This window comes from Nesoenas mayeri, assembly GCF_963082525.1.
Source record: "Nesoenas mayeri genome assembly, chromosome: 2".
NCBI classification, from domain to species: Eukaryota; Metazoa; Chordata; class Aves; order Columbiformes; family Columbidae; genus Nesoenas; species Nesoenas mayeri.
This window is the reverse complement of record NC_137543.1, coordinates 51,150,907-51,263,343: the sequence shown is the minus strand read 5'-3', so window position 1 is coordinate 51,263,343 and position 112,437 is coordinate 51,150,907. Positions and strand designations below refer to the sequence as shown.

The 112,437-nt window shown below is 38.2% G+C and overlaps 1 protein-coding gene across 3 annotated transcripts; it reads right to left on the bottom strand.

The window, feature by feature from the left end:
* Window positions 1-5,059: 5,059 nt before the first annotated feature.
* On the bottom strand, window positions 5,060-92,443 carry ROCK1 (Rho associated coiled-coil containing protein kinase 1). 3 transcript variants are annotated; one of them, XM_080339207.1, is made up of 33 exons: window positions 91,265-92,443; window positions 60,645-60,726; window positions 56,793-56,893; window positions 55,837-55,974; window positions 54,458-54,633; window positions 51,572-51,656; window positions 49,571-49,715; window positions 49,143-49,281; window positions 48,226-48,317; window positions 47,846-48,005; window positions 45,231-45,297; window positions 41,055-41,143; window positions 39,427-39,475; window positions 38,754-38,889; window positions 38,297-38,388; window positions 37,922-38,168; window positions 36,343-36,449; window positions 35,071-35,221; window positions 33,840-34,000; window positions 32,788-32,972; window positions 32,062-32,131; window positions 30,565-30,659; window positions 28,521-28,686; window positions 26,393-26,486; window positions 24,859-24,947; window positions 24,457-24,645; window positions 23,772-23,937; window positions 17,154-17,224; window positions 14,323-14,411; window positions 12,539-12,617; window positions 12,159-12,420; window positions 11,189-11,396; window positions 5,060-6,524 (listed from the first exon to the last, which is right to left on the bottom strand). In XM_080339207.1, the coding sequence occupies exons 1-33, from the start codon at window positions 91,355-91,357 to the stop codon at window positions 6,521-6,523; spliced, it is 4,077 nt and encodes a 1,358-aa protein (XP_080195333.1). In that variant the 5' UTR covers window positions 91,358-92,443; the 3' UTR covers window positions 5,060-6,520. The 3 variants fall into 3 exon arrangements, with proteins under 3 accessions (XP_080195333.1, XP_080195334.1, XP_080195332.1); XM_080339208.1 differs by lacking the exon at window positions 91,265-92,443 and adding an exon at window positions 76,859-76,915; XM_080339206.1 differs by lacking the exon at window positions 91,265-92,443 and having other exon boundaries at window positions 60,645-61,046.
* Window positions 92,444-112,437: the final 19,994 nt, after the last annotated feature.

The window sequence follows — 112,437 nt, the reverse complement described above, 5'->3', positions numbered from 1 at the left end:
ACCGGACGCGGAGCCAGCGCGTCTGGTGTCCGGGGTGGAGGCTGGAATGAGGCCGGTACGGGCCGAACCCGGTGTCGGTGCCAGAGGCAGGGGGGTGCCCGGCTGATGGGCTGGGGAACTGAGGTGGGTTTATAGACGTTCTGGTGGTTTGCACAGAGCTGTGATTGCACAAAGATGAAGGACAGAAGAAAGCAAAGGCTGTTGTGGGTGAAACGTGTTTGGGTTGTAAGAGAACATGGAGTAAGGGATAAAGTTGTCAACAGAAGGACTTTATTAAGGAGAGAAGGGGTTGCTGATCTAAAGCAATTACACTTTTTAAGACTCGGTTATAGACAACAGATAAGGAGCGCTGAAGGATGAGTGCAATACCAGTGTCCAGGAGCCTTCAGATCAATAAAAGCAGTTTTAAAGATACTAAAAGCAGTTGAGATGGAGAGATGAGTCTCATCTCAAAAGCTCTTGACATTAGGCTGTGATTAAAGAAATAAAAGCAGTACCTAAACATATAAAAAGGAACAGAATACCAGAAGAAACATCCTTTCCTCAGACCTCTCCTGGCCACCACCTCTAGAATCCTGACACTGCTCGCTGGCAGCTGCAGCTGTAAGAGCTTCTGCCACCGGTTGGTTGTCTGCATTTGCACTTCTGGCCCTGCTTCTGCTATAGAAGTGATACCCAAAATAAGAAGGATCTTTCCTTGGTAAACTTGCTGTTCACCAAATGTGATTTTCAGTTCCAAACAGTCACAGAAGGATATACAAAATGGCCATTAAAATACTGCAGGGCTTGAATGTAAGCCTTAAGATGGAAAGCTTAGAAATTTCAGTCTTTTCACTTTGTCATGGAGAAGAACAAAAGATTATTTTATTGTCCAGCATAGGCTCCTAGATGTGAAAAGGAAGTTTTGCAGAGTAAGGATTACATTTCACAGAGAAGCTCCAATGGATGGTGTGCTGAAATGAAGCTCTGTCTGTAACTAAGATGGAGTTTCCAATTACGAAGGCAATTTAGGCGTCGTTAAAGTTTACCAGCAAGGGTGGTGAATCTTCTATTACTTTGGCTTGCTTAAAGGACCTTTCTAGAAAAGCTTTAATCCAGTTCTAGGGCGAGATCCTGTGGACCATCTATTCAAGTGAGAGCAGATCCTAGCTGTCTCCAGTCTAGCCGTTTGTCCTTAGTACTGACAGTGACCTCTAATGAGGCCATTTATTCGTGGCTCCTAAATTAAAACTGAATGCTCTACAGTCCAAAGCTGCACTGGATATATTCCTCACCCTTAGAGGACTGGGTCTTGGTTTGAAATTGACCGTTGGTTTCCAGGATTTGGCAGAGGCACTAGAGGGGGCTGTGCTGAAAGAGAAGAACTGGGGTTTGTATCTGCAGGAAAACTTTCTGACCTCCGCAAGGTGAAGAACCCAACCTCCCTCTTCTTTCCACACAGATTGCTTAGGCCTCCTCCTGCTATAACACCTTTGTGCCTTTTGTCTTAAGAAGGGGATCAACAGACAGGTGCTGGTTTCCTTGAATGTTGCACAAACCAATGTAAGGGGTATAGAGACAGAGTGCAACTTCATGTATAAATATGAAGTACAGATTGCCTTGATTACATTAGGATTGATTGGTTGACCATTATTAAATGCATCTTTTTTCTCAGTGAAGATTATCCCTGAGGGAACCCCACGCTGGGTCACGGGGGCACAGGGAACAGTGGAACAGCCTGCCCCAGCTGCGTCTCTGTGGCCTTTTGACAGGCCATTTGAGCACTGCCACTTCCCATTCCGAGCTGACAGGACGCAAGCCATCTTGGGTCCAAAAGCTGGGGCTGTATCCTTAGCACAATACTGTGTGCAGGCCAACAGGCCTGGCAGGATTTACTAGTGCTGGAAGATGGGTCAGAGTAAGTCCAGATCTGTTTAGAAAAGGCTTTTTTTACACTATGAAATCTATGGTTCAGTTCTGCAGAGCACAAGTAGTCAGTGTACCCTCCCTCAGGTGGTACAAGGAGGTGCTGTGATATAGTGAAAGGTGTGGGAAAGCAAGGCAAGCTCCTTTGCAAGGCACCTTTGTGATATCTGTGATAGAAAAGGTAGTCTTCATTTTAAATAAACGGAGTCTTAGGAATTAAAATACTGCATTTATGTATCTTGTTTCTTTAAAGGAGAAGGTGTATTATTGTCACCCAAGATATTGGGAGATGCATTTGTTAACATATGTGTTATTTTCTGTGGAGAAGATAATATTCTTGGGAACCTTTCTGTGGATCTTTAAACCTTTCAATAAGGCTTTTTTAAGGCTTTAAACCATTTAATGAGTGTGTATTCACAGCACAGGTAGGATCAAATCACAGTCTTCTGCCTTGCAGATAATTGCATATTAAACTCAAACGGATGCTAGATTTAAGTGCTTTAGGTCTGATTTTCTAAGTGTACTGATATATTACAGTGCTTTACATGCTCGAAGAAAAGTTCTTTATAAAAGTAAGGATTCCGTTTTGCTCCATGGCAGATCTTGACTGTCTCCAAATGAGCACCCAGAAAACAAGGAACAGAAATGAGACACTCGAACAAAACTCTGGGTGCACCATTCCCCCGGCACCATGTAGGGCTGAGCAAGGCCACAATGGAGATCACCAGGGCTGCCCTGAGTGCCTGGCGTATGGCACAGCCCAGGCACTCCCAGCCTGAAAGCCAGGGCTACATTTGATCCATATCTCACAGCAACTACAAACAGTAAAGTGTGGCTTCCAATAATAGATGATACAGAAAATGTAATAGCAGGGTAAAGAAAAACGTAGCAATCCAGGAGACTTTGAAGTAACATACGCAGTATCTCGCCCATTTCAGTGTTATCTGTTGCATTTCGGTCTTTTTCAAACTTTTTGCATTCTGGGTCACTATAGGGAAGGAAATAGAACAAAACTCTTTGCATGTTTTATGTCTGTAACTAGTAGATAAAAATTTCCCAGTGAAGTTCGGCAGAGCACCTGTTGACCCTGCTCTCCCAGGAACTGCATTGATTGCTGACTTGCTTCTGGCCGCAGCCTCAGTAGCTGCTGTTAAATCAGGCTTGTGAGAGAGGCCGTATCTTTTTCTTATTACCCTACTGTTTTGTGACAGTTGGCTACTCTTTATCATTTTCTTTTCCTGTTTTCTTCAGCAGGAATAGGGAGGCTTGAAGAGGGAATGAAAAAGAGCAGACTTTGGCATTCTACCGATGTTAATGAAATTTCAACCTAATACAGTAATAGAAAAAAGGTGGAGGCAAATTTAAAAAATATATATGTAAGCATCTAGACTTCCCAGTTTCTCAAACTGTGTAAAATTACAGCTTCACTGATGTGAAAAAAGGTTGATTTATGCCAGCTCTTAATAGCTTATGCATTCACATCTCTTGATGACTCCTTGGCACTGTTATAGATGAGTGTAGGCAAAATATTCCTGTGAGAGGAATCCTTAGTGACAAGGATAAAGCTAAGCTAAATAAAGCAGCAAGAGCTGGAAAAAGTGGAGTTGTAGCAAACACAGCAGAAAATACGTTTGTTTTCTTTTTTTTCTGGATGGTAAAGCTGATGCTTGCTAAAGACTTAATAACTATTTTTTTTTCCCTTGAAATATCTATTTGCACAGTTGAGATTGTAGACATTATTTGTGCTAACAGTAGAAACATTTGGCTGAATTTGTTATTCAAAGTATAGCTGTGCCTGTAGATAGGCACCTTGCTTACAGTAAACAAGTGCCAACATCAGTGTACCAGAACACGCAAACTGTAATTTTCATGTCTAGACTTTATTATTACAGCATTTTAGTTGCAACTTATCTCAGACATATAAGTCAATGTAATTGTACACTTCATTATGCCTGCTGCTTCCTTCCCAAGCAAAGTCGGCATTTTAAAAGATTAGCAGAATTTCAGTATTGCTACAAAGCTATGGAAATTATATTATGTGTCAATCTGTAGAGTTAGTGCATTTTTTCCACAATCTTTCCCTCTTTCCCTTAGTCATTATCCATAACAGTTTTTATGCAATTTTTCAGATTAATAAAATATGCAACTACAAGATATGACTTTTTTTTTTATTCGGAAATTATTCAAGCAAGAATTTTTGAGTCTGTAGAGGTGCCCAGTTACACATAAACGAAAGCAGAAAAGCAATCAAACAGCTGATCTGGGTCTGGAGAATGACATGACCATAGGCCTTTTCTACTACTCTAAATTTACTATAATTATGTATTTCAGTAAGACACATTCAATTGTATTACTATATTACTTCCCCTCTGGGTATGTGATAGATCAAAGCAGGTCATAATTATCCCTTGTATTGCTTTGCAAGCTGACAGTCAAGGTGATGGGTGATCTGGAAGGTGGTCTCCAGTGTTCTCCATCCACAGCTTGGAAAATTGCTGACATTTCTGATACAGAAAGTTCAACATAGAGGAAGGAACTTTCTGAAATTACCATGTCACCTGCTTCTATTTATCTATACTTCCCAGCTCTGTGACCTTCAAAGGACATAGCAGTCATTCGCATGTAATTTGTCCTTACTGTGCCATGGTTCTAGAGGCCTTGGTGGATTACCTGGGGAGATTTATGGACAGCCAGCTTCATGGGATGCACAGGCTGGTCAAAAAAAGCCAACCAAACAAAAAAACCCCACCAACAAAAACCACCTCACAGGTTTTTGTGTTTTGAACAGAGTTCCTCCGCCCAAGTGAGATTTCTGCAGCTGCAAAAACCTGCAACATGAGGATGAAGCAATCATGAGGCAAAAATCAGGGTGGCGATTGAATAATAAATATAAATTAGGCTACTACAGCAAGCCATGAGAGCAAGGGAATGAAAAAAAATATTTAATATAGTATTTACTTATTTATGTAGAATAGTAAAAAAAATGTTCAAGAGTCCCCTACGTGTTATGTTGCAAATGTACCTTGTACTAGAAGCTGTTGCAATGTCTCAATGCTTAGAAAGGTGTATAAGCTGCAGTCAGGAGAAAACAACATGCCAGTCATTTTCAAAAGGGTCTTTCCATAAATTACTTTATTTCTCATTAAATGAGCACAGAGTCATTAACCATATTAATAACAGATATGTTTATTATTACATATCCATCAGTGCGGCTTTCAATACCACTTGAAACATGCAAATCGTCCTAAGGACGAATCAGTTTTCCAGTGCTTCTTATTTAATACACAACTGCAAAGCCATTATAAATTACTGAGGAGGTATTTGGTTAAGAAATAAAATAAAACAAAACCATACTGCCATACCATGAATGTATTCCTGCTACAAAGCAAGAGTCTGACAGCATTTACTGAAATTCCTGAATTACCCAGAGCTTCTGCATTATATGCCTTTTGTTTTCTTTTGCATTGCCTACACATCTCTTGGCTTAAGAACCAGAATCAGTCTTTCTTTGTAAGAGGAATTCTCATTCAAAGATTGTACTTAATTTAGAAAATATATCTAGCATCTACAATACTTCAACCAATTGAAATTCAGTAAAAACCACTGATATGCAGTAGTTTTTGAGAGGTTTCCTTTGTTTAGTTTTAGATTTCTACATTTATTGACATGGCAATAATACAATTATCTCAAATTAAGGCACTAAAAGGACAATGTAAAACCCAGTAAAAGTGTTCTAAGAATAATTTACATTTCAAACAGTGCATATATTTCTTAAATGTTTGTTAACTTAATGTATGTTATCACTTAAAATTGTAAGGCAATACATTACATAGTTATAGAAATGATGTACCCCAAAATACGCTTCCAAACTTGGTGGTTCTTTTTACTGTTAGTTTCTAATGCCTCTAATAGTAAAATAATTCAGTATGGCTTGGCAAAAATGCATAGATTAAAGGCAATTACTTGTTTCCCCCCTTTACAAACCTGCTGAATCAGTATTCTGTAAAGCATAATGTAAAATATTTAACACTTTGATCCATTCCATAGTGGGTGGTTAGCATTGAGGCTGTTAAGAACTCTGCAGTGAAGGCACTGAAGTTCAAGTGATAAGGCTTCATTTTTAAGCTAGTTCTGCAGTCTTCAAGAGCACAACTTGGAGTCTTGAAAGCAATTGCAGTCCTTCTCATTGAGAAACCCTCCTCTACTCCATTTCATATGCTCGTCTTGACATAAATATCCCCTTCACGGGGTAAATAGTCCTTGTCTTTCACTGATACGAAGAAAGTTGGCTTTCATCATGATTGACAGGCTTTTTTTTTTTAATCCAAAAAGGCAGCACCTTTTTTTATACACCTAGCTAAGCTTTATTTGCTTTAACTTGCATTACATAGTAATAATTAATCTAATCTACCTTTAGGCAAACCCGCAATTAAACACCCTCAGCGTGCTTTTGTGCCAAAGCAAGGAGGAGACAGTAATAGCAATCTTAACCCTGAAGCCTGTGATAGTTATGTTGAAAGGAACAACAGCCCGTCTGCACTGCTCTGTGTGGTTAAAAAAAGCCCTGTTTCTCAGACCGCATCCCATGACATTCCATTAAGCACTGTACATGTGGTTAGCTGGAACAAAGAAGAAAACAGACAATTAATAACAAATATAAAAAATCAGCTTCGTAACACTAGAGCATGTTTGCCAAGAGCTTCAGTGAAGAAAATGCTTTATTTTACATTAAAAAAAAAAAAAAAAAGTTGACATGGTACAATACTAAGATCATACCTAAACAGTCTTCCACAAACTGTTCTTAATTTCAAACAACATTAAATGAACACAGAGATCAGACAGATGATAATATTACTGCAGCTGTACAAGTAAACAATTGTGGGTGTATTCACGGCAAATGCAAGGTGACCCTCTCACTTGCAGGACAAGAATAGGCTCTCTGTAGGTCCAAGAGCACGCACATGCAGTTGCCAGAGCTCATCTGATGCAGGTTTTTCTGCTCGTAAACATGCATTAACTTGATCAGGTGCCCAAGTCCAAATATATTAAAACAAAACACCTCAACTGTGCTGATACGATGTGTATAAATTAGCATACTATAAACTATGAAGTGTAGATTAAGAGCCAGAAGCATTACTGCAAATACTAGCAAGTTCACCATGAAGTTCTGATTCATCTTCATTTATGATGAGTTACTGAAATGAGGAACAGAACTTAAGATGAACTTATACATGAAGCTCCTTTTAATGTGTCCAATACACCACTCTATGAAGCCAGTGATGTGCTGCCTACCAACTGCAAACGTGGATCAGACCCTAAGTGAAGTGTACCAAAAATGTCTATAGCATGTATTAAAGTCCGTTATCCGTTTGACAAAACAGTGAATGTCTGCTTACATGGTAGGACTCCATCACTGAGGTGAAGTTCTGCTGTACTGTCTGACAAAAGAACAATTTTCAGACACTTACTAAAAGCTAAACATGTATATCCCATATCCCACTGCTTCTCTTAGTCCCACATCTAGGTAAAGAGGTCAAGATGAGAACATCAGGGTGCAACGTCTTGAGTTCACAGAAGCTGACCTAACAATTTGCTGTCTCCTGAACGGGAAAGGGCCCACTGCTCTTCCCTCCACTTCCTCACCTTCCTGACCCCAGGGGAGCACCCTCCTACTTACCTGTCCTCAGTTTTGGCCATCACTGCACTTCTCTGCAGGCTGATCCACTCACTAGCTCAGCAAAATTAGTCTACATTTTTTTGACAGCTTGGATACTAAATTGTGGACCTTCACGGAAGAGTCCAAAATGGATCATTTCAAGCACTTACCCAGGATCAAAGGACAGAAGGAGCAGGAAAGGAAGACACAGAGGGAAAATCCTCCCATTTAAGTAGCAACAGGTTGTCAGATTAGCTCAGCTACTGTGCAATTACCAGTTAAGTGTTCAGTATGTAAGATCCATTGTAAATTTATTTAATAATCTAAAGTTTAACATCTGGTACATCAGAAGTGAATTTTCCTAAAATAAATCCAATGCTTCTTCTGTCTAAACATACAGGATGGGCATGTGATATCAGGGCACAGGTTGGCCATACTATGTCACAGCAGTACATGTTTACTTCATAGCCACAACTACCATCAAATTTGTCTGAGAAAGTCACAAAATGTCCACAGTAGTAGAATAGCCTGAAAGAGAGGTTTCTATCTGACTTTTTTCTGATGCTTATTTGCTCAGTGTTACTCAAAACCTTCTAATCGTTCACTTGTAATGGTCTGCAGGTGCCACACAAGCCCCCCTACATTCCAGTCAACCCAGTGGCAGTGGTCTGATGGGGACGGAGTGCATCACAAAGCTGCCCAAGCAGTTCCTCAAGCATCAGCAAGGCGTGGGGGCTGCACCTGCCTCCTGCATGTGTCTCCATGCAGCACCACAGGCCAGCAGCACGCACATACCTAGCACTCTGCTGGTCAAGTACTGTGCCTCTCTAAACGGCTTAAGCTCAGTATGCTTCTTCCTCCATACTCGGTGCCTACAATATGCAGCAGTAAAACTGAGTTGCTGTAATTTAATTATATGTTCTAAGAAGTGATGTCAGTATTAAACATCATTAAGAAGCAAGATTTCTAAGGTCAATTATCAATTATGTCATCAAACTCACTGCTGGATTTGGGCTCAGTCTAGAAGAGTAATTTAAATGTTAACTGATTCACACCACAGTCTGTTAGAAAAATTCAAGGAGTTAAAAGAGATAAGATACCACATGGGTATTAACTTCTGAATAGCCAGAGAACTGCATTTCTTCCCAAGCACCTGGAAGATCCCACTGGGTGATGGAGAAAGGTGTGAACAGAGGCTGTACACAAAGGCAGATGGAGAAAATGCAAGGCTGCAGTATCCTGAACAGCTGAGCAGACCTTGTACTTCACTAGTGCACAAGACTGTCTTCACCCTTCACGCCTTCCATTCTTGAGACCAATTTGGTGCTTTCTGTACTCTTCCATGAACCATTGCAACTTTCTAAGCCAACAGAAAACCACATGCTTTTCTTCTGTGGGGTTAGGGTTGGAGTTTTCTTGTTGTTATGCTTTAGGGTTTTTTAGCTTTTCTTTAGTGAAAACATTCCTGGATTATTTCTCTGCTTGAAAACAGATCAGTTTATTGTGTTAATCTGTGAAGCATGAGCTGACACAGGATAAAGTGCAGGAATGTGCACTTCTCCTCCTGGTGCTGGTAAGCTCTTATGCTCATTGTATCTCTATGACCTTAAAAAAAAGAGCTTTAAAGATGGTGTTTCTCATTTTTTAAAAAAGTTCCAGCTCACTACTTGAGTATTTCTATGATTCTCTAACACTCTCACACAACAGATGTCAATAGGATTAATAACAGAAATTGTCTGAATAATCTCCCAAAACAGACCCATTCCATAATTTTCAAATATGTAAATCTGTACGTTCTATAAAAGGTGAGCTGCAAACTAGTTCTTGCTAAAGGCAACCTCAAACCAGCACTCTATTAAGACAGAATGAAAAAGAATCAATGAATTGACTTAAGAAAATGGATTTGCTCCCATAAAAGATTGTGCATGAAAGCTTCTGTGCTTTTCCAATTAGCTCTAAAGTGGCTAGAAAAAAGTTAAGATCTTGAAATGAAAAACCTGAGAAATTACATTGTTATGCTGAAAAAAAATCTGTTGAAAAGCTAACAGCTATGAGACATCTGAATACCAGAGCTGTTTTGCCTATAGCAGGTTTTTAACCTCCCCACACTTTTTTTAAATTCTATGTGCATGCACATGCAAATTCCCCTTTCACACCCTAGCATGGGGTATATTACAGTAACTGCAGTAAAGCTCAAAAATTGCAAACAAATATTACAACAGAACTTAATAAAAATCTAGTTAACTACAGCTACCGGAGGACCCCACAAGGACAAATGGAAAGGAAAGCATACTCAGAATATACAAACAATCTTTGGAAAAGAAAATAAAGTCTACAACTCTAAATATCTAAATGTGAAATAAAGCAGCATGCACTGTCTTTACAAAGTGAAGTCTACACAGTTAACGTTTGGCAGGGCAGAGGGAAGCATCTGCACACTCAGTAACAGAGGACGATTTCTAAAATGTACAATCAGGACTATGATCTCCCAAGTGGTGTTTTAGATTGTTCCAATTAATACAGCTTAAAGATGCCTGTAAACAATGCATTAAAATAATTCTTTCCAACCTCATTGGCTCATTGGTTTTGGGAGAGTTGGTTGTTTTGGGGTTTTTTTACTGTCCAAGAATACTACCCCATCAAAAGATTCTCAGTTAATTTAACATGTCTTTTGCTAAAACAATGTTGACCAGCACTATTTCACATTTTTAAAACTCTTTTAAAACTGTATTAATTAATTTTACATTACCAGTTCTGGGGTTTTTTTCCACAACTGATGGTGGGATGACCATTTGGTATCAAAATCATTCTACCTAGTCCTTTTAAGTATCAACATGATATGCTTTTTTTTTCAACTCTTCATGGAAGGAATGTTTGCAGGACATTTATTTTGGTAGCACTGCCAATCTAGGAAAACTCTTGCCCTACTGAGACATCAGTTTCCAATTTATACTGTCAACCCACTTTGTTATTTTGGGGGAAAGCACCATGCCTACTGTATGAGAAAACTAACACTCATTAAAAATCAGCTTACAGTAGCCTAGCACTGAAAAGTGTACTTCAAATCTTGCCCTGGTTAATACACAGGGTCACAAACAGGTTACAAAAATAACTGCTGTGATAGGAGAAGACAGGGAGTAAGTAAGCAGGGGGAAAGAATGGAATTGATACTTAAACTGCTTCACACCAAAAGAAATAACATAAAACCAAACTGAGAATGAGTTTCTCATTTCACCCCCATTTGCTGAAGACTTTTAGCTAACACAAGCTCTATGAGTCAATGCATGAATGACTGTGTGGATCAGCCTTGCAGTTAAAAGTCATCACTGATGTATCTAGTGAGCCTTGCCTTTAAACAGGAAAAAATGCAACCAGCCCCCTCACATGCACTGGCAGGCCAGGCACTGCCATTCCTGCAGTACCTTCCTGGATCCAAAGAACCTCTAAATTTGCCACAGTAGCAGGAGGATTCTGCCTGTTCCTTCCTTTAGGATTTGACCAAAGATTTAGGTCAGCAGTTCAACATCATAACTATGAAATTATTTTACAATTTCACATTATATAAGATTCATAAAGAGTTAGGTTTTTTTAGTTAAAAAAAGAGATGCAGCTTTTGTAGTTTCTCACCTAGTTTTTCCAGAAGTATTTTTAACAACTTTTCTGAATGACTGATTTGCTGAGGATCTCGTAGACATAGTTCTAGGAGAAGCACGAACAAAAGTAGACGGTGGTGTTTTCGGGATCTTCTTTACTAAATGAGTTACCCACTTCTTCTGTTCATCTTGACAGGATGCCAATAACAACATATCTCTTGCTGAAGTTACATCATAACTCACTAAAAGGAGGAAGATGATTCAGTGAAAACTAGGACTTCTTATCAAAATAAGAATTACGACATAGCAGGTGTGCCACTGGAAAGAACAATGACACCTATATCTGTACTTGTATGGGAATTATTTATGTATTTTTGCAAGACAAACAGCAGGAGAAATTATGAATAGTTTCTTTCAATATTTGTCACTGCATTAAGATTCTTGATTCTAACATTAATATTCAAGAAATGAGAAAACTTACACTAATCGCAGTCTTAATAAGCTGGAAAGTTGCGTGGCTGCCTTATGCCTGAATTCTACAGTACACACCCCAAATATTCTGCTTCACGGGAACACAGAGAGGAAACCTTTACTGCAATCCATGAAGTGCCTGAAGAACCACTCTGCAAGGTCTTAGCGCAGCTTGGTGACGTGGCCAGTGCACTGTCCTTAACGCGGGCCACGTGTAAGAGAGAATGGTCTGGGAAGCAAAGAGCTGTTCAGTGCTTGGGCACAAACCTCTAGGGACCCTTGTGCTCTCAGGGCCCTCAGCAGAACCACATCAGTCACACCACCAAAGGCCTCTCTACGGAGGCTTGCCACAACTGCCTGTTCATAAGCAGTGTTAACAATCTGTTATTTTAACAGCACCTTTAACATCTAAAAATCATAAAACTAAAGAGTATAAAACTTTTAAACTGAAGTGCTTTTATTTGCCTCTGATAGCTCAGCAGGTCTGGCTAAACATGCAAAGAACATAGAACGCAAAAAAAGCATGAGCATACCTTTGCATGGTGCAATTAATTCCTCCTTTTTATCCAAGTGGTCTCTGTGGCACTTCACGTGGCATCTTCGACATTCTAGGGCAGCAGGGGGTTTAAAGACATGCCAAAGAGGTTTGGCACAGGCCTCACAGTTGGCTGGAAAGTGGTATAATGTTGGAATAAATTCATGGCCCTTGTGGTTTAGAAAATTTGTCTTCTCTGTGGGTTGTACTGGTTCTACCTCCAAATCCTTCCTGCATTCCCCCTCATTAGCATAGAGAATCTGAAAAAGAATACTGCTGTGTTATTGCTGAAGCACTACGTATTTTTATACACTTTTCAAAGAAGCCACCAAACTTTTTCACAGAATTAAGTAGAAATGAGAATACACTTCTTTTTACCTGGAATATTTTAGGAATTTCTTCAGTTTCAGCTCTATATACATCTCCTTGAGTTACAGGCCGGACATGGAAGAGCTTACTAGATTAGAAGAAATATTAATCAAAAAATGCTGAAACACTATATATGTTTTTTAAGTAGTTATCAAAGTGCTTTGAAGTTCTTATAAATCTTATTTATGCAAGCAATACAATATACTTCAAGGCTGCAATGATTTTAGGAATGCATTCATGAACAGTATAGATCTTGTCCATCCAAGTAAGACCAAAACATTTCATAGCATGGAAAGAAGGTTATCTTACAATGGGCTCAAGATTCATTGTGGCAAATTTACCTGTGAAAAAGGCTTTCAAATTCTTCCTCAAAACACCAGGAGGTCTAACTGATTATTACTAGAAAAGCTGATTGATAACCCTGAATGGAAATAATCATATGAAGTATAGTACTACTCACTATGTTTTTTACTAAATCATGTTATCAGTTGATAAGCAATCAATGCCAGATCATCACAAAAGGGAATCTGGGGCACCAGCTGTTGAAAATGCTATTAAAATTGGAACAAGTGTCATCTTACACTGGGTCAAGCCTCAAGCCTGTAAGTCCATCTATCCCAACATCCTGTTTTCAACAGTTGCCATAACAGATGTTTATGAAAAGAGAAAAAGGAACAGCTCAAATAGAAAGTAATTCTTTTCCTTCTTACAAGCAGTTGGCAGCTTAAGCACCTCCTGAGTCTGAGATTATTTCCAGACTACTGTATCTGTTAGTTACTGATAGACGTATTCATGAATTTTAAAACCTTTTTTCAGTTACTAATCTATAAGGTCCCGTAATGTCAATCAGCTTTTCAAACATCACAGTCATGTATCAGTGATGGGCTTCAGTGGTATTTGACACAATTTTCCTCATGTATAACCAATGTAAAGGGATCACAATTCATTTTTTTGTCACTCTAAACAGAAACCATCTGGAAATGTTAGAAATGCTTTGGGCTTGACCAACACTGATCCTTTCTCAGACAACAAGGAAGAAGTATGAATCAACGGGATGAGACCTAAAGTCAGACAGCCAGTTCCCCAACTATCATGCCCTGCCTTAGAAAGCATAGAATCATAGAATGTCCTGAGTTGGAAGGACCACAAAGATCATCGAGTCCAACTCCTGTCCCTGCACATGACAACCCCACAGTTCACACCATGTGTCTGAGGGTGTTGTCCAGTCTCTTCTTGAACACTGTCAGGCTTGGGGCTGTGACACTTCCCTGGGGAGCCTGTTCCAGTGCTCCACCACCCTCTGGGGGAAGAACCTTTTCCTAATGTCCAACCTGAACCTCCCCTGGCACATCTTCCTGCCATTCCCTCAGGTTCTGTCACTGGTCGCTAAAGAGAAGAGTTTGCAGTTGCAGTTGAAGCAACTGGAAAAAACGGTCGTTACATCAAATCATAAAAAGAGATAGCATAATATGCAGGTTCCATGGTCTCTGACCTTTCACTGTCATAACAAGACATGTCTCTTTGTTTCTCTAAATTCAAAGCAGTGACTACAGACAGTGCCACACTACTGTGTATTTAACTTTTTCTCTAACTTTTAGCAGCAGTAGGACAAATACTATCTCCTGTTAGCAGTACCCTGGAATACAGATAAACAGACATTTTCCAACTAGTATGTGAAATTAAAAATTATTTATGGAATTTTTTTTTTCAAACTTCTGGATTTGTTATCAGTTATCTCATACACAATGCTCTTTTGCCGATTTGTATCCAAAATTAACACTAACTTTACTTACTCTATATCTAGTACCATGGATGGATTAGACTGGTCCTTGTCCTTTTCATCATTGTAGAACAGTATCTTTTTACTGCTTACCACAACGTACTGAGGAAAGAAAGGGTAAAACCAAGTTAAAATTGCATTTTAAAAAGCAACATTTATCCTACTGTACTCCCATAGGTACATAAAAAGTTTGAGTAAACTAAGGTTTTTAAACTAGTATCAGGAGATATTTAAGCAGGCAGCTATACTGCTGACAGCTGTGCAACGCTACAAGCTGCAGTGACAATGAATTGTCATTGTAGCACCCCAAAATGCTTCTGATGACTCTGGAAGTTTGTACATGAACTCACAAATTTCAGTTGCTAATGGCATGTTACTATGGAAATTACTGTATCTCTGAGAAACTCCTAGAGTGCAGAATCTGTCACTTATTGGTAAAGTTGTAAACAACCTCTCTAGTTTTAGAGACCTGCAGGACTCACTGGTAGGTTGCACCAAACCACTAGTAGACTAAAAGAGATTGGCAGAGCTCCAGCTATTTCCTACACTTTCAATTTAATGAACTAGTAAAATAAAGAGCCAAAATTAATCAGCAGAAACAGAGACCCGGTACATATTTCAAATAATCTAGGAATACATCCAAACAGTAAAAGGTTTGCAGAAGAAAAGAAATGGACATTCTTTTGCTATGTTCATTTTAAAGGTCAAACTACACAGTGTTTTTCCAGAGTGGCAAAGATGTTAAAGAACAAAAACGTTTGGTAATGTGCTGATTTTTTTTTTTTTCTTCCCAAGTGTATTAAAAATTCCTGCTCAAAATCTGCGTCTTAAAATATGATACCTAGCCCATGCCACTGAAAAAGTGGAGTACTCCAGAATGTGTGGGGTACTGTGGAATAAGCAAGAGCTACTGATAAGGCACTGTGAGTTTTAGAGTGGGAGTGGACTTGCAGGCCCCATTTCCAAGAGGATTTCCAAATGCTGTCCACATAAGTCAACATGGCGTTTCACTACTGTATCTCACTGGTTTGAACTTCAGCTAGCTTAAGGAATCATATCAGCATGACTTATTTTATGACAGAGGCATCCATCTGTAGCTCAAATTCCTTCGAAGTGCAAGAATTATTATTCAAACTAGGAAATTATGAATGGAGTAACTGCCATATGTCTTGAGGGAACTAAGCAGGCCGATCCTGGGTATGCCTAAAGAACCTCAGATGCAGTCTTTTGCTGGAGAAGCTACATTTATCAGAAGTTTAAAGTTTTAATCATAAGAGGATGCAAGAATAATCTCTATTTCTAGAAGACAATCAGAAAAGGCTGCTGGAGCTATTCTGACAGGAAAATGATGCAGTATTTTAGATAATCCAGAGCAGAATAAAGCCATGTGACTTGTGCCTGGGCAGAGTCATGTCCATTAATGGACACTGCCAAAAGTCTGACAGAAACCCGGAGAATCGGTTCTGGAACAACAGGAATCAAGCAGCCTTAGCTATCAAACAGAATAAGTTGTGGAACAGATTTACAAATCGGTGTGTTTTGTGAGAGACATCCAAACACTTATCAGTGTTTTATTCAAATATGGCACCAAGAACATTCTTGACCTGGCCCTGTACATTTCCTGTAGTTCTGCTAACAGGGAGACAAAGTGAAATGTAAAGAAACCAGAAACCAACTGAAAAGCGTTTGAGGTCTCTGTAGCAAACCCCAGGTTCCAAACTGTGGTAAGCAGTATTTTCAGTGTGGTGCTTGCTCGCATTGCCTCTCATCTGAGGGTCTGGCAGAACACTCTAAGCAGCCATTAGTTGAAGTGGGGCAGAGCTTAACACTTATTTTCTGCAAGCTAGAATAGGTGGCGGATTTATAGCCAACAGAAGAATGGAGTACTTCAAAGAAGGAATTCAGCAGCTGAAGGCCCAATACACGCACTTCAGTGCTTCTCTGGCAGGAATTAAACCCTTCTCCTTCAAACTTCATAGAAACCACTTCGAACACTTCTAGAATGTGAACATAAACAGGAGTATCTGAAAAGGATCTTTCTGGAGGAATCAAAAAGTTATGTTGAAAGTGTCATGAACAAACTGAATAATTTCCAGTACTGGTTTTTAATGAAGTAAGGAGGATGCAGGGAAATAAGCTATTTCATACAAATTGTTTGCAAAATTTAAAAAACTCTAGTGACCATGTTCTCTTTTGCAATTTGTGATACTAACAGATGTCCAAAGAGGGCAACTGGAAAGCCAGAAAACAATCAGAAACTGGTTCTAAGCTTCTAGACATCTCAATTTGAACATCTGAAGTTTCAAGGAACTAGATCATAACCTCTGTAGAGGCGAAACAACACTGCTTTGGTTAGAGTGGGAATTCCAGCACAGAGGCCAAGTTTCTGAGAATAAATCAGTTCTTTTCCAGAGACTGACCATTTTCAAAGTAAGGGAGACGGAAATGTCCTTGGAAATCATGTGTGGCAAGTTACAGTGTGATACACTCTTCCATGGCCTTCAGAACATGTGTGGTATTCCCTATTCTCTGCTGTCAAGTTGTTATTTTTCAGTAACAGGACTATAAAGAAGCTTATTCAAAGGTGAAATGGGATTTTTAAATGACTCTGAGATGCATATTGTGAAGCATTTCCTCACCCACCTGACATGAATTTGCACAATGTTATTACTACAGGTCTCATACTGAACTTGAATTTCTTATTGTTTTTTTTCTGTTCAATAAATAATGTATACACACTAAACTAGTAAAATTATTTTGTTTTTTTCTTAAATGTGAGTTGTAAAACCAATTCACCATATGCCTAGAAAACTTTGAGGAAGAAGAAAAAAAATCCATTTGTACCTGTTTCTTCCAGCCATGCCGCTTTATATTTCCTTTGTTTGGTATTGAAAGCCAACCTTCAAGTCTTGATTCTGGTTTAAAAAAAAAGTGCATGTTGAATAATTTTAGGTATTTATACTAATAAAGTAAAATAGCGCAAAAGCAAACTATTACTAGAAAGGAAGACGTACTACATGCAGTAATAGGCAATTACCTATTCAGCAAAGCAGAATAAAAAGCACAGCTAAATAAAATGAAGATATAAGCATTCACTTCATGCTTCATCACAAGCTAACACTTGCTGATACAGTTACTGCAAAATGAAGTGAAGCTGTTTTCCTTGATGTCAACATCTAAAACTGTATGTAAATAGCTTGCAAAGAGCCAGGCAGGAAAGACTTTGCTTTGGAAATGTGTTACAGCTTAAACCAAGGATGATTAAGAGATTTTCAATATAAATACAATTTAACATTCAGAGAGGCTATATGAAAATACTCAGCAGGAAGATGCAGCAAGGAAAGCAAACCAAATCCACATTTTCCAAGGGGAACAAAAGAAGGAGAGCGCACAAGAGCAAGCAATGCTACATGGGTGTCCCGTTACTCACAGAAGATAAGCATAGGAGATAAATAAATAAGGAATGCAGGAAGAATCAACTAGATATAAAGAATGAGAGACAAGTGTTTTATTCAAATTGTCAGTGGACAATTTTCCAAAAAGTAGTGTAATAACGTATTTTCCTACCACAAAACTACCAAAATAATTTAACAATGATACAAAGAAGCATCACAAGAAAATTAGCATTCTGCCTAATGTGAGTCATAGATTTAAAAATAACTTCCAGCTAACTGATAAATATTTTTTAAATTATGAAGCCAGGTAATAGCACTGAAAAGTTATTGCTATTCCATTAATCTAAAGTAACATGGTAAAGTGTCTCATAGTTTTGTAAATGTGAGAATGAAATAATCAAAATTTCACTCCATTATTATAAATTTATTTCATAATTAAGAAAATTGTGTGTGTGGTTTTTCGTGTTTTGTTTTTCCTTTAAATGATCATAAAAATGCAAATTGCAATAAAAGTGTCAGAATACAGAAATATAGCCGATAGCTAATGTATGCATTCTTTACAATAAATCTAACTGGCAGCACTGAAAACTTCAAAAACCTTAAGCTAAAATTTGCTGAAACAGTCTCCACAAATATTTGTGTAAGAAGGAGCTACTGGTCCCTTTTGTCCTTCAGGGATAACTCTTTGTGAGATGTAGCCCAGCAAGCTCTGAAAACACATTCAAATATATAAAAGATACTGTCCATACACTTTGTTATGTTAAATTATGAGACTGTCAGCCTACCCTTCTACAAGGCATTAAAATTAAGCATTAAAAACCCTTCCTGCACTAGCTTTACAGCATATAATATTTAGAAGTGGACTACACTTAAAAATATAGAATAATTTCCTAACATTTCTGCACACAGAATAACTTCGAAGTACTGGGGGACCAGTGAACTATGAAATTCTAATGGGAAGAAAGGCATGTCAGCAGAAAACTCATTCCAATAAGAAACCTTCCTGGAAAAAATCAAGGAAATTTTTATTTCCCTGCCTCTCATATCTGCATAAGAAATGGGGGGGGGGGAGCGGAGTTTGACCCCCCAGACTCCACATCAGTTCTTGATATTCAGACATTTTGGATAAGGAAACCTATTTCCTTCATGTCTCCAGGCACCACAGATAATGCTTACCCTATTTTGAATACTTTGCTTAATTTTTACATCAAGAGAAGATTCTTCCATTTTCAGAAATGTTAGAAATATTGCAAAATAAAGTTATTAACTGCTAATAAAGAACATAGTAGAGACAATTGCAAATCACAAGGAATATGGTACCGACAACTATGATTCTAAAGGAATAAGTATGCATCTGAGGAAATTATGGCATATGAAAATCTGGAAAGATTCAATAATGATAAATTTTAAAAGATGCACCGGGTACTATGCTGCTTCTAGGGACAGTGTAAATAGGAGTTTTTCTAAGTTTACTTCTATTGCAGCACATTCAGGAAGAAATTCCAAAGGAAGTAGAAAACAGATGAGCTATTACAAATGAATGGGTTGACATTCTTTTCTGTCTACAAGAAGTCTATTTTAGTAAGCAAATTCTATTTGCATGAGAGGTGATTTCTGAGCTGTGAATAACATCTTGCAGTTGAAAATAACAGTTTCTGAATGTACTCGTTTTCAACAAATCTAGCATTCGCCTGGAACAAAATGTACTCTTGAAATGGCAGATGAGCCCTTTCATTCCAACCTTGCCACAAAGGTCTGTCTCAAGTAATATTTATAGTACCTTTTAATATCCCTTGACAGAGTTACCTAGCAAAACTGCAAATGTTCATCTGGCCATTTCACAAATATTTGATCCACAAGAATAATATTTCTGAATATTCTGATTAAGTAATTAAGAAAATATCAGCTATCTAGACTATGAAAAAGAATCTTCCATTCCTGGCTTTAAAAATAGGCTCAAAAATATGGCCTGACAACTTCCCTGTATTTTGGAAAGAATCCCAGAATTGATAACTTCATATTTCCAATCCAGAAAATCCAAGATAGGCCTCAAAATTAACTGATGGCTAGCTGGACCTGAATAGAATATGAAGAAAGAATTCCATGAAGGCTACAGATCTTATCATTATCTCTGAATATATATAAAAATGTGGATTTGCATTCTAAACATTTTCATGGTTAGTATTCATATTGCCAGGATTTGTTGTGATTCAGTATGATAAACGTGAGTTCTAACAGCAAGTCTTCCATAAAATCACACAAGACAACCACGACTATACTGATTAATGAGACTTTTTGTTGCCTTGGAGCTAAGTAATACAGCTGCCTTCAGGAGCAGTAGAGCATCTCTTTCCAATGGTCAAGAATGAAAGTATCAAGACTTTCTAATTCCAGCCAGGAGGCAGAGGCATTCCAAAATCATCATTAGAAAGCAAATATTTAAGTTGTTCCAGCAAGGACTCTATTAACATTGAAGACATCAACTGAGACATGAGCTGCTATATGAATCAATAATCAGAAGTGAGAGTTACAAAAAATCCTAGAACTGAATACAAGGAAAACCTTCCTCCAAGTCATGATCTTTCTTTCCCATCTGGTGAAGCAAAAGTCTGACAACAGCCTGGATTGACTAAAGGAGCCAATCCTGAGAGCAGAATCAGTTGCCCTGGGAGCTACCAGAACTTGTAGGGGTTATTTAGCTCAACAACAGAAAGAAACCACCTCCAGGTGAGATGCAGTTATAAGGTGTGTTACCACGTGATTTCTCTGTATCTACCTCCAAATTGAGATATTTTTTTCTGAGTATTAGGAACTTTAGTATTACCTTGAGTTTATTCAAAGAGTGCAAAGTGTTCTGAACCCAAAATTTTACAAGGTGCTCTTCCTGTAAATTATGAATTCTACTCTTATAGCCTCTCTGGTGGCTGGTAACCTCAGCTCCCTGATTAGACAAGACATTACCCCATACCCTGAACCTCCCTCCCATTCAGGAGGACAGCAGAAAATGCCTGAGATCCAAATGTCTCTCTGGAATTCTGGCAACATTAATATCGCACTGTTTCATAACAAGCGTTTTCTCAACTAAATCAGAGACTGCCCACAGCCAGAACTGGAACCATGGAATAATTCTTTTACACATGTTTACATTATTTTGTGCTTTCATTTTTCTCTCTGGTGATGTTTTTCCTGTGACAGGAAATTAAATAAATCATACTATAACTACTTACTTAGTAATTCTACCATTTATTTGCCCTAAATATTTTTAGGGAATGTCTTTGCCTTAAGAACAGACACATCAGCTAGAGAATACTACTGACTACTCATCAGATCCATCTCTTCAACAAGATGCTGTTGAAGGTGCTCTTGAAGGCATGTCTGTGTTTGGGCTACAGTAGTGATGGAAGCTTAGCACACCATTGAAGACAAAAAACTTCATGCAACTAAATTGTATCAAAAGAACTGCTGTGGTGTGCCACCTCCTGTGTTTTGAAACTAACTACTTGGTTTGCAGAAAAATAACTATGTAATAGACAATTTCCTCTTTCTGTGGCATGGGGTATTTCTATTTTGAAGACTGGTTTTTTTACCCCTCCCTTCATGCTAATGCTCTTCTCTGCCCTCTACTTGGCTCTTCGACAAATGCATGAATCTGAGTACACTAATGTCACTTAATCTCTTTTAATTACCTAAACTGCATCTTATTCAAATCCTGATAAACTCAGAGCCTCATTCAAAAAACCAAAACAAACAAACAAACAACAACAAAACACCAACCAACCAAACAAAACAAACCAAACCAAAACAAAAAAAAACAACAGACAAGCAGCATCTAGAGACATGGACATGATCTGGATGTAGAGAAGTCCTAATAATATGTATTGCAGGTCCCACCTCTATGACACAGTAAAACCAGCAGCACAAATGCAGTAAAAATCAGAGGTATGTGTAGAGAAAAGGGCAAAAAAGAAGACAAATGAAAGGCTAGTAAAAAAGAAACAGTTAGAGGGGTCATGAGTATGGAAGATGAAGAGGAAGACCACAAGAACTTCCTGTAATTGTGATGTTCTAGCTAACAATGGAAAAGTTACAGCCGACTTTGAAAGATCTTGCACATACTGAAATTTCTGCCCCAAAATTGAAGTCATGGAGCCAGAAGCCTGACTACACTTGTCTCCACAGGTAAAACTGAAAATAATGTACCCCAACGAGGCAGAAAGATATTATTCCTACTGAATTTCCAAGGTCTAAGAAACAATGGGTCATACTGACATCCTATTGCCCTTAAGAAGAAAGGAGGGAAGGTGCCTATGGCCAGGTGGAGGCATTCCGTGTTTTCAGTGTAATACACAACACCCATTACGCAGGAAATGACTGAGAAGGAACTGAGGAAATTCAAAACTAGTCTTTTAGGTAGAATAAATCTAGTCTGTTTTCTTGTAGAAAAAATTAAGCTCTCAATTCACAGGATTTCAGAGATTTTAATGAACTACAGTGTTCTTCATTTAGGAGACACTATCAAACATACAGTTTTATTCCAAATAGTAATTTGAGGGGAGAAAAGGCACTTTAAAAATTAAAACCCATCTGACTTATTTTTTATCCCAGTTAAATGGAATACCCTGAAAAATATTATCTAAGATAAAAACTCCTGAGAAGTACTGACAGGTCAGAAATACCAGAGGAGATCCTAACAGGTCACAGCTAAGAAAAAAATTTTCCTTCATCAATCCAATAGCTCTAAGAATTCCCAATACTGAGTTTCAATGGAAGATTTTTTCAAACGAAGTAAAACACACATTTACTTTACAAGATAGCAATTGCCTGAGGGTTTTACAGATCAAACTTGAGAGTGCAAAAGGCTTCTTGGAAAGAATGGAAGTTGTGAAGAAAAGACTATATCATTATCTGAATGAAAATCTATTGTAGAATGGGGCTCATTTAAATACTAACTAAAAATGAAAATCTAAATATTTTAGGGGAAGCCAGGACACAAAACCAGACACAGAACAGAATAACTACATAAAAACCCATACTAAGTCTCATAACCTACCTGAAATTTCAATCGGTCTAAGACCCCTGGAAAAACTCTAGAATGTGGCAATCTGAGCAGCATGAAGTACATTAACAGGAAAAGAAACATCTAAAATGATTCTATTTACTTTTATCTGATTACTCATCCACTAAGGTCTTAAAATACTCAAAATAGTATTCTGTTTTCGTATGTTTGAATGTATTTTTCTACAATGAAAATCAGACTGTAAGTCTGGAAGATAAGCATGTAAAACAAATATTTACTAAGAATTTCACAAAGAATTATAAAAATTACTTAACTGTACAAAAAAATCCCCAACCTAGTTCAACATATGGAAATTGTTAAGCACAGCTTATTACCACTAAACATTTTTTCTGTGTATCTAGAGATACAGAAGTGGATCACATGAAAGTACTGATTACACTTTTCAAACACAGGGGAGGGAAAGGGAGGAATCACTAACCAGTCTTAACAATGGGTCTCAAAATATAGTGCTTGGAACTGACACTATATGACACCACACTGTGTTATTTGTTCTTATTTTAAACGGCTATGTTAGAGTACCATGCAAATATAAATGCATAATGGAAATTCCTACAATTATTTTTTCACATTAGCTATTATTGCCACCTGTCACAAAGGTGCTATGTGACTGTGAGTAAGAACAGACAAGATCAAGGCAATTTTGCATTCAAGATAAAAAATACAATCATGATGTTGTGGAAGTGCTGGCTCTGTATTCTGTTCACTGGACACTGGACATTGTATTCCCTATATTCAACCAGAGGCAGATGTAAAGATACTCTTTCCACAAAAGTGGAAAAAGATGATGCTAATGCCAAACCATACAGTGGGAGGAGTGATGTAAGAAGAAATTAAGACTTAAATATAAGAAGCTAAGCTATGAAATAAAAACCAGAAAAAGGAAGTGGAGATGTCAGAAGATTTTAAAAGGTAGTAACTTGTTTGAAACAATATCTTCCAAAACTACATGTATGCACAAAATCAGGTAGTTCAAATATGCTTTTCTCTTACCTGAAAGATTTCCATCTGTTTCATCTGACGGGAGACTAGCAACACTGGTAGAATCCATTCCTTGCTGGAGGTCCAAAATTTTCCTTCGTAGTTGTTCTATGTCACTCTCTTTACTATCCAGCTGCATCTGGAGCTCATTCCTGTATGTAGATTCTTCTGCTAGTTGCTGTATTTATACACACATGATAGTTACTGTGATACCAAAAATAGGGCAGCAAAGTATTCTGAATACAAAACTCATGACTATTTTTTTAATATCTCTAGATACTTTTGATAGCACCAGCATAAATTACTATAGTACAAGTGTTTGTTCAGGCTTGGAAGAAAGTTAAGTATCAAAGATCCAGCAATGCATTCAAGTACAAAACAGTCTTATTTATCTATTAAATCACCATTTGTTTTGAAAAGGATACCACCTACCAGTGAAATAAACTGCATGAACAGTATACTACACAGTATTCAGTCTTCATAATGTATGAGTAACTTCCACAGTTAAGAACTTAGAAAGGGGAAATGAATGAAAACAAGCATAGCAGCACGCTTATCAAGTTCTCTGCCTCACTAAAATTCTGTGACCTTGAGTATTTGAAACAGAACTTGTTGTATTTTTGAGTAGACTAGGAGCTACTCATTTTTCTTGCAGAGAGAATTCCACAATGTGACAGAAAAAGCAAGATTATTTTACCGCTTGCATTTCATTGAGCTCCTTTTGGTACTTCACTACCATCTGATTGAATTTCTCTTTTTCTTGATTAAGCTCTAGTTGGAGCTTTCGGTTCTCCTTTTCTTTCTTCCTCAAATCTTGCATGTTAGCTTTCTTTCTGTCTATTTTAAAATCTTTCCGATTCATTATCTCAGCCAGTTTGTTGACAGCCTGTTAAGAAAAACAAAAGAACAGTAAGAAGAATTATATATGCAATCATATTTCATACAAAACTGTAAATATCAACAATGCATATTATGCATCATGGTTAATACAAACTTAATCTCACAGGAACTAAGAGTTAGTTGCACAAAAAAAAATACACTGAAAACATATCTGATATGCAAAGTAATTATTGTTATTAAACTGCATTAAAAGTTATACCTGTGTCTTCAGAGTTCTTTCAGTGTTAAGGCTCTTCTCATAATGCGTTCTAATATTATTGATTTCCTCCTCTTTTTTCATTTTGTATTCTGTTAAAACAATATTCAACTTTGAGATATTTCACGACAACATAAATATTTCTAAGCTTAATCACTTCTACAACTGCATCAATTTTTTTCTCCATTTTCCTGCTGTGTCACTTAATGTGCAAAATACAGTTTGTGACAATAAATGTTACTGGTTTAATACTACTGCAATGATAGAAAATTAGAAGAAGGATATATCAGACAGGCACCAAGATGAAATACTAAAGCAAACATGTATTTTTGTTTCATGTTGATGACTGATTTTGTTGCACCACGTCCTTCATGTTTGCACTGCCAAGTGTTTCTGCAGAACCAAAATTTATTAAGTCAGTACCCCCACAGAAAAAGACTGATATGACTGGACTCGCATTCAGTAGGGATTCTCCAATCAAGCATAGAGATAACATGGGGAAAAAGGCTTTCTTTAAACAAGGAATGACTCTGTTACATTCCCCTCACCCCTCTCACACATCAGTTACTCAATTCTACCAATCTTTCTATCACACTTTCAGTCTTCTGATTTGTTCCCAAAGTTTCTAGAAGATTGCACTTCACTGTTAAGGATTTCTCCACCAAAACTAAAAACAGTTAAAGAACAATTTTCAGTTTAACAACTTAAAAATAACAAACTCATAAACTAAAAAAATACTGAAAAATGCTTGGTTACCCAATCCCTACTATTATGGAAATGCAGAACTAAGTGAAAATATTTTTTCTGCCTTCCAGCTTACATAGTGTTTGCAACAACACTGGCAACACGACTGATAAAGCCTTTACTCTCATAGTCAACAAATATTAAAGCATGCATTCTGATTTTATAACATTTGCTCAAATCAAAACCATGGGAGAAATCCGAATAGTAAAGTAACTTCCCATACAGTCAGAATGCAGGTAAACAGAATGAAAATCCACTGATAGGCAGGAAATCACAATTTAGATTCTGAATGTACGTGGGACCTTAAGGGAGTTGAAATACTGATACTGCTCTACTGAAAATACTGGAGACAGAAACAAAAGCTTTAATAAATACATTGTGTGCAATATGAAATGGGTAAAATACTTTTCCTTAATAGCTTTCACGCACAAAAGGGCATGGCTGGTAGAATTGGGTTACACAGACAATAAATGGATGAGGTGCACTGGACAGACATTCCTGACTGTGCCTGTTTTGAAACAAGTGAGGAGGGACTGTGAGCAGAAACTCACTTTTTCCTTCCTGCTACAGCTGAGGTTTTTAATTGTTTTCAACAATAAAGGCGGTGCTTGGAAATGGAAACAATACAGTAAAAAGAGTAGCAATTTACATGGCAGATATATTTTCAAGATGAAATCCATGACTTTTTTTTTTTCATCAAGTCCAAAATAATAGCGAAGATAAACAGCAATCTCTTCTCCCATTTCCCATTTTGCTTCATAACAAATGAATTAAAACTCCAAATATGACATACCTTCCTCTTGTTTCTTCATTTTTTCACTGATCTCTGAATTTTCCTTTGTTATTAAATCAACATCTTTGGTTAATGTGTTATTAGTTTCTTCCAGCTAAAGAAAAACATATTTTAAAATAAAGGACTTATATAAATTCTAAAAATATTTATAATACTGTTATTTTAAATACTCTTAAATCTATAACAGCCATTTACTTTAAATGCTTTCCTCAGATTATATACAAAACAAAACAAAAAAAAACCCCACCCTGCTTATCTCTCAAACTTGAATTTTTTTAAAATGGTACTTTTATTCTAAGGTGTCTTGATTTACCAGCAGGCTCAAAATACACCTGGCCCAGAAATAATTTTTTTTAAAACTATCTTTGCAGAACTGACAACACTGTACTATATAATTAAAAACTCAACTTAAGCAACATTAAATTGTCAGTTAATGAATGTGGCAATTAATATGTGTTACTTTGGAAGAAGTAGTACCTAGAGCCCCGAGCCTCTGAATCCAGAGAGAAAAGCAGCTGACAGATGATACAACTCCAGCATTCAAGGCTAGAGTAGATTCATAGCATCTGCTGCTAAGTAACTGTCATATAGCATAAAGGACAGCTATAAATCAGGATAAAAATAAAACTAAATCTGGTCTAAGTCAAAGGTAAATATGTATACAGGTTTGCAAAACAAAAACGGAAAGGAAAACATTTTTAATATCACAGAATCACAGAATGTCAGGGATTGGAAGGGACCTCAAAAGATCATCCAGTCCAATCCCCCTGACGGAGCAGGAACACCTAGATGAGGTTACACAGGAAGGCGTCCAGGTGGGTTTTGAACCCCTCCAGAGTAGGAGACTCCACAACCTCCCTGGGCAGCCTGTTCCAGTGCTCTGTCACCCTCACTGAGAAGAAGTTTCGTCTCAAATTTAAGTAGAACCTTTTGTGTTCCAATTTCCACCCACTGCCCCTTGTCTTATCATTGGTTGTCACCGAGAAGAGCCTGGCTCCACCCTCATGACACTCACTCTTTACATATTTATAAACATTCATGAGGTCACTGCTCAGCCTCCTCTTCTCCAAGCTAAAGAGCCCCAGCTCCCTCAGCCTTTCCTCATAAGGGAGATGCTCCACTCCCTTAATCATCTTCATGGCTCTGCGCTAGAGTCTCTCAAGCAGTTAAGACACAGTCAGGATACATATTCAAACCCAGACGTAACTGCATTACTGAAAAAAGGTTTAGTTTGAAGCCTATAGAAATGATTGTGTACTGAGCTGTCTGACAAAATTGTCAGAATATGTGAAACCAACAAACATATTGGCAAGAAGTTATTTCTTCCATGCCACAGAGAGACAGTCTGCTAAATGCTTCTCAAAACATGGTGACATCCTGGCAATTTCAAGCTTATAAAAGAAAACGTGTAACAAAAAATACTTCCGCTATCTTTACACAGAGGTGCAACATCCATGGCGATGCTGACAGAAAACTTAGAGCAACTGATCCAAGTTCAGTTACACCTCAAGTTTTACTGAAGTTTTAGACCCCCAGGATTCTTAAGAAAATCTGCACAGCCAATGCCAAAAGGGAAAAAAACAATAATGATAAAATGACTAGGCTATATATGCCTTGCTATTTGAAGCTCCTCAGTTAAGACATTCATCAACCTGATACTAATACCCAAGAGCTACGCTATAAAGTATCTTCAAAACCAATAATTTATCAGTGGGAAGAAATTCAAGACTTCCAAGTTGTTGTTTTTTTAAGACTAAGCAATTTTGCAGTAAGAGGCAGTAACACGCACCTTCACAAATGTACAAGATTTTAAAAATGCATCGGGAAATGACAAGAAGTAATTACAAAAGGCTTAATAACTTAATTACAGACATTTGCTGGATTTTCAGTCTGGCTTCACCTCAGATCCATCAAGTATATGTTTCAAATCTTTGAGAGTTCTCATGAAGGGATTGAAATGTTTAAGATTCCAAATGAGTCCAAAACTCAGATACTTAAATAATTATCACTTATGACAACATCGAGACTTTATAAATTAAAAATAAAACGATAAATTTCTGTTTCCAGCTGGAGGATATATATAGATATATAGATATATATAGATATTAATTACAGTGGAATAATTTACCCTTCTTATGATGCTGTCTTTATCAGTCATTTCTTGCCTGTGTCTTGATGCTGCTTTTTTGCTTTCCTGACTCAGTTCAAAATACTGTTCTTCAAGGAGTGCTCGTGCCAACCGTTCCGACTCAGCTTTGGTTTCAGCTAAATCCAACTGGGTAGTGAAAGTCTCTCTGTAAAAAGGACATCAAGGTTTTGTTCTCCTATACAAAACATTCCAAATTTTCAGGAAAATTAACAAACCCAAGTTATACTGTTCAGTTATCTGTCATCTTAATTTCTTAAGAAAAATGAAATTTATAAAACCACACTCTGTACACTTGTATCTTTTGATGGTCCACAGAAGCTACAGCAGCAAGCTTACTGTAATTCAATTAAAATCTCAATCATCCATGAAACAGCACCCCTTAGGAAATCAGAAGTCAAATTCTCCTGCCTTTGAGAAATAACAAAAAAAATAATTTGAACTGCATGTACAGTGTGGTCTATCAAAAGACACTTAACCCTATCATTATTAGCTACTTTTTCCACACAAGACTACTGCTCATGAAGACATGTGCTCTAGACAATACGGAAAACTGTGTAATGTTTCTGAAAACATTGTGATTCTATACCTATGCAACCTTTTGCAGAAAGGCTTTCAAATTCTATCTATAGCTTGAGACACAGGGGGCAGAAACTTAGGTGCAGTATCTCATTAATGTATACACAACTTCACATCAGTTCAGCATACAAGCCAAACTTTCTTGCTCTTGCTTGGAGTACAGGCAGAGCTCCTATATATTTGCCACCTAAAGCATGGTGACCAGTCTGGTACCCACGAGTCAGATGTACCCAGTGTATGTGATACAGCCCACAGCATGCTGAGATAGAATGGGCAAAACACTGCTGCAGGATGGGCTCGTGACAGATGCCCTTCCCACACTGCAAAATAAGAGATTTATGCAATGAAACATGTATTGCTCTGAGAGTTCATTGATTTGATACATCTGAAGTAGACATGGGCCGCTACTGTAAAAAGGTAACTCTTGAAATACACTGTTTGTCATAATTCTCATAATTGTATATTGGCGAAAGATGTTTATGATGAACACAAGAATGTGGAGAACAGTGAGGGAATAGAATAAAAGTGATCTACAAAAATAAGTAAGAAATGAGAAAAAGAAAAAACCCACAAGAGAACTAAAGGAAGTCTCTCCTTTCTTCCTTTCCCCCTCATCCCATTTTTCTTTTGAAGTTGGATACTACTCCTGAACAACTTTGCATAGACAGGTATTTTCCTTTTACATCATATTTATCAGCCAAACACATTTTCTTTCTCCCTTTCTTAGTCCACCGAAATACATCATAAACACTGTACAAAACCTCCTCCCTTTAGATTGCTTTGCAATGCTGATGCTCAAGTAGAACAAGAGACCCAGACTTCAGAAGAGAGAAACTCTGCTTCATGCAAAAGGCTACAGTCTCCTTCTTCAGAATAAATATATATATATATAATAAATTAATAAACTGGAAAAAACAAGATTAAAAACCCCCTTCTTTCCTTATTTGCTAACTTAGAAAATAGTACATCACAATTAATGGTTGTTGGGTTAACTAGTTTTGCTGTAATCAGACGTATATGAAACTTAGAATTCAAAGTATTTAAATTCTATTTTTCTCAAATTATTTTATTTGCTATAGAAATATACTAAGTAATTATCAGGATAATATAATCAAATAGAAAAACTTGTTATACAAGCAAGGTGATTATCACAAATAGCAAATTTTTTCAACATTTTGCATTTTCCTAAGTTCTCAGAAGTCACCATTCTTCTTCCAAACATTACAAATAGTCCAAAGCAAATAGGAATAACCATAGTTGGCTTTGTGAGACAGCATAGGTAACATCCTATATATTTTCCATGTTACAAGGTGTTATATAACACTTTTGAGACCTATTTTTTTACTGAAGGTATTTAACGTCTTAAATCTGATTCAGAATCTTCACGAGCAAGACCACACTACATGAAAAAAAACTTATGTCTATTTGAGAAACACAATGGGCATACTTTTCATTTTGCAATTCCTGCATTTTCCTTAGAGTTTCTTTATTCTTTTCCTCAATTTCCTCTTTCAGTTCCTTAACCTGAGTTTTGTAAAGTGTCTGTAAAAGAAAGCATAAAAAAAGAAGCATTACAAAAATTCCATAGTGAAATTCTTTATTGTTTCGGTACTGGTTGGTTTGAACCTCTCAAACTCCAACACATGCCAGTAATGTCTTTAATGGAATTTCCTCCTTCCTGCCTGTCCAAGATGCCCCTTTCCCGTTTCCCTTCTGTGGGGAACTGATGTGACCAGGTTAGTTTCCAGTTTTCTAGTCTGGTTTCCAACACAGTTATACAAACACACTTGCTGACAGAACAGAAATAAGGCACTAGGACACAGCTGAGCCGGTCTTTCGGAGACAACAGGACAAAACTGCATCTTCTTGTAGCATCACTGTCTGAAAACGTTAGTCAAACAAGCTAATATGTCCTGTGCTTCCGCTTGCTGCATTCTGTTTGTATCCATGTATCTTTCTCTTAGACTGCAAGTTTTTTGCTTAATAACTGATTCAGCAGAAGTCTGATTTATGTGAATGGCTTCTGTTCTTAATTACTATATTGTTGTTAACACCAGTAGTAATTCTGAACGTAAACATTTGATTTTTACAGTGAAGTGCTTTTGCTAAATATTCAGACTGAATTACGAATGTCTCATTTAAAATACTAATACATGCTAGTGAAAAAAGAAAAGTGAGACCGAAACACAATATTCTAGATCTTCCTGCTAACAATATGTTAAGAGAAATGCACAAAACTCCATAACACATAATGAAATTACAATCATACACAGTTTAATAAAGACAAAAATTTTTACTGCTCCTTCAAGGTAGAACCAAATTTCCAAAGTACTTCCCAAAGTGAAATGAAACTGTCCATATTCACAAATGTATCTGAACTTCAGGCATTATGGAGCATCTCATGCCATTGTTTCTTTTCACAGAAATGAAACACATCAGACTAAATCTATAAAATACAAATTTTGGTTACCTGGAGTACTGAAAAAAGCTCTTCAGGGTCTCAGGTCAGAGAAGGTATCTTTTTAGAAGGATGTGGAATATGTGGAGAATGCTATTTGATCTATGGTTCTTAAATACTTATGACAGATCAATTGCATGGAATGTATTGCAGTAAGTATGGAGATTTTAAACTCTAGAAAGTTTGCAAATATGTCAGAAAAATACCTCTTTTCCAACCTCAAGATAGGAACTACCTTGATGAACAATTCAGATAAGTTACTTAACATAATACATAAGATTTGGCAAACAACTACAAAGCAACATATTAGATAGGCTATCTAACGTTCTCTAATTTTTTATTCATTGTTTGTATTTCAAACAGGATTTTGTGAATTGCTGATTGATATCAGGTTGTTATTTACATGTAAAAATTTTTAATTTGTCAAACTATTCACTGTTCAATGATTTCATGTCAAAATATAGCACAATTCTTTGCGTGTCTTACCGAAAAATACTGCTCAGCTTCAAGTTGATCCTGAAGCTCACGCATTTGACCTTCATTTCCTCTGTACTGTCTTTGAAGGAATAAAAAAGGAAAACATGTTAAAACTCAGCTACTAAAAAATAACAGACTAAAAAAGACAGACTATGTCTAACAAGAACAGCATCCTAGAAAAATCTTACAGTTGCACACATATTATTTCACAAGGACCAATAGTTTGCTGTATCCTAAAATTCTGATTTAATTACACTATTTATTCTACCCTGATGATTGTTTCAGTATATAATTTAAAAGACAAGAAGTACTCTAAATAGAGAAATGTTAAGTCAGCTGAAGGAAGATATGATAGAAGCCTAATTAATGAAAAATGTCTTCAGTAAGCTTAAGAAATGTTAAGGAAAAGAATCCCACGAAGTAAAACTAAAAGTCCCACATGATTTAATAAGTAGTATCATAGTCAATCCATAAAGAAGTCACTCAAATAGAAATGGCATATATGCCTTGACATAGAACGATGAGCCAAGAATTGTTTCACATCATAACTCATAACAAAAATATTCTAATGCTGAAGGATACACACAGAAATCATAACATGCAGCTAAAAATATTCTTTTAATTTAGGGAAAAAATGTCTATGCACCAGAGAACATCTTTCACTAATAGGAACAAGCAAAACAGTGCATGTATAATTAAGCAACTTTTTCCATTTTACTTCAGATTTTTACTTACTTAGCAAGTTGAGCCAACTCAAATTCCAGTAATCTCTTTGCTTCCAGCAATGTATTGATTTCCTGTTTCAGCTGCTTTTCAGAACCCTTCAAGTTATCTGCTTCAAAAGCTTGCGTCTTTAATTCATTCTGTGCCATTATTCGCTTATTCGTCTCTTGTTCTAGCTGAAGTGTTAGATTCTTTACCTAAATGAGAAATATTCCACTTAAGAGCATTTGCTGAATAACTAATTGCATGTGGTTGAAAGTGTTTCATATATGGGTTATGTCAAACACCGCTGCCTAGATGCTACACATTGTACAATGTGTAAAAATATTCCTAGATCTCCAAACATTTCAGTACAATCTTACAGAAAGCTGCTGCCCTTACACAACGTACTGATATGACGCTGCAGGATGATAAAGCTTCCCCATACTTGGCTTATTTCAAAGGCCCAAATGTGTTTTATCTTATCTTAAAGGCAACACTAGAAGAAACCTAACTTGAAAGAAACTTGAAAGAAACCTAACTTCAGCAGAAAACTCCTGCAAACCTCTCTATGCATTTCAGGTCTTAAAAACTTCTCACCCTAGAAAGAATTGCAGCCTTCCAGCTATATAAAGACTAATTTACACAAGTTGTGACCCCAAAGAAAGGTGCTATAACCTTCATTTCCAGTGCCCTGTGAAGAAAAAGTATGGATGAAACTACTATTCTTAGTACCTAGTTTTCTAATTGCATTTCCTTGAAAAAATGCTTCTCTGGAGAATGTAAACTCAGAACTGCAAAACCAATCAGAGTACAGAGTCAAATTCACAAGCAAATATTTCCTTTAGAAAAAGAAAACACAAAAAATTGCATTATATAAAATTAACGGCTTGAATACCTAAGGCATCCAAGACCTAAGAAGCAAGGGGAAACTACCTAGCACCATTTAGGCCAACAACTGTCTTCAGCTCTACTGAGAGATGTACTATACAAGGAGCTCAATGTAAGTGATTTTTATTTTTTATTTATGCAACTATAATTTCTAATTTATATAAAGAATTATCAGTGATGAAAATTTCACTTACTTCATCTTCCAGTCTTTCCTTTTGCTCAAGAAGGTGTTCTAGTTTCTGCTGAGATTGCTTCAGGTCAAAGTCCAGCATAGAACACTGTTTTTCAGCTTGAACTATTCTATTTTCTGCCTTTTCTCTTGCTGCCCTTTCTTCCTTTACTTTTTTTTCCATTTCTAAACAAGATTAAGGAAAGAAAAACAACAAAAATGAACATGTAGCATCTGCAATAACGCTTTTGTAAACACAGCCTTAAATATCGTCATATTTTTCAGACCCTTTTGTGAATCTATTTAAGCTCTTCTCCTGTTAGATGGACTGATTACTGAGTAAAAACTTCCTGGCATTATTACAAGAAACACTAAAAAAGAAACAGAATTCCAATTTGCATTCCAAGCACTGGAATATTATATTGGCAACTGAAAGATAAATAGTGAAATTTAAAAATGCAAATTCTTGAAGTAATCATTATAAAGGCAAAGTTTCATTTCTGCAAATGGATAGTAGATGGAAAGAAAAGAAATGCTATCATCCATTTCTGAAGAGTTATAAATGACACATGCTGGTACTGATGACCTTCACAAAGAAAACCTGATGTATTCAATCACAGAATCATTTTGGTTGGAAGAGACCCATGGGATCATCAAATCCAATCATAACCTAACTCTGGCACTAAACCATGTCCCTAAGAACCTCATCTATATGCCTTTTAAACACCTCCAGGGTGGTGACTCCATCACTTCCCTGGATACATACATACATACATATATATAATTAAGATATCAAGACATGTCTTTAATTCATGGGTATGTATCTATAAAAGAAGCATCAACATTTCAGACGAGCCTAACACAACACTGATATTTTTAATGCAGTTACACAGGAACAGGAACTAATATTCCAAGACATCTGTCTTGATAATGCATACTTTCAGTTCCATTTAGACAAAATTTCAAGATTCAAAAGCATTTTAGAAGCCAAGGAAGGCTTTGAACTGCAAACACAGTAAGATATTCAAAACATTAAGAAACAATGCTATTTTTATGGTACAAGCACCATGTTAGAGAAAATTTTTAAAGTATATTTTTCATTATGCATGTTTAAAAATTTTGAAATGCATTTTCTTTATACAAGGGATTAAACACTTGTATAAGAGTACTTAAATTATAAGACAGTGTGGTTTAAGATATCATAATCTAAATACCTTCTATTACGTATTTACCCAACACGTGCGAGAAACACTTACCACACATTGCAACTGATCTTGCCTCCTCTATTGACTGGTATTTGTCAGTTAACCGAGCTTTAGTCACTTTGTGTTCATTTACTTCCTGTTCTAACCGATCTTGTAATGATTTGAGTTTGTAATTCAAATCTATCTCTAAATTATTCTTTTCCTAAAGAAAAGAAAAAAAAAGTTATCAGATTTATATAATATTTCTATAATACTTGAGGGAAATACATTTCATTTTTTCCTTTTTATAGTGTTAGATTTTTGTTATGAAGAAATTATCCATGTTATTTTCCATGCTTAATAAAGAATGGCAGCAGCCAAAACTGCACTCAGTGCTCTGAAGAAAACTTCATTAACTTTTTTCAGTAGTCTATACATTCATAAGATAATGGAAACTTCTCAGTTTGAATAATTAGTAGTCACCGAAATTGGAAAAATGCAACTAATCCAACGACAACACTAGAGCACAGAGGAATGTGAGTTATTGTTACCTGGATGCAACTATGTTATTTCATTGTTGAGATTGCCACCCGTTCAAAGTAACTCATGAAACAAGCACTGGAGATGAGCTTTGAGAGTTAGGGACTTGCGTTTGGATCGCAGCTTCATGTAACACCAAAGGAAAAAAAAGGTAACTGCTTGAACCTTCCCCTACAGGTAGTCATATCTCTCTGGTTTATTTGGATAGATCACACAGCACTGCAAGTCTCTACCTGACCTCAAAACATACAGGTAACAATGTAGCCTATCTGGAAAAAGGGTGCAGGATTTTCTTTTACTCTTCTTGTTTCTCTATCTTGAGGAGGGGATCAGAAATGTAAGGAGAACATGGTGCTACCATTCTCTAGAAGGGAAGGAAAAAAACTGAAATAGTTCGGCTCCAAAGTTGATCAAAAGGTCTGGCAATGATCCAGCCAGATAAAAATCCAGTAAAAGCAGAAATTTAAATTTCAGGTTTTTAAAAAGTTCGATTAATAGATTTTCAGGAGGTAGGTCTCTGCAGCGACAGTTAGGCAGGCAGAAAAAAAAATTGCTACTGGCAGACGTGTTGGATCCTTGAATCAGTGACAGTGAATGACAAACATGAATTTTATACCCAAAACTACAAGTAAGAGGACTTGTGAGACCTAACATACTGATGAGCTAGTAAAATAGCACTATTTAGTTAATAATTTTAACAAAAAGACTGATTTACAGCAAGAACAGGGGACATCAATAAATACTATTTGAAAATAATAGTCAAAAGTTGACAAAGAACATCAGCTCAACATCATTTTACCATACCTTTTCTGAATTATTAAGCATATCTTGTGCTTGTTTTCTTTCTGCTTCCACTCTTTCAAGATTGTTTTTGATGTTTTTCACTTCTTCTTGTAAAGTTGTAATCCGAACTGCCATAAGAAATGAAATATGATTCCATATTAGTTACTTAACTTAGATTGATAGGCTTTTCCACCTTTAATGATTTCTGGGCCCCTAAAATATTTACACCTTCAGATTTTTCAGGCTGTACATTTGTCCTGGTTTTGTTAAAAACAAGACAAGTTTCTCTTTCAGTGAATTTTCCTTTCAGCTAAGGTCTTCTTAGTAACTGCCTTTTTCTAAAGTAGGATACATGTTTTGGTAGACATAGCAATGGAATGCAAAGTCGCTGATAAGGATGCACATCCCGTAAAGGAGAGAGGCAACGAGGAGCGAACTGAACAGGTGACTAAAACTGACCAACTAAGTATTCCATCCCATTCACGTGATATTTCATATAAAAGTGGGAGATCACAAGGTCCTTGGCCATTTTTAACTCTTCTTCAACTATGGCTGACATCTGGGAAGGACTGCCTGCCGTCCCTGCCAACTGAGGCCTAGTGACAGACTTTGCATCCTTTAATCCAGTTCCGGTTGGCTGCAGAGTCCAACCCAGGACTTCCAGGTGCTGGCCCTACAGCTGCCAGAGTAATTCCAATTTGCCAGAACTTTCAAGATTGGTTTTGTACATTTTGTATTATTTTCTCTATTTTATTAGTAGTATTAGTAAAAACTTTTTCCAACTCTCTCTCTTTGCTTTTTCTTTGCCCTCCTATTGCCTTTCCTTGGTGGGAAGCGGGGTGGGTGGCAGCGAGGGAGCTGAGGGGGTTAACAAAGCATCTGCCACAGTTTATTGTCACCCTGCAATCAAACCTTGACAACATTGTAAAGGAAAGTCATTTTTTCAGCCACTCCTTTTGCATGCCATTAGTAACAATTCACAAAAATCAATCAAATGCAAAACTTGCTACCTGCCTTCCATCACTCCCAATATCTACTATGCAAAATTTCTTCCATAATTTCTTCCATTAATCCAAGTTCTGCTGTGTTATTCAACAAGCGCCTTCTCTGATGTTAACTCCACTAATATGTAGATAAGGCACATTATGCAGAACATCAGTCTCAAATAGATCCACAGGTACCAATACAATATGCATTCACTTAATTGTGACTCAAGTGCTCTGCCATGGACTGAGGAACTATTCCTCATCTCCCACAGCAACCACCACAAGGGTACATCAGCTTGGCTGTTGCACCAAGGCAGTCAGACAGACTCTCATGTCTTCTCTAGCACTATACCAACTTTTCATATTTTTGTACTCAAACTTTTAGTCAGGACAGTCCAGCAGACTTTCAGTCAGTGGTTTCCCACTCTTTGATTTTGATAGTCTCCCACCCAAGAGCTGCTCAGACACAATCAAGAAGCAAGATCTAATCTTCAGAAATTGTTCTAGTAAGTGACATTTGGTTTGCAGGTGGCTTTCCTGCCTTTATGTAGCTGTATGTAATAAAGTAGGATTATCACAACTTTTTCGGCACAGTATAATTACAGAAGAATTACCTTGTAGTTCTCCAATCATTTCAGATCCATGACTTCTGTCCCTTCGTTCTGACTCCAAAGCTGCTTGTAGCTGGTAATAATCTTTCTCCACCTGCAGTTTCATGCTTTCTAGAACTCTGCACCTTTCCTGCAGTTCTCTATTCAGTGATTCTACCTGACTTAGTGACTTGCTCATTTCTGTGTTACCCTTTCTCAGTCTTGCTGCTGTATCCGATTCCGTCCTCAGCAAATCATTTGCTTCTTCTAGCTGTTAAAATAAAACAAACAAGATTCTCAAATATAAAAATTATTGGGACCAGTTTTGTTGTATCTGAATGCTCAATACTGCTTCTCAAATCTAAGAAATAATGAAGACAATGAACAAAAGCAACATACTTGTTTCTGTAATTGTGTTATCTTCTCATTTGTAATTTGTGAATGTTGACTGATTTTTTTCAAGTCTTCCATCTGATCTTTTAGTGTAGACACTGAAGAGAAATTACATCATTAATACATCAAATTTGTAAAATCCTTATGGTTTTTCATTATTTTACACCAACATGCTCAAATAAATTCTTGCCATAAGTCTTTCATTGACTTTTTGCTTCTTATACCCATTTTTAGGTCAAATTTTGTGTTTGCAGAACAATTCACACTGCAGACAATATAATTTGAAAATAAGACAAAAATAGTGTTCTAGTTAAAACTAAAAAAAAAAAATTCAACATTTGTGTTCATTATTTGAAAAGATCATTTTAAAGGTGGGTAGCACTTAAGATGCTAATGTCACAAATTTTTCTCCAAAAAATATCATACACCTCATCAGTGTCCATGTTTGGACAACATGGCATACCTTCATTTTCTGCATTCCGTCTTTTTTCATTCTCTTGTTCCATTTTTCTTTGGTAGTCATTTAGCTTATGTTGCAATACCATCTTTTCCTTCTCAATCTGAGACACTGTTGATTCTAAGTTCTTTCTTTGATTTCCCTACAATTATAAGCATTGTTATTTTCTATTTACATTTTAAGGAATGATCCCTAAACCAGTATCTCTGCAACTAACTAATCAAGGAAACTGATGCATTATTTCCAATTAATGGGTTTCTGGCTTCCTTGAAAGGAAAAACTTACAAATTAGAAAAACCATCATTAATGTGATTATATGTAAGTAACTATTAAAATTATTAAGAGACAATGCAAGGACTCAGTAGAAAATCATCTATACATAGACTGTTTTTTAGAGTAACTGATTTTTATAAACTCCAGAGAAATTGCTATGAGCAAGATTAAGCAAAACATTTAGCAGAGGAAAGAAAATTCAGTGTCATTTGCCAAAAGAAAAAGTTTTTGAAAATGTGTACAAATAAAAATTTATCTCCCAGTGCTATGTATTGAAATGTGATGGTTTGGTCTCAAATTTAAACTCACAACAATATTTTTAGTAACAGAATAAATATGTTAAATCATGAAACTACTACCACATTTTTTACCCCGCTAAGAAGGCTTCAGTAAGGAAAAAAATTACCTCTTCATCCAGTTCTTTCATTATCTTGTCTAGCTTTATGTTTGAAGATCTAAAAATAAAAGAAAACCACTGAAGTAATATTTGGGAAGGATACATTATACATAGTGGTTTTTCTAGTGAAATAGTTTGGGACCATTACTAAAACATTACATTCTGGCTAATACTCTTTTGCAGTAAACATTTGAAATTGAAGAAAAAAAACAATCACTGGTAATAATTTGTAAAATACATTATTAAGTATTTATCAACGTTCCTGCAAATTATATATGGACAACTTTTAGGTGCCACATTTTATCCCTTAATCTGCAAATGTAAAAACAGTGTATGTACACGACAGACTATCATTAGAATACTCCAGTGAACTGTTAAAACTTCCTCTAGTTGATGAACTTGCCAAATATCTAAAATGGTTCATTAATTCAACAGTAGACAGTTCCCTACTATGGAGAAAGACATTTAAATAATATTGTTCAGAATTCTCTCTGTTGAAGGAACGTATTAGAACTTAGTACTATACAAAGAGTGAGGTTAAGTGCACAGCAAAACCTCAGTTAAATGGCAATAACGCCGGCACATCTATTGCATTTTTGTAGCTATTTACCCCTTTTCAGAGAAAACAAAAAGGACACTGTTACCTGGCAGGTACAACAAGGAGTAGTTACAGCAATATGTCCTATCTCCTAACTCTGCAGTAAATGGCATCACATACTGGAAGACACACTTGTGCAGGAAGACAGTTATCTAATATCTTCCAAGCCAAGTACATCCTGCTTGTGGAACACAATCCAAACACGTGAACAGGGCAGTTGGGATTAAGTGACAGCGTCACACAGTCTAAATTTCCACTAGACTATTTTGGCTACTGGTTCCCACATAAGTAGGTTGTGTAGTCCTACACACTGTAGTCCTAATTCATAAACTTAAATTCTTCCTATATCATATGTCTAGTGTTGCTTCCTGGCTTTATTTAGGCCTTCAGGAAAAGTCTCCAAGAAAAGGAGCTAACTGAAGGGGAATTTAGTTTGCATGAATCAGAGTAAAAATTTCTGCTTATAAGAAAAGAAAAATCCCAACTGTTTGTTCATAAATGTAGCTCCAAGAAATAGGCAAATTCTCAGATAGCTACTTCTTTAACATGATAGAAACAAGACTGTAGAAAGCAAATAGTTGTTTTTATCTATCAGTCACTGGAAAAAAAAAAAAAAAAAAAAAAAAGGAACGTGCTTTTCCAACAAGTACCATGTATTTAGAAACCAGACAGTTAATTTTATTAATCCAATACATGACATATATACAATATTTTACATTAAAACTAATCAGCATGATCATTGTATACTTCAGTCCAATAAGACACCTGAATTCAGGGTATCAATAAAGTCAAATACTCAAGTGTTCAGAAAGAATACGTGTTACAGGGGTGCCAATGAAAACAAAACATTTTCTTCATACTGTAGTCAAGAAAACAATTCAAATATTGTTTTAGAATTACTTAAACCTGGGCCTGGAATTCCCTTGGAGATCTACAGTATCATTCTTAGTGTTATTCTGGTAATCCCTAAAGCAGTAATACAGAAGTGAAGTGTTAGATATATTTAAATTATGTAAACGATTAAAGTTCCAAGTCTCACCTGCACTTTTGCTCCATTTCATCTTTCAACTGCATTTCATTATGTAGCTGTTCTTCCAATTCATAGATCATCTTCTGCATATTTTCCAGCTTTAAATATATATTGGTACATGAAAGAACATGCATTAAATTTTAAAACTTTAAAAAAGGACTTCAGAATATTCAGTGCTGCTTAGGTTGTACTACAGTTTACTCACTTCTATCTCAACACTAGATTTTTACCTTATTAAAATGTGATATCCCCCACCCCCAAATTTCTAGAAAAGTTAATTACAGTAAACAAGTTTAACATTATGCAGTTTTATCATTTGAACACACATAAAATTCTAGGGTTCTGAATAGTTGCATCAAAATTCACAGGGCTCAGCTAAGTCAAATCCTCCTTGTTTCAAGTATCTTCAGAATCAGACTAAAGATATTACTGCAAAGATATAAGAAAGCATTTTAATTAGTCTCAAAATGAGCCCAGCATGAACCACCACATGAATTTTGCAATGCATCTTCAAGCTCTCAACGAGTTCAGGAAGCAGAACCAGGCCTGTCAGTTATTAGCAATAGGAAGAAAATGCTTTTAACATCTCTTTAATAGAGATCATTTTTACAGCTAGCACTTTACTAAAGTTTGAAAACAGTAACAAACTTCAGATGTTAAAACAGAACATGGTTTGTTTGCTAGTAGAAGAAATTCATAAATTCATCCTGTTCATGTATCCTTAAAATATCTACCTTCTACTGGATCTCGGGGCAAATTAATCTCCCTCCAACATCAGGAAAATCTTCCATTAACAAGATGGTGTCACCTTTGAGGAAGCTCATTAGGTCAGCCCTGCACTGATTCACTCTTTTAAACCTTTTTGCTGATCTTGTCAGGATTATTTAGCTTTCCCCATCTCCCTTGGAAATGCATAGAGAAGAATTACAGACCTAACCTAGACCCTCTTCAAAGCAACATATTCAAGTGGTTCTGACTCCTTGCTTTCTTGTTCCTTGTTCTAACTTGAAAAACTCTGACAACTGCATGACTCCTTTTGCACAATCATCCCAGAAAAAGGAGCAATAGTACAGTTCCTCCTACATCTGCCTCTTCCTTTTTTCTTTTTCTCAGAAAATATTTGTAGAGAAACTAGAAGTGCTCACTGATATCATGAAGAGGAGACAAATAACACTTGTTTCTATTCTTTTTTGACAGCAACAGAAAGTGTTCTCAACAAGGACTGCCCTCTCTACAGTCCTAGACTAAGATTTCAGTTTGGAGACATATGGTAGCATGCTTTAACCATATTAAATGAGAAAGTTATAGGTGAGATTGTATTTGCCTACTTCTAGGCAGGCATTTTTCTCACTTCCTTACTTTCTATCTGTTTTCCTTCCCATTGTAGTATGAAATAAAGCACACAGCACTCAGGTGTTCTCAAGAACTGGATATACTTTCTCATTTCCTCCTTGTTCTTTCTTCCACATTCTTAAGCTGCTCCGAAGTTTTCAAAGGAAGAACACAGACATGGTGACTGGGGACTAACCAGAAGCTACATATTTTATATATTCAGCACTCTACTTATATATTTGCCACTACCTATCACAATGCTCTGAGAGAGTAAGGAAATACTGGAAGAAATAGACTTCTCAGCACATACAGAACAGCTCTGGAAAACCAGTTGCTTCTGTGACATACAACATAACACCATGTAAATGAGACAATAGTTGTAGTCAAAAACCAAAGCGATGGCCTCTAAATCTAAAGTTTGAGGAAAAAGGACCAGTACACACATGTAACTCTTTGGTATATGAACCACTGAGAAATAAGGCAAGAAGCAAGACTATTTAAAGGCTAGCTCTCGCTTTAGTAAAAAGGGACCACAGTTAATGCACAAAAATACAGGAAAAAGAAGTTTCAACATAACTGTTCTTCCATTTCTTGGTTACTCATTTTATACCTCTTCCAGACAGGTTGCATAGAGGGACTAAATGGGATGGATGAGGAACACGTCCAGAAAGACATCTGGCAACTGGAGGCATTTCTGTACTGACTCCTACTGTTTTGGACCTCCATTGCCTCCTCTTGCTTCTGTCTGTCTCTGGATGCTTTTATAGTGTTGTACTCCAAGGGGTCTAAGCTTGCTGAGCAGTCTAATTCCATCAGTATGAGACAAATGGCTTCCAGAGAAGTTTTGCACAAACTGATATCAATAGACTAAATAACACTTTAAGAAAATCCTGAGTTACAATTAACTCAGTATAAAAGCATTCCTTTGTGTTTTAGTTTGTTCTCCGTTTCCATTTTGAGTAGGAGGCGAGAGAGGAAAGGAGTATGGAATAGTCTGTCTACAGCACAAAAGCCAAGAGAAACCCCTCTGGAACTGCCATATTTTTTTTTACTTTTTTAACCACCACAGCATCCTGTGTCTGGTTCTGCACCCTAAACAATGAAGGAAACTGAAGACCCAGTACAAAAGAATCTGTTAATCTTTTTCTTAATATCTGGACTGTTTACAGGTGGTTATGGTAGCACTAAGACAAAGTAAATAATCAGATCTTCAAAGAGGTTTGAAATTCAATCAAAGGACATTGAATACACTTTTCCTCCAACTTCACAGCCTAATTCTGTGAAGTTTACACACTTCCAAAATGCAATTAATTTATTGGAAACTTCTGGCACGTGGTTCCTCCCAGAAGACACTCAGTACTATGCCAAAATGCAGACAGACCAGGTAACATCTCGTGTTATATTTCCAGAACTAATTAATTTGCTAACCATGTGTCAACATTACCGTTTTCATTGCAGCATGTAATGAAAGAAAAACAGCTGAGAAAGAACTGTAGGGTAAAAATACCTTGTAGTAAATTCTTAACATTTATTTAAACCTCTCTATATCACCCATATCCTTCCAGAGCTTCACCTCCCAAAACTGTTAAAATGACAAGACATTGAAAATACACCTGACAATACAGACAGGACTCTTGAGAGATCTTTAACTACAATATAAGTGCCTGTATTATGCTAATTATTACATGTCTATTCAGTAACTCTTTTCAGAGTCAACCAAAGGCCACCACACAGCTTTAAGTACCTGCAAATATCTGAAAGTCTGGCTGTTTTTTAAATTTTACCATATCAACAGCCAAACGCTTATGAGGAGAATAAAATTTATGAAACACAACAACATACATAAAGTAATCAAGACACTTCAATGCTTAATAAATTCAGTTAGCCCAATAAAGTACATAATCAGTTGCCCTGACCTTTACAAGTTTTTCTCTCTCCGTATGTCATTAAAACCTTTATATTGCATGTTTAAGAGAAAAGGGAACATGCATCAATATATGCTTCTCTTCTGCTTTAAATGGAAAATGTAACAGAACACAATACCAACAAAGTAAACCATAGTCAAAGCCAAGAAGGTTTCTTTTAGCATTAATTACCAATGTTTTTACAGTGTTTTCTTCTGGAAAAGCAATTTGTAAAATATCGGACCATTCTAAGGGAACAGTTTGATTTACACCAGAACTTAGACAGAATCCAAGCAGGCCTTGTTTCCAACACCTCAGCTTACCTTCCTGGAAGCCTGACTGCCAAGAAGCTTGGGAAGCAGTAACTGAAAAAATTCCTGACCATTTTGTGCTAGGTGAACTACTCTATAAACACAGCTCCGCAGTGCCCAAATCCCCAATAGCTTGTGGGGCAGCCTTGGGAAGGAAGAGAATCCCCAAGCTGGGCACATGATCTGCCACCTCCACTTGGTTCACAGAAGTCCAGCTCCAGAGTTAAACTGGCAGGTTGCTGGAAAGCCCAAGCTTCCCATCCCACTCACATCCAGACTCCGTGATTGCCACAAAGCCAAAGTACACCTGGGATCAATAAGGCCCTCTAAAAATACCACACAAACACTTTGATACTTCTAAAGATAAAAACTATGAATACAGTTCCACATGAAGAGTATGCAGTTTTAGCTATTTTATCCCAATTCAGGAAACCCAACGCTATATGAAGGACTGGAATTCTGCTTTTCCCATAACTTTAACAAGCAGTCCATAATAAACTGTTAAAACTTATGAGCTGATTTCCCATATTCCAAGCACTAAAATAATTTGAGACATTTGGAACACTAACAGTTTATTCCCATATATGCAATAGATTCTTTGCTAGGATCCAATAAAGCTGAAAATTAGTCAAACATACCACACTTTTATCCACACTGGAGCCCATTCTGTTATCATTGGAATTTTCTGCAGAAACAGCTAAATACCTGCAAAGACATTTTTAAAGTTTTATTTTAGGAGTTGTTTAAAAGCAAAGTTATGAAAACACAGAGCACAATCATCCTAAAACATAACCCCCAGATTTTTTGCCCCAAAACGTGGATAAACAAAAAGTAACATAATCAGATTTTTCCATTTCTGTATTTATTACACTTTAAGATTTCATCACATTTAATTGAAAACCTCATATAATTTATTGTAAAGGGCAAAGCAGAAAACTGCAGTAGAAGACCTCCAAAAAAAGGATTTCTGCCAAATACTAATACAACCATTTTTCTTTTTTTTGTAATAACCATTAATAAAATCTTTGCTCTCCATGGTTACAACACTCTCACTGGCTTCCATCCCATAAATATTTACGCAGGCACTTATGCAGCAAGTAGCAGCAATGGAGTGAACTCTGCAGAGATTGTGTAACTTCCAACAAAGTTACTAAGAGCTCCACACAAAAAGTTTGCCCTGAAGCCAGCATTCTTATTTTACGTAAGTGCTTTCTAAAAATACCACAAATTTCTATTTGTCATGATTCTGAGAAGTCAGGTAAATAAATACAAATTACTATGTTCAAATTGCTTTGGTATTTGATGTGATATTCTTGGCCTGATAACTGATCTAGAGATGTAAAGCATCTCTAACTGCACCAGAGTACATGAGGAAAAACCCTCCAACACATGCCCTGAGGAAGATGGACACATCTTCTTTTCCATTTCATATGCATATTTTCACATCTACAAAAACCTCTCAAATAGATCAAGGAGGGTAAAATCAAAGACATCTCCAAAGCCATGGCCAAATTCAGCATCAAGCCTGCTTTCAGACAATCAAATGACAAAGAGGAAATGGAACAGTTCCCTACGGAAAGGGGCTCACTGTCTTGAGTACAAGAAGCCACCATATTTTGCACACCAGCGCTGTTGAGCAGTGAGAATGAGATATTTATACAGGCACAGCACCAGCTCCATCAGAATCCAGAACAGAACGCCCAAGCCGGATAGGGTTGAAAAGTATACTCAGCTAATATTCCAAAATCTGTGTTATAGGTGAAGTTCAATAATAAAACAGCCTATTTGCAAGATTACAGCTGTAGAAAGTATTCTATACTAAACACTGCAGTACATATCAATAAGATGAAACTGAAGGAGGTGGGGAGATAAACGTGCCATTTTTTTCTTAATTTTCACTTTAAAATGTTTGAACTATCTTCAGTACAAAAAGGGAACAAAAATGAGGATTTAGCAAGAACATATGACCAGTCACTTCATACTTTTCAAGACTATCACACCAGTGGAGTGTTATGGAACAAAATTAAATTCTAGGACAGCATTTTAGTTCTAGCAGGCCTACAAAGTCATGATAATACTTAGTAGCAGAGTTCTTCAATGAGGGCAAAACACAGCCACTCAGTTCCCTAGATTCCCTATACTGTCCCACAAGAAGGAAGAAAAAAAATTCTGTTATGAACAAGCTTCTGTATGCTATTTCACCTTCTTGATAATACATTCCAAAATCTTCCTGCAAGGCAAAAATTAAGACTTTAAGTTACAGACTAAAGTCAGAACAGTAGGTGAAATTCCTAAACTGCTGAACTCACGCAAACCATATGCAAAGCTTGCAAATCCTTCTACACTTTACCAAGCTGAAAGCAACAACAAATCCAACTCTTTGCAGAGATGGAAAGAATTTCACCACAGGCTTGGAAAAGTGGTTCTTCTTCTATCCAAGGACAAAAATGAGATTTATTTCCTTTAAGGCTTTCCTGTCCAGAAACGCTATTAAAACTAATAGTCTCTACCTGATATGGTTTACTAGAAGTTTTAGCCCATTTGAAGTCTGACTGACACTCACAATTAAAAGCAGCTTTCAAAGTAAGAAAAAGTTATCAAGATTTTTTAATGTAGCTATAGCTATCTATAGTGCCTACAATAATAATGACTGTTAAAAGTATGAATTAATATCATTTTAAATGAGGTAATTTAAAGTCTTCTAAGCAACAGCAAAAGCTGTAAAGCATCACAATCTCACTCTGCAGTGGATTAGTACTTTGGGAAAAAAAAGTTACAAAGCAGGTAACAGACAAGTAGAAAATATTTCTAGTAAGCCAAGGTTTAATTTACCACATGCAGAAACACTGATGTAAAGTACAGAGTCTTCATATACATTTCAGGAATAGTAATTTGCAGTAAAACAAAGTGACACATATCCCAGATTCGTGACTCTATATATATAATTCAGCACTCTGCAGGCAGCTCTGCTTAGCAGCAGCAACAGTGGATTTTTCTTGCTTAGCTTCTGCAGCACTATTAGATAATATGCTTAATGCAGAATAAGACATTCACAAATTCAATGTGATATTTTAAGGTTGTGACGACTAGCAGTAATGATTATCATTATCAAAGTGTCAAAAGAGTAAAATTGATTAGGATTCTGAATCATTAATAAGAATCTGAAAAGGCTTGTATCTAAATACCGGTTGGTTAAAGTCAGAAACATTTTTGACAAAAGAACACACTATTAGTTTGCTTTCTGCATACATACCGACGGTTGCTGTAGTACGTAAATCCTACAAAAGGAAGCTGGTTGCCCACAAATGCTTTTGGTATGGGAAATGTTTCTTCTTCTCCTTTGTCTTCTTCCAGATCATCAAAATTACTAGTGTCAATGTCACTACTTAAGTCAGGCACCACCGGTGCTACAGCTAGAAAGAAAGCAGAACAGCATAATAATGACTATTACGTTACTCAAGTGACACAATCAAGAATTTGGGGTGGAAAGTTCCTCTTTTGTGTCTAAGAAATCTCTTTCCTTGGTACAGAGTAAATAAAACTTCAAATATCATTAAAAAGAAATACAGCAGTCCTTTGGCTAACATAATACATAAGACAGATCACTGTCTCTGAGAAAAGTATTATACTTACTATCTCTGAGAGTTTCCCAAGCCCACTGATCATTTTTGAAGAAAAGGTGCCGTTTAATTTCTTCTACGCCATTTCGTCCTAGCCTCACTTCCCTGTTAAAGAGTGTTTTGGTTAATCATGGAAGATTACGTATATTATTTTGAAGGAGAAACTCATTCTATGGCATAATCTAACCACAAAGAATTACCTCTCAAAATAAGGTAAGAAACAGACATATCTCAAAGTTATCATATGAAGATATCTATAGCATAGTAGCTACATTTCAGAACACCGTCTGGTTTTAAGTCTGGTCCATAAGAAGTCCTGCTGCTACTGTTTCCATCAATCAGCAGCTACGTTCCACTTTTTCTGGGAGCTCATGCTGTTGTTTGAACACCATGCTGCCCAGCAAATGCACCAGGTCCCCTCCTTTGTTCTCAAGCAAACATTATGCTCATATTAATTAGTGTGGGTACAACAGGAGTGTACTCACAAAGTGAAACAGACCTAACATACACACATTTCAGGTGGGCTTCCTTTGGGCTAACTCTACCCTGATCCTGAATGCCCACTGAGAGCTGGGGGCACTCCAGAAATGCACCTTTTGCTTTAGCTTCATCCAGAAAGAATCTGTTTTGCATGCTCCTCAACACTGTGCAACACTGACCAAGGTAACAGGAGCTGTTACTAAGAAGTAACACTTCATATTTAAACTAAATTTATAAGGTAAACATACCCATAATAGCAGGACTTCCCTTCCCCCAGTATACATACTACCACCATAAAGAGAAGCAGCAACCATCGGTGACTCCTCTCCCAAATACTCAATTCTGTTGAGCAGTTTAGAAACCCCCCACAAAATAAATACATATGTTCTTTCAACATGAGAAGAAATTATCTTAGTGAAGGGTTATTTTCATTTTAAGTTTAAATCTTACCTATCAGTTAAAAAGGCACAAATAAGGTTTTTTGCCTCTTTAGAAATGTCATTGTCATCAGGGAAAGTAAGGGAGTTCTTATGGTTCATAATCTTACTGTATGTTCCAACCAAAGAATCTGCATAAAAAGGTGTATCACCTAAAAAAGCAGCAATGCAAAAATTAAAAAGAAGATCGAAAGTATTGTAGATTTGATTTCTAATATTTGAACTACATAAGCAACAACATAAGCAACTAAGTGAACACGAGGTAAGGACAAATGTTTGAGAACTGTGAGAGAATATTTCAAAAACATATCTGTAAATACGACAATCAGTAAACCACAGCTTACATCAGAAGAGTAGTAAATTAAACCACTAAAACAAAAGTGATTTTAACATAGAGACTAGTTAAGTGGTGCAGTCAATTCTGATTATCCTATTACTCACCTACAAGCATCTCATACAAAAAGACTCCAACTGACCACCAGTCGCATTCTCGCCCATAGTAACCATCACCACCCTGGGATTTCAATACTTCAGGAGAGATATAGTCTGGTGTTCCCACAGCAGTGTCACATCGTACCATGCCTTCCTAAAAAGAGGAGGAAAACAACCAGGCCCAAATATAAGATCCAAAACTGTAAGCCATTTCCAAGACTTCATGCAGCCTAAGCAACATCAACAGATCAACACCAATTTTTGTCAACAAATATTCTTTTTTGAATGGGTATTTTAAGTTTTTTAAATTCTAAGCTACTAAATACAGAACAAAGCACCAGATTTGTCAAACACAGTGAAAGGTACTTTAAAAACCTCAGTTAATATCCAAGAAGTAATCAGAAGTGCATCTAGGCCTTGTAAACACTGCTCCTGGTGGTGCCAGTATAAATGTGTCATATACTGACAGGTTGTACTGTAAAACAGGGAAAGCTCCTCTGTTGGCATAAATGGGTCAACATCAGAGATTTTGCTGCCAGGATCAGCTGAAGTGCAAACTTTTCACCTCCAGCATGATATACTTCACATCAGGAAGACTAAACATAGACAAAACCTTGAAACTCTAAGTAGATTGACTTCATAACAGGTAACAGGTGAGAAGAGCATCTGATGTTCCTCATGCTCCCCGAGAAAGGGCTGGCAGAACAGAGATCAGTCACACTGGAGCTGGCATCTAGAATGCTGAAGCTGCAACCATGTGCCCCTTTCCAGTGCCATTCAGGCACCTCTGAAATAACCCTATGCCATTTCCTGAAATGGGTCAGTAGAAAAACTTGCATAAAAATATATAACTACGTAAATGTAACAAATATAAATGCAGTGCTGCATTTGCAGCAAATACAGAATGCACCTAAATGAAGCTCCTGTGGTGAGCAGTTTCTCTCCTACAGAGTAACCTTTCTCTTTCAAAAGACTAGAGAAACCCAAGACTGAGCTCAAGACTACTCAGCTAGTTTTGTTTAAAACAGAACAAAACGTCAAGTGTTGTTGACACAAGTTTACTTCTGTAATGTTAATATACAGTAAAAGATTCATAATATTTTTTCTTTTTTGGCACTTACAGCTTAAATGCTAGAATAATATTTTTCTACATTTCAAAACTCCTCATTTTTAAGAACACAATCAGTCAAGGATAAATCAGTATTAAGTCAAAATAAAGCCAAATTTTGTGTCAGGTGTTCCACCGAAGTGGATTGTTTGTGACTTGCAGCAACTCCTTGAATTTGTACACATAACCTGCACTTGGTTTTTACTAGTGCCTTTTATTTATGACAAAGCAGCTAAACACAGTGATTTATTCAAAGCTTCTGAAATATGCTGAGAACGCAATGTACATATTACACAGACTCTATTAAGCACCACATATTTCAGTTCGTTTCCTCATATAAATGTCCAGGCGGACACAAACAGATCAGAGTTTCATGTAGAGAACAACAGTGCTTCGCAGTACACGAAATACTGTTTCAAAATATATTTTTTTAAAAGACCTCAGGATATATTTTTAAAATAAATAATTTATTATATTCTTTTACTGTTTCCTTCAGATTTACCCTTTTGCTACACCAATATATGGCTAAAAAGCACAACTGGGATTCAGGGACTTGTACAACAGCTTTTGACTCTTTAATTACTGACACACTATGTCAAAATAATCTCACTTCTTCACATTAGCTTTTGATAACCAAAGACTTAAAGAAAAAATCCAGAGGTTCTAGAGACAATCAACAGCTTGACTTTAGAAAGTTTCTCCAGGAAACAGTACAGAAGTTCATACAGACCCTACTTCAAGAACCAGTTCTGCCTTCTACACTGCCAGTGAATAGGACGCATAAAGAACAGTAATGGGGACAGACTGAAACTTTTGACTCATCTAGCTGAAAAGTTTTCAGTACATTTTCTTTTCACTTTTAAATATGTTTTCCTTACACAAACAGAAAAGAAAAATTTTACCTTGTTCATCTTCATACAAGTACCAAAATCTGCTAGTTTCAAATGACCAGCTTTATCTAGCAGCATATTATCAGGCTTCACATCTCTGAAAGGAGAAAAGTATATTTGTTTAAAAGTGAATAAATCAACTTATGAAAACAATAAAAGTCAACTATTTTTCAGATGCAACATTGCAAGGAAAAACACCAACACGAAAGCACCACTATTTCCTCCCTTTTTTTTCTGCATTCTCCAAGTATCATGTCCAACACATAGACTGCTGAACTATAACATTTTAAAAAATTAAAATGGATGTGGGAATACAGTCTTAAGTCACCAGATTAAAAAAATCAATCTTGAATGTCAAGTTCCAAAAAAACCACTCACTTGTTGAAGTACCTCTCTGCTAGGATCCAGCTACAGAAAAAACCACAACATCCTGGTTCTGAGTTAGCTATCTCAAACAGACTTTGAAAACACAGTTTCTTCTCTGTACCATTCGTATTTTGAGGGAACAAATGGATGTCATTTTCAGAATTACATTTATATGAACAAATAATTTTTTGTGGCTCAAAAGGACTATTGCCTTATGCCCTTCGCACAGAGTACTTCTGTTATAGACAAGAAGTCTTCATAAAGTAACTGGTAAAGTTCAGCATATTTAACGTTATTAGTACACTGAAGCAGAATAATAGTAGGAAACTATTATCAAGAAAGCATAAAATGAATTTCAGGAGAAAGTATATTTCTGGGACCTCAAAGGAAAACTCTGGCTATAACTGTGAAATGAAGTGGAAATGTATCAGTATCCTCACGGAATAATTTTGATTGGTAGGTATTTTTGTAGGACTCCTGGTTCAACTGCCTGATTGAAGTACAGCTAACAAAGTTAGATTCAACATCAAAGTTATATGAGGTTCGTCTGGGTCAAATCCAGTCATGTTCTGAATTTTTTTAAGGATGGAGATTCCACAGCCTCTCTAGGATTCTTTTCCATTCTTCAACCACCTTCATAGTGAAAAAATGTTTCCTAATGAATAGCTAGATATTCCCTTGCTGCAACTTGTGTCATTCACCGCCTTTCATCTTGTCAGTGTCCAACTTCAAGTCTGGCTCCACTTTTTTCTACAAAGACCCACTGAGCAGCTGATGACTGAAGCTTTCTGTCTCACCTGAACACTGTTCAGGTTGTGAATGAAAACACAGTTAGTGCTGACACCTCTGAGGAATCACTGGTAGCTGACTGTTGGCTGGACATGGTATTATTGAGCACAACCCTTTGTTCTGCCTATTCAAACCATATCTTTCCAATCTGGCTACATGAAAAAACTTGCTCAAGTCAAGACAAACAAAACATGTTGCTTTGCCCTCATCCGAGGTGCCCATCATCTCAACAAAGACGCCGACTGGGTTGGTAAGGCATGCTTTACCCTTGGTAAAACCATGCAGGCTTCCCACCTACTTGCTTGGAATCAAGTTTCCTGAGAATTTATAAGATTCCTAAAGACCACCCTTTGACTGGGCTGCCGTTCCTCCCCTCTTTGCTCTTCTCAGGGCAAGACAGATGTGCCATTTGCTTCTTTCTCATCATCAGGAACCTCCCAATTGTCACAACCTTTCAAAGGTGAGAGAGAGCATTATCATAAGGATACTGGCCGGCTCCCTCATGACTCTTGGTACATCCCACCTAGTACCCTGGACATGTGTATGTCCAGTTTGCATAATGGGGACTCAGTTTGACCTTCTTCTGCCACAGTAATGCTTTACTGTCCCAAGATGTGCCACTAGGCACAGAGGCCTGAGAGGTCTGAAACTGACCTCATCAACAAAGGCTGGGGCAAAGGTGGCAGCATCAGCCATTTCCATGTCCTTTGTCACTAGGTCGCCCACATTTTCCTCAGTTTCCTTTCATTCCTCAGATTTGAGCAGACTAACTCCAGTGGAAAACAAATTCTAAAAAAATCTGCTGGTGTCAAAATAATCTAAATTTTCAGGAAAGAAAATCCTCACTGCTGTTAACTTCTAATACCTACTTTCCAAACCTGCAATATACACCTACAAATGGTTTGTTGAGCCAGACAATTTATCCATTAGATGTAGCACAGCTACGTAATTAATGACACTCTAGGTCCTACTCCAGCAATGATTAGCACTTTGTTTTGCTTTGCTTTTGCTTTTTTACAAAATCTGATGCGTTAACACTGATCTTCCAGCCAAAATACAAATTGAGAATTTGTACACTGTGTCTTCTCAAATTCTTCTCGTGTTCTCTGTTGAAAAAAATATATTCTTCTGTTCCTAGTTAATACAAATGAAAGCTAACAGCAGACAGAAGTTCTAATATCAAACAGAAAACTCAACCTATTGGAGAAGTGACTACATTTCACTTTAGAGCCAAGTCCCTTTGCTCTGCATCTCAATTTTCTATCTTGCACCTTACAAGAAAATATGTGGCTTCGATATTTTCCTCACATTGCTCACGGAGTCTTATTTAACATGTCACTGATGCCAGCTGAGGCTCCAAATGCAGAGCAGAGAGTTACTAATTCCTAACAGAACTTCCTTCTATCAAATTCCCAAACCAGACTTTTCTCATGAAAAGAACTGTTTCAGGGCCGACATGTTCATTCCAATTTAGTTCTTGTATGTCTTGATACAGTAAGACAATGTTATTACCCTCTAAACTGAGGAACATCAGCCTGCTGAAAACCTTGACTTTGACTGTATCACCTCAGACTTGCAGTTCCTGATGATAAGACTCTTTGAAGTTGTAAGATGGAATAATTATGAGATGATAATGAAGAAATAACATCATAAATTCTAAAACTGCTTAAACAATTATTGAAGTAATTCTGGCAGCACCAGGAATAAAACAACACTATGTAACAACATTTTTTTCTTTTTCACCTGTGTATAAAACCCATTGAGTGAATTGCATCTAATGCAAGTACAACTTCAGCAGTATAAAATCTTGCCCATTTCTCTGGAACATCGTAGTTGCTCATTAAATTCACAAGGTCCCCACCAGGCATGTATTCCATCACCATGTAAAGGTAACGGTCATCTTGGAATGCGTAAAATAACTGTAAAAATAAACAAAAATCAAGTAACTGAATGTTCTGATTATCTTTTGCTTGTTGGAAATCAAGAATTTCTGTGCAAACTGACTTATAGAATAACAGAATTGCAACAACTACTGCAGCAACTTTGCATCATCCAGCAGACCTCCTAAAAAGGAATCAATCTCTAGAGTAAGTATCAGCCAGATCTTCTGTCCCTTTGTATTAGAACAGAAGAAGTAGAGTCCTGGCTATAAATTTAGTGAATTTGGTGCAATAAATTTTGAGATAATTTCAAAGAATGCTCATTGCCTAAGAGGACAAATTGCTTCCTTATTTACTGGGATGCTAGTTGACAAATATGTAAACAGGAAACTACTTTATTGCAAACATCTTCCCAATTCTCTTTGTATTGTAACTGGATATTTATTATTCTATTGTCAATTAACTTATTGTTTAGAAAGTGAGCCTAAATTTTAAACAATTAAGTATAAACATTTGCCTTACAGTTGTCCATGCTCTGTTCAACATGAGTAGTGCAAGTAGGTTTAAGTTTCCTAACTTAACACTTCCTGAAAATCATAAAAGTACGCCGAGGCAGATAGTAATGTATTTACCTATTCAATCTAGGTAAATCTTAAATGATTTTGTTTCATTCTAAGCTAACAAAAGAACTTACACGCTTAAAGGTAAGAATAGTTTAAATGAACAAGTTAACATGTGCACACACAATGCATGATGATTACTTCAGACATGCTCCTTATGAACTTCAAAGGCAGCAATGTCTCCCCAAAAACTGTCAGAGATAACACCGATATTAGGAGAAAAAAAAACAGAGTGGGCAAAATTCGCAGTCAAATATACACAGAGATTAGAATATACAGAAGCTGTGTCTTAAGCACGTCTTTTGTTGTTTGCTAGATGCCTCAAAGAATTACTGCAGAGCAGGCTCACCAATATATATCAGGCAAAGTGTTTTAATAATAAACAGAATAGCTTATCTTGTAAATGTTATGACAAAATACAGCTTTGAAGCAAGCGCAGCATCTGCTATTTGTTGTGTACAGAATTTCTAATTCTAATAATATATTCCCCTAACAGACCAATACAGCCAAGAAGGGATTTTGAAAGGCTACAGATTAAAACATGTAATTGCAAGTCATGCAGTGTTGTAACGCAACTATTTGATAATTATAATATTTTTAAAATAATAATATATCATTTTACCTGAACAACCCAGGGACTGTTAGCAAAAGCCATAATATCCCTTTCTTCCCAGAAGAATGCAGAATCTGATCTTTTTATCATCTCAAATTTGCTCAGAAGCTTCATAGCATACACTCTCCTTGAGGATTTATGCCTTACCTATGAAGACAAATATGACATACGGAACATACTGGTTCGTCATATTAACATATGAAGACCACTGAATATACTACTTTTCCTGCTTCACCATTTAACAAGTTTTATAATACCCTTCACATTTTTATAAATAATTATATATTGTAGGTCTACAGAATAATTACATTCTGTTACCTGACAAAATATGTATTGCTCTTAAAATACTTGCTAGAACTATTCAACATAGAAGTGCATAGGCTTAACAGTCGCCTTGCAATTTGTAGGTATATGTTTTTAAAAGGACAAATATCAGCACCTGTTAAAACTATGAGCATTTTCCAGAGTTCATTAGCAGACATGTATACTTGCTGCCATATTTCCAGTGTCTCCCACCAGTTCCCAAATCAATAAAGCAGAATGAACAAGCCTGGTTGCCAGTTTGTTACGAACAACACACAACATCTTTCATCTGTGAGAACTATGTCCACAAAAATCTGGTGTAATCCCTGAACTGGTAGAAATTCTTCCAGTCCTGAAGATTTGTTCAAGTGTCCATGTATACAGTGGCAAAGGCTCATTTTCTTGATTATGAGGAATATACATTCAATTTTATTTTCATAGAGAAGCACAACTATAATGCAAAACAAGTACTTGTATGCTCTGAGAGTACTGAAATATGAGATCCTCAAAAACATTTGCATGGGATAAAAAGAAATAAAATTTCCTTGAGTTAAAGGCTATAAAATTATAAGACTACATCTTCTGAACACTGTATTCAGAAACAGACATATGAGCAAATACTACAGAATACATTCAAACGTACAAACAGAAATACAACTTACCAACTGAACCTCCCCAAATGCCCCTCTACCAATCACCTTCACCACTTCATAATCTTCAGCTTTCATGCGCAGATCCCTCATTTTATTTACTGTGTCTTTATCTACAAAAAAGAAAATTCACGTTTCATATATAATCAATTTAACTAAACCCATTCATCTCATTTCAATTTTATAAAGTTATTAGAAGATGTGTTGCTTAAAGAGAGGACTTCCTTGCGTGCCCACCTTTCTATTGGAAGCCTCTCTGCAGAACACATGGCCTCATTCTCATTACCATGGCAACCAAAACCTGACATAAACATAATGAAATTACTCTGCTGTACAACCAAATCACCAGATTTAATTTGGGAATTTCTTTTAAAATAATTACCTGCAAAAAAAAGCTATGCAAAAATTTCATATCCAGCATGATCTTGCTCATAAACTGGTCAGTATCAAAAAAGATTATTTCTGGATAAATATGCAACACATCTGAGAAAATATCATGAAATGCAAACACAGGACACTTAAAGAAACTATTTTAAAAAAACCCTTTCACTTTTCTGTACTTTTATTATTCCTAATACTCAAAAAAGTAGATTTTAATTTAAAACATGCAGTGGGAATCATTGCAATTGTTTATATAAACCTGTCATTCTATAAATTACAATAATTTACAAACTCCCAGTGGGCAGATATTCTAATTCCAAATTTGGTCAAAGATTAAAACAGTCTATTTTAATCCATATGGGTCAACACTGGCATGAGATTACATGGAAAAGCTTCATGCTTCAGTATTTCTAAAAGCAAAGAACATCTACTTAAACAGATATGCTTCTAATAAAATAAATTACGCAACGAGATTTTCTTTTCAAAAATAATATCCTAGGCCTAAAAGCCAAGTTTAGGAAAAAGTAAGGATGGGGAAAAGAGGAGAAATGTCATTTTTTTAAGTTGATATTTTTAAAAAATGATTAGGCAGACAACAGAAAATTGCCATTAGATTTCTATGTACACTGGCCAGTATATAAAACAAATGTATCATATGTACACTTAAAATTCAGTAAGAATTTATTACTGCAACAGGAACAAACATAGCTTTGTTTGAATAAACAGTCTGTGGCATTCCTGTCTAATGTAAAGCCATCGCTTTACAATGCAGCTTACCACTAGTTGATTTCAATAAACTATATTTGACTTGCAAATTCTGAACAAATAATTTCACACAAGGATCAAAATATTTAGTAATTAAAAAATAATGTATGGCCTTATTTGCCCTTGTGAAAACTGACCTATAGTGGGCAATGACTAAGCCTGCATGGAACCAAAATGCAGCAATTCTCATGACAACGATTTTCTAGTTATTGTTAACTTACTGCCCAGTAATCTCACAACAGGACATCCACCACTTGTGAATGAAAAATCTTGATATTGGTGCAAAAGCAATCTAGGCACAATATTAAAGCTTTAAACGGTTTTCAATCACAAGCCTCGCCTACAGCCAAAACAGAATTATGGAAAACACATCTGAAGACCAATCTAAGCTAATGATTTTTAAATAACGTAAACAGGGCTTGTGAGCAGTTGCAAATTTGCAACTTACTGCTTGAGAGACATGCTAACACTGCATTATCTGCAGACAATATGTTACAGTAACAACAGTGTTGGAAATTTGACCTCTGTATGCTAAGATCTGTTAAACAATGTTTATCAGACTGAAGCATATTTAAATAGGCAGTTCCTCACCTCCCACTCACAACTTACTCTGTATGAGCAGGTGGGGTAGCTCCCATGGCAAAAGATCACATTCTCCAACTTGCCCTCAAGTTTGATTATAAGCTTAGATGCTGTCTTGAAATAAACTGAGTCCCTGCTGCAAAGTAGGGCTCTTGATCACCTTGAATATTGATTTATTCTTTCATTCTATATGGTAGAAAATGAATAGGGTTCTACATTTGCAAAAATAACCCTCACAACCTTAGGCAGTCGAAGCAGATTCTGGAGGCTGCACAAATATGCAGTGTAAACAAAGAAAAAAAAAATTGGGGGGAGATAAGGACTGTCTCATAGAGCCATAGGGCAATCAGTCTACAACATAAAAGAAGCAAACTCCCATTTTATTTGCAACCTAGAAATCCGTTTCAAAGTCTGATAATAATGGTGCGAACTGGATCATTAATACTGTAAAAAGATATTTTAAACAGTTTTCTATTAGAACTAAAATAAACATGAAAATGTTCCTACAGGTCTATTTTTTTTTAATCAGAAATTCACGACAAACTAGACTTCACAGTTCCCTCTAATGGCACTACTTGCACATCCACAGCTTGCTTTCATATTTCAACAAACATAGCAAAATTTGTGTTCTGAAGGCCGTATGAAGTGAAATAATATGGTCTGTTCTCCACCTTCCTATTACTTCAGGTCACATCTTACACAGTATATAATTTATACGTAAAAGATATCCATTATCAGCCTGCAAACATAAGTTTTCTTATCCTCCACTCACAGCCCCAAGTGCAAAAGTGAAGCTCTTTGAGACTCACTAATGATTTCACTATTCATAACAATTACATTCAAATTGTCTGTTGCAATGAGTATTTCCTTTGCCTAATTCAGCTTCTCTTTTCTTTAAGAGTTTCACCACACCTTCTCTGTAAATAACAGAACATACAAAGTAAGCATGTAACACTGTGTACAGTATCAAATATAGTTTGAACTGTGAAAAGTTAAACAGAACATTTGAACTTGGGCCTTTCAGCAACCAGTTCACATGCAAGGGAGCCATCAACTAGATCTAGTGGACTCACGTATTCCCAGAAATGGGGAATAACATAAAGTAAAACCCAGAAAATCACTATCATTGCTTACAGTTGCACCAAGTAAATTATTTGAAAACACCTTGGAAACAGAAACAAAAATACAAATTTCAATGAAGCAAAGATTAAAATTACTTTAGTCAAATTACTTTATATTTGCTACAAAAGCCATTTATTACAACATTTAATTGAGATGCTTAAGCCTGTAAAAATCCAGTAACGTAAGTTTAATTTCAAGGCTTGCCCTTTCAGTCCACAGGCAGAAACAAGTCTCAAATCAGCAAACATCTCTGCCATGATTTCCAGAATTTTTCAGTTTGGCAGCCTGTAGAAAAGACTTAACTCTTAAATGTCTTTTTGGTTTTGCAGGTTTTTTTAATTATGAAAATTATGGAAATATGACCCCTATCAAAAATAAATCAGCTTTATTAATTTAAAATGTTATGATGAAGCAGAACGTACAGGAAATCTGAAAATGGAAAAATACAAAGTAGAGAGGAATTCTGCACACACATCAGCTGCATGCACAAGTAAATACAGCAACTATGCAGCACAAGAATTTCATGAGATAATGAAAAGAGACCTTTACACTAAAAAAAAAGAAGTCTACACAACACATGCTCCGGTCTGTCGGTGAACAAATTTTTAATATGATTTCTTGGCACTGTATACATGTTATGTCATTTTACCATTAATTGTTTATGATGTATTAGTACAAGAAATCACAAAGCAAGTTATGGGAATCCAAAGGGTTGCCAAGGACAAAGATAACAGGCCTTTCTTTTAAAACGTTTTGTGCCACTGAAAACAATGCCATTTACAGAGGCAACAAACTTGGACATTCAATTGCTGGGGGTTAGATTTGCACAAGCAGTTGTCAGTTCTCACTGGGAAATAAATAAATTATCAGGCTCTTAAAACAATTTGCACCCAAAAACTTAATGTATCCCAAATCCTTAGTTGCCTTTCAAATAGCTACAACTGCTTTTATTTTTTATTTTGGCTGGTATTTATAGTCTTTTGTTATTTAGTAACTGAAACATTAAATACTTACACCTGTTTAAGAAGTTATCAATGTTTTTATTTTTTCTTAAGGCAGGAAAATCCAAGTCATATACCAAAGCATCTAATCCATCCTGGGGAAAAAAAAAAAAAGGCAAAATTAAGTGTTTGGAAAAATAATCACACATTATGCTAATTAAAGAGACAAGATAAAAAGTTACCCTATCTATTTTCCATACAAACAAAATAATTCCCATTTACTTAATGATTCAGTTAGCAGTTAAATGAAACAGCCGTCACTGCTCCACTTCCACTGAACTCTTCAAAACCTAATTTCTATCCATCTCCAAACAAATATTCTTCTATGAATTATTAATTACCTTAAATAGCTGCATATTTACATGAAAAAAAAACATTTTTTTTCCAAAACAACAAACAGAAATTCTAATGAAGCTCATCAATGCTAAAAAGTCACAAAATCTCACACAGTAGGCACCTGAACATTATGTGGCAACTTGCAAACAGGACAATGATGGTAATTTAATTCCAATAGCAGTCAACACCCACTTTTTACTCATTGGATTCAAAAGGAATTTTCATGAAAAATATATTGGCTTCATGCATTCTAACTAAAATCTAGAAACAAACAGCCACAAGCCCATCTGGTATTACTACAATGGAATACACCTCTACAAACAAAACCAAACCAAAACACACACACAAAAAAAAAACCAACAGAAAAAATAAAACAATAACTAAGAAGATATATGTTTTAAAGTTTTGTTAAGTGCCATAAACTTCCTGGTTTAAAGTTTGTCTAAATTTTACAACAGGTATACATGATCCTTCAATGGACTGTATCTTCTCAAAGAAAAACTAAGATAGATATTTTGGTTGAAAACCAGAGACATGGTATCTAACAAAAAACAATCAAGTATTCTAGGGAATTACATCACGAAGACTCAAACAGTGTTAGCTGGTGTTCTTTCTCAACTAGGTAATGTTTAAGTGGCAACTGCATAGAGGGGAAGATCATAAAACAGAAACGGATGGATATTAACAAAGCATGCTAGGGAAATACTGCTATTTACTTGTCCAATTCCTACCTGCATGTCTATGCTATCTGTGATTGGCAGAGAGATATTAGGCTACACGTATCTTTGATCTGATCAGTTCAGACCTAATTAGACTGTTTTCAGTTTTTATAAAATTATGCAATACAGGATTGAAACCTGACCCATCAAGTGTGTGACTGCGACGCCCATCAAGTAACTATGCCCGAAGAAAAGCTAGAGTATAAGTTTTTTGAAAGCTTATTTTTCAGGAATATGTATTAGAGAACACACTTGATCTAAATTTAAAAATTAGGTCTTTGATCCTTCACTTCAAATTCAAACCTATTTTTCCCCTCAATCTAAGGGAGATTTTAAGCTATTTAAAAAATCAAATGCTATCAAAATCAGAATTATTTATATGCCTGTAGTCCTCACTTTTGAAATGTGTGAGACAGAAATTATTTACTTCAGATATAATGAGAATAAGCAGTAGAATCATGTGAGAATTTGAAAACAGATGTAAAGAAATAAATCTACAAGGATAATGAGAATTACTTTAAAGGCTGGATGATAATACATTTGTTAATTTCATAAAAACATTCCTGTTTGGAGTTACCTCTCCATACAGTGGCTTAGTTTGAACTAAGAAATGTTACAAAGAAAATTATAAGAATCAAGAAAAACATCACAATATTTTCACAGTACTTTAAATAAATAAAAGTCATGTTTTGCATCTTGAATGCATTAAAGGATCTTCTTTTTTGACTTACACTGATGATGAAAAAAAAAGCAAATGGCAATGAAAAAATATTTAATGGTCAGTAAGATAAATAAGAGAGTAAGAGGCCAACAACAACTTGGACTTGAGACAGATGTACAAATAAAGCTATGCAGGGTAAGTGTAACTTAGTGAGAAATACTCTGTAACCTAGCAGAAGACATCTTTACCAAAGATACATAGTAAATATCCAGGAAATCCACTAAAAAATTTCAATTATTTCATAAATTCAACAGAGAAAGCATGATAACTGCTTGTATAGCAGTACAAAGTAGACTGGTAGCTCTATGCATCAAGCCACATGCCATGAGAAGCAGTAGGCAAAGAATATCTATGAGGCCCCTAGGTCACATCCAGGTATTGTCAAAAGTAGATCAGTGATGGTGATGAATTGCCAAAGTTTGGGGTCCTCTCTGCCCATAGCCTTCAAAACTTTTCCACACATGAAGCAGAAGCATAACAAAATTCTCAAAATCCTGGTTTGCTCTGGGGCAGAACAATCACCTGCATCATTTCATGGTTTGTTTCAAAAGTTAAAATTCAGTCTCTCTCTTTAGAGGAGGGGAGATTTTAAACACTGAATACAACAACACCAGACAAATGGAAATATTATTTTTTAACATCAACATATAAGCCTACGCAGATAAAAGTACAGAAAATGTCACAGTTTCATTGGTTTTTCAGGTATGCTGTGTATTTTGGTGTGTTTCTTTTTAAAAGCTCCAAAATAAAGATGAAAAATAGTACACTTTTCACAGGCAAAAGCGAATTTCGATCAGAATTCATCATGAAAGCATTGCCTTTCAGATTTTAGATATGAACTCTTTCAAGGAAAACACTTTAAAAAAAACTTTGAAATACAGATTCAAGCTACTGATCATGCATTCAATTCAAATTATACTTCAAAATCATGCAAACAACATCTAAGAGATATTACCTATTTAAAGGGTTACTTATTTAAAAGGCTCTTCAAAAATCAGCTCCTCTTTGCTACAGTATCCAGAGAAGAAACTATCCTGGTTCAATACTTTCATGTAAAAAAAGGTAGGGGTAGCACAGTGACTCTATAATAATTAAGAAAATTGTAAACCCTTAACTCTCAAAATCATTAATTTCTTCAACTGAAGTTATGTTTCTTGAAGGAAAAAAAAAAAGCAACACCAAAACATCACATTATTTTAATGGTGGATTGCAAATACAAGACTACGCTTAAGGTAATTTTAGAGAATTGTGAAAAATGGAAGTAAAATATTTGGAATGTCCAGTGTATAACATAAAACACGGAATAGGCTTTTATTTTGCTCACATTAGCTAAACCAGAGGAACTTGTGAATGCTACAAGCTGTCCCAGTACACAGGGAAACACAGAAGCATGGCTATTTTAAGTGGTATCACGGGTGAACAAATGGGGGAGGAGCACATAAGCTCAACAATGAGGATGCAGTGCCAGCTGAAAATGGTGCAGGTCACAGAGATGGGAATATACTATAGAGTTTTAGCAATAATGGTTAAGAGAAAAAGGGTAAAGGTCAAATGAAAGGAGACATTGCTGATGAGATAACTCATCTGTCAGCTTTCTTGTTTCAGTTTTACTCAGTCTATCAATATGCCATCTGACATTTTTCAGAAAGGAAGAAACATCTCTACTTCAAGACATAATAAACGTAACTTCCTCCTCTTAAAGAAAATGGATACTAAGATGTCATTATAATAGGTAACCATACATCAAATAGTTTAATAATGCTTTCTTAAATAAGGTCTCATTTTTATGATGGATTTTTCCCCACTTGGATGGGTTCAATCTATTTTTAGTATGTATCTTCTTTAAATACAGCACATCCTCTATGTCTTAGAAATACATACTGTAACTTAGAGGTATTTTCAGGTAATGCGAAGTTCTACCTTATTCTGTCTTTGCAGAGCAATTATCCAGTTTAGCTTTGAGGTCTACACAGACATTTTCCTTTTATGCTAATAGTTAAATTAGATTACTAAAATAAATAGGTTTGTAAAAGCAAACATATGACTTGCACTTACGTCTAACACAGAAACAGTATTTCAGAGGAGATTAAAAAAAGAACAGGAGAAAAATCTTCCTTTCTAATGTCCTTGACTAAAACAGTTTTATGGCCTGACACAGTCTTTTCTGTATCACATTTGTTTAATGAAACTCAAGAGTTTCATAATCTATTTAATATACCTCATTTTATTCTGAAATTAAACCAAGGTATACTAGTGAGCCATTACAATATGCAGAGAGTTCTTCCATATGAAATCAATATTTCCATATATTCTGTTGGTTTGGTTTTGTTCATTACTACACCACACTGAGAACTTTCAAAAGGATGGATATATGGAGTGAAACCAAAGGTCAGCCTGGACTCATATACTGCCTCTGGAAGACTATGATAAGGGTGTCTAGAAAAGAGGATAAGAACAAGCTCAGTATATGGTAGTACTTCTCTGGTGTATTTGTGAGCCAGAAATGGCACTGACATACTTAACTGCTCTAGCCAGAATTTTCTTCAGTGATTTTTGTCTAAACACTTTCCTTACCTGTTTTAATCTCTTGCATTTACAGCACCATATAGATATGAATTCCACCGCCTACAGGCCACGTTGAAGTCTACCTCATGTTGAGCCTGCCATTCTTCAAAGCAACGACTCTTTACCCACCTGCCCCATGACACAGCTTTACACACTTCTATCATTTCTCCCTTGGTCATCTCTCTTCCAATTATCCTTGTATGAAAGCTATTACAATTCCCACCACTGCCCCCCGCCTCCCCACTGCTTTTTTATTTCTACAACATAGTTTTTGAATCGAGGTGAAAACTGCGTATAGTATTTAAGATGTGAGTGCACCATAAGTACACAATGCAGTACAATGTTTCCTGTTCTGTTCTTCATTAAATTTTAAGTTATTGACTGAAATATCTGCTTAGTTTTTATGGTCACTGTGTACGAAATTGATTATTTCACAAAACTAGGTACTATAAATCAAAGCTAGTTCAACATTCAACAATAAAAGTACATAAGGATGAGAGGTTTTTCTCCCATGCACTCACTCAACATTAATCAATGCATAAATCACCTACCACTTTTAATCACCCACGCATCACTGAATATTGATGTCTTCTGTGATTTGATATAGCTTTCATTTCTACTACTCCATCATAATTAATTGTTATTCACCATTTTTACATCACTTATGACTGTGAAATAGCACAGACCACTTATATTGTATACTGCTCTCCCTGTTTTGAATAAACTGATCACCAGCTCTCCATTCATTCATCCATCCATCCACTAAACAAGCCTAGCCCAAAGCAGGTTAGTTCTGATAAAAAGCTTAAATAAGAGTCTCATCAAAACTTTTTGTTATCGTCATACTCAGAAATTACTTGAAGGAATTCCACTAGATTTGCAAAACATGACTCTCCTCCAAAATACATGAGTTAGCCCTTCGCCATCGTAACACCTACAGGCTCACTTGCTCTGCCACTGGGACGAGGGCTCCTGCATTATCCACACTACTTTTTTCTTCAATAGAAAAAATAATACAAAAAGCTGTATGTTTACCAACTTCCTTACTACTGTTGTCAAAACAGTTTTAATCACTGATGTAGATAAACACTAAGGTTATACATACAATTACATGCCTTAATGAAACACAAACAGGTACAAAAAAGATTGATAAATATTAAATCAAGCAGTCTCAGCATTTCAGCAATCTTACTACTTGCGCTATTTTGTCAAAAAAAACCCTTCTCTAGTACCACTTTAGTTTGAGAGAGAACCTCCAACATGAACACTGTAAAGACAGATTCCAGTATAGAAACTCCTCTAAGTTTCTTCATGAAGAAATGCACAGAAAGATTTCTCCAACAGCCTTTTCCTTTTCCTTCATTTTTTTCTAAAAATGTAGAATGCAATAACATAGAAGTTATCACTGTGGGTGTCAAGAGGTTGGGAATGATCTCTTTTCAGTGGTGCCCAGAGATAGGATGAGGGGCAACGGGCACAGACTGAAACACAAGAAGTTTCATCGGAATATGAAGAGAAACTTCTCTACTTTGAGGGTGGCGGAGCACTGGAACAGGCAGCCCAGAGAGGTTGTAAAGTCTCCTTCTCTGAAGACATTCAAAACCTGCCTGGACACATTCCTGTGTGATCTGGTCTAGGTGAACCTGCTTTAGCAGGTGAATCGGAATAGATGATCTCCAGAGATCCCTTCCAACCCTAACCATTCCGTGATTCTGTGATTAACATACATACTATCTACACACTCTATTAGCATTTCATTTCTTAGGCTGTTATGCTATTTCTTCATTAGATTCCTCTAAAATCTATTGGTTTTCTTCTGTGTGACTTATGCAGTCTCATATTAATTGGATTTTTACCCACATTTTGGTCTAAAAGCTACTTCCAAAGTTTTAATGACTATACTGGACTGCCTTACTCTATAACTACATTCTTTATTCTCAAAACTCACTACAGTTTTGTTATGCTGGTTTTATTCAGATGTATGAATTAATATTCATGAAATTTTATAGCAAAATTTACTGCTGGGGTATTTAAAAATATACTGCATTAACTACTTCAATTCAGAAGAACATATCTCAGGATCCACAAGTGATATAAAGTCAAAAAAACAGTATACGATCTACATTATTATGGTACAGTTATAGCATCTTTGTATTTTGAATTTTTACTTCATATATATTTCATTATGACATAACAAGATGCTGGAAAGCAGCTCTGCAGAGAGGGATCTGGGGGTTCTGGTTGACAGCAAGTTAAACATGAGCCAAGTGTGCCCTGGCAGCCAAGAGAGCCAACCATGTCCTGAGATGCATTAAGCACAGCATTCATTGCCAGCCAAGTGAGGGAGGTGATTGTCCCACTCTGCTCTGCACTGGTGCGGCCTCACCTGGAACACTGGGTGCAGTTCTGGGCAACACAGGATAAAAAAGATATTAAGCTACTAGAGAGTGTCCAGAAGAGGGCTACAAAGTTGGTGAAGGGTTTGGAGGGGAAGCCAAATGAGGAGCAGCTAAAGTCACTTAGTTTGTTCAGCCTGGAGGAGACTGAGGGGAGACCTCATCGCGGTCTACAGCTTCCTCTCAAGGGGAAGAGAAGGGGCTGGTGCTGATCTCTTCTCTCTGGTGACCAACGACAGAACCCGAGGGAATGGCAGGAAGATGTGCCAGGGGAGGTTTAGATTGGACATTAGGAAAAGGTTCTTCCCCCAGAGGGTGGTGGAGCACTGGAACAGGCTCCCCAGGGAGGTGTCACGGCCCCAAGCCTGACAGTGTTCAAGAAGAGACTGGACAACACCCTCAGACACATGGTGTGAACTGTGGCATTGTCACATGCAGGGACAGGAGTTGGATTCGACAATCCTTGTGGGTCCGTTCCAACTCGGGACATTCTATGATTCTATAATAATATCATCTACTGGAAACACATGATAAAGAAAAATGTATTAAATCCAGTTGAAACTTTGTTATTGAGACACTTGTTTACTATTTATCTAGTATTCCAAGAAAAAAAATAAAACCACCTTAGTGGGTATTATCAGCATACAAAATTTGCATTCCTTGGACTGACTGGCCATTACCCAAGTGTATCAACACTGAACGAGCCTATTTAAGTGCTGTAAGTGAGAAGCAGGGTTTTATATCCTATTTTCAAACACACATGAAAAGTAACACCTCAACTCCATCAAAAAACAAAAACCAAACAAAAACCAAACAAAAACAACAAAACAAACAAACAAACAAGAACACACAAAAAACACCCTAGGAGTTTATTTGAATTGTTGGAATTATCAGATCTCTGAATTGTCAGAAGGACCTGCAGAGGCTGGAGAAACTGGCAGAGAAGAACCTCATGAAGTTCAACAAAAGGAAATGCCAAGTTCTGCACCTGGGGAAGAACAGCCCCAGGGCACCAGTACATGCTGGTGGTGGCTGACCAGCTGGAAAACAGCTCTACCAGGACCCAAGGTCCTTCTTGGCGGACAACAAAGTGACCATAAGCCAGCAATATGCCCTCATACCAAAGGCAGCCAACAGCATCTTGGGCTGCATTAGGCAGCGTGTTGCCAGCAGGTCAAGGGGGGTGATCCTTCCCCTCCACTCAGAACAGGTGAGGCCACACCTGAAGTGCTGGGTCCATTTCTGGGCTCCCTAGTACAAGAGAGACATGGACATACATGAGCAAGTCCTGCGAAGCGCCATAAAGATGATGAAAGGACTAGAACATCTCTCATAGTATGAGGCTAAGGGAGTTGGGACTCTTCAATCCAGTGAAGAGAATGCCAAAAGGGGGAATATCTTACCCATGTGTATAAAATGTGAGAGAATGAAGAAGACGGAGTCAAACTCTTCTCAGTGGTGTGTACTGACAAGAGGCAATGGGCACAAATTAGAAAACAGGAGATTGCATCTTCTTTGACTGCAAAGGTGATCAAATACAGGTTGCCCAGAGAGGCTGCAGAGACTCCATCTGTGGACATATTCAACACCAGACTTGACGCAGTCCTAGGCAACCTGCTCTAGCTGACCTTGCTTGCGCAAAGGTGTTAGACTAGGTGATGTTAGGAGGTCCCTTCCAATCTCAACAGTTTCATTTTATCCACAAAGCCAAGCTGTGCTTTTGGTTTGCACAAAGGTAGTTCCGGCAAAAAATTAGTCTGTCAAAAATGTCCTTTAATTCCTTACCAGCGTGGCAAGAGATGAACAAGAAGGCTTCATTACAAAGTTTAGCTTTGCATGAGTCACATTTTTCAGCCCTCCAAGTAAGTCCAGAGCAGCCATTACTCCTTTGTGACAAGGACAGACTTTTTCTGATGCTACTAACTGAACAAAAGAAAACCTTGGACCCCTCTTTGATACTTAAGTCTTTTAGGGAATACTGTACTGCAACTTCAACGGTAAGGAAAAACACACACATACAGTAATTTCCTCTAAGGCACAACATTTATACTTTTGTGGGTTTTGTTTTTTTAATAAAATGAGCAACTGTAAGTTTACCTGAGAAACAAGTACTGAATAGGTCTATACAACCCGTTTCAGGCAAGAACACAGCTTGAAAGCCAACTTCCAGGCCAATGCCAATAGTGCTACATTTATCTATCTCTAACCAAGTACACAAAAGATCCCTCTATTTAGTTTTAAGTTAATCACATTCATTTATCTTGCTGTCCAGAGAACAGAAAACTGCAATTTCATACTTTGTCTTTAAAGCATAAAAGTCAATGTAGAGAGAGTTAAGGCACTTCACTTAAGAATTTTCATTACATTGTTAGACTAGGCAAAGTATACAAACTGACACATAAGCCTGAGTACAAGGCACTTGATTCATCACCCATTCTTGTTGCCAGCATGATACAATTCTACAGAGCTTGTTACTTCTTAATATCTTGCAATACTCATAAAGAGCTTTTGCAAATTTAGGTTAAATACATAGCCTTTCACAAAGATGTTTTTTAAACTCCATAAAGAGCTAAGAGTTTGACTCAGTAAAGATTTAAAATCTCAATAAGGAGATCTTGAAACCTCAAGGTAAGATTATTGAAAGCAGTATGGATTATTTCTTTCATTTCAGTCTCTTCAAGGAGTGATTCCATCTAGAGTTGCAAACTTCACCCATATCACATTCTGTGCAGTTAGAAACATAAGTACAAGTACTTGCATACTGTTCAAATATCAACTGTTCAACATTTTTACTGACAGATTCCTAGAGGATGCACTTACTACATGACTCAGTAAGTTATTAACTAATATAGGTATCTCAATATATATTCACAGACACACACACACATATATCAAAATATACACTGTCACTAACACCAGAGCCCAGACTCTCAATATTGTTAACATTCATATTAGCATGGAAGGCAGCCTCAGGTGCAAGTCTATGGACAGGTATACAGACAAGTATGCTCTTTCACAGGCATGTAGTTTTTCCAAGTGTTGCTGTTTTTTCCACTGCAGCAATGAATCTTACTGCCTGAAACTTCTCCTAAAATGAAATGAAATGCAGTGCAAATCTGTGAAACTAACTCATATACAGTAAGCATGCAAGAGTACTGTCAGTAACCAGTACACACACAATTCAGAGAACCTACAAGCCTCACTCAGGCTTCTGCTAAAACTGAGGGCGAGTCATAGTTCCTCCACACCAGAGCCCACTGACTAGATGCACGAACCTTGGATCCATAGATCTGTTCTGAATGACATCTATTCAAGGTTCTATTTTATGCCTAAAATTATGGAATGTTCACATTGTCTGAAGATGCATTCCAGACAATGTATTTCAGTGTGTTTTTTCCTCCCCTCCAAACGCAAACTTCCAACACTACATTACAACACTAATTTCACTACACTACGATATTTTGTTGTGGTTAATATATCCAAGCTTCAATTTATTACATTAGTGGTTTATTATTTCAATTTAGCATCAGAATTAATTCAATTTAATATTATGTCTTTAAGAATAACTATCAGATGAGAGAGCAGTATCTTCAAGGAAGATGAAGCATATAGAGTAAAATATCACTAGCAATATATTTCAGTAAAATTAATGCAGAAACATGCATAACAGATATTGTTTGAAAATAGCTAAGGGAGATGTGTAATAGCAGCAAAAACTGATTGCTATTAAGTCAAATTGTATTCTTTCATTTCACAGCAAGTGAGATCTCTGGATATTTGCAACTTTTTTTCCTCAAAAAAAGATTCTCCTGCCTGAGTCGATTTTCTCTGTGTTTCATGAAGTACAAAACTTCCATACAAAATGTGGCACATTATGTCATCAATAGAATATCTTACATTAAAAGACTAAACCAGTTGTATAACCACCTGGAGGGCTACACAGATTCTTGGTATTCGAATATGTAAAAAATAAGAAAATAGATTGCATACTCTAGGTTTAAATTATTTATCAAGTCATATTTGTCTCACTCTACGATTAAATAAAGCATAAGTACACCTTCTTAAAACTGCCCTTTTCAATAAAACTGTATTAAATGTGCATATAAAGCATATATATTTAAATAGTGTTAAAAGAACAGGGAGCACTGGTAGCTGAAGAACTGACTGATGTTTATCACCATGGAAGCATCATTTCACAATGACTTCAGCACTTGGCCTTCAGAAGTGCCTCATGTGTCTAGAGTTCCCAGCTACTCTAACAACTGCAACTAGAGATGAGCAGCCAATCTGACATACAGCAGGGTAACACTACCCACAGAAATACCTCGTGGGGGGAAAAAGTGACCTCACATCCTCTCAAGTTCTCAAAGTTAGCACATTCACCAAAATTGTAAGGCAAGCCCTGCTCCCCTACCTAAAATGTAAAATAATTACTTAAGAAAATTAAAAGAAGGAAGAAAAAAAAAAAGCCAAATCTCACTTGTAAATTACATAAACAAAAGTCCTTTGAGGTCCCCACAGCTTTCTCGGTTATCATGCAAGGACAGATTCTTATAGATCTACCGCTTCTGGTTTAGAAGTCTTAATGTTTTCATTTAAAACACACACACTTAAAACTACCAGTTTAGACCTATGGGAGTCAACACTTCAAGGAACACTCACTAGAAAGGAAAAGATAGATAAAAATTATGGATGCAAATACTGGTACATAACTTCCCTTCAATAAACAATATAGAAGACAGATCAGAGATATTAAAGAATAAAAAACTGTTCCAGCTCAAAAGCCTTAGGCTTCTTCGGGCAGCAGCCTGCAAGGAATCAGGTGAAGACTTCAATGAAAGGAAAGCAACTGCACAACTCCTCTGAGAAATAGTGTTGTTTAGCAAAGGAAACAGAATCCCCTCCTCATCTGTTGCCTGGGAAACTGCTGTCTGCCTCTCAAGATTTTTTCCAGGCAGGTATCTATGAAGCCAGACATCAGGAAGTTGGCTTTAGTCAGTTGGACAAGATGAGAATTAGCAAGATACTAACACGTTCTTGAGAAGAAACATAACACATTATTGCAAACACCACAAATACAAGTGCATTAGCCCTTGTAAAGGCTGTTTAATATGCAAAGCAACTTTAGATCTCTTAGCTTAACACATTATGGTAAAAGTAAATTCTCCCATCAATAGCTTAAATTGCTGCCACTAGCTGCCCCACTAACACCTTTGAAAAATGTTATTTCTGCTATTAAAAAAATACACACACACACAACATTAGCAGCAAAGTTTGCAATATAGTAAGTCAGTGAAGAAGGGAACTAGTTTTTCTATAAAGCAACAATACCTCATCAGCTATATAATACTACTTGTTGTCACCTGACCTGGATTATGTTTGCTGTAAACAAAACTGTGTGTTAACTATAGATATAAACAATAAACTTTTTCAATTAGAGGTGAATAGTCATGACAGAAGTTCAGAAATGAAGGTTATGAAAGAATTATACTAAAAATACTTTGTAGAAATTGAAATAGTAATTTGGAAAGCTGTATGCTTTTCTTTAGTGTCATATACAACCCTGTCTGAAAAAAATTAAAAAACTGAAGTTGAGCACAGCTCTAGCAGAGAATAAACTCTGAGAAGCTTCTCTGTGCAATCTCCTCTCAGAGCTCTAGTTACATTTCTGCAATAAACATTCCATCACAAGCAATCACATGTCAAACAGATATTTGAAATATGCAACTAAACAAGAACGTAACACTACTTAAAAATTTGTGCATAATTATGCAGTTTCTTAATACAAACCCTACCAAAGCCCGTGGACTTTTTTTTCATGTACTGATTAAGAGAAAAAATTCACTTTCAATAAAGCAAAAGAAATATGTATACATAAAGCCAATGTTTTTCTATATTTATTCTTTTTTTTCCATGAAGAATATAGCCACAAAAATTATTTCAAAGTAGTGGGGTTTTTTTAAAGTAGTAAAAATTTCATACGGATTACTTTAGATATAGACAAGTTACTTCTACCACCAAGTACTAAGATTCTTCACAACTAACTGGATTTTGCCACTAACAAAAATGAAACAGCAAGTTTCCCACATTTTTCAAGGATTTTCACTGCTAATATAGTACAAAGCACTTTTGCTAACAATTTTTTTTCCAGAATCCAGAATTCAATGCATTAACTTTATAAACTGACCTACAACAACACACTTTTACCCACTACCCTTTAAACAACTAAAAAAAAGGTGTGATAAATAGACATGCTCTCTTTTTCAAAATCCAACTGAAAATAAAATAACATATACAGACAACACCAGTAGTAACACAATTTTTAATTAATACTGGATGTTTAAGTGTATTTTCATGCCAATAATAATGACTACTTTCAGGTCAATAAATACTTCAACGGTATTTAAAACTAATCTCTTCTAAGGAGTCTTTTTACCCTTTCTGACACCATAATATAGTTGTGAATAAAATCTTCAATGCTTTGGACTGCATGTAAAAAGGAGAGGTGTAACTACAAAATCAAAAACCTACATGAAAACATGGTTCCATATTCAAGTACTGAAATGCCAGAGCAGAACCAAAGCTGTCCATGGAAACTTAGGGCGGCTTTCTCCAATTGCATGATAATCAGTAAGGATTTTATCATATGTAACACTGAAAGAATTCAGATCAGTTTATCTGGGATTTTCAAGTACTGTATTCCAAGACTAGAGGAAGAGAGGAACTATTATAAATTAATCAGTAGGATCTAACACTTAATTTCAAAAGGGCCAAGAGATTATGTGATTTATCAGGTTTGCAAGTTCACTTAGGGAAACGCAAATAAGTTTTTCTGTGTTCCCTTCAAGCCTTGACAAAAACTAAAGCCATTGACTTCATATACCACTAAAGTATGTCCCAACATTTCCAACACAGTTGCTCAAGCATGAAACACAGTTCTAATACAGTTGCTCAAGTATGAGACATAAACAGCAGAACTTCATAAAACAGTGGTATTCAACTTTTAGAACACTCGACATTTTCACCAAGTTGATATACTGCTATTGTAGGGATGAAAAATACTAAAATTCTAAGAAACAGCTGAAAACCAACGCTTCCACCAAGTTTTCCAGCTTCATTGATATGAATGAGTAAGTCAGTTCTTCCCTAATACTATTCTCCCAACATTCCACTTAGAACTTGAGCAAAACACACCCCCCTCCCAAAGAGGATGCAGCAGATTGATATATGGCCTCCAAAGGCATGATTTTCTTTTAGATTTAGAAGAAGGGAGAAAACAAATCTTAGCCCAAGAGGAAAGAGAGCCAGGGCTGTCTGGACCATTGCCACTACCATGGAATCTTGTCAAAATCTCTCCTGCCTGTCCTTACAAGGGAGCAAGGCTGAGTTTGGGCTGATTAACTTAATCTCTACAGGAGACGAGGGTGAGCAATGTTTTTGTCACACCATAAAAGCCTGCCATGAAACAAATCGGAGCACACTAACATTACATTTTCTGTTCTTCCATCCCACAGACTATTTTGAGTAGCTGTCACTTTGTTTCTCATTAAGCAGAGATCAAAACTGATGAAAACGTGTTTTCTAAAAAGTAAAACAAAAGCTGATGAAAGATTGTGTTTGGCTTGCATCCAATTTCTATATGTGTTTTTTTTCCCAGCATTTGTTTTACAAAAGAATTTTTCCAATATTCAATTAAAAAAGAAAAAAAAGCCCCCAAAAAAGACCTACTTTCTTGGAAATCTGTATGAACTACGGGACATCGTGATACTGTATGTGTAGATATATATCTATAACTGGTGGTTCAAAAGCCATGTCTAGTCAAGTCAGGTAGTAGCTGCTACTTTCCACCCATATAAATTTTGTGTACAACACCTAGTAAAGCAGGTTCCCAATCTCTAAATATGGCAAAATATCAACAAGTGATATTCCAGAATATAATTAAAGAGCAGTAGCATTGTTTCAAGAATTTTGAGTTACACCTCCTGCACTTGATTTCCTGAAGTCCCTGCTGGACCACAGAGCCAATTTCTGAAGAACTACATAAACAGCTAAATAAATTCCAACCCAAACTATTCTATGATTCTAAATTAATGCATGTTAACAGCCGTTTACCAACCATGCTAATTTTGTAACTGAAAATATTTACCTAGCCTCAGAGACTTAAGAGGAAATTTTAAAAATTACATCTTTTGTGGTATTCAAACAAAATTCACTGGCATTGAAGTAAGCTCTGTTATTGAAGTTAACTAGACTCTGAATTACAGATAAGCGATTTAATTTAGAAAAGGAAAAAAACAACCATTTGGCATTAGGAAATGTCTAACAGCAGGAAGTGTGTTTGTGTATATACATTCTGTATACACATCAGGTTATACATTTACACATCATAAATAACCAGCCCTTAAAAATATATTTTTTTAAATGACCTATCACTTTCATTTTGATTCACATTTTTAAAACTGCTGGACAGGAGATATATGACAGACCAAAAACTGCAAGAAATACACTCTTTAGCACTTGAAAATGTATAAGTAGTTCAATGATGCAAAGCTGTACATGTAAGACAAAGTCTTCAGAGAAGACAAGCAATGCAGCATTTCATCTAACAGTGTCATGTAAAACACACTCAGAAAAAAACTTAGTTTCTTTAGTCAAGGTACCGCACTGTATGACTTGGAGCAAATAAAAAAAGAAATTAACTTCATCTCTTTTTTGAATCACTGTATATCAACATTCAGACCAGATCATATTCAACTGTTTAGAGCTTGCTTTCTTGCTCCTTCCAATTTGGATTTAAGGGACATGCACGTGAACTGGTCCTTTCTTAATAATTTTGTCCCTTTATCTACGTATCAAACTATGACATGACAAATCTCAATTCTTACGTTATCTTACCTAATTGAAAAACCTCTTAATCCATTTATTCTCTGGAAGATGACGCAATCAAGTTCAACAGATTCACTTATAAGTAAATGTTTACAAATGAGAATGCAGGTTAAGAGATAACTATATCACTTACGAGATCCTTGACTATAGTTCTTTTTTGTACTAATTGCTATTAGGAAATAAGAACACGGCAGAAGTAAAAGAGTCAAACCAAACCCATCTAGGAATAGACAAGTTCTGAAAAACAGTATGAAAGCTTATGACTGTCCAGAAGACAAGAGCAAGAAAATTCAGAAAAAAGAGCTGAGTAGTTCTAAATTCTCACATGCTGTTTCTACACAGAAGTTAATCTTAACAACTTAAAACCTTCTGAAGATCTTACAACCTGACTTGGTCTGCTTCTAAAAATGGTTGAGTATTGTGAGCATGTCAAAAACATATTTTGATTTTTAACTACCAAAATGCCAAGGCCTTCAATAAGTATGGTAGAGCCAGAAGTAAGACCTTAAGAATGACAAAGCCAATATTAAGACATTATAACTTAAATTTCTTATCCCATCCTGGGAACAAATTTGCTGCTTTCTGTAAAAAGCTAAATGCATACCTTCAAGTGTCTTCAAAGATAAATTCATCTGTCAAGAGTCAACCACCAACACATTGTATCCCGAACTACTTGAAACACAAAAAGAAAGCTGATGGTAAACAGATGACTAAAAGATATCCCTATTTAACCTCTTTTCCTTGCCACACCACAGAAATAGTGCTTGACTTTGCCCATTTGGCACAGCAGATGTTGGAGCAGCTACTTTCTTCAAAAGTGAATGGAGGATGCCTTACATAACTGCAACCTAGAAAAGACCATAACCACTAGCTAGTATTTGATTTGCCCATGCCACAGAGTTTTCCTAATGCATTTTTATCCCATACATCTCCTGCTATTAATTAATGTAGCTGCCCCCTCATCCTAAAAAACCCGAAACATAAAAGGAAGGTAAATTTTAAAAGGCATATATCTAAGTACTACAGCTACTGCATGTAGCACAAAGGCGGTAGCTGTATTAGGCACTGACTTAAAAAACAGAGACAAGATGCTGTTGCAGCAAGACTGTGGCCTCACTCTTGATGGACACTGACTTGGACCTGGCCAAATCACCCTAACACTCATCTGATTACAAAAATGAAATTCCGAAATGAATCTCTGCCACTTTTAAGTTTTATTACAGAATAATAATTTGAGAAAAAAATAAACTTGAAATCAGAGCACAGTCTGGGCATTTTTAATTCTTAAGGCTCCATCAGAAAGACACTTGATTCAACCAACTACTTCAGCTATCTTTTGAAAGTGTATCAATGTACATCCTTGAAGTCATGATTCTATGCCCAAATAAACTACATATCTGCATGTGGTAAAACTTAGCTGTTGCTTAATGAGAGTTGACTGTATATAGTAACAATCTTTAATAATCCAAATAATTACTGCCATTCTCATGAAAAATAATTATATCCCATTTACTGAAAAGTTCATTCTATGCTAATTCTTAATTTGGAGAGTTATATAGTAATTGAGCAACTTCTCACCTGAAGCAATCATGAGACAAAACCTACAGAGCGTGTAAGAACTCCTACTAGCTCCGGATCGTTTTGCAAATTTCTCTTCGCTTAGCAGAGATCTTTTCCCAATCTAAATGGATAATGTGAACTTGATGGTTTAAGTATTGGGAATATCTTTTTTCCTCCTTCCAGACAGAAGGAGGAATTTATCTTCACTTGAATGGTATTAAATATCACAAAGAAAAAAAATTAATTCCATGGGAGTCACTTTTTCTATTTCCTTTTAAAATTCAGATAAATTGCAATTTATAGTTGTCATTTAGAATGAAAATTTTTTAAGAATATATCTAGCAGCAATTTATCTTTTCCTCCATTTAGAAACTAGATTTGTTGCATATGCATTCTGCGGTTGAGTTTCTTTCATCTCTTCATACCACTAGATTTAAAGATTTTTCTCTGTAAGTCTCTTTTTTTTTAAAATTCTGACTAGATCTGATATTACAAGACAAATGACATGAACACTGTGCTGCTCAGCATAGATATCATATCCTGTACAGTGTGACCTCAGAAAATGGGACCTTGATAGCTATGGCTGAGAAAGCTATTTGTACATATAGTTTCTGTAATTACTGTGTGCTTAACTAGCTCTGCTGCAAACACATAGTTGTGCTGATTCAAGAACCTGACTGATGCTTTGAAACCAAAGCTAAAAAAAGACAAAAAGGGGAAAACAATGAGTGAAACACTGTACAGGTATTTTCTCAAAAGCTTGAGAATCACAGAACCATAGAACAGCCCAGATTGAAAGGGACTTCAAAAGGTCATCTAGTCCAACCCTTCATAGGAAAGGGAGCCTCCATGAGGTTATCTTGAAAACCTCCAGTAATGGGGACTCAAGATTAAGTATGTCATCTGGAATGCACTTTCCAAAGAAGAAGAGGCCAGAAGCTTCTCCTGAAATCTAGAGATTTCAACTAGCAAATTTTTCCCTGTTTCGTGGCTGGGTAAGTTGCCTTTCTCAGGAGATGGTTAGTACAACTTGTATTTTAGCTGTAATGGTCATTTAAAATGGGAACACGTGAAAGAAGGATGGCTCATACTGGCCACTGATGCTACACTTACTATTCTAAGAAAGTCAAGATCTTGAGATAAAATTAGGTTCTTTACGTCCATATTTTGATTAGAAGCTTCTAAAGAAAACTCAAAAGTTAGTTTCTTCTGTCTAAATCAGTTAGTTTGGAAGATGATTTGGATGCCTGACTTTTTAATATTTAATACTGTGTGCACAGTTAAAGCAGTATTTTGTTGAGTACAAATGATTGTTATTTCACATCATGATTGATTCTGGAGGGGCCTCTGGAGGTCATGTTGTCTAACCCTCTTGCTCTGGCAGGGCCACCTAGAACAGGTTGCCCAGGATGGCTTTTTGAGTATCTCAAAGGCAGTAAACTCCACCACTACTCTGGGGAACCTGTGATTTTCTACTACACAGCAGTAAGTTTATTTGATTGACACTCTATAGCAGAGAATAAAGTTCAGCAAAACTAAACAGAAAAGTCATCAGTATTCATTTTGCATTTATCTGCAGAGTTCTTTAAATGTTTTGGCCTTCTTAAGTTGGTCAGTAAACCTCTATGTAGCCCAAATAATTTTCTGAAAGGCATCTGCCACAAGACCAGGGAAACTCCTTACACGGAGGCAATTGTAGATTTGCAGATTTCAAGCATAAGGGTTTGTATCTGAGAGGACAGTTGCTACAAATTGGTAAACTCATTAAATTTAATCCGTAACTGGACTTGAAACACATTAGATGTAGAATTCTTCTGTTGGAGGAAAAAGGAAAGAATTTGCCTTGCTCTGATGTCCAATTTACACTCTAGAAATGCCACTTCACTCTTTCATGATTCTGAACCTTGGTAGCATTGTGATTTCTATATCTGTGGGGGAGAGGTGAAGAGGGATGAGAGACTGCCCATGGTAGAAGCTGAAGTGCAAGGTGTCAGTACAACAGGCACCATCTTCCTGGGGTGTGGATGCCAGAGTCCAGTGTGTTAATTCCACCACTGAGATCTAGGAGCACCTTTGACTACAAGTGTGAAGTGACTCTGTGTTAAGGTCATTAGGAGGGGAGGAAGCCTCTCCAGCCAGATGATAGAGTAGGAGTTGATGGTGAAGATGCTTCAAGGAGGAGCAAAGCTGAAGGTAGGACACTGAGTTTTTGCTGGTTATTGTTTCCTGATGCCTTTTCACAGATGCCAGGTTGGACAGAACAATACCAGGCAGGACATGAAGCTGTAGTTGAAAACAGAGGTAATACTGGTGCCGCACAACTTCGTCTTGATATTATGCACAGCTGTCAGTATTAGAGGAGGAATCATACAATTTCCTCATGAGCCCTTCTTTGTTATGAAATCTTATTATAGTAATGTATTATTATACTAACTTCTTCTTAGAAAGTAGCTTCAATTGTAAGCATGCAAAGAATCCTGTCAGTACTAAGCTGAAAGAATTTACTCTCTCCTTGCAAAGAGGAAAGATTCTTCTGCCACTTCAGTCTACCCAGCAGTTTGTTTCTTGCTCTAGTACATCTTCTGTGACCTGCTGTCCTCTTCTGTAAACTACAATTACCATTAAGTTTGCTATCAATTAAACAATTTCCAGCACATCCATTATATTGTTTCTGGTGGTGTTGGGACCATTCAAACCTGGTATTACATGCTATGTATCCTCTTGTTAGTAATACATGACCAAAAATGGTGCCAACCAAATGGTAGACTTATTAGGACTTGTTGGTTTTTTTTTGCCCTGCTAGTATTAGCAATAATTGTCACAGCTTTTGAAACAGGGACTAACAAAGATAGTGATGGAAATAACAAAACGCCTGTTAAGGCTTACGGACTGAGAGCTGAGCTACTGAAGTGATCACGTGTTTTGCTGGGTTGTTTTTTTTTGGTTGCATGTTTTGTTGTTTGGGTTGTGGGTGGGGTTTTTTAATTATTTAGTTATTTATTTAGTACACTGAATTTGGAATTGGAGATGTCATTAAGAAGCTAGACTCTCTGTAGATAACAGATTACCATGCTTCCTGGAAAAGCTTTTGTCTTCTGTCTTTTACTAAAATGCTTGTGGCTATTCTCAGCCTTTCTAATACTCCACAAATTGTTTTGTACATATAGATTCTGGGTGTAGCACAACCTTAAAGTCTTTGGAGACACTTTTGGCTTGTAATATCAAACAGTTGGAGAAATCTCCAGAACCAGTAACATTGTTGTTCTGAAGCAAGCTGTGAAGACTCTTGTTAGGTCCACCATAATCAGGAGAACTCTGTCAAGATCTCATGCTCTTCACTGTCCAGATCAGTTAATTTGTTTCACTTCTACTGCAGAAGTAGTAGTCAAGTTCTGATAGGAAGAGAGACTAATTGGACAGGCAAAGAAGTAATCTTGTCAGCAATGCCATATCTGTCTATACACAGGCTGTCAAGCTAATTCTTAAGTTCATGCAATGGATGCTTACCTACTATAAATTACTTCATTCTTAATAGTTTTTAAAAGTAACTGTGTGGAAAGTCAACCATTCCATTTTAATACTTTCTTTTGTTTCAGTAAAAATCTCACCTGAAAAGACATGGAAGTTGAAATCAAAAGTTGCTGTGCCATATTATCTTTTTTTTTCCTCCTACTTAGTAAATGAAATATCAACAAATACAGACCACTAGTGTAGTATAAGATTGTGATACTGTCCTTTTGTACTTTTGACTATTTCTAACTGCAGAACACAAAACAGATTTCACTTACAGAATGGTGGTAGGGAACAAGAACCAAAAGAAAATGCTCTTTGTGTAGAACTAAGTCTTGTCTCTCTGTAAGATATAAATACAAATATGAGGTTTGGAAAATGGGCAGGGAAATTAGGAAGTTTATAATTAAAGATGATTTTGGGGTTGGAATTGTTTGTTTGGCTTATGGTGACTTATGTCAGGGCTTCTTGATTTCTTCAGGCTTTCTGTGAGACTGTTTTGAATTTCTGTTTCCTGCATCTAAAATAAGGAAGTACTTTTTTCTTTCCTCCTCCCTGATTTGTGGGTTTGATGGTATGGAGGCAAGCTATTGTTTGTACTCTTTTTAAGAGACAGGGAAATTTCACTGGTGGTACTATAGTGTATCTGAAAAACCAACATCAAGCTTCAAGCACATGTGGCAATGACAAAACTCCACAAAAAGAATTTTTAAACTACATAAGAAGCAAGGTGTGAGTCTATGTATAACATACCAATGAAGATGCAACGTTAAACTGTGTTATTTTAAGATAAGCCATTGCTCTCAGATTCTCAAGTATTTTGAGATAGAGTTTTATTTCCTTTACTTAAGGATAGACAGATAGATAGGGGAAACTAACTTATCTGAGCCTAAACTTGTGGCTGCAAGATACTGTTTTTAAGTAAAAAAACTTAGTTTGTATATTAGTATATACTAGTACATGAGTCTAAAAATTACTTTTCTTCAGGATAATAAACTTTTACAATGCCTTAAGTTATTTAGTTGCATGGAAACTTTAATGTTCATAAAGTTTTTTGGTCTCTAACTACATAGACTGTGTGGTAGGCATTGTATTTTCTAGGGGGGAAAACTGGAGACAAATTAAGAACAGCTCATGAAACGTGATGCTTTTGAAGGAAAAAGTTCAGTACTGCCAGGCTGTTTGTGCATTTATATGAAGCTGTTGAAATGAAGATGTATGCATTTTAAACTATGTTTAAGTTTATAAATTACAGTGACCAGTGCTCAGCTGAAAATGCTCAGTAGTATAACAGGAGGCTGTTCCTGTTTGACATAGTTTCCCATAGTGCAATCACTGGAGGAAAGGGGGAAAGATCACTAAAATGTTTTATTGACCTAATTAGTTTGAGGGTTGTAAGAAGTAAAGTTCATTGGTTCCCTGAAATAATTCTCCTCCTTGTTAGCCTTATGTACAGAGTAGGTAGTGTTTTTCTACCTTAACAAATTCACATGCAACTATTGCTTGCCTTTTACTTGACTTCTGAAGGTGTGCTTCCCAGGTTTCCAGGAAAGCCTTTCTGTGAAAAGCTTCATTAATCACTCAAGATCATAATGAAATAAATGAGTTGGCTAGAAAGAAAGATTTATGTTCAGTCCATTCACGGTAATTTTATATATATCACATGAAGTCCTGACGTGCATTTTCCTTTAAAATAAAAAACCATGCAAATTCAGTTGAAGTACTCAAACTTCAGAGTAACTAATAGGAGTTTTTGTTTCCAATACAGTGAAATTACAATTTCCTACTCCAGATTTTGTTAGAAGTAACTATATTGAGAATATTTCTATATCCTGTGTGATGACATCAAAATGGCACAAAGAATTATCTGTATAAATTTCGCTAGTATGTAGTTGAATTAGAGTTCATTTTGGTGAGACATCAAATATATTATTTTAAAAATATCTCAAGATCTCTCGGTAGTCAGGGCTTTTTATTCAGGCTGTCAGCCTGACACAAGTGGGGTCTTCCATGCGTGGATAGTGGATACTGTTCAACATGTTCATAAATGATCCCTGAAGGGATTGAAAGTACCCTCACCAAGTTTGCTGATGACACTAAACTGGGTGGTGAGGTAGACACATCAGAAGGGAGAGTCATCTTACAGAGAGACCTGGACAGGCTCAAACAGTGAGCAAGTAAGAACACCATGAAGTTTACCAAAGACAAATGCACAGTCTTGCACCTGGGACAACATAACCAAAGAACGTAGTACGTACAGACTTGGATCTGTGTGGCTGGGGAGCAGCCTTGCTGAAAGAGCTTGAGGTTCCTGGTGGACAACAAGCTGGACATGAGACAGCAAAGCACTGCTGCAGCACCAAAAGCAAACTGGATCCTGGACTACATCCCCAGGAGCATTACTAGCAGATATGAAGATGTGATCATTCAACTCAGTGCTGGTCAGGCTGCATCTGGAGCAGAGTTCTGGTCCCCACAATTCAACAAAGACACAGACAGAGTGGACAGAGTCTGAAGGAGGGTCACAAAGATCAAAGGGCTGGAGAACCTGCCCTGTGAGGGAATACTGAAGTTGTCTTCCTGGTGAAGAGAAAGGCTCAGGGGGACCTCATCACAATATTCCAGGACTTAAAAGGCAGCTACAAAGAGGACAGAGGTTGTCTTTACACAAGGAGCCACATGGAGAAGACAAGGGTAAGTGAGTACAAGTTGCACAGGGAGAGCTTTGTATCTATATAAGAAATAAGTTATTTACAATGAGAACCATCAGTCCCTGTAACAACTTTTTGAGAGACACAGTGGAGTCCTCATTACTGGAGGTTTTCAAGATAACCTCATGGAGGCTCCCTTTCCCATGAAGGGTTGGACCAGATGACCTTTTGAAGTCCCTTTCAATCTGGGCTGTTCTATGGTTCTGTGATTCTCAAGCTTTTGAGAAAATACCTGTACAGTGTTTCACTCATTGTTTTCCCCTTTTTGTCTTTTTTCAGCTTTGGTTTCAAAGCATCAGTCAGGTTCTTGAATTAGCACAACTATGTGTTTGCAGCAGTGCTAGTTAAGCACACAGTAATTACAGATACTATATGTACAAATTTGCTTTCTCAACCATAGCTGATAAAAAAAAAGTTAGACATCCAAATCATCTTTCAAACTAACTGATTTATACAGAAGAAACTAATTTTTGAGTTTTCTTTAGAAGCATCTAATCAAAATATGGACATAAAGAACCTGATTCTCTCTCAATATCTTGATTTTCTTAGAATAGTAAGTATAGCATCAGTGGCCAGTATGAGCCATCCTTCTTTCACGTGTTCCCATTTTAAATGACCATTACAGCTAAAATACAAGTTGTACTAACCATCTTCTGAGAAATGCAACTTACCCAGCCACGAAACAGGGAAAAATTTGCTGGTTGAAATCTCCAGATTTCAGGAGAAGCTTCTGGCCTCTTCTTCTTTGGAAAGTGCATTCCGGATGACATACTTAACTTTGGGTAGTATGGGCTTTTCTTTTTTAGCAAATAATGGTTAAGAAAGCTAAGACTCCACACAAACAATATTTTCAGAGCGGTGAGTGACTACACACAAAAATTGCTATCTTTCATTACTACATTTTAGAGGTAGATATCTAACATCAATAGACTTTATCAGGAAGTATCAGTTTTCCTCTGAATATATTCATACCTTGGAATTTAATACATATGAATGCAATGCAGCACTATCTAGATACTATGCAGCTTACAAGAGAAAAAAGTTAAAGACACAGTTACTCAATATTTGTGTAACTATTGGAATTCAAAGATTTCTGAGTTATATTTTTAAATTAATATTATAACTCATGAAAATCTGCAGGGAAAAAAAAAGTACATATTCCAATTGTGCTTCTAGATCAATCATAAGTTCTATAGCCCGGACACACGAGCTAGAAACACATTTAGGTAGCTACAACCTACAGCCCAAAATAAAGGTTTAGTTTGTATACTGTTTTCTATAGAGGTTTCAAAGCATCAGGTCTTTGTATCATCTCTGACCAAGAAAATGGGGAAAAAAAAAAAAGAAAGAAAAAGAAAAACTTCCACATATTTCTCAAATTCATAAAAGAAACGGGAAAATGAACACATAAGAAATTTAAGAGGGAAAGGTAAAATAAGGAAATCAGCTGGATTTAAACTAGGACCTATTAATAAAGAGATCTTATGTACTGTCCCCATGACAGTCTGTATGGTATAAATATTGACAGGGAGTGGTAATCTTTCAGTTAGTTAAAGCCAATCTTTTACAAGTATCAGAAGAGACTTTGACCCGTACTCTAGTTAGAAGCTGGTACTGAGCCTGTGCTAGTTCTCCTTCAGCAGGGTGGGTAGCTAACCAGACCAAGCAAGTGCTGCTTGCCTAGACAGCCTCTAGACTGCTGTAACCGAAGATGCACCACATCATGTTATACTCTGCTGATGTTGTTTGGATGTCCACTAATACTGAAAAGCCCAAGAAAAACTTCACTGAAGATTACACTACAGGAGATCAAATTGACTGAGTAGAGCAGAACACCATAGACAAGGAGAGCTCCAAACCACATTTTCACAGAAAGATCAAGTTTCAGCTCTTGTTCAACCACTGCTAATCCAGATGTCTATTTCAGCAGGCTACCCAGAAAGCTAAAAGATGGTATTATCTGCATTTGTTTTAAAGGAACTATAACTGGATGTTGCCTGCATAGTGCTTACAGTTTTACCAATGTTGCCTCATCAGCCTTCTGCCTTTATTGCTGCTTGAATGACTAGACAAATTAAGACAAAGACAGAATAGTTTTCAGACATTCTCTAATTTTGTTGTCAAAGAAGGAAGTTCAGTTTTTTCAGCATCTCCACTTGGAACCGCAATTTCTTGATGACAAAGGAATTTCAATCAAAAGCATCAAGAAACATAAAAAAAGTTTTTAATTACATGTTTTGGAACCTCTCAAATTCAAGATAAACATCCTGTATCGAGACACACATCTCAGTAGTACTTGGTAAGAGACCTGAAAAAGCTTTTTATTTTTATGTAGTACTACAGCATGTCCTAGGGAATTCTGCTAACACCAACTGTGAGGCTACCAATATCATCTGCTCACACTGCTTCTAAATATTTGTTAAGTTCTCAATGAGTGGCTCCTGAAGTTGTAATTGTCCTCCAAGATTTACAGACCAGCAGGTTGATTTTCAATTTGTCCTGCAAACAAATTCCAGGTGTTTCCCTCTTCCTTCCCACTACCACAAAACTAGAACACTCCACAGTTGCCAGGAAAGACGACGTTGTTTACAAATATTTTTACTTGATAAGAGCATTTATAATCTAGTACAGGGTTTCAGCTGTGTTTTTTATTCCTCTCATTTAAACGTGTCTTAACATCAACTTTCTATTATCGTCGGTGATTAAAAATTTTTATAGGAAAAATAAATTACATTCCAATCTCTAGTTTTATGAGCAGAAGAATTGGCTAAGTTAACTGTTATTTCTGTATAAAACCTACCATACACTGTGAATCAGATGCTAGCATTTTGACAGTCCCACCATCTCTACTGTTAACTTTCTAGAAGCTTACGTAATATTACAAAATTCTTCTAAGAAGTGCAACCTGAAATGAGAATGCACCAACTTCTTGCATTTCCAAAGTCATCTTACAGTTGCATTTTACCTTTAAAACACCAAGCTACATATTTTATCATTAATTTCACAACAACCTATATATTTCATAGTTCTCAGTGATGATCAGGTAATATTAATGTGCAAAATGTATTTCTGGTGCAACCAAAATGAAAACCTCTTGAGACTACATAAAACAAGTTTGTCATACACAGTGTTTACTGTTGTCAGCTAATTTGAAGCCAAATTGCTGAACAAGTGAAACATTGCATATCTTTGAAGATTCAAAACCATCAAGAGTCTTTAGTTAAAAAAAAAAAAATAATAACCACTCAGGTAATTGACTAAGTACTTGAATAACTGAGTTACTCAAGTGTCTACATAAAATATGAAAAAACTCTTTTTGAGTTAGAATCAGAGCAGAGAGAGCATCAAAAAGCAATTTCATTAAAATTTACTAGCTATTTTTGAATCAAAAGCATAGGCAGGTTCAGGTCAAAATGCTTCACATCCGTTTACCTGTTTACAGCCCTCCCTCCCTGCTCTCCAAAAACTAGAAGCCCATAAACTCCAAGGATTTAGTGAGAAACAGAGGAAAAAGAAATCTGTTTTATTCCAGAATTGTTGTAGAAGTATGCTCATTGAATACGACTTCACACTGCCCAACATCATTAAGGAGACACTAAGCTCAAGTTAATAGCTGGTTACTTACATCACCTTTGGCTCTACTTAGCACGCCTATGGTATTCACCAGTATCTGATCATTGCACACCCTAGAGTGTGACTACCTAACAGAGTCTTACTAGATCTTTTTAGGACAATAGGATTCCTAGTACCTGATATTTTGAGAAAAAGCACTACATTACACTGTGGCACATGCTTTACACAGAACTTAGGCTTTGGCCTTTTCATGGCTCTTCAAAAAAGGCAACCTATCTATGATTTCCCAGCTTAGTACTGAAACAAGTGCATGGAAGCCCCAAAGAAAAAAAACAAATTAGTTACAGTCAGTTGCAACTTAGTCAGTTTTCTTACTCTGTTTTTATTACAGTTGCATAAGAGAAAACAGGAAAAATAAACACATCTCTCTCCTGCACCTCAGGTTTATGAATTTCCTTCCTGCAGCATGTAGAAGTTGCATAGTCCTCAGTGTGTCTCCTTCCGCCTGCTCTGTTGTCAGCACTCTTCTCCCACACCTTCCTGAAACAGTAACATGCCTTCCTTTGTATCAGCCCTCCCCCTATTCTTAGTGTTTTCATACTACTTCACATACAAATTTAGAATCTTTCTAGCATACAAAACCTAGCTTATGGCACTTAGAAAACGCAAAACCGTTACAAGACTGATTTAAAGGTTACTCCATGCTTGCCTTTTAGTATACATGGGCTACAAACTGATGGGAAAGAAGAATAGAAGCAAAATAAATTAAAGCTAAAGAGGATAAAAACATAGTAAGAGAAGCTAAGGGCATTGCTGAGACTTTTCTTCACACAGCCAAAAAGGCTTTTCTTGAAACTAAAGGAACTCCAGCATTTTAAGCCTGCACGTATACAGTATCAGATACTGAATTTAATGTGCCTCTGTATCAGTTATTAATATATTACCACTCAGATACACACAGTTAGCTAACACCTTTGCACAGGAAAAGTGAAAATTATTAAAAATAATATCAATTCACAACTTTAATCAAAGGGAAAAAATATTTTAGATTTTAAATGTTTTATTTTTAAAAAAGTATGTTTTTATTGGCATTGAGTCTGATCACAAAACATACATCTTTTTAAGTGTACCAGACCTAGAGTCTGACAAATCTCCCTCTTCAAACAGGGGCTGGGGAGAGGGCAACGAGGTATACATCTTAGAAGAAATTTTAAGTGCATAACAATTACACCCACACCTAAGCATTTCTTCTTTAAAAACATAAGTACATATATTATGAAGTTTTTGATATATCAATAATATAAAACCTTGGGCCAAGAATGATGCTTGTAGTGTGAGTTGTCACACTAAGAATGGGTGTAAAATATTTAAACTCTTTAGAAAGGGTTATGATACTTAAATTCTATAGAAAAGAGTTCAAGAATCAACTCAAGATGAGAGAGATGAAACAAAAGCCCAGCCAACAGAGAGATCGATATAGTGACCAAACACGGAAGAAGTTAAACAGCCAGCTGATGTCTTCATAAGTACTTCCTTTTTGAATTCGTACTCGTTTAAAAGAACAGTATCTGTAACTGGGCCTAGTAAAAAAAAAAAAAAAAAAGAAAGAAAGAAAGAAAGAAAACACCACAACAACACCCATGATAACAGAATTCTGATTAATATACTGTAAGAAGCTGATTTTAAAAGAAAACGCAAAGGTATGCCCCAAAATCTCAGAAGATGCCTAAAAAATTCTCACTTTAAAGGACATTCTTAAGCTCTGAGATGCAAACATATGTTCCAAAACTTTACAACAAGCATGACAGGAAGCATCCCAACAAGTTGATTCCCAAACTAACTACAGCTTAGCTCCAAATCATGATTAAGATAACTGAAAAGGGACAAATCTATAAACTGATTAAAATGTGAAGGAATACAGTTAAAGATACTATCAACTACATGTATGATACCTGCAGCCTCCTTACTATCACTGCAGGAAGGTCCCCATAGTAGGGCCAGCATTAAAGCACATACTAGCAAATGGAATCATGGTTAATGTAAAAAAAAAAAAAAAAAAAACCACACCACAAACAAAACAAAAATAAAAAGAAAAAACAAACCACAACACCAACAACCACCAAACAAACACCACCACAAACCAACCAACCTCTCCAACCTCTGGACTCTTAACTGGATCTACATACTTGAAATCTATCAATAGAAGCTGGGTGTAAAAAGTAGGATTTGACAGTAGCCTTGAATTGTCACAATATATCCCACAATATATCCCAAGCATCAGAGCTCTTCACTTTTCACTTTAACCGTGGTTCTAAGACAACAAATAGGTAAACTAGATCAAAAGAAGCACATTAACTGGAAGATGCAGTGCTATTTTCCCTTGTAGCAACAATATCCACAAGGCTCTGCTTTTATTCAGGGACTTAAGTTTGACCTGTCAACACTTCAGAAGCTCACAAATCAGTAATAAGCTAAACAGAGCACACAATACCATGAACTTGTACAAATTCTTTCATTAGATTCTTTTCATTTCTCCACTGTCTTGTGCTCAAGCAAGCTTCCTGGCAAGAGCCATGCAGCAGAAGATGAAGACAGACTATTAAGAGCTACCTCCACCCCCACACCTCCCTTCCCCCAGCCCCAAATGTCAGAGTTCATACTAGCAACAAATTCAATTCACTTGTCCTCCTGAAAAAGCCAAAAACAAACAAACAACCACCTAAAAACTTTTATCACTTGTTACAAAGAAAAGAAATTCTCTACTTCAGCATAAAAGCACAAATTACAATTTGCTACTATTTAAGGGTATCTCTAGGCATATCTAAATACCCAGCTACATCCCAAATAGATTGGTTGGATTTGGCATACACTTTGTTGACGTACTTTCTATAATCAGAACCCAAACATCATCCACTTTTGTCAAGCAACTACCAAATGATGTTTGGCTTACGTCAGTAAGTGTTATGGTTTGCTTTCTTATGATGCAATTGTAACACTGACAGCACCGGAAAGATCCACTGAACCATCAGGTACGGTAAAGCAGAGAAGCAATAAGCAAGCAGCCCTGTATCCCAGGCCTAGCACACCAATTAGCTTAAAATGCATTTGAACCCCTGCCATGCCTACTTCCCCACCTGTAAGGGCATATTAATCTCAGAGCTCTGTTTTACACATCATTAGTTAGCATTTGCAAACATCTACGTTAAACAGGCTGAAATAAGTGCTGCATTGCCCAACCACGCCGTAAGAGAACCTCACTCTCAAAAAAAAGAAAAAAAAAAAAAAAGCTGTTGAAGAGGGAATTGGTATATCAAAGCTATTTACAGTCTCCTGCTCACACACAAGGCTGACACTGACGAATTCTGCCTTTGTACAAAGTGTTCACCGCCCCTCAGGACAGCCGGTGAAGAAAAGAAAGGTGCATGAAGCGAGAGAGATGACAAGTCTGGGGCAGGACCGGGCGGGCGCCTCCTTGGCATGAAAGCCGTTCTCCCTGCACAGAGACATTCACGCACCCTCAGCTCAACACTGAGTAAACAAAACACTGGTGCGGAGTTAGGGAGGGTGGTGACTCAGCCGGGAGTGCGAGATTTAGTCCCACAGGGTAAGAAATTCGGGGAGACGGGACCGGGGGCCCATCTGCGCTCCCTACTCACCAGCAAACAGTCCACGTTCACTTCGGATTTGGGGTCCTTCAAAGTCACGTCGATTTTTTCAAACCGAGACTCAAAACTTTCTCCCGTCGACATGTTTCCGGAGATAAAAAAAGTTTCCCTTATTCCAGAGCAAAGTTAGGTTAAAAATAATGAAAATGTAAAAAAAAATAAAAAACAGGAACAAGCGAGTACAAAAGAGAAACCACACAGCCTATACCAGGCTGAGGACCGCTTCCTGCAAAATCCCTTCAATCACAGAAGTCTCTGAGGCAAATCCCCCACGCTGCCCCGCCAAGGGGACAGAAAACCGAAGAGTTCGCGGCCGTGGCAGGGGGGGACGAGGCTGCTTCTCCCCCCTCCTCCACGCACGCACGCACTTTCCTGGGCTGCTCACAGCCCTGCAGCAGCAGGTTTCCTCTCTCTCCCTCCTCTGCTCGGGCCCCTGCGTCTCAGCAACCTCATTTTCCCAGCCGGGGAAGCCGCCCTGGGAGCCAGCGTAGCGGTTCCTCCTCCTCGCCCTGCAGGAGCGACGGCGGCGGGTCGGTGCCACGTTCCGAAGCGCAGCTTTCTTCCCAGAAAATCACAAGAAAAAAGCAAAAACGAGAGGAAAAAAGAAAAAGGAAAAAAACCCTGCAGGCACACCAACAAGGCAAAAGTGAGAGTAAATAAAAATCAAGCCGTAGGAAAATCCTCTCGGCGGCGTGTCTCAGCGTCGTGGGGTTGGTCCTTCCATAGGCACAGAGAGGGAGCCCAGGCGGGCCGGGGGGAGCGGCTGCCCCACTCCTCGGCCGCCCCTCTGCCTGCTGCGGGCGGGCGGGCAGCGCAGGGCTGCCAGCTGCGAGCACAGGCCGGCCCAGCCCCCGCTGCGAGTGCCCCCCGCGGGCAGGGGGCAGGTCACTTCAACGGCGGAGAGCCGGCAACAGCATCTTTCTTCCTCTCTCCTCCTCGCTCCGCGGCCGCCGGTAGCTCCTCGCTGCCTCCCGCCGCTGCCAACACCGGCTCCGCTCCCGCCCCTCGCCCGCTCCTCCACCTCACGGACGGGACAGCAGCCCGGACCACTTCAGGACCGACCCGAGGTTGAGGGGTGAGAAGGAGGAGGGAAGGAGGTGGCTTGAGGGGAGGGGAGAGTTTAAGGTCCGGCCGCGGCGGCTGTGGGGAAACCTGCGAAAGACACCAACATGTCCGCCTTCCTGTTTGAACAGTCTGGTGAGGGAAGAGGCGGCTGGGACAGGGGCGCAGGACGCATGCGCGGAAGGAACGGCTCAGGGAGGGGAGGGAGGCACAAGGTATGCGCGCGGGGCGGGGGCGCGTGCGGCCGCCGCTCCCCTTTCACCCGCCGCGCCGCTGCTCAACGGTCGGAGGGGGCGTGCTCGCGCCGCGCCCTCGAGACTTGGGAGAGGGCGGCGGCGGCGGCGGCGGGACGGCGGGAGCGAGTGGGCGGCGCGCGCCAAGCAGCCGTGGCGGGGGGAGGGGGCGCGGGCGCGTTCGAAACGGCTGCGGCTCCGGTAGGAGCGCGGCGGGATCCGCAGTTAGGCGGCGGCGCTGGGGCCTGCTGGGAGTGGGGCGAAGCGCGTCCCTGTGTGCCTCCCCCCTGCCAGCCTTTGGGCGGTTCTGGCGGGCGTTGCGTGCGCGAGAAGGCGTGCGCGGAGCGACGGGCCCGCGTCCCGTCGGGGAGCGCGGCCGTTCCGGTCGGGAGTCGGGCGGTGGCGGCCGGCAGCGTGCTGGGAAAGGACGCTGCCCGGCGTACGGCTGCCCCGGGTCCCTGGGGGCGCCTCAGAGCTGCCCGCGCCTTCGCGGGGAACTGCGCGGGCGGCCCCCCCCGCTCCGCCGCGGGCCCGGCTTTGCGGTCGGGCAGGCGAGCGGTGCACAGGGCGAGGCTCTGCTCGCTGCCGGGCGGCACAGGTGCCTGCCAGCCTGGGGGGTCACCCAGTTCAGGGTGCCCAGGGAGCTTCGGGGGGCTTCGCCCTCGGAGATCTTCACAAGCGGGCGGGACACGGCTCTGGGCAGCCGACTGTCCGTGGCCCAGATCGAGAGGGTGGCTGGAGAAGTTGGCTCTTCTAACTGCTGCTGCTCAGATTCCGTGCGCCCGGGGAAGGAGAGGCTGCCTTGTCCAACACCAGAAGTTCAGAGCATTCCAGCTTATGGCTTGACAAGAGTCATGCGCAAGGTAGCACACCTGACTTGGAAAGAACAGAGACATACAGCATTAAATATGTAACCTGTGCAGCTTATCTCAGTGTTTCCAGCTTAAACCTTACTCTGGGACTGCAGCAGGGACCGTTTATTCAAATAAGGACATTCAAGTAAAGAAATTATTTCAAATAATATCGGATGGAGTCCACTGTACTGGTTCAGTTCACAGATCACAGAATCACAGAATCGACTGGGTTGGAAAAGACCTCAGAGATCATCGAGTCCAATCCTTGGTCCAACTCTAGTCTGTTTACTAGATCATGGCACTAAGTGCCATGTCCAACCTCACTTTAAAAACCTCCCTGGGCAGGCCGTTCCAATGCCTGACCACTCTCCCTGTCAAGTTCTTTGACTTCCACGGCTGTTCCAGAAGTGGCAATGGTGTTTTTACAAAGGTCACTCAAAATCATGTAGAGAATGGCAAATCATTAATCTCTGGTCACTGAACAGTTGCCAGTAGCAAACCTGCATCACTAGCAGCACTATGAGTTATTTTCCAAGTTATGATTAAGAAACAAATGATCTATAGCCAAGTTCTAGGGCTGGGGTGTCAAACTCATTTTCACCGGGGGGCTGCATCAGCCTCGCAGTTGCTTTCAAAGGGCCAAACCTAATTTTGGGACTGTATAAATGTAGGAATAGTTTGTAGTAGTTTGAGCTATTCAATCATGGATATTCACTACTGGATATCTTGTTTTACTCAAAGAAAAAAAGCAGTGTCAAAAAAAGCAGTGGCATTGTACATTTTGCTTTTTTTTTTGTCCACAACTGCCTGCAACTTCGTTTTCTGATGAGAAGTATGTATGGTTAAAGCAAAAATACATGCTACAACAAGGTTACACTCATGTTTACTTTCAGTCTTTGTGCTGGCTATTACCACAGCTCTTTGATTCGGAGGGTTTGGTTGCTCTTGGAAGTGCAGATGTTCTATTTCAACAACCACAGTCCAAAGAGAACATTGCATGTACTCCACAAGCTACAGGGTGTAGGCTTGGGATCATTTCATATATGATGCAGCAAGTAATTCTTGAAACACAAATAAAATGCTCCCTTCTTACAGTATTAAACAAGATGAAAGTCATTGTTAGAGATATAAGTTCTCAGTGCTCATGGACACCTGGTTTAGGCATTAAAAGATACACAGGGAGGATGCCAGGCCTCAGCAGGGTGATTGGAACCACATAACTGTAAAGAATGTAAAATTCATGAGGCCTGTAATAGAATAAGGATGGGGAAGCCTGAAGTGACACAGTCCTGAGCTGTGCTCCAGATACCACTCGTGTTTTATCTACTGTCTGTAGCAAAACATATAAGTAGTCTTGGAAATGCAAAACTTCTTCCATCATCTCCAGGCCTCGCTGCAACAAAGCTACATGGGTCTTACTCTCACTTGCCCTTTGCATCTTGCATTACTTCTTTTACAGCAGCCCAGCTTCGACACAGTGAAGGGGAGAGAAACACCATCCCATTGGCTTGGCACCTTGGAGAATTCACTGAGATGCGAGAGCTGAGCATTGGACAGGCCCAGACTCACATTTGTTTGCCAGTGAAGGATCTTGCCATTCAACCAGTAGACCCAGGTGCCTCTTCCAGTGCTTGTGGTGAGGGAAGCTGCTGTGTTTGTGTTCAGCTGTGTGCAGACGCACCGGGTTTCAAACACATCTGTCAGACGGGGCTTTTCTCACAACTACGGTAGAGTAAAAGTGCTGGTCTGTCTGTCTGTCTCAAATAGAATAGAATTTGTGTGGGATGTACTTCACCAAGCTGTCTAGGAAACGCAGAGCACTGATTTGAAAACATAACAGGGAGGCTTTGGCTACAAAGAGCAAAATGGAAAATAAATTCTAATTTTGGAAGCAGGTATAGGTTAAGTGTCTGGTGTGGTATCTGGTATAGGTTAAGTGCTCCCATTGTAACTTGAGAGTGTAACGTAATAGTTTCTAATCCAGTGAATGCTCATTCACGTGCTTGGATCTTGAAGCACGTTTTCATGAACTTCAGTCGGACTCTTTGCATCTGTAGGATTAGAAACTTGCACAGTGTTGGCCATTAGAAATCTTATGAAGTTCCATCCTATGTAACCAATCATAGTGCATTAACACGATGGTTTTTTATTCCTCATAACAAATAAACTAAAAATTAGTAATTTCTTCTTCCTGCATTTGTTGTGTCACGTGTTTTGTGATTGAGTTATCCTCTTGCTGAGTGAAATGGAAATTACTCAACATATCTATGACCTGATAACACTGATCAAGCATGTAGGCCTGGAAAACAATTTTTTTCCTCTCTTCAAAAGTATGTAGTCTCTTAATTCTTGGAAGTGTCTCTATGTAAGCTCATGTCCATGCTTAGTAAACAAGTGAACTGATAATCCTTAACAAAACAAGAATCATAGTTCTCATATCCATGTTGTCTTGCCTATTTTATAAGATATTTAAATGGTCTTGCTTTTAGCGTGATACAAATGTGACAAATTGACATTGAGTTTAGAGCTGATCGTTTGGCAGAGATTACCATTAAATGCAGAAAATGGGTAAACTGTAGAATTACTACATTTGCTTCCTCTAAAACATCACAGCATACTTATAAAAAGTACATGTAATAGTGTTTATTGTGTAAAAAGCATCTGTGTACATTAGATTTAAAAGCCTGTGCCTCATAAGAGGTTTCAGTAGTGCCCATTTCAGGAAATGAGCAAACAGCAAGAGCACAAGAGCAGTGGAATACTCGACAAGTACTGGCTGGCCCCCCTCTGAGCAGGCACTGTTACCCCCATTCTCTCATGCAAAAGCTAAGAAAAATTAAGTGAAAGAGCTTGTAATAAAGTCAAAGGCCATCTAGATTTTTTTTGGTCACTGAGTATGCATCTTTCAAAGGCATGCAGTCTCAGAATGAGAGAAAAGGCTGGGATACCGGAGTTCCTGATGTAACTACTGACTTCAGAAGAGTTACACAAGGCAGAAATGAGACTATATCCTGTTCACCGTATTTGGCCAAGTTAGTAACGCTTGATCTGCCTTCACGTTCAACTTCCTATTCAGTCAACATGAAACCTGCAGCAGCTAAATCACATCACGTTCAGCCTGCCTTTGGTGCACCACCCTCTCTCCTGGTTTGCCCTACAAAGCTGGCTCAGGTTTGCCTCAGCTCTAGTCCTCTGGACACTTATTTGCACGGTTCAGTATTGCTCAAAGCTCTGAGATGACGACTGTGGTCAACAAATCCAGTCCTTGGGCAAACATTTTACCATTGCTAAAGCTCATCTGTGCAACGGAAAGGCCTTTTGATAAAGCCACACCAACACTGATGGCAGTGTGTTTGCAAAATCTAGGAAAAAAAAAACTGCGTGAGGTGGTGAAGCTGCTGGCTGTAGGTGGCTGATTTAGAGCCACAGACACACTTGACTGCAGCACAGCCCCCTTGCCTCCCCTGGGGGTTCAGCTATGCTCCAAAAAAACTCCTCAAGGAATTACAGACTGTGAGCTTGAGGTGCAAGGTGCTCTGAGTAGTGAACACATTAAAATGCTCTACCAATAGGAGAGAGAAAGCAATGTGATAGATATTAGTCATATCATTTGCACACTTTAAAAAGGCATGTTGGTTCTTCCAGGATGAGGCAAAATGTAGGAATCAGAATAGAGTAGAAATGGAATAGAAATTACCTAGGCAAAATAAGACAGATTTGGATATAATTGATTGAAAGAAATGTGGCATGGATTTGCTCAACAAAAGTAATATCTTTCAAACATCCGTAGATGCTGAAACAGTGCAAGATATACATAGACATATATAAATATGTATGTTTTTCCTGCTTGTCACTCACTTCAATAAAGATGCAAGGCTCCTGGCATGTGACCTTTCCTATTCCAAAGTATCTCAGCTTCTTGACAAAGGGCAGTTGCTGTTTCCTCTCACAGTGCAGCGCATTTTCACACACTGTAGTGCTTTTTTCTTTTTTGCATCCAGCACTGGAAACCCGAGGAGAAACAGTTCTCGCTGCCTGTGTGTGGTGAGCGATGAATAAGAAATGGGGCACACTTATCTTTGTTTCTTTTTCTTGAATGAGCTAGAAATAGGCAAAATTATCACCTTTTGGAACTTTCGCCCGGTGTGATGAAGAGGGTTGGGTCTGAAAACAAACTGTTGCAATGGAGGAAGTAAACTGGATGGGATTGTCTGCTCCAGTGCAAACACGGATGAGTTTGCTGCCAGCAGACAAGGGCATAGTTGTATAAACAGTGCAGTATAGGCACTCCCAAAGTAACTTTTGCTCTATCTGGAAAGGAGGGGAGCTGTGAGCTCAGAGACAGATAGCAATCCACAGGATAAATATCTGGTCACCATATGGCTCAGGCCAATATCAACCACGATTACATATACAGTGCAGGCTCCCTTTGCTTTTCTGCTTTAAAAGTGCAGAAGAGAAAGCCTGTGACCAATGTATGGCAAAAGCTCACAGAGTGATTTTAAATCAAATCAAAACAAAATTCCACTGGAATGCTGAAAGCTTCATACCTCAGTAAGGACAATTTCCGTGGCAAATACTGTTTTCCCACTGAAGCCACTTGGTGGGTACAGAAACCGTTAAGATGCCAGAAATTCTTCTTTTACCCTGGGAAAAAGTTTTTTATTTTTACTATCCCAGAGCTTAAAAATGGCCCAAGTACTTCTCGCTCGAAATCTTCAGAAACCCAAACAAACTCAACTCTTAAGTGGAAGAAAAGCCATGGAAAAAAATAGCCTGGAGAAACAAAAAAAATATTAAAGTTTCAGAATGTTAGGACTATATTAAAACAGGAGCTGAAAATGAATCTCCTGATAGTACCATCTATCAGGATATAAAACATAAATAAGCTATTATTTGTGTCTTTTAATGTAATTTATAAGTAGAGTGATTGCCATCATTATAGACCTCTTTGCAGATTAAGCTATCATGAATCTGACATTCTGCTCTGCTATTAATTTGTTAGCTATCAATCTCCTACAAGAGTAAGAATTTATCTTCTTATTTCTCCAGTCCCTAACCCTAAGTGCTCTCTCCCAGAACAAATTTCTTCCACCCCACCTTACTCCTGCTTCCTCCACGTACACATATCACATTTCCTGTGGTTGGATTAGTTTTGCAGTCCTTACTCAAATAGTTGTTCTTCTGAAGACAAAAGTTAAAAGTAAACTGGGCTGAGTTTAAAAGTAAACTAGTTTTGATTCTCCTGGCTTTGATTTTTCATACGTTGTCCTAAATATCTATACTCCCTGTGAATGCTTTGTTTCGCTGAAGACTATGTCAAATCCATTAAAAGCCGTGTTTTTATCTTGGGCCTGGGAAGTATTTAAGAGTTTCAGACTTTAACAGATAATTAACTTCTAAATTACACATTTCATAACTTTGCTGGAATGAATGGAGTGGGCTTCATACGGTCATATGGCAGAGCAGTGGAAGTTGCAGTTCTTGACATTCACATTGTAAAGTTTGGCAACACAAGTAATAGCCAGCTTCTTTTATATCATGAAGCTTCATTTGATTCTGTATGGCTTGTGTCTTAAATTTAAGACACCCAAATGGCACTAAATATGCAGTTTTAAAAACCCCATGTGCTTCATATGACTATCTTCCAGATAGGAAAAAAAATCCGTTAAGAAGTTTAGTCACCAACAAGGAATTCAAATTCATTGCAACCGCAGGAATTATAAATGAGCCAATCTAGTAATTTTTGGTGGCTTTTAATAATGAAATCACAGAAGCTGAACTTGTGATTTTGTTCACACTCAGGATATTTTGAAATTCTTCTGTTAATCTCATGCCACTAGACAATCTACTAACAGTTATTTTACATTGACACTACCACTGTTGTTATGTTTGTAGAGCTTTACTATTCCTACAGCACATCTGTAAGCTTTGAAATCACAGAATCGCAGAATGTCAGGGATTAGAAGGGACCTCGAAAGATCATCCAGTCCAATCCCCCTGCCGGAGCAGGAACACCTGGATGAGGTTACACAGGAAGCCGTCCAGGTGGGTTTTGAATGTCTCCAGAGTAGGAGACTCCACAACCTCGCTGGGCAGCCTGTTCTAGTGTTCTGTCACCCTTACCAAGAAGAAGTTTCTTCTCAAATTTAAGTGGAATCTTTTGTGTTCCAGTTTGAACCCATTACCCCTTGTCTTATCATTGGTTGTCACCAAGAAGAGCCTGGCTCCATCCTCGTGACACTCACCCTTTACATATCTGTAAATGTTAATGAGGTCACCCCTCAGTCTCCTCCAAGCTAAAGAGCCCCAGCTCCCTCAGCCTTTCCTCATAAGGGAGATGCTCCACTCCCTTCATCATCTTTGTTGCCCTGCACTGGACTCTCTCCAGTGGTTCCCTGTCCTTCTTGAACTGAGGGGCCTTAGAGGACAGAGAGGATTTAAATTTTATTTTTATTTATAATTTGATTATTTATTTAAATCTGATTTTTATTATAATTCTGTTTTAATTTGGCCATAACAACCCAAACCCCACAAATGGAAGTTTTATAGGTGTGATCATAGGAATAAAACTATGTGTTTGGAAGTGTAAATAAGGTCCTTCTCACGTCTAGAATCAAAGGGTTAATCTCTTTCTTCTTCTTTTCCTTTCTCAAAGATAAAAGACACTAAACTTCCTATTTCTTGTTGCAAAACACCATGTGGGTCTGTTGGGCAATTCAACTCTTAATACTTGGAAGGTGGCAATTTTATATTGGTATTACCCCATTATTATGCTGATTACTTCAAATGAGCGGTACTTCCTGGAACTGGTTTGAGGTGGAGAAGTAGTCCCATAGACTCCTAGTTTGATGAGAGCAAAAATAAACTGACAAAGGGACAAACTAAAGACCAGGAACGGGCCTCTTGCTGAGATCCATTTTGGGAGTGTGGCAGACCCCAAGTAATACTTTCTTGATGGCGAGCTTTTAGGCTGAGGCAAAAAGAGAGCCAACTCAGCCTACTTATCCTCAAATATAGCCTATCCACCAAGACTGGGGAATGGCAGGATCGTCCTAAGATGCCTCTGATCAGGCGCTGGCACCTGGCACAGGTCAGGAATGCTTTCAGCACAGCTGACGGTGCAGCAGACTCTCCGTCCAGTGCTCAGCAGGGTTTCAGCCCAGCAGACTCTGGCCCTGCAAACCCGGCACAGTCTGCACATAATGCAAAATCCACAGCAAACTCTGTTAGGGGTGTTACTAGACCTGGCAATGAACTGTGGGATTTCCCTCTAGGTGTAACTGCGCTTGGAGTATGTCGGGTGGATGAGCGTGTGGGTAAAAGGCATTATTAGGAGCTTGGAAATATGGAGGAAGCAAGCAGAAAGAAAAAAAAATGCTAAGAAACACTCTAAAATGTTTACATGAGCTTGTTTTTGACTGTCTTATGCTGTATGTAATATCTTCTTTCTAGAGTGACTGTGTCAGAGAGAGGGTTTTTTTTTAAAGGGCAGAATTACATTTAAAATCTTCTGTCCAAACCTTGTGTTGCAATCTCTTGAAAATTCATGTTTGCCCTTTTCTTCACAGTAGCTTTGTAATGACGCTCCTAACATACCATAGTGCACCATAAGAACAGATGAGGCTGCTCTGTAAAGCACTGGATTAAAAAAAATGTACTAGGTGATTGACTCATTCGTGGCCTGTAGCCATACGAATGCTTGCAAAACTGCTTCCGGCCAATGTTCTGGCACCTTTACCATAGAAACAACAGGTAGCATGGCAAGCAAAGCTGTCTCTCAAGAGTCTCATAAAATGAAAGCATACCTGTGAAAATGCATATACAAAAGCAAGTGTTTGTATAGAGTTACATTATCACACCTCTGCAAACACTCCTTTTTGTGTGCCAAACTTTGGTGAAACTATGGATTGAGAAGAATTCGGAACTAGAGAAAGTGCTTTTAAACAAATTATTGAAACTACAAGTAGTAAGTACCAAATTTTATGTAGTTCCCAGTACTCCTTTGCGGTGGCCATGCCATTTTATTATACTCTTATGAAGGTAGCAACATCATATTGCCTGCACTGTAAAAAGCCCGCAGCAACTCAGACCACGTCCGCACCACGGTGGCAGACATGATGGTGTAATCCAGCTGGCTGAAGTCACAGCGGTTGCATCCTCTTACCCCACATCGCCTTGAGGTGCCTGATAGCCCCAGGTCAGCAGACCAGAAGTTAGTCCTTTTGCCCGCAAATGTGCCTGCAGAAAAGGGACGTACAACCCTGTGCCTCCAGACATGTTTCTACCCAGCTGGCTGATGTACCCACAGTGGCAAAATCAGTCTCTGCTAGCCCTCGTGTTATTTGCCTGGCCCCTGAAGTCCATGTTGCTACAGCTTCATGCAGCTGTTCTTCAAACAGCTGGATTACGCCATCACATCTGCCAAGCGTGGTGCGGACGTGGTCTGAATTGCTGTGGTCGTTTTACAGCGCGGGCAGCATAATGCTGCTGCCTTCCTGTGGGGAGAAAATGATGGAAAGGCCACCACAAAAGAGTGATGGGAACTGCATCAAATGGGATAAACATGAGACTTTTTTTTTCACTGGAACAAACCTGGACTCTGTAATAGTTTGGACGTGGTACTTGTAGATTCAGTAATTTGAATATAGGAATTCCAAACAGAAGTCCATCCAATTATAAAAAGTCTTGCAATTATAACAGTGGTCACTGATGTTATCTGCACTGCAGGTAAATATGTCAAGAATGCCTTGTGGCCAATATTTCTACTATTTGATGACTATGTGATTATTCTTGGTTAGCTGTTACTGTTTCCTTCTTGACTCATTCCTAAAAGGCTCTGACACATCACAGTCTCATTCACACAGCAGTTAGCGCAACCGTCTTTAAATTGTTTCTGCAAACCTGCATCCAGAGGATCTCCTACCAGAATGGTGTGCGCTCTGCTTCTTGTCAACTTGAAATCCCCTTCCCGTTTGTGTGACGTGAGCCATACAGTCCAGCCTTTCATTTGGGCTCATTGAGAGAGGACCGAGTCTGAGGGAGAGCCGTCTGCTCTGGAGGTAACACCACACCATGGGAAAATGAGGCCAAAAACACGGGCCTTGTGCAGTGGAGGAGATGATCAGCTGTTAGCTGCCGTCCTTCTCAGCTGGGTGGAGGTTTTAATCCTCCCACCTCACCCCCAGCAGGCGGCAGATCATTTCACAGCAGTCATCTTTGTAGCATCTGTGTGAACGTGGTGGGGTGCCTTGTACTTCTGAGCACACGCTTTGTTACGGTCTTCGTCATGTCCTGATCAGACTGTTGCAAAACCCCATACGCAGACTCCCCAAAATGAGTCATGTCTGCCAGCACGGACGTCTGCAAGCCACCTCACTCTGCACAGAGCTGCGGAGCTGTGCGGGAAGCGTAGGAGAAGACCACCCCAGCGCACAACAACAGCGTATTTATTAAAGAGAATGCCGTAGTGGAACAGAGAGGGGCTAGCAGATCTGCACTGGCTGTCAGTTAGCTTCCAGGTAAAATGTAACGGGTTCATTGTGACCCCCCAACCCCTATGTGCTGGCCTGGCTGTCACAGAGGCTGCTGTCCTGTGAAGGAGGAGGTTCAGGTTGGATACTGGGAAAAGGTTCTTCACCCAGAGGGTGGCGGAACACTGGAACAGGCTCCCCAGGGAAGCAGCCATGGCCCCAAGCCTGACAGCGTTCAAGAAGCATTTGGATAATTCCCTCAGACACACGGTGTGAATTTTGTCCTATGCAGGGACAGGAGTTGGACTCGATGATCCTTGTGGGTTCCTTCCAACTCGGGATATTCTATGATTCTATGAAATATGTCTGCCCCTGCATCTGCAGAGAGTTTGAGGCTGTGCTTTGGAAGGGTGATCTCCCAGATAGACTCAGGGTGCTGGAATGTGATCTGCTCCACACCTCCAGGTCCCCAACTGTTCCTCAATTCTGGCATATTCCAATTTGTCTGGTTTTAGACCCACCGTCTGTGAGACTTTTCCTGTACATCGAATCCTACGCGGGGAGAAGGAGCTGCATTACTCATACATAGTCACAAAACTGTGGGTAAACTGGATGGTTTCTTGCTTCCATAGACAGATGACTTCATCCTCTCTGTCTTCCCAAGTTCATGCACTGGCATGGCTAGATTTATAAGATGATCCTCTTTGCTTCATAGGCAACCTTATCACCAGCTCAACAAGAATTCCTTCTTTATCACCTGTTAAGAAGAAGGATCAGTATGTGTTGAATTGGAACAGCTGTGTGGTATCTCTTGCTTTCTACCTGTTGGTAAGTTAACTGCAGTTTCAATAACTTTGCTTTTCTTAATATGTTGTTTCATTTCTTGTTATTTAAACAAGAAAAAAATGGGTTGGTATAGGAAAATTCAAATGCTCTGGAGCACAGTAGGCTCATACAAAAATGTCTTGATATTGAACAAGTGAAAAATGTTTTCCACTCAGTGAGTCCTGAGTATTCCACAGCAGAGTTAACTGGGCAATTTACTCCAGTTATTCATGAGGAAGTTCTGATTAGCAGAGTGCTATTAATTGCTGAAACCCTCTGTTTTGCTGCTGTTGTCTATAAAGGATAAAAAAATCTTAGACAGCCCAGTCACTTTCAAGCCCTACAATTTACACTCACTAAACTACTAGGACCAAAACTATAGTCAGAAATTGTTCCATCCTACTCCATGTGCTTCCTCGCTCTGTTTCCTAGCATCTCTTTCCAAGCCTGTACTGCACAATTAACTTACATGCAGAAAATAACATCTGTAAGACTTGATTTTTTTAGATGTTTATTCTCCTGTCATTGCTTAAAAAAAAATATTACAAAGCTAGGTACAAACTGATATTAAGAAATGGGAATGCAAATTTACACATCTTTCACACTCAATAGCTGTTTCTAGTAGTCTGCCTTTGTCCTTAGGATTTAATTAAATCTCTCACAGAAAACAGAATTTGCTAGTACTTGACCTTTGTTTTCAGAGCCCCAGAACACAAAAGGCATTTAGAATCAATGACAATGCACAAAACACAACGCACTCCGCTTAGTGCTCAGGGCAACACAATGCTCATCCTTTATATGGAGAGACCCTGGGTTAAAAAAGGATTAAAATTAAGCCACAGTATTCTTTCCTAGGTCCCTTCCTGAAGAATCACGGCCGCTGCTTCATTCAGATTGTACATTATGCAGTCCACCAGCACACGATGCCTGATGCTACTGCTCAAGTAATCTTCTCACTACATAAACTATATTGCTCCCTGGTCTTAATTTGCCTTCTCTGGCTTCCTTCCCGTCTCTTAACTCCTCACTTTGAGTCCTCAAAGACCAAACATAATCTCCACGCTCCCTTTTCTGCTCCCGCTTCCCTTTCCTCCCCGCAGGGCCGCCCGCCACCAGCCTTGCTCCAGCAGCCTTCCCGCTTTTGTTTCCCAGCTGCTCACTCCTGCATCCCCTTAGCTTCTCTTTACACCACTTATATCCCTTTCCTATGTGGCTTTTCGCTGAGATACTTCACACTTTTTCTTTTCTCACACCGACTTCTTGTTTTGTTTTGTTTTCTTTTTTCTTCTTTGCTTTGGCATTAATGGCAGAGATTAGGTGGATTTGTGATGGATCATTGCTAAAGTGAGTAAAATTTTAATTTTTGAAACACTCATCGCAATACATCTGAAAAATAACACAGCTAAAATGAAAACTAGTGGAAAGCTAATTAAGGGAAAGCACAATGTTCAGTGGCCTTGAACTGTGTAGAAAAAGATTGCTGAATGAGAAGGCACAGAGGATAATTTTGCTTCTGGTCATGCTAACAAGGGACAGTAAGCCACACATTAAATATATTCCTTGAATTAGGAGAAGTTTCCAGTCTGAAACTCTTCTTAGCCCTTGCAGGGAGGCCTGTAGTAAGAGAACAGTGAGCCTTTCCTATTGCACCGGCCAGCCGGGCCCACAACATTTCCTCCTGTTACTCTGTTTGTCATCTACCATCCCAGGAGCCACAGGGAAAAGTTTATCTGCTTTCCTGAGAAAAAACGTGTCTCTCTTGTGTCTTCTAGAGCAGTGTTGCTCAGCACAGTTTGCAGCCCCGGGGTTCACAGCCTGGCTTTTAGCTTAAATAAAACTTGAGCGAGCTATCTATCTATCTATCTATCTATCTATCTATCTATCTATCTATTAATTTATCTATTTATCTATTTATTTATTTCTTTATTTAGGAAGAGGCAACAAATACAAGCCAATAAATTGGAGGGAAATACTTGAAATAATTTAAATTATATTGTAACTGATGTTTTTGCCATCAGTGTCCTGCATAAGGACTAGCAGGTTTGCTTTGGCATTTTCATGTCCTTCTTGAAAGTGAGGAGCCCATAGACTCCACAGACAGGGTGGCACCAGTCCTGTTTCCATCTGCCCCGTTGGTTAAACTGGAAAAGACTACTTTTTTTCCAGAACAGATTCTGCTCGTAGGTCATTTACACAAATTCCCGCACAAAATCTGAGGACTTGCCATGGCCTTATATATGTGTATATATATACATATATAGAGTGGAATCCATCTCTGCCTCTGCTGGGGCCTCTCCAGCGGCTCTGCTGGCAGGAGCTGCTGCGAGGATGTGTGAATCACGAAGGTGTTCCCAATTTCTGGAGGCTGTTTTCCCAGCTGCCAGGCACGTTGCGCCGCTGCAGCCCCCTCCTCGGGGACTCTGTCTTGCTCGTGGCCGTCTGCCGGGCCCTGCACAAGCAGGGGCCTGATTCCGCAGACGGATGAAGGAGGGAAAGGCAGATGTTCTCCCGAAGGAAAAAAAAAAAGGCGTGAACACAAGAGACATCCTGTACCATGACTGCACATGCCTACAGAAAATGTTTCACGTTACATGGTTACAGAAGCTGCCTTTCCGGGGCTTGCTTTTCCTTTGATTTTCCTATGACTAGAAGCAGCAAATCGGGAATCAAAACTTATGGCCACCCCTGAAGCCCTTTGCATTCGACAGAAACCAGTAAAAGGTTGTTTTTCTCCAGCATTTTTTACGGTAATCTATTAAGCTATTAATATTTCCAGATTGCTTGAACCAAGAATAGCTAGAGAATGTCAAGTCCTCCAGTACATATCTGTACCCTTCGTTTCTCTGCGAGATACATTTCATACAGGCCTCAACAACTACATCAAATGTTCAGATCAAGAAATGTTATGTCCAAGAGGCATTATAGATAATTTCCCCCCTGCCGTGCCCAGAAACAGGCAATATTCTATTATACGACCCAGCTTCTCTGCTTCTTCCCATCACATACGCCAGTCACCGTTGTTTTTGTTATTCTGTCTTTGTCCAGAGTTTTGACCTCTGATTGACTTTGAAGTTTACATACAAGGAAAAACAGTCAGGCAGCTGCTAAAACAAGCAAGGAGAGATCAAACAGTTCTGAAAGAATTAAAAACAAACAACTTTTATCTTTTCCTTTTGCGTTTACCAATACATTAACAGATCCAGATAGATGGAGAGATACACAAATGTGCCTACTTATATTTAAATGATAACATGAAAAAATTACATTAAGAGAGTATTGTTTAGAGTAGTGCAGACGAACATTGAAGGATAAGGAAATTAGGAGAATTAGGAAATACCAGATTAAGATTGCTATGCTAATTTATTTCTACCACTGGGCGTGATTATCCTGTGTTGTACAGAATGAGGCATGCATCCTGTGGGAAAGTCTAAAATACGACTGTGTCATGGACGAGTTTGTAAAAAAACATATGCACATGCGGAGGGACAAAAAAAGATTACCCAGGGAGTCTTAAATCTGCCATTTTCTAATGTATCAAGAACTGACGCTGTAGCTTAAATGACTCAGTTTAATGATGAGGGCACAGGGAATTGGATGTCCTAGCTTGTTTTTTAGGGAGAAAAAAGCTAGAGGAGGACAGTCCCCTGCAACATGGGTAGAGAAACACAGATTCTTGCCATTTATTCAGTGACACAAGCTGTCATTGCAGGCATTTATTTTGTCAACTTTGGAATTAAGGTATGATGTCAAGCATAAGTAGGAGTTATTTGGTCCGGATGTTCTCTACTGTCCCTGGCCATTGCATGTACGGTTAAGATAATTTCCACAGCCAATTCAAATCTGTTTTCTTAAATGCTTAAATAATACTAATTTATACGATGCAAATCCCACCAAATGACAACTCTCTGCATGTCATTTTGCCATAGATAAGCTATTGTCTCTCATATAGGCCAAAACTGTGACATTAATAAATTATAAAAAGGGACACTTAGGATAAATGGAAATATATTTTCCTGTAGGTTTTTTTTTTAATTCTCAATTTCAGAGATTGTTACGAGCAATTTGTAGAACAGAGTATCCCTATAAATAGAAGTAGAATATCTTTTCAGTATTAGCTTCACAGCTGGAGTGGTTTGTGTACAGTTATCTTCTCCATCTATCCCTTGGGCATAAAGGCAGTAGAAGAATTCCTAAAGAAGGGAAGGAAATTGCATTGGTCAAGATCAAATTGCAAGCATGCGTAATTTGATGTACTAATGACTGTCCACCAGATACCGCTGCAGGAGACTCGCCAAGACGCTAATTGTCCCAAGGACTGGAGTTTGATGCTTAACAAGCCTCTCCATAGTTTTGTTGTGGAATGAAAGTTATGACAGCTGCAAATACTGCTTGTCTCACTTGAATGTGCAATAGTGAGTAACGCTGAGAGAAATCCTGATTTTAAATTATAATTTCCTCTGCTTCCAAGTAGTAGCTACTGGTTGGGTTGCTGCACAGGTAGGAAGTGTGGCTCCATAGCTTCAGTATATGGAGTCAGGACAAGGCTCCAAGGTTAACTTTGTGGCTTTAAACTAACTCAGACGCTAGAGAAGCATGTAATTTTGTAGAGCTCTTTCCACTTTTGAAAATGTCAGGTTGTATCATAGAGACAGTCTCCCATAGCACAGTGAAGTCCTCCTTGTGCAGAGCAACTCGAAGGTGTGTTTTACAGTCTTTGCATGGAAGTCTGCTAGTTGCAAACTTTGCATCTTGCAAGCTGCAAGCTGTCATTCATCAGCTCTCATCTCCAGACAGAAGAGATGACAAATGGAGAGGCAATTCTGTCTACTGTTTGCTGAAGTAAAGAGGTCAGTCAACAGTCCATTAAAAAGACTTACGGTGAGTAAAATATTCCTAAATACAGAAGACTCTCTTAATCTGACTTCTGCTAAGCAAGCTTGCTCTGCATCACCCCAGTGCTGAGCAGCATACATAATGAGAAGAAATATTTCTCCACATAGGACAGAAAATTTTCTCACTTTGATAACTAGGATTTCATCCCAGATACTTAGAAAACTTTGACCACACTAATTGCTACCTGCATAAATCTGCTGCTCATGGAGGGCACTATAGCCTCATATCAGCCAAGAAACTGTTGTCCGGTTGGTGAATGACATGGCCTTTCTCCCTGATATTTCTCCTTTCACTGGACTGAGAAGAATCCTTCCAAACACATGTTAAAACATCTGATTTCTTGTAGATGTTATTGTGGAAATTGTACACATGGGCTTGGATTCTGCTTTGGGGTGAAGAAGGTTAGATTGCAGAGGAAATACTCAGAATTATCCAACATTTAGCACACATATGCTGGATTACTGAAGCGTATAGGCGATCAGTATTTCCCACAGGCACCAGCAAAAAGTCAAGTCCTTCTCCTGTGATAATCTTAATTTCCTACCAATATTCTTATGGAACAAAAATCAGTAGCTAATGTTCATCCACAGATTGCTTCAGTTTCCTTTCTGTAAAAAACTACACAGAAAAAAATATGAATTACTCTCTTTGCTGAAGATACTGTTATCTTTGCTATGATATTCCTAGACAGAGTTCTTGGAAAGAAACGTAAGATCAAATAACAGCGTTGAGAAAAAATAAATATATCAAACTAGAATAATTACTGAACTGCAGCGGTCAGAAGCCAAATCTTCATCAAGAATACATCCAGATGCCTAAAAATAGGGTGGACTTCAAAGCTCTGTACATCTGCATTGATGACGAGACGAAACAGTGGCGTCACGGCCATTCCGTAATTGCTACTGGTTCCTGAAATCCTTGTGCGTCTCCAAAGGATGCTGCACTGCGATCTCAGTTCATCAAACTGCTAAGCACTTTCCTCTAAAGCAAGAGAACCTGGCAGGAGCCTGGAGCTCAACCTGGAGTACACTGAGCAAGTTGTGAGGTGGGGAGAGCAGCTGCTGATCCTGTTTTTGTTTCGACTGCTGCTTGCAAGGAGTTATTTACCCTGCTACACTTCACAGGCTGCTCCAACTTGCCATAAGGCTTTGCTTGCTTTCTGCAGCGCTCAAGAGAGTCAGGACTGTAAATTGTCTTCTCTGCTCACTCTGAATCACGTTAGCCTGCTGTGCTTTAGGTAAGCATGCCCCTTGGTGACAAGGAGCTCAGGATAGCTTTATCAGGCAGGTGATGCTGCTTTGCTTGCCCTTCCCCATGTGCACACACACTCCTGCATGCAGCCCCCTGGGGAGCATGTACTGGGGTGCAGCTTCACCTCCAGCACTAGGGCAGCTCTTGGGGGTCCCCTCTGCAAGAGCCAGAGAGGAAAACCCCCCTCACCTGCCCTTGCAGGGGGTGCACAGCCAGCAGACAGGGCAACGGGTGAGGAACATACACAGCAGGGAGGCCATCCTCTAAGAGAAAAATCTCCTTGGATGCTCGGAAACATTTTGTTTCTAACTGCCAGGGAAAATACTGACATTTATCTTTGGTACTGGGGCCAAGTTACATTTTGGCTTGCTCATGCTGAGGAACTTTCTGGCTTAGAGAGAGAAGAAAAAGAAAGCAGGTAGGCCACAAGGCTCCTTGCTGCCTTTTATTTTGCCCACCTCTGGGGTTGCTGCCTTTCACCTCGCTCTGCAGCAATTCATGTGGGAGGGAGAAGAAGCGACTGCGGCAGCAAAGCTCGGCACAACAGAAACTGGAAACAATAACCTGCATATTGGGGCATGGTGACCAGCAACTCTGCCGGGAGCCGGGGATAATCGCCAGGGCATGGTAACCCACACTAACAGCTGGGGAAACTACTTGATGTGCTTCCAGGTTTGCTGGGCTGTCCTCCTCTTACACCTTCCCCGGGGAAAGGTGTGGAGCTGCTGCTTGCTGTCAGCCCCACTGCGCACCTCAAAAGAGTTTCTCCATGCACTGAATACTTGCCTTTGGGAGGTGAAGAATTTTGGTTTGCACAAACAGTTCATATTTTATTATTATAGCTTACCCAGTCATCAATTGCATTCATTATTTTATTATTACAAGGTGTTATGTAGTTTATGTAAATATTTTTTATTCTCTAACTCCAATTTGGATCTCCGGCTTTGCTTTCCTAGGGAGGAAGAATCCTTGTTTTGGGAAAGTATATATCCATTCTCAGAGGAATCACCAAAGGCTTGAGTCCCAAATGCTGCCTTCCTGCATTGTACGAAGAAAGGAAAATGCCATTGGTGACTATTCCCTTGGGCTGAACTGAGGATGAGCAACAAAATCCGAGGAACACTGCCTGAGAAAAGGGCGAACTTGTCTGCTCTTCGCTCTCTCTTCCAGAAGATGTTGGCTTGGGTCAGTTTCTGTGTAGATAAGCTTTTTCTGAAGGGAGCTTAGCCTGGCACACTGAAGTAGCTGAGAGCAACTGCTGAGCAAGAACATTCACCACTTTAGTTTGAGCAAAACACTGTTTACCCCTTTCTCACTCATTTGCCTCTCACATTTCCCTGTTCCTCACTGGAGGCAATGGCTGCCCGAGGCATGGGAATACCAGCAGATCCCGCAGCTGCTATGGCTGTCAGACCGGGAATGGCACACCGAGTCCCACAGAGCAGCCACCGTGCACCCAGGACGCTTGGAAATCTGCTCTCTTTGCTGGATGGTCCTGTTACCATGCCCAAAGTACCCCTGCCCACAGCCCCTTACAGACACGGAGATGCCACTGCATGGTCTGACCTTCTGCACACACCTACCCCACGCTGACTAGGGCACTCCCGTCATTTACTTCTGGGTGCTGCTGCTGCACAGCGTGCTTATGCATAGTTGGAACTGATCCCCTTCAGACCACCGCCATGTCACTGCTTTGAGATACAAGCAGAGGACCTCTATGGATGCCTGCAGAGGGAGGTGTCTAATTGTGGTTTTTGGTCCTAGCTGTGCGGGTGCCAGCACAAGTGTCCTTTATTCACAGGAAAGCAGGGAAGGAAGCAGCTCAGGAACTAGACCTGTGGCTGCCTGTGCTCAGAAAGTCTCAGAGGCTGAACTACTGGGCCTTGGACTTGGCTTTCTCTGGGCGTCTGGCCCTCTCCTGCTTGCCCACAGCTCTTTTTCAGTCTTGCCTGTCTTCTTTGCAGGGAGGACCAGAAGGGGTGGGCCAGCTAGTCCTGCTTATGCTGGGTGAAGTGGCTTTGGACTCTGGTTCATCAGGACTGGTTTCTGCATATCTGCAAGGTTCCTTACTCATCACAGACACCACCCCCCATGGTGAAACCCCAGGTCCTTGCAGTGGACCATGAGGAAAACTACAGCTTACCACCAACCAGGCCAGATTCCTCAGTGAGACAATTGATGCCAGGAGAGCAGGAGAGTTCAGAAAGGGGAGCCCAGCTAAGCAGCCCTGCACACAGCACGCACGTGTGAAGGTAACTCTGACCTGCGTGCACAAAGGATCCTGACTCCCCATGCTCATGTTTTTTGAGTCCTCACAGCCTTAAATCTGACATATAAGATTTGCTAGACCTGTCTATGCCAGGGTCATAGCGTATATACGGTGGATCCAACCCACCCAGCAGAAGACCCATTGCACACTGGCCGCTGCTGTCAGGCCCTGGCTTTGCAATTGGAAGCTGCATGCTTTTGTCTGTGGACTTGTGCCTTCATGCGGCATTGGAGCCAATGTGCTGAAGGTTGTTTCTACTGCAAGAAGAAATTTGTGGTGGAGCCACTTTTCCGCTGAGTTAGGT

What these genes read in the sequence shown, in the direction of transcription:
- ROCK1 (XM_080339206.1), bottom strand. Translation starts at nt 60,849, where the DNA reads ATGGGAATTATTTTGTTTGTATGGAAAATAGATAGGGTAACTTTTTAT. An exon ending in ACAGTCCCTGGGTTGTTCAG is followed by an intron (nt 54,634 to 55,836) that starts GTAAAATGATAT and finishes TTATTTTTACAG; the next exon opens with TTATTTTACGCATTCCAAGA. An exon ending in GGCATGGCTGGAAGAAACAG is followed by an intron (nt 14,412 to 17,153) that starts GTACAAATGGAT and finishes TTCTTTCCTCAG; the next exon opens with TACGTTGTGGTAAGCAGTAA.